Source organism: Tenrec ecaudatus, chromosome X (genome assembly GCF_050624435.1).
Source record: "Tenrec ecaudatus isolate mTenEca1 chromosome X, mTenEca1.hap1, whole genome shotgun sequence".
NCBI classification, from domain to species: domain Eukaryota; kingdom Metazoa; phylum Chordata; class Mammalia; order Afrosoricida; family Tenrecidae; genus Tenrec; species Tenrec ecaudatus.
In genome coordinates, this window is record NC_134548.1 from 117457504 (window position 1) to 117601682 (window position 144179).

General features: G+C 38.9%; 1 protein-coding gene and 2 non-coding genes across 5 annotated transcripts; 1 reads left to right on the plus strand and 2 right to left on the minus strand.

Annotated features, from left to right (window-relative positions):
- The first annotated feature begins 905 nt into the window (after positions 1-905).
- LOC142435135 (U2 spliceosomal RNA) lies at positions 906-1096 on the plus strand. The gene has a single exon (XR_012781267.1). It is a non-coding gene; the product is annotated as a U2 spliceosomal RNA (small nuclear RNA).
- Positions 1097-6464: 5368 nt separating this feature from the next.
- On the minus strand, positions 6465-77392 carry ALG13 (ALG13 UDP-N-acetylglucosaminyltransferase subunit). Of its 3 annotated transcripts, XM_075538952.1 has the most exons (27): positions 77288-77392; positions 76315-76477; positions 73132-73268; positions 54365-54742; positions 53806-53889; positions 51238-51288; positions 50469-50515; positions 48408-48480; positions 43112-43193; positions 42764-42926; positions 40933-41011; positions 39608-39716; positions 38102-38166; positions 35955-36055; positions 34522-34649; positions 33564-33810; positions 32288-32401; positions 31983-32136; positions 30996-31116; positions 28549-28581; positions 28396-28451; positions 23579-23650; positions 22284-22440; positions 17443-17628; positions 13068-13108; positions 11078-11252; positions 6465-7340 (listed from the first exon to the last, which is right to left on the minus strand). In XM_075538952.1, exons 4-27 carry the CDS (start codon positions 54503-54505, stop codon positions 7075-7077), a joined length of 2745 nt encoding a protein of 914 aa, XP_075395067.1. In that variant the 5' UTR covers positions 54506-54742; positions 73132-73268; positions 76315-76477; positions 77288-77392; the 3' UTR covers positions 6465-7074. The 3 variants fall into 3 exon arrangements, with proteins under 3 accessions (XP_075395067.1, XP_075395069.1, XP_075395068.1); XM_075538954.1 differs by lacking the exon at positions 54365-54742; XM_075538953.1 differs by lacking the exon at positions 28549-28581.
- On the minus strand, positions 10075-10210 carry LOC142435175 (U4 spliceosomal RNA). Its single transcript, XR_012781287.1, has one exon. It is a non-coding gene; the product is annotated as a U4 spliceosomal RNA (small nuclear RNA).
- Positions 77393-144179: the final 66787 nt, after the last annotated feature.

The following is a 144179-nucleotide window of genomic DNA, read 5'->3' on the forward strand; positions in this document are numbered from 1 at the left end:
TTATTACTCCATAGTTAACACGTTATAAATCTTTCATCCCTATATCACTGGGATTCATTTGACCCAATTAGCAGATTTATCAGCCTACAGTATTGTGAAGCCACACAGTAGGTAGTCACCTAACGTCAGGCCCATCCTTCCCTGAAACTACATATCCTTACATAGTTCTCCATTATCTCCCTGCAAAATATTACACATGGAAAACTGTCCTGAATAATGAGGAGAGTAAGAGAGCCGGCAAGTGATCAGTTGGCTCATAAATTTAAAAGGTGGGATGAACAGTAGGCGCCCTGATGGTGTAGTGGTTTCACACTGGGCTGCCAACCGCAAAGGCAGCAGTTTGAACCCAGCCCCTTTGCAGGAGAAAGAAGAGGCTTTCTACTCCCGTAAAAAAATTAAGTCTCAGAAACCCATGGGAACAGCTCTAACCTGCCCTATCGAGTCACTATGAGTCAGAATTGACTGTGAGACAGCGAGTGCAAGTTTGATGAAGGAGCTTGATGGTAGACTATACATTGGGCTGATACAACCAGAGGCTCTGTGGGAGACAGATGAGTCGTTCTGCTCCCCATAAAGGTGTATAGCCTAGAAAACTCACAGGGGAAGTCCTACGTGGTCCTAGAGGGTCACTATGAATTGGAATTGACTTGATGGCAGTGAGGTTTTCAGTGAGCTAGACCTGGAGGGGAAACGAATTTTAGTTCTCCTGAATTCTGTTATCAGATTTAATGCAAATACAAATGGCTTCAAACAGGTGTCCTAGAAGAAGGATTAAATATGTCCACGGTTTAGAAAGTCTAGCTGAAGTTCATGCTGCTCCCTCAGCAGTGGGCTGTTATTTGTGGCAATTTATATTGTCAATTTGAAATCTGAATGTCTGGTGTTCACATAAAAATATAATGCTGATCGCTTCTCGGCCTTTTGGCTAAGATCAAGTGTAGTATCTGTTCTTATCAGTTTAATATCTGATACGTCCTCTATCCGAGCACAATATATTAAATGGACTTTTGGAGCAGGGAGTTGGAATAGGAGCTTGCTCCGTCCACTCCACGCATCGACCTGGTATTGCAGTACTTCTGGGAATGGTGCACTCCCTCGGAGGACTTCTCAAAAAAATATGTATATATATATAATGCTGTTTATACACTTTGGAAGCTAATTAAAAGGTTATGCTTTGATTATAGACTCCAAGGAAATGAAAAATGTTTTCAATCCTCAAGTTTTGACTTTTAACAGTCTCACTAGTTTCATCTGTGTTTAATCAAGGCCAAAACCACAATTAGTTTTAAGACTCTACACAACATACAAACGAATCCAAATTGTTTTCCTCGCTAAGGAAATTTATCCAGCATTCTACCTTGTAAACCTAATCCAGAGGCACCTTGGGCATCAGGTCTGGCAATCTGCGTTAGAGGTCACAGCCTTGTTCTACTCTACTTTTTATCTCTTCTACTCTCAGAAGTCTAAACAGAAGTTTCATTAAGAGGTATCTTTTATAGTATCAAGGGTAACTACAGTGCCTGTAAAAAGGAGCCATCTACCACTGTTTATGCTGAGTAGATCTTTAAAAACCAAACAAATCCACTGCCATCAAGTGGATTGACTTACAGTGACCCTCTACAGTATTTGTGAAACTATAAGTGTTTAGGGGAGCAGCCAGAATCATCTTTCTCTTGTGGAGCGGCTAGTAGGTTTGAACCACTGACCTTGCAGTTAGCAGCCCAACACATCCATCAGCCCTAAATCTTAGAATTGCTTATCATCACACTTCCTTTTCAATCTGGCCTGTCTGCTAAGACTGACTGAGGCAGTGTATTTCTTAGGGAAGACTTATTGTCACACATAAGAACCAGTTGGCTTTTATGATTATGACTAGAGCATAAATACTGATATCAACACTGGTGACAGTAACCGTCAGGTCACATGTTTCATTTCGGGTTTGTAAGTTAATATCAACTATTAAATTGGGTTAAAAGCTAATGGGACAAATTTGAAACACCAACTCATTAGATACCTGAGGAAAACATGCTTGTCTCAAAATCAGCCAAATTCCAAACCCAAGTTGATGATCTAGGATTCTAGGACAATTTGGCAGTTACCCGCTGGATGCCCAGCCTGAAGATCTGCTTCTGAAAGGTCATAGCCTGAAAACCCTATGCAACAATTCTACTCTGCACACGTGAGGTCACCCTGAGCCAGAATTTGATGGAAACCAACAGCATCATAATGAGCCCTGGTGGTGCTGCCGGGAGCTACCTACCACAAATCCCCCAAGTGCTCTGTGGGAAAAAGATGAGTCAATCTGCTCCTGTAAAGATTTACAGCCTCAGAAACAAACACACGCCACACCACCTACCCACATCAAAAACTAGAACAAAGCTCTACCTACTGGGCCTAATTTTTCCAATATGCATTTTTCCAGCTAGGCGCAGCAACTTGCTCTGAGTTAGTGCGCCCAGTGGCGGTGCCTGGGAAAAAGCTCGCTGGTCAGCGAATTTTTCCATAAAAGTACTTTCACTAGAACTTCGTTTTTTGTGATGGCCGATTTAAGAGAACGTGCGGCTGTGAAATTTCGCTTCCTGCTCGGGAAAAATGCCACAGAAACTGTTGTGATGTTGGACATAGTTTACAAGGACAGCACTATGGGAAAAACTCAGTGTGCAAATTGTTTTAACGTTTCCAAAAAGGTGAAATGACAACACAACTTCCCTTACAGATGAAACTGTCGACTCACAGTGCATTTGGAGTTTTTTCCACCAGGTCAATTTGTTAATCAAACTTTCTATTCAGAGGTTCTGAAAAGACTGCATAACAGTGTACAACAACAAAAAAGGCCTGAATCTGTGGCAGACGGGGGACTGATTTTGTAACCAGGACAATACACCTGCTCATGCAACCATCTCAGTGCATTTGATGTTGGCAAAAAAACATGCCTCTCACCCATGAACTTGACTCCCCTGACCTGGCACCATGCAACTTTGTTTCCACAAATAAAAGGGGACATGAAAGGACAGCAATGTGATGACATAGAAAGGGTGAGGGGGAAAAAAACAAGGGAGGTGCTGTCAGCCACCCAAACATGAGTTTAAAAAATATTTTCAAGAACAGAATCAGAGATTTGATAAATGTATTAAGTGTAATGGAGAGTGGGAAGATTGTTTTGTTAAAAATTAAATACATAGCTTTTTAAAAATCCAGTTTTCTTAGGGTACCCCCTTATATTTGTGGCAGTAAAAAACTACTAGGTTTTCAGTTCGCACATGCATGAGCTTAATCCAAAGAAAACATGTCCAAGCATTTCTCAACAATCACTAGATGGCTACAGACTAGTTCTCTCAAGAAAGTGTAGCTTCTCCAAATGGAAAGGTCCAATTATGAAGTTTCCAAGATCTGCTAGGCTACAATCCTAGCAGAAAGGCCAGCTTAAGGTTACAACAGTCTCAAGGGATTCCAGAGGTAATTTTGATTTTCCGTAAGGACACAGGACAATCATAGGGGACTTATTACGAAGCAATTTTAATAAAATGGAAGAATGCACTGGTGTGAAAAAGTCCAGGAAAGATTTTACCTTTCTTTTTCCTCCCAACAATGTACCTGGTCATACCTCAAGTATAGCAGGAATTTCATTGACTTTTCAGGTTTATATTTATTCCCCAAATGCAAAGATCACAAAAAAAGAACATTGAGTCCCTCAAGGATTAAATTCTTTTTGATACAGTGTAAATTAAAAAGCACAAACTTTTCCCAGGGAGGGTTTACTGCCTGCCATGGGAACGCTTCTGATAGGACGCAGAACTGCCCCTGTGGGTTTCCGAGGCCGTAACTCTCTTTTGTTAAATATTTTATTTCTTTATTAACCAAAGCATTTTTAAACACACCTACACATGCTGACGTTTCATATCACCTTGTTACATTTATTAACATGTTTTAAATGACTCATATTAAGAGATTGACAGTTTTGATTCATCCAAGTAGAATAATTTGCTTTTGCATTTCTTTAAAAAGTTTTAGTGGTACTTCATCCACATTTACAATAGTTCAACCTTATCAAGAAGAGTTGTACAATCTTTTCCACAATTTTAGAACATTTTTCTTCCTTGTACACATTTGTGGTTTTTTCCAATTGTGCAAATTATACACAACATTCACCAATTCAACTACTTCTATATGTACAATTCCATTTCATTGATTATACTCTTCATGTTCTACAACCATTATCGTTATTCCTCTCGAAATTGTTGAGATTGTGACTATTCATGGGAGTACAAAGCCTCCTCTCCCCCACATGGAGCAGCTGGTGGTTTCAAACTGCGGATCTTGTGGTTTGCAGCTCAATGCAGGACCCACTACACCACCAGGGCTATCAGGGGAGGGTTAGAGAGATGGAAATACCACCTTTAGATGTGTGTAGATCTAGGAGGGTACACTGGGTAACAGTTGCTTCACATTTTGATATTTTTCTGTAATTAAACTTCCTATAATTTAGTAGCAATTCACTATATCAGAGATACCAGCACAATTGAGAAATATGAAGAGGATTTTCTCTAATGTTCTGAGCTTGATCAAATTAAAGTTTTACTCAGACTATACCTTGTAGGCTCTACAATTTGAAAACTCAGCAGGTTATAGCAAAGAAGCAGCAGCTACGACAGTAGTGCACACAGGTTGTTTCAAAGATACACACACACTGCCAGCCACCTTTCTTTACTAAATGCTAATATGTACAGCAAGGGCTTCCTCAGCACAAGGGTGCCAAATACAATTGTTCCAGGTCTATTATAAAGTACTCTGATTCTTTACACTGGTTTGTTGGCAACGTAATGCAAAAACACTCATCTTTAGAACAGTACATTGAAGGAAAAGCCTTTTTTTTAAATAATGGGATTCTACTCGAGTATTTTCATCGGTTGTAAAAACTTGAGCCTTGATGTCTCTGTTCTTTTTACTGCGGTTGTGGTCAAAGGTGGGGAAAATAAAAGATTTGAGTCACAAGCATAGATTCCTTAAAGTTAATGATACAGTGACGATGTACAATGATCTAAGAAGATGTACAGTGGGAGAGCTAGAATCCATGTAAGGTAGAACCCCCCTAAAAGAAGGCAAAGTCAAAGATTACCTGCTAAAATGGATGATGGAGAAGTGGTAAAAGTACACCACCAGAGACGGAACAGTTGTTAAAACACAGAAAAAGGCAGTCGCGTGGCATTCCAACTCTCACGAGTTCCACTCAAGGTTGGTTTCGGGCACCCCAACACCATTTCTAAAGCAGCTGCTTGTCAGGTGAGAGAAGCCCTAGTGGCATAGTGGTTACAAGTTGGGATGAACCGCCAGTTGTTTCTTGGGAGAAAGGTGGGGATTTCTATGCCCACAAAGAGTTACCATCTTAGCAACTCCAAAGGACTGCAGAGAGTCGGCATCAACTAGATGGCAATGACTGTGGCCTTATGGTTCTTTTCAGGTGAGGTATAGCAAAGCACTCATGATGAATTTCCATGAATGCAGATCTTAATGGGTCCAGGTAGGTAAGTGGGAGATGGCAAAAAGGTGGATATAATATGTATCAGAGGCGAGGAGACTAGCCAGTCACGGTACAGTGTAGCAACAATGTATATTGCTTTCCTCTCATTTCTAAATGCTTCCTCCCCGCCCCCTATCATGATCCCAATTCTACCTTACAAATCTGGCTAGAACAGAAGATGTACACTGGTACATATAGGAACTGGAAACACAGCGATCCAAGACGGATGATCCCTTCAGGAACAGTAGTGAGAGTGATGATACTGGGATGGTAGAGGGAGAGTGGGGTGGAAAGGGGGAAGTGATTACAGAGATCTACATAGAACCTCCTCCCTGGGGGATGGACAACATAAGTGGGTGAAGGGTGATGTCAGACACGACAAAAATAATAATTTATAAATTATCAAGGGTTCGTGAGGGAGGGGGAAAATGAGCTGATGCAAGGGGCTTAAGTGGAGAGCAGATGTTTTGAGAGTGATGAGGGAAACAAATGTACAAATGTGCTTTATACAATTGATTATGTATGGATTGTGCTAAGAGTTGTATGAGCCCCCAATAAAATGATTTAAAAAAAAGAATATGTCAGAGAGAGTCAGTGACAAGTCAGACCTTGAGAGATGCAAGGGCAAGGCAGAAATGCTAAGTTGCAGCCTGACCAAAATGTTACAGTATTTTAAAATACCAGATACACAACTTAGAACTGAACACGTGCAAAGAATAAGAACCAGAAGACACAAAGCAATGACCTGAGATTTTCAAGTCACCTTCAGTTAACTTCCCCTCCTAGCAGTTCATGTTACATATTCTCATTCTTTTGCAACTGGTGTGGGAATTAAAAATAAAAAAAATCAAATGTCTTCAACCCTTTTGTTGCAACAAACAAGAGAAAAAAAGAAAATCCCAGAGACATTTGAACAATTTTAAATGCTAATCTTTATTTACTGCTAATTGTGCAAAGGACACCAAATTCAATACCGTGCAGTAAATCAGTTACATAAACTTGATAAGTCTCAATCAGAGGAACCAAATTATTTTCAAAACTGATTAACATCATAGAAAACAACTCAATTCAGCTAATTCTTAGGCGATTTGCATAGTGCTCCCCATTTAATTTTGTTGTTTTCATAAAAAAAAAAAAAAGAAACAAAACATCCTTGGCTTGTTTTCAATTTTTTTAAAATGAAGTTATTCTAAGTTTACATGGCTTAATATGTGCAAATTTTGAACCAAGTGAATAGTTTGTAGGAATTATTCCTTTTAGCAAATGATACCCTCAAGCTAATACAAAGTCGACCGGCTAGTCGACGGATAAACAGGTGAATACAAAAAAAAACGGCTCAATAGAGGGCAAATTGTTCATGAGTCTCAATTTCCTTATTAGGCAACAAGTAATATTCAATTACTTTAGAGTATTAACAAATCAGAAGACAAAATAATCTTAAAGGCAGATAAAATAAGCATTCTAACTAAATCTCGTAAGCACTAACATAAAATGTTTTGAAAACCAATGCCGCAAGAAAAATGGCAGTGCAAGAAGACCTAATAGACTGCTGCATTTTACATATTCTGAGGTACATAATGAGAGGCTGTCGGAGGTGCGGCAATGTAGCTAACTGGCCCAGGATTCCCAGCACCATGCATTTGAGAACCACCATATACTGCACCACCTGGGTGCCAAGGAGGCACATAGGAATACTCTGGCACGTACGGCAGGCACGAATCAAAGCCCGGCAATGGAGGCTGCGCATAGGGATCCGACATTACTGGGTAATACACTGCTCCTCCATGAGTGACAGATGCAGGGTCAGCATTAGTAAAAACACCTGAAAGAAAGAACCCACACCATACAATTCATTAAAGGAGAAACTCATGCAACATAGATGACTATTGTTAAAGGTGAAAATAAAATTAATCATTCACTACAGAAAAGAATCACAGTGAATGAAAACCGGTGACCAGAAACCAGGTTAACAAATGATGACAATTTCCAAACATATACATATATGTATTGCTGTGTGTCAGGTATATTCTACCTAGAGATCTTTCCAGGATGATTTGCGTACCAATCTGCTAAATGCATACAGAAATATTCTCTAGAATATCTAGAGTTCCTTCTCAGACTCTTAAAGAACTCATCACAAGTTATCAAATAGCTTTCCAGTATTAACATTTATTGTACAAATACCTCTTTTAGCACACTTTAGTCATGAAAAAAATGCATCTGCTATAGAGTCTGGTTCATACTAAAGAATATTCTAAAAACCCAGACATTGAAGTGTCAACAAACTATTGTCATGAAGATTATAGAATCATGGCATTTGTTACCAAGGGTCAAACTCAGTGACAATGACTATTCTTTACACTTGGCTTGCTATTGTGCCTACATGTTATATGAAAAGGAATGAAAAAAAAAGAAAAAGGAGAAAAAAAAGAAAAGGAATGCATCATTACTTGGTATAACACACATCAACGTGCTCTTTGAAATTAAGATTCTCATTGCCTTATGTAAACATACCACAATTAAAACCCTCCGCAAAAGTACACTGACAAAAATTCAGTAAAAGTTGCCATTTGAATTTTTACTACCGTGGGCCACATAATTCATCCATAGTAGGAATACAATGCTGTAGAGCTAACATTTCAAAATAATAATGTTTAAAAAGAGGCCTGCTGGCACTGTCAGCTAAGCAAAGGACTGCTCAGCATGAGGTTAGTGGTACAAACCCACCAGCAGCTCCACGGGAGAAAGATGAGGCTGTCTGTTCTCATGAAAACTTACAGCCTGAGAAACTATTAGAGTCACTATGATGAAGGCCGTGGTTTTGAAATCTGCTTAGGGAAAGGAAAGGAAGAAAGGAAACTAGCATTCTTAATGTGATTCAATGAACAGTATACTTAAGACATTCCATCTCAGCTAGGTCTTTCAACCAACCACTCTGGGAAGTCCAGTATTCCCCATTTTATAGGAAATCTGGCTTAAAGAGGTTAAGCAATCTAGCCAATATTGTAATCAGTAAGGAGCAGTGCTGCAATGTGAACCATATTCAGTTCTGTTAAGTCTACATTATTTCTTCTACCCCCATGCTGATTCTAAGAAGGACTGAGTAAAGATCCCATTCCAAGCCCCACAAATGCCTCTCCACTGTATTATTCTGAAATCAGGCACAGAACCAGCGCTCTACGGTCTAGCACGGTGGTTCTCATTTGGTCTCAGAATCTTTTCTACACTCTCTTTTGGTTAAAGTAGGTGAAGAAAATCTGGCTTAACACAGATACATAGTTGAAAAAAGAACAAAATATTTAATAGCCTTTTCAGATAATCAGAAATACTTTGATAGCTACACCAAAATGAGAAAAAGCTTGTTTAAAAACTTCTACTTAGAGGTCACCAGAAATGTGGACTTTTCATATGTTCTTACAATTCAAATCCAATATTCTATCGCATACTTTGATATTTCTTACAAAACCACACATGGGTAAGAAATAACATGTTACCCACACATTACTGGGAAAATACTGTTCCACCGAGTCATACAGGCATTCCAAATATTGAACAGTTCATGATACAATGTAAACTATTATATTCATCTACCTACATTATTCCAGAAGTTCTAAATATTAGGATTCTGTCAAGCCAGAGTTCTGAAAGCAAGTTTTCTAAAATTTTAATTTTTACCTGAAAGCTTGATTTTGATTTTTTTAAAAAATACTTTTATTGGGGGCTCTTACATCTCTTATCACAATCCAGATTCATCCAGTATGTCAAGCAAATTTCCACACCTGCTGCCTTCATTTTCAAAGCATTCTCTTCCCACCTGGGCCCCTGATATCAGCTTCACATTTCTTCTCCCACTCTCCCCTGCCCGTCCACCCTCCCGAACACTTGGTAAGTTATAGATTATTATTTCCATATCTTACATCGTTCTCCGCCTCCCCTCACCCACTTTTCCATTGTTCGTCCCACCAGGGGGTTATTGGCTGATCCTGTGATTGATTCTCCATTTCTCCCCCCTACCCTCCCCTAATCCACCTGGTGTCTCTCCTCTCATTGTTGACCCTGAGGGGTTTGTCTATCCTGGATTCCCTCTGTTTCTGGCTCTTATCTGTAGCAGTGTGCATGTTCTGGAATAATCCGATTTGTAAGGTAGACTTGAGGTCACAATTGTGGGGGGAATGAAGGACCAAAGAACCAGAGGAGGATTGTGTGCTTCATCAGTGCTATACTGCACCGACTGACTCATCTCTTCCCTGTGCCCCTCTGTGAGTGGATGATGTTTAATTGTCTACAGATGGCCATTGGGTCTCCACTCCATGACCCTCCCCCCATTCACTTTGGGTATGATTTTGTTATGGGTCTTAGATACCTGATCCCATCGACACCTCATGATCACATAAGCTGCTGGTGTGCTTCTTCCATGTGGGCATTGTTGCTTCTCAGCTAGTTGGCCGCATTTTTACCACCTTCAAGCCTTTAAGACCCCAGACGCTAGATCTTTTGATAGCGAGGGACCATCAGCTTTCTTCACCACATTTTCTTTTCTTTTTGTTTTTAATCAGTCTCCATGGAGACCTTCAAAAATTGCCAGTGACAACTATATTTCAAGTCGTCACGGTGGGGTACTGGGAAAAGTTTTCAATTAGCAATAATCCTCCCTCGGGTAAACCTCAGTGTGCAAAGCTTCTTCACCACATTTTCTTATGCACCCATTTTGTCTTCAGTGATCGTTGTCGGAAAGGTGAGCATCAAAGAATGCCGGATTGTTAGAACAAAGTGTTGTTGAGTTGAGGGAGTACTTGAGTTGAGGCCCCATGTCCATCTGCAACCTTAATTCTTAACGTAGAGATATGAGTACATAGTTCTATTCCCCTCTTTTGGACAATATATAGCGTTAGCGATTTTCCATGAAATGAATCACATTTGTTCATTTGGGAAAATATCTGCCAGCTTTCCAAGCTGGAATAACCACACTATGTTTCTTTCAGGTAAAAATGTTCCATTAAAAAGTCAGCTAGTTCAGATTGTTAACAGAATTACACTGTCCTTTTAAGTTAGCTGTTATATTCCATTCCAATGCAAAAGTGCTTTACACGTATTTCCCACTTTTTCACCCAGAATTATTCAAAAATAATTATCGAAGATAATTATTCAAAAATCAAGATTTTTTTAAAATTGGCAATGTCTCGGGACAAAAAAGTACACTTGGCATTGTTGTATCTCAATAGTCCGGCAGCACGGAATATATGGACCTGCTAGCACAGTCTGGGGCTACTGCCTTGTTCTGCATTAGTGTCAAGAGTCCTTACCCGCCCTGGATTTCAGCACCGCCAATGCCTATGTCAACAGAGTGAAAGGGAAAAGAAAATTGTACTGTTATTTAACATACTTTTGGACTCATAAACGCTTGGAAAAAGGTTGCTAAAACCCTCAGAGGTCCACATATTTCTGCTTTGAGAATAGCAGGTCTAGTATATAGGCCAAATGAAACATCTGAAACTCCTTACTAAGTTACACACAACGCAATTCAATTCTTTCTTGCAGGCACACTCATCATGTACTCACCATTTGCTGATGCTTCCGCCTGTGTGCCATCTGTTCTCCCCCCCTCACTGTACAAGTGAGGAATGGCTTGATCAACCAGAGGTTGCTCAGTATACACTGGATAATTCTCCACTGGAAACTGCTGCTGCATTTGTGGCACACAGACCATGGATTGCCAGTAGTTGTGGTGATAGCACTTCAGCAAGAAAGGGCAAAGAAAAACAGCAAACGATTTTACTGTTCCCTATTCTTAAAACAAGAAGCCCTGGTAGCTCAGTGGTTAATGTGCTCAGCTGTTAAACCCACCAGCCACTTCTAGGAGAAAGATATTGCATTCTGCTTCAGTCTAGCAAATCTTTATGAGTTGGAATAAACTTGATGGCAGTGGGCTGGGTTATATTCTTAAAATCTTACAGTTCCACAATGAAAACATTAAACCATGACTTTCAGGTGTGGTGAGACTTTTTTTTCCTTAAACAGTATGACACTTAGAATGATTGTCTTCTAACTTTTAAGATCTTTTGCAACATCTCTTTCTCATATTTCGATCTAGGAATTGTTTTAAGAAAACATTCTTAAGGAAAATACAATGTACTCAAACACCTATATATAAAATGATGCCTTTTTAAGTGTAACTTTAAAAATAAAAAAATAAAAACAATGAATAATCTAAGTGCTCAACAAAAGAAACCTGGATGAATAAATTGTGGAATTATGGTATATCTATGCTAGAACACTGAAAGGGCAATGAAAATCATGTGCACACTGTTAAAACTTCACAAATTATCTAGCACAGTCCATATTTTGTTTTAAAAGCTATAAGGAAATATATCAAAGTATATAGTTGTTATAAAGGTGATTTTGGTTTTCTTTATCCTTTCTCACATGTTCTACAATGAAAATTTTTATTTTTAATGTGAGAAAAGGTTAAAAATCTATTGAACTCCTTTTATTCTCATGATGAAAAAGGCAAGACAATACTCTAAAACAGGGGTCCTCACACTTTTTAAACAGGGGACCAGTTCACTGTCCCTTAGATCGGTTGGAGGGCCGGACTATAGTTTACAAAAAACTATGAACAAATTCCTATGCACACCGCACATTATCTTATTTTGAAACAAAAAAACAAATGGGGCAAAAACACCCGGCGGGCCGGATAAAAAAGGAAGAGACGTGTAGTTTATTATTTTGTAAATCTCAAAACAATATTTAGGAAAAATATTCTCAAGAACAAAATATCCATTGGGACAGACAAGATCCTGGCAATGAATGTTCCATTGCTTTAGGGAATTCAGAGTCTGGGAATATAAACGAATCTGACCATTATCCAGGATACTATCTAGTTACTTGGTAATTAGTAATTAGATAATTATTCATTACAATTCTAAAATGTTTTATTTCTTTTCAGTAGACATGCTTCTTGGTAGATATTTCGGAAGGATCTCTCAGGGAAAATGATCTTAAGAGAATTCTCATCTCAAATCAGAGACAGCATTCAGTGATATTAAGACATTTATCAAGAATAACCTCTATGGCTCAGAGAAATTAGGAAAACCAGTTGAATTAGTCTGATAATTCAACTTTTCACATAAAATGGAGGAACAGCCAAAATAATTAATTTTAAAATAAATATTTAAATAAGCATGATGAATACTCCATTTTTTTTTGGAGACAGAAAATCGGAAGGGTTGGCACATGATGTTACACATGGACGCTAATTAATACATGTTGAAGTGGTGCTGCTTAAACCTCAGCCCCAGTCTACTAAGTGTAATAGCTAGTTAAGTACAGAGACTAAAGCATTCCAAGGCTAGAGTACTAACCTACACTATACTAATTATCTTCAAAAAGAACTTGGGAAAACAAAAACAAAAATTTTAGGCTCCTTACAATGCTCAAATCAGAATTAGGATCCTCAAACAAGATTTTCTTAGCTTGTAAAGATAAAGAATCTGAGTATAACAGCTTATACTTTTTAATACAGATCTTAGCAAAGCAACTTGACTCATACCTGCAATCCCAGATTGAAATAGTACTGCAAAACTTTGGTATCTAAAATTAAAATAAAGAGTTTAGTGAGTAGATGACATAAGCAATTATAACTATCACTTAAAGCAGCGGTTATCAACCTGTGAGTCACATGACCCCTTTGGGGGGTCAAATGATCCTTTCACAGGGGTTGCCCGATTCATAACAGTAGCAAAACAACAGTTATGAAGTAGCAACGAAAATAATTTGATGGTTGGGGTCACCACAACATGGAGCTGTATGAAAGGGTCGTGGCATTAGGAAGGTTCAGAATCACTGACTTAAAGGCTTTTCTCTGTGAACGTTTAAGGTAGGTATCAATGTCATCTTCTCAAATTGATACCACCCTAGATTCTACCTTATAATCAATGACCATTTGACCCTACCACTGTAAGATCACTTTCAAACTCTAAATTTGTCAAATATTTATTTTGTTTATATTCTTAAGTTAGCTAGACTTTACCTCCACAGCATTTGTTAATATTTAGAAGGGTCCAATGAAGGCAAATTATTGTCTCTTGTCTAAAAGCTTAATGCAAAAGTTACATATGCAATTACAAAATAATGCCTAGATTAATTATACCTGCTGAGACAGTCAGCACAGTGTGAAACAACTACCTTTGTTTTTACTGAAGTTTAACTAAAATAACAGTAAAATTATTAAAAGAAGTATTGAGCAAAGAAATCAAAACTTGTTATATCCTGGGGGGGGGGGGGGGGATAAAAGTTCTCCAGAATTGGAAAAAAAATAGTTCTCAAGAATGTAGGGAATTAAAATATCTCACAAATAAATAAATTAGATGTAGGAAGAAGAGGAAATATTCCTAACATTCCAATTTAACAGAATCTCCATAGTACCAACGGCTTAGGAATTAAAACCAGGTGCAGAGAATTCAAGTAAGAATTTAAGCCTGGAATGGAGACTGGCGTGTAGAAGTTGTAAATGCCACATCAAATGTATTCCCAATTAATCTACAAAAGTGGGAGACTCGTAGACGAGTTTACAGAGGAAGACACAGAGTGTTTCATAAGCTAGGAAGTTATTCTAACGGTTCAAGGAATGAAGAAATAAAGATACAACCTAGGAAGGAGGCAGTGGGTAATTTTGAAAACCCCGTACAAGATGTAAATATTTTTAAAGATTAGTCAAGATTGGTATGCAAAAATCAACTTCATTTTTATAAACTTGCCAAGACATAATTAGAAGATTAAATTTTTAAAGATTGGATTTACCACTGTATCCGAAACAGAAATGTGTATTACAATTTTTAGTTTTGACTCGTAGGGACAACAGAATGAACCACTTCTCACAAATGTTGGAATTCCGTGTCAGTCATTATGCTAATCCATCCACGATGTTCTTCTCCAAGGATCGGTTCTTCCTGATAATCTGTGCTAAGTATGTGAGACAAAGTCTTGCCATTCTCACTTCTAAGACATGAAAATTTCAAATACTGGGAATATATAGAACAAAAGACACAGAAAATCATTCCAAAACGGGAGGGGGGGAATGATGCAAGAATCCAATAACAACCTAAAATTAATGATACCGAGAACACACATTAATAGAGACAATGCTGTTATGATGGCAATTCTCCCCAAATTTATCTATAGATTCAGTACAATCCCAATCAAATGCCCAGGTGGCTTTTTTTGAGGAGGTGGGGTAAAACAGCCAGTCAAATGGTAAAGAAAATTACCTAGACTATCCAAATCAACTTTCAGAAAGTTAGTCAACCAATAAAATATTTAACCTCATAAAACTTACTGTGCAGAGAGTATGGTACTGAGGGAAGGATTGAAAGCATCAAAAGCCATGTCATGATTTTTGACCTAAGTGATCCAGTGGAGAAAGGGAAATCTTTTCCCATAATAATTGGATATCCATGAGAAAGGGGAACTTTCAACCTCGACCTTACACCGTACACAAAATTATTATGAGCTACATCACAGACCTAAGCCTAAAAGCTGACAGAATACAGAGGAAAACAGGCAAATATTCTGATGGCTTGGTAGTAGACAAAGATGAGGAAATAAACAGACAAGCTATAGCCTGAGAGAAAGTATTTATCAAACATATTCCAACAAAGGACTGTAAAAACTTCTATAATTCAATAAACAAGATAACACAAATGAAAAATAGTAAAAATTGTGAACAGACACAATACATAAATTGTACGAATGACCAAAATAAGCACACAAACAAAAAAGCTCATCACTGTCATTCAGAAGGGCTAAAAGAGTAGCAACTCTGTATGCTGGTGATAATGAGAAGCAATTGAAACTCTTCAGCACTGCTGGTAGGGGTATAAAATGGTACAACTCCACAAATTTTATAAAACCAAACACACCTATCTATGACCCAGCAGTTTTACCTTCAGTGCTTATCCAAAGATAATGAAAAGATGTATTTCACAAGGACTTTTATAAGAATTTTCATAGCAGTTTTATTTATAACAGGCCCAAACTAGAAATAATCCACACCTAGCCATCCATAGGAAAATTGTTAAACCGAGGAAGAGTCAAACAATGATATACCATCAGCAAAAACCATAAAAAACTACTGATATAGGCAACACCTGAGGTATATCTCAAAAACATTGTGCTGAGTTTAAGCCTTCCATAAAGAATCAGATTACATTCATGTGAAACTCTGAAACAGGTAAAACTAATATTATTTAAAATGGTTCCCTCTGGAGACAAATAGTGGTTGGGAGTGAAGAAAGACTAGGAAGAGATAACTTTGAGAAATTATGATGACTATGATATTTTATACTCTAATAGGGTATATCGACACAAGTATATGCATGAATTTATCTAAACTATGCCAATATAAACTGATCTTTTGTACTCCATTGCACATAACTTTACAACAAATGAAAATAAAACTAAGTACGAAACTCCAGCTAATGAGATTCATGTTGCAGGTTAGAGAGGGAACTATACTGATGTCTATAATTTACTCTGAAACGCAACTGAAATAGAATGGCTTGATTGTTGGATAGAGAAATATATGAAGTGTTATGTACAAAATCAAATGCAGTTAAATATTAATGATAGGATCTTTGTAGTGAGGGTGGTAAGACTTCATCTTACGTACTTTGGACATGTGAGGTGAGAGCAGTCCCTGGAGAAGGACATTATGCTTGGTACGGTGGAGGGAAGGTCCTAATGGAGCTGCAACAATAAGCTGATGCATAAAAACAATTTGGGGGATGGGGCAGGGCCAGATAGTGTTTTGTTCTGCAATACCACTAGTCACTATGCGTCAGAACTGACTCAATGGCACCTACTAACAACATATTGAGAACATGAAATATTCATTGTACCTTGGTGAATGCATGAACATGTTTAGACATGTTAAAAATAAATGTTAAGGAAAAAAGAAAAACGCAAATATCAACATTATGTGTTAACTGAGCAGATCTTGGACAGGAATGATATACTGGATCAAGCAGCCCTTTTAACAAATAGAAATTCAAGGGGAAGAGTCAATGTTTCATTGGTGGTGGGGAGAAGAATTAAAGAACATAAAAGATAACTTGCATTAAACATATATTGAGTTAAGGAAGCCAAGTAAAAACTGTCTAACAAGTAGTCGTACACAAAAGTAAACAAAATCTGGGAGACCATGTCTAAAAATAAATAGATATAAGAATCATCTCCAAGAAGAGAAGTAATGCTCGAAGTAGAAAAAAGAACAAACTGGAGTTGCTGACAATATTGGTGATTACCTTAGGGGCTGGGGAAAAATAGATTTAAAAAAAGCATCTAGAAAAAAATATATCAGCAAAAGAAAGCAAGAAAAAGCCATAAAAACGTTCGATTACAATTATTTTTCTGAGAAATAGTGTAAAATTGAGCATAATTCCGGATAAAAAGCAACTTTCTTAGTAGTTTCATTAAACAAGAGTACATGGCAGAAGTCCCAGGTGAGACAGATCTCCTCAACACATTCTGCACTAAAAAACCGAAACAGAGCTGGTTTTTAAAATCCACACAGAATTCTAAGTAGTATAGAGTGCAACAATTTCACACCCTTGGGAGAGAGACATTTTTTACTCCTGCTTTTCTAGAGTTGAGAAAAGCAAAGATAGTCATTTGAGAATCTTGTTGAAGATAGACATGTAGCCACCAAAAGAAAAAAAAAACCCAAAACACCACATCAACTCTCCTAATCCACTTGCTGATTTGACTTTCTAATTTATGAACTCTTCCAGTAACTAACCTAGTCAGTCAATTCACATTTGATCTTCTACCCTAGCCACACAGCTCAACAAAAAGAGGATATGCTACAACATTAAAAACACAAACCTCATAGTTGTATAAGCTTCACTCAAATCTCAGTATCTACTTACCTTGGGGCAGATCACTGCCACTAGGATCACAGGAATAAGGTGGAGGTGGTGGTGGAAAGTTTGAAGCATCTCCCATCTCAAGAGGTGGCGGTGGCGGCGGCGGCTGTGGCAAGGGCGGGAGTGGTACAGAAGTAGCAGCAGCAGGGATGGGAGGTGAGTGGTACGGGTAGGATGATGAAGCAATCACTAAGAAGACACAAACCATTAACCAGCAATGCACAATTGACACCTTACAATGCAGTAGCTCATCTCTTCCTTCTCTCCCTCAATATGCTTTGACTTAAAGTAAAAAAAATTGGAAGATGAAGCACCCACATTCTCTTATATGCGTTAGTGCAATCTAGAAGTTTATAAGAAAAAGTCCTGAGTTTGAGAAGCTACTTGAAAATCTAAGAAAAAAATGGAAGTGGCAGAGCTCTGGCCATCCAACCTCGAGACTTTTCAATAAAAAGGCCATTAAGGCAAAATTTTTACTTAGCTTAACACTTAATGCAGTCTTAAAAATCTTTTCAACAATCTGAGATTCTGTTAAGATGTGAAAGGTGGACAAGAGAAAGGTTAAACAACACAGGTTACAGATTGCAGCAATTCTTCAATGTTTCTATTGCCAGCATCTGAAGAATATGCAGAACTCTAAAACCCAACAGTTCCATATTTTAAAATAGTACAGAATCAAAAAGAAAGACTGGCAAGATGAACTATGTGATCACTTTAATTTTTCTGTACCTGTTTACTCACAAACCTTATTTACTAGGCTCACTGTTTTGATATAAGAATTACAAATATATTACTTGTTCAAATATTAATAAGTTTCTCTATGATAAATGAAATAATTTGTTTAGAACCTGGAAACAACAAACATCTTCAGTGTTGCATAACATGCCTGATTTATCTGCTAATTTTTTAAAATATTTTTTAGGGACTCACACAGCTCTTATCACAATCCATACATATACATACATCAATTGTATAAAACACATCCGTACATTCTTTGCCCTAATCATTTTCAAAGCATTTGCTCTCCACTTAAGCCCTTTGCAAAGTCCTCTTTTTCCCCTCCCTCCCCGCTGCCCCCTCCCTCATGAGCCCTTGTTAATTTTTTTAAACATTTTATTAGGGGCTCATACAACTTTAGGGCAAAAGATGAATATTACAAGTAATGGAGTTTACTCATATTTAAATGAATTGTTTTAGCCAAATTCTAAATTCAAGTCCTAAATTCTATCAGTGAAATTAATACTATCATTTCAAGCCTGAGAAGCACAGAAAGTTTATCTCACTTAAAAAGGGTTGAAATTCAATGTTATTGTTAGAACAATGAATTTACTACAGTAAAGCCAAAAACACCAAACTCATTGCCATCAAGTTGATGCCAGCTCATAGCGACACTGTAAGACAGGTTAGAGCTGCCCCTGTGCGTTTCCAAGACAGTAACTCTTTATAGAAGTAGAAAGCCCCGTTGTTCTCCCAAGAGTCGCTGGCTGTTTCTAACTGCTGATCTTGCAGTTAGCAACCCAATGCATGAACACTGCGCCACACTTCACACAAATGGAACCTGGGAACCTGCCATTCTAGTAATTTAGGAAAAAGAACTTAAAAAGCTGAGGGTGCGATGCTACTGTTTTTTTCTCGCACAGACAAGATCCTTTACACTACTATTACACTCAATGATAATGCTTTATAGATTTGTAAGATAATAGGAGATCTGTGTCATAGCAAGTTGAAACGTCATAAGCTGCTGTTTGAGGATAATGAAACAGATGTGTCTCTTGACTGTAGTGGTGGCTACCCAACTCTATGCAGGTACCAAAGACTGGGTTTTCCTCTAAGTGGTTTGGCATTTCGATATACTTTTTAAAATTGTTACTCGAATAATCTGAAAATGCTCTAAAGGGTTTCTAGATTTGTTTTCTATAAAATAATGCAGCTTCCAACAAAGCTCCACATATTCCTTTTCAACTACAACCCAAATGAGACTATCTTTTAAAGCAAATTATGTCAAGTTAAATACCTGCGCACTGCAACAACCAAAGTATTACAGAAAATGACCTCTTAGGGTTTTCTTGGCTAATGTTTACAGAAGCAGATTGCTGACTCATACCAACCCTATAGGAAAGAGACCTGCCCCTGTGGGGTTTCCTAGGCTTCAACTTTTTTACAGGAGTAGAAAGCCTGTATTTTTCCAGTGGTTTTTAACTGCTGAGCAGCCCAATGCATACCCACCACCCTACTGTGGTTTATAAGGACATTTCAGGATATAATATGATTATACGTAGAGTAGGGCCCCACTTCGCTGAGGCAGGACTCAGGTGCAAAATATAAGGGGTTGTCAATAATTCTGTAATATACATAAACGAAATTATCAAAACTTTAACAGAGGCTTGAACCATGCTCTTGCATGACCCTGCCTCACTCAACTCAGCCTAAGCTTGGCCCAGAGATCTTGTCTTTATTTAAAAGTTTAACCTGTAAACAGAATCCACCAGTTGCTCCATGAGAGACAGATGGGACAATCAGCTTTTGTAAAGGTTTACCAGCCTTGCAAACTCTGTCCTTGAGGGTTTCAATGAGTGGAGATGGACTCAATGGCCAATGGCTTTAGAATTGTTCATTACATTTTAGGCTTTTTCCTTCATCTTCATTTTTTTTTTCATTTAAATGCTAAGATGTTATTTACGTATCTTGATTACTGTGATTACTTTGCTATTTTCTTAAATTGTGCACCTGAAGTGAGCAAAGCACTAGTCCTGGTCCTTGTAAAATGGAATAGGTACCTAAACATAGTTAGAAGTTAGCAGGATTTAAGCCTAGGAGAAGAGACATAATAAATAAGTCATGCCACTTCAGGCAACTGATGTGGTCCTGCTACCAATAGTGATAACCATGTAGAAAGATAATCATGTAGAAGAGAGAAGTGAGGAATCAGAATACCTTCCCACTTCCTCACTCTAAGCAGTATAGGATATTGAGCAATCATTTCCTGGGAAGAGTGAGTGGTAGGGACAAGATCTGTTATTTAAATTGACTTTGGAATTAGTACAATAAGACTACAGCAGCCATAAATAAACCAAAAGAGATTTCAAGAGATTTGTCAAAGATATCATTGAGGGGTGAAAAAAGTGGAATCAACATAGTAGAGGTGAAAAACCCTAACATATATTCCAGTGAGATGCTTACTATGTAAAACAGTTACATTAAAAACATACATGGGGGGGGGAGACACTAGAAAACTGAAAAAGTAATAGGACACATATCCACTTATCTTGTGCCTGAAGTTAATAATAATTTTCCTGCTTGTGCAAAATTAATTTTTGGTCTGTTCTTGTTTATTTAGCATGCATTTATAATTTGAGGCTATTAAATTATCTTTTTAAAATAAAAAAATAAATAAGTCATGCCAGGAGGGTGGGAGGGGCCTGCCAGAGAGAAACCACGAAGTGGGAAATACAGTTGCTTCATGTAAAACCACGAACAAGAAGGAGACAACAAACAAAAAGTAGCCATGGAACTACTAACGCAGAGCTATAATTGAAGTAACTTAAGTGACTCAAAGAACAAAAAGTAAAATAAATGCAGGCAGCATATTTTTTAGAAATGTTTATATAGAACATAAATCTGTTCTTATATTGGTGATGCTTTCAATGGTTCTACATACATGAGCTATGACATTCTTGATTCACCTGTCATTTGAATTTTTTAAGTTCTCAACTCTGCTAGAAGCAGTGAATGTTTACCCCCTACTACCATTACAATAACATAGTAAAAACCAGGGTCCGTGTTAACATTTTCTATGTCTTAACTAAAATCTATACATGATTATTGAAACTCACCAACAGCTTCTGCATTTACCACCCTATACTTATACTCGAGTCAATCAGTTTTTCTGGTTTCCCAGGTAATAATTAGGTACCTCCGTTCATCAGAAAACATCCTCAAGATTTCCTTTTATTTTTTTGGTTCCCATAATCAGGTCACAAACAAACTGGCGATTTGACCCTACCTGCTTAAAATTTAGAGTTCATAGGTATGCCTTGCTATCTAAGTATATTGTAAATACTGCCCAGGTGTTACAGGGTGTGCTGTTTTTGCTACTTTTATTTAGGGACTCAAGCGAAAAAGCTCTGCTGGTATGACCTTCACAGCCATCTGCTGAAAAATTTAAATTATATCAATTGGTTCAAATCCTATACTTTATGAATTTATACTATTAAGACTCCCAAATTTATACAGACTCAGTAAAATGCCTAAAATTATAGTTGTTCCACAGGAAAAAGTTGAGGTTATCTATTCTTGCTAAGACTTAGCCTGAAAAACCAAACAGGCAGTTCCATTCTGCTTTATAGGCTCCCTGTGAGTCACCATTAATACTCAGTTTTGAGTGAAGTTGTAAAACTACAATTCTAACCAAAACTTCTACAGATTATATTCTTTATAGACACTCATGGAAGTGATAATACTAATGGGAAAAGTATTCACAACAGAGAACTTCATTTTAAGCCAATTATTTTTCAGGGATCTATTCTATAAAGTACCAAACAATGTTTTAAGTTTTAATTTAATTCAAAGTTTGAGAAACTCACACAAGTCCGTTATGTATTTAGTGGGGTAGCAAAATGATAGCCATAAATTTATTCATCAGATTCAAAGGTGAAAAGAACTAAAAACCCTCTCTAATTTAATGGCTTTTTCAATTATAAAACATACCTTACTAAACAAGTTAAAGGAAAATGACCAAAAATGACTTTGGAAATTGAAAAAAAAAACAATCATTCACTAGATTAATTTTCAGTGCATGCTTACAGATAGGAAATGAGGATTCCAAAGTATGCCAAGTAACCTACCTGGCCTGCCTTGGGTTGGTGGAGATACAAATAAAGGCTGGGAGGAAGCTGAAGTGGTAACACTAGCTGGGTTAGCTGCTGCTGCGCAGTTATTTATGACCGAAGCTGGACCATTATTGGCACTGGAAGCTGCAACTGCTACAGAATTGACGATCACCTGTAAGTGTGAAGAAAGTGTAAAACTCTTTAAGTTTGGTTTCTCAAACAATAGAAGTATTTCTTCTCCGAGAGAGAGCATTTTGTTTCTCTAACTAAAATATTGGGAAAGTCAACCTTTTGTGTAAAGCCTATATAGAAAGGATGTTTGCTCATTGAGAACTTTACTTTTTAAATTTATTTAGTGCTTAATGATTAGCCTATTAATGTGCTTTATAATTTGACTTTAAAATTATATACAGGGCAAAGGCTTTCTCCTCCACAACCCATCCTCCATCTAACAAGAGCCCACATTCTACAAACAAGCATCCTCTGTACTTCCGGCAGCTGCTTCCATTTGTTATATATTCACTCTTATGTGCCTATAGGATTTGCCATACACACTTATAAAAAATAGAAAAGGTTTAGGTTTTTATTTTGCATTTGATGAGACTACAATTTGTTATTCTCATTTAGCTACAACTTCAATAGAGGGCTGTACAGAGAGAGATGTTCAATAGTAAGATTCGTTTTCTTAAAGTCATTGACATCCCTGGCAGTCTCCATTGCCTTACCATCCGCTACAATGTAGCTGTTATCTCTTCCGGTCCTCTCAAACTACATGCATAACCACCAGTGACCTTCATAACACAAGTCACAGAGGACTATTAATCCTAATGTTTCTTTGCCTCTGGTCAACAACTGACACTTCACTTCTTCCTGAAATCAATTTTTCTCTGGGGGAATTCTCAAAATATTCTACAGAGCTGACTTTTCTCTCTCCTTGGCTGTGCCTTCGCTACCCTGTTTTCTAAAATTTGGTGATCTACATGTAGTAGTTTAGATGCTCATCAATCTCTTCTTAGGATTTTCTTACTCATATGACCTGAGGTGACTTTTTTGTACCAAATCTCCACTCTATGAGACCTTTAAATCCTGCTTTCAACCAATGGTAATTGACAAAAAAAGTGGAAATGTCTGTTATACAAGTGTCCAATCAATTTGCTGAGTGAAATGATCAATCATTGTGTTTGGCACCATATGAAAGAAACAAACAGCTGTTTTGAAGTATGATGATGGACAAAGAGTAACACATGAAAATTCATTTTCCCTGGTTCAAATCTTTTCAACAGACTACACACTATTACTATGAAGATTACCTTCTGAGGGTAGTTGTATGAGGTAGCTGTGTCTCGAGGTGACATAGAACATGGTCTTCCATCCTGAAGAGACTTTAATGAATGTGGATACATAATTAAATCAGGAGAAATCAAACAACCAGATAATAAATCAATAAAAGGCGTTTTGTTTCAATATTTTCTAAAAGCAAATGAAAGTAGTTTGTCTTGAAAGCATTAAAATGTGAAAGTGACTACTAACAGTAAGGTGTCTCTTCTCCGGCTCCTGATGTAGTGACTGCTCTACCACAGTAAAGCCTACAAAACCTGGAAACTGTGCAGTCAAAAGCTTTTAGAGAAGCAAAAGAGAAGGAAAATAGCAAACTTAAATATGTCCCATTAACCAAGAGATATAAAAGTGAAGCAGCTGTACTGTCAAAGGAATAAAATTGGCAAGACCCGACAAGAGTTTCATAAAGTTTCAGAGAGCACTAAAGGTTTCCTGAAGCACATCCAAATCTACTCTTAACATAGATACTACAATGTAACTGAGGGCTATGCTTTGAACGCCTTCTCAGTGACTTTCGATATCTAGAAACCTTCAGAATCAGTAGGACCAGTATAGTTTTGCTAAAAGAATGTATTCCATTCAAAAAGACAGCTTGGGACATGGATGGTTAAATGGTTGTTCAGCTGCCTGTTATCCATGATATACCCTGACTGGACAAACAGGATATAGAGAATATGGTGGAAACCAAATATCATTCCTCTCTGGTTCATGATTTTGTCTTTGTGGAACTAAAATTTATTTTGAAAGGCTTAGACTTATGCAGGACAGATTCTCATTGCAGCAAAAATTCTTAGCAGCAGAAACTGGTAATGTTTCTAAGAACACAGAAGGAATGAGAGAATAATTACGGGGAACAGCAAGAGGAACAAAACTGTAATAAAGATGAGCCTCACTCAACATACACACTTCAAGTTTATATTCAAATACAAGCAAAATACTTATGTAAAAGGAAACATTTCCCTGGATGAGAATGTCCAAGTGTGAATGCTAAATGAGAGAAATGAGAAAGTCAATGAATATAGCAAATCTAAGTAGTATTATCTATAAAAGTTTGTTGTTAATAGCTATTGGCACATAGAGCTAGTAGGAATCAAACAGAGAAGAATAATTAACTAGTCATACATCCAAAGAAAGCATGAGTCAGTATCCAGCTGAGATAAAACGACCCTTGGAGCCCCGTCTCTTACGAGTAAGAAGCAGGCTCTGAAAGTGCGACAGATTTTATGTCAACTTGAAGCTATGTGAAGTGTAGGGTTGGAGTCCAACCTGCCAATCAGGTCACATAGCCTAATGATACTTCCTTGGGGGGGCGGGGACAGGTACCCTTTTCTATTGAAACACAGTAAGGAACTTCTGCTTCCTCTCACTTCAAGTTCATCCTTGCTGGACTGTTTGCCCTGGGGTCAGTCCACTGTGGGATCTGACCATGAGAGCAAACCTTTGAGCTGTGGGAACCCTGCTGTGTTCCCACAGATCATGGATCCACCTGACTATTCACCCACTGGCCTGTGATCTTCCTGCATCCCACTTCACCTTTCTGCATCTGCAACCTGTAGCTACGTGGGCCTAAAGAGGATTCTAGCTAATATCGGAAGCATGGGCTTGAGTTTGACTGGGTTGTGATGCTTTCTTAATATAAAATTGTTTGTTGATAGAAAGCTCTTTCTGATACATGTACAAGTGCCACTGGTTTTATTTCTCGAGTCAACTCAGCCTAACACAGAAAGTTACTCCAAATAATGGACAAGGAAGAAAAGGCCTTGGAGTAATCAAGTGTCCCAGGAAATGAACTAAGAAGCCTTCCAAAGAAATGAATTCAAGTCTAACCCAGGAGGAGCAGATCCTATTGCTTAGGTTGGTGTCCATCACAATGTCTGCCTCATCATCCCGGATTTTGATAGAGGCCAGTTACTGTGATCCTCCCATTTTCCTGCTTTCTGAGTAAACATTGTCTTTTAACAAAATTAAAAAATCCCTGTGTAGAAGAAAAACCACTTATATGGGTTGAGGTACAGGCAAGTGGACAGGGAGCTGGCCAAATCCAAGAATGTACACGTCATTCCAACACAATGAAGGGAAAAGGGGTGAAGAGGGAGATGATGGCACTCAGGGGATCAGGGTACTAGTCCACCCAGGGGGAGGATATTGTTTAGGTTTCCACAGAAATGGGAATGTGAGTACAAACCCACCATAGTGCGCCAAGCCTTGAGAGCAACATAACCACACGGAGCAACTCATGAACAGAGAGAGCTACAAGGCCGGCCCAAGTCAGAGCCAAACTGACCCCCTCCCTAGACATATGTGCTACAGAGAAAAACACTAAACATACAGGTTTTGGAGAGATCTGCCACGCTCACACAGAAACAAACCAAGAAAGAAGAGTGAGGGACTAGACCCCATACAGGCACACCAAGCCCTGAGGACTACGTCCCTGCACGGTGCTGCTAAGGCACAGAGGGGACTGTGGGAACAACAGCTCAATACATGATGTCCCCTTGCTGGAGCATACCGCAACAGAGAACAATACTGAGGACCCATGATGGGGAGTGAGTCTAGTCTGATCCCCCCACAGTGGGGCAACCCAAGACAGGAACATAACAGACCAGCGACTGGAGAAAAAAACAAAGCCACAAAGCTCCTGAGAACTCCCAAAAATAGACTTCAGGCTAGGAGGGGCAGTTCCCATAATCCCCCAGGCCCAGAGGGGAGAAAGGCATGGGAAACAAATCCGAAGAGAAAGTAACAGGACCAATGGCTCTGGAGGAACTTGTGGGGAGGAGGAAGTGAGGTAAGGGAGTGTCGAGCAAACTGAAGAGATAGGGGAATAAATAGGGAATTAAAAGCAACAACAGGAGGATATAGAGATCCTGGGGGTGGGGGTGGTATATTGGAGCAACAGCATTCTAGCTGAAAGGAATTACTAAGATTCAGAAAAAGGATGAGTGTGATGCTGGGGCAAGAGGAAGGGACAAGGAAACAGAGGAAAGGTCTAAGTAACAATGCTATGGGAAGAGGTGTGTACGTATGTAAATCTATGAATTCATAAAAATAGAGGTATTGGCTTATGAACATATATGGCAATACATTGAGGAATTACATAGGACTTTGGGCCTCTGATGAAGCCCTCCCTCAATGCAAGAACACTTTGTTTTAACAACCTGGCATTCTGTGATGCTCCCTCCCTCTCCTAACACAATTGCTGAAGACAAAATGGGTGCATAAGCAAAAGTGGCTAAGAAAGCTGATGGTCCCTGGCTTTCAAAAGATATAGCGTCTGGAGTCGTAAAGGCTTGAAGTTAAACAAGCGGTCAGCAAGCAGAGAAGCAACAAATCCTCATGGAAGAAGCATTCTACAGCCAATGCCATCATGAGGTATTGATGGGATCAGGTAATAGGCATCAGAAGACCCAAAATAAAACACAAAAAACCAGGTTGTTGACAACGAGGGATGTTGGAGCAGAGACCCAAAGCCCATCTGTAGACAATGGGACATCCCCTCACAGAGGGTCTTAAGAGATGAGTCAACCAGGGCTCAGCATAGCACCAATGAAATACACAATATTCCTCTGGTTCCTTGAGGCTTCCTCAGCCCCCACTACCATGACCCCAGTCCTGCCTTTCAGTTCTGGCTAGACCAGAGCATGTACACTGGGGTATAGAAAATGATGAAGGCAACATATGTATAAATATGCTTGCTACAATTGATTGCTATAAGAGCCCTCAATAAAATGATCTTAACAATCCCGGTTCCACTACTATTAATCGGGAAGTAGGGAGGATAGAGTCGTCATATTATCTAAGTATTTAGATGAAAGGAAGCCAATTGGTCTGGAAACCAACAGAGGGTACCATGTTACCTGGGCATTGTTTGGTTATACTGAAGAAGACTTTTGGACTATATGGAACAAATTCTAACTTAGATTCTTAGGAAGGATCTGCTCTAGGCAATGAAATTTAAGTGACATTCATCATCATTCTGGATAGAAGCTTTAAAGCCAATGCACCATTCATCACTTTCATTCCTGCTTTGGCAATCATGGATGAAGCTCTCTTCAGCCTAAATCCCCGAGAAGAGTCCTCCAACATTTTTTCCACTGGACACGTAGTATTATGTACACAGTAAGCTTTTGTTATATTAAGTGGCTCAGATTGAGGGGCTTTGACACGAAAGTCCTAACAAAAATCTTCTAAAAGGTCATCACTGCCAATATCAGAATCTTTTCTTATACCTATACATATCAGAAGTATCTCTAGATAAGTTTCAGAACAAGATGATCTTGGAAAAAACATTTTTGTGACTCATTTCTTTCTATATAAAAATGCTGATCTGCATATAAACCCCCCACCCCTCCCTGCGGTCGGACAACAGAAAAGTGGGTGAAGGGTGACATCGGACAGTGTAAGACATGAAAAATAATAATTTATAAATTATCAAGGGTTCTTGAGGGAGGGAGGGGAAAATGAGGAGCTAGTAACAAGGACTCAAGTAGAAAGAAAATGCTTTGAGAATGATGAGGGCAACAAATGTATAAATGTGTTTGACACAATGGATGGATGTATGGATTGTGCTAAGAGTTGTACGAGCCCCAATAAAATGATTTAAAAACAAAACATGATGATACTAATTTCTGAGTTGTACAAGCCCCCGATAAAATGATTTTTAAAAACTGCTGACACTAACATCATGAATAGTGTTTTGATTTCATTTCAATATTTAGATATATACTTCTGAGAACAGCGTCATAGTACATGGTCGGAGTAGTATTTGCTATTATTATCATATACATACCAAGTTTGCTGTAGATTCAGTTGCGCTATAAACACTTGGAGTTTCATAGTCTGGTGCTAGAAAATATAATCAAAATAAAGTGCCACAATTATTTTATAGTTTGAAATTGCATAAATAATGATGGATGTCAGGTTCTATTTAGATCTCACTGACCTGAAGGATAAGTATATTCTTCATGGTATCCAACTAGGAAAAAAAGAAGGAAGAGAACTTCGTTTACGTAAGGTTTTCCAGCTCAGTAGAGAGGAAATGGCTAGCACCTGCTTTATCTCAGGCTTAATGGCTCCATATTCCAACTAAAATGCATACATCCTTGGAACTGGTGCTGGAGGTGTAAATGCTCACATATGAATCCTGATTATGTGACTTTAGGCAGGTTACTTAATCTTTCTACAATGTATTCACTGTAAAATGGGGCTAATGGTTCCTGGCTCACAGGGATTTTTGAAGAGGATTAAACAAGGTAATCTATGTGAAAAGCACTTTGAACAGAACCTGACACATAGTAAATACTCAAGTGCTGGCCATCATATAGTTTCAGCGTAACGCTCAGGTGTATAGGAGGACATTGAAAGTGCGGGTTACACCTCATTCTGTTTCCGGTTAAGTAGAGCATTTAAAAAAATGTTTGTCCTCAGAGGATGGTTCAGTAGACTGCAACTTTGCTTAATGACTGAAATGGAGATAAAGTCAATCCTCAATTGGACAATTTTCCATGAAATAAAACCCTACAGGTCAAAATTTAATTCAGAAGCACACAGCCTTCAATCGCACACGGATGCAACCCCTCCAGACAATAGAGTTTAAAGTGATTTAAAAAAAGATGTGGTTACTTCAAATTTTCCAGTCCTGATAAGCAGCACATCTGAAGCTCACCACAGTGTTAAAGGGCAAAGACAAGAGTCATGCTAAATAAAAGAACAGAGAATAAGTTCCCTGAGCACATGTATGTACATGCATATATAAAGTCTTCACAGAGCATTCTTATGCTAGAATCTTCTATCCTCATTAAGCTCAAATAAATAACTAGGAGCAACTGGTAGTCTTCAACTGCTCACCTCGCCATTAGCAGCTCAATGACCACAAAAGTCAAAATATCTTGCCTCCTCTTAAAGGATTCAATTCTTTCACAATTGTTTCACCATTTCAGTTTGCGTGTATTATTTTATCGCACAGTGGAGAAACAAATACACATGTATCCCATGGTGGAAGTCAATACAACTGCCAAGGGCATATATGTGTTTCAGAGTCAAAGTAGGTTCAAAGTTGATCTCTGCCAGTCATAAAGGAACATCTTTTATCATTCTCCTTTTAGGAAAGGGACAAAATAGGAAAATCAACAGCAATAGAAAGTATAGTGCTAGCTGCCTATGAATGACTGGGGCAAGGACCAAGGAGATGGGCTGTGAGGAAACGGGGAGTGACTGCTAATTGGTATGGGTTTGGTTTTTTTTGGTGGCATGATTAGACTATTCTAAAACTGACTGTGGTAATAATTGCAGAACACTGCAAAAACACTGAAAATCACTGATTTGTACATTTTAAATGGGTGAACTGTATTATATCACAATGAAACTATTATTAATATTTGCAATTTCTGCCACTAACCAAGGGTATGCCCTTCGAAAATGAACCTCCATTTCTTCATAGGAAGGGGTCTCAAAAAGTTTGGAGTAAAATGGAATTCAAAGGTATTTAATTAAAAGGAATTTTTGAAGCCCCCTTGTATATAAAAGGCATACCACCCCCAAGTATAAGGCATACCACCCCACAGCACAATCCTTAGAGCTACACTGAACAATAATCTAAATTATAAACATATGTACTCAGTTTAGGAGCTGGCACATAAAATTCAATAACCAGAAACATGTATTTATAGATCAAGTAGATTTCTTTGGGCAATGAACTTATTTTTATAGCAGTACTATAAAGTAATAGCCAGTCTTATAAAAAATCTAACATGCACATGGTGAAGACAACTGGTTGTGCAGTGGTTAAGCACTTGACTGCTGACTGAAAGGTCATCTGCTCTGTGGACTAAAGATATAGCAATATGCTTTGAAAAAGATGACAACCTTGGAAAACTGCCAGGTTTACTCTCCAGCTTTGGTGATCTTTCAGGTAAGCATAGGCTATAATATTAACGGGAGCAGATCTCCAAATCTTTTCTCCAGTGGAGCAGCTGATAAGTTTGAACCACTGCCCTTTCAAATAGCAGACTAGCACTTCTCCATTGTACTACCAGAGCTCCTTAAAGACCTACATCTCACTGCCACCGAACCAATTCTAACTCACAGCAACTTTATAAGGCAAGGTTCATAACAACCATACAGGACAAGAGAGATCTGCCCCCGTGGATTTCTGAGACTGCTAACTCTTTAAGGGAGCTAGTGGCCTACACCAAAATACAAGCCTAACCTGAAATTTCAAGACATCTTCAAAAATATAGCAAGCACTAAGAGAAGAACTTTTTTTCAAAACAAGCTACCTGAACAAAGTGAGAACCCCAAATCAAGTCTTTGATCTATTTCACAATCCTGATATACACAATCCTAATGCCACAAGAATCACCTTTAAGAAGTTATTTATAATTGACTCACCATTGTCACTCTGGCCATCACCCTCCTCTGCATTCAAGGTTTGTTTGTCTGTCCTAGGTCCCTGCCTTGCCATACAGTATCCTGAACTAGCAGGTACCATTGTAGAGGGGCTTCCATGATTCTGTATCCAAGAGACAAGCATAGGCATGAGTATACTCCAAACTCACTGACTGCCATCAAGTTAATTCTGATTCATAGTGACCCTCACTTGCAGATCTTATGGGTTGCTGAGGGTGTGAATCTTTACAGGAGCTGAAAGACTTACTTTTCTCCTGAGGGGTGACTGGTAGGTTTACTGACCTTGAGGTTAGCAGATAAACTTACACTACTGACCTTGAGGTTAGCAGATAAACAGGTGACTGCCTACCTCACCAGGGTTCCTTTACATGAGGCATGGTCAGAAAAAAAAAGCTAGAGAGGTATTTTGAAATCTAGTTAGTTAAATCAGTGACAAAAAATATATACTACTGTTTAAAGAGAATTGTATAAGTTTACATAGCATGTATGGCATACTTTAAATAGTATATGTGTTTTAAATTCTAAATAGATGTATTATCAAGAAAACCGAAAATATTCATCCACACTATATAAGAGCCTGAGTGGTACAAACGGTTTGCACTTGACCACAAACTGAAAGATTGGTGCTTCAAAAACACTCAGTGCTAACACAGAGGAGTGGGCAGGTGATCTGCTTCTGTAAAGTCTACAGTCGAGAAAATGCTTCGAAGCAGTTCTACTCTAACACATGGAGATGACATGAGTTGGATACAACTCAACAGCAAAGGGCTGATCTACCTTCATCCCATTAACTTAAAAACAACTTATTTTCTCCTATCTGTGAAAGGTAAAAGTGAAAACTCAGGCTGGGGGTGGGAGCTGGGAGGTAGGGAGGGTGTAGGAGAGCCATGGATAAAATTTATCTACATTGCCTTTTCTTGAAAAACTTTTTTTTTCAAGTACAAAGCGTTTTAACTTTGAACCACTTACAGCTAAAACTGGATAAGCAGCCTGGTCTCCCTCAACTGCATAGAAAGTGACAGTTTCTTCCAAGCCCCTGGGCATCTGTCCATTCTGTGGGGCAAAGCCATATTGGCATTCCTTATTCATATTATGCATCTGGCGATGGCTTCGTCTAAAAGAACTGAGGTTATTTGTCGAATGAAGAGAGGGAGAGGGAAAATAATTAAAGATGAAAATAACTTGTTTTGAATCATTAAATCACAGTTCAAACATCACCAAATTAATTGACTCATCTCTTAAACATGACTTAGCATAACTCTGACTTCACTTACCGAGATCTGTAAGAGAAGTTATCGTAGTTTTGGCAACATCTTTTACCTGGGCCAGGGTAGAAACCAACCTTAGGACTCATCATGTTGTGTCTGTTTATAAAGCGAGATGAATCCCTAAGAATAAAGGGAAAACAAAAACTCTTAGCTCACTTAGTGCCTGAGTACTCAGTGTCTGTAAATATCACTGGAAAACTTAAAAAAAATTTCCAGAGACATGACTAAAAGCAAGAACACTGTTATACCCAATATTAGCATCAGGCACATTCATTATTAATGGATACACAGCCACATACCACGTGAGTATTCATACTGGAGAACATTTTATGTTCTAGTGCCTCTTCACCTTCTTCATAGTTATCTAGCTAAGACTCTTCCAAAGTTAGCATTAGCTCTCCCTGGGCATGCTGAATAATCCAAAAACCAAAACCAGACTCATTGCCATCAAGTCAATGCTGACTTATAGAGCCCCCTCCCCCCATGGATATCTGAGACTGTGTATGAGAGTAAAAAGTCCCTTCTTTCTCCCATGGGGCTGCTGGTGATTTCATAAAGACCAGATAGATCACAGTCAACATAAGTACTATACCACCTGGGTGGAGGGGGAATGGAAAAGCAGTGCCTATTTTTTATCCTGGATTATGGGCGACATAGTATAAGTTTTAATTGCCAGGGGTGGTGGAGTGGTGGTGAATGGTACTTAGTACATTTTTTCTTCTGGAAAGGGGTGGTAGGGCAATGGTTTCAATCATAAGTACAATTGTGAGGACGACACAGGACCTGGCAGTGTTTCTTTGTTGTACATTCAGTGGCTATGAATTGGAACTAACATGCCAGCATCTAACAACACAAGCCAGAACCTATATTCTAGATTGAGAATAACAAGGAGCCCTCGTGGAACTGTGAGTTAGATATTGTTGCTGCTAAGAACAAGGCCAGAGATTCAAATCCACCAGCAGCTCCACCGGAGAATGAGGCTATCAGCTCTAATAGATTTAAAGTCTTAAAACCCTAAAGAGCCATTCCACTGTATTCTGTTATAGGGTTGCTGAGAATAGGAATTGACTTGATGTCAATGGGGAGTTATGAGAATACAAATATCAATAAATTCATGAACTAAAAATTTTGGAATTTTAGTATGGGTTCCATCCTCACTGATCCCTTTAGGCAGAGGTTCAAATGGAAATATAAGCAATTAAAATAATTGATTTGACTGTGAGTCTCAATTATTTCTAAAATCCAAACAGAGATGTGATCAGGAGGGTCAGTTAAGTCTTACCTGGGCATTCCATATCCTCGACCTTGTCTTTGAGATGAATGTTGAGTACGAAAATGTTCATTAGACATAAAGTTACCAGCTGTCTGTGAGTAGTGCAATGGAGAGTCATGCCCACAATGCATATTGTGTGGCAACCTGGGTGGGAAAAGAGGTTCTCCCTTACTGCATGCCATAGCCATGTAAACCTCTTTGCCTCTAACTTTCTTAAACATCTTCTTCCGTTGCTTCATGTCCATCTCTGACATAGCTTTCAGGCAAAAAAAAGGAAAGTCATAAATAAGCTTCACAACCAAAGTAAAAATGTCCAATACCAACCCCCCGCTCCCCAAATTGTCTCAAACTCTCATATGTTCCCTCTTAGGAATAAATACGAGGTGGCTGGAAAAAAGCTCATAGAAAATAGAATTCAGTAACAGAAACTTTTTGAAGCCCCCTCATACGTCAAACGCATTTTTGACTTTATTTTTAAAAAAAGGATGTTACTGAATCTTCCATATGGAAGGGAAACACCAGTTGGTAATTGCTATATAAATAGATAACACAGCACAAAGTGTCATCAAATTTTTAGTATAAAATCTTCTCCCGCTTTTATACAAAACCCCCTAGAAAAGCAATTCTCAACAAGGTCAGATTCCCCACTCTACCCCTGGAGACATTTGGCATTTCTGGAGACATTCTGGGTTGGGGGAAGGAGAGTGCGGTTTCTGAAATCTAGTGAGTAGAGAATACAAAATTGCCAATAAAAAAATTTAGAATTTTAATTCATACTAGATTTCCCACAATCCACAAGACAGCTTGCTCAACAAAGAATTATCCAGCCCCAAATATCTATCGAAGAACCCCAACTGTAACACCAGACTTATTTCATACCTTAAAAAAAGGTACTAAGGTGATTCCCTAAGTAAAAGGGACTTGCAAGAAGAGAAAATGCAGTAGTAACAACCTACAGCATACAAACCTATTTCTGGGACATAGCCCCCAGGCATTTTGGGGTAGCTTCTTCCTTTCCGACCAGACATAGCATTCCAGGATGGAACAGGTGTCACTTGAGTAACTGGCTTTAAGTTAGCCAGCGGAACAACATGCCTTAAAGTTAAAAGGTACCAACATGAAGTCTTTATAACACAAAATTAATTCTCCAGCACTATACATGCCCCGCCTAACCCTCGTTTCATTTAACAGTGTATTGCTTCTCTGTGAATCTATTGGCACTAAGCTTTCTTGTTTAGCTTTTCTTTTTTTCGGCTGAGAAAATTCACCTTTATTTTGTAGAGAGCTCTATACTTGCAGATGCTTGCAGCACATATCACTTTTCAGAAGAACTGCTTGGGTAGGCTCTACTTGTTCACAAATGTTTGCTGCCCTCCTTGCAAGATAACTTTATTTTTGAAGCCTATTGGCCATCAGGTTGGGTTGCATAACCCACTTCAGGCAATAAAATGTGAACACTTGCAGTAAGAACCAGTAGATGACCTGTGTAGGAGTCCTGGTGGCATAGTAGTTTATGAGTCGGGCTGCTAACCATAAAGACAGCAGTTCACAGAACCACCAGCTGGCTCTGAGAGACAAAGATGAGGCTTTCAAAGTCTTCTAAAGAGTTAGGCTCAGACGCCGGGAAGAATAAGGTAAGATAAAATAATTATTTATAAACTATTAAGAGAGCAGGGGGAAGGGGGGAGCGGGAAGGGAGCGGGAGGGGAAAAAAAGGAAACTGAGCTGATTCCAAGAACCCAAGTGGAAAGCAAATTTTGAGAATGACGAGTGCAACGAATGTATAAGGGTGCTTTGCTCAATTGATGTATGTATGGATTGTTATAAGAGCTGTATGAGCCCCAATAAAAAGATTTATTAATAAAAAGTTAGTCTCAGAAACCTCAGAAATCCATAGGAGCAGTTCTATTCTGTCCTATATCGTCACCGTGAGTCTAAATCTGTTCAATGGCAATGAATTTGTTTGTTTACATGGTCTTAAACAAAACTCATTGCCATGGTATGAATTCCAACTCTTATCCTGAACATTTAAAAAAAATAAAAACCTCTTTTTTGAGAATTAGATGAAGATTTATAGAGCAGATCATCAGTTTTTTCCAAGAACTCATCAAACCTACCAATGTCTTGCATTAATGTTTTTGCCACAATTCTTCTGGAGTTTCTGTAGTACTTCTAATTAGTTTTGGCTAGTGCTTACATTTTTTAAAAAATTTATAAAATTGTACTCAAATGTGACACTTCAGCATATACATACACAATCCAAGAACTGTCCCTTTAAAATTAACATCAGTACCAGATGTACCTGTCGTCCTCTTGTTACATCTAGTTCTCAATTTGATATTACACAAAGGCAGCAGGAACCAAATATTTCAGTAAGTGAGCCAATTATTATAGTCTTACTTTTCAGCCAATTCTTCAATAAATACTGTTAATGAATTGTTCTCATTCCCAACTTCCTGAATGTGGGCATTGTAATACTTTCCATCAGATTCCAGGCGAACCTAAGAACAAAGATAGAAATAATAAATATATCTATTCTCAAGACTATTGGCCAATCTGGTTTCTTCCCAACAACAGAACATCACTTTTCTTAATTGGAGTTCAGTGTCACATTTCAAAGTAGTTGAGAACAACACTGCCATCTTGGTTCAATGGAGGTAGCATATCTGAAACTGTATTGCCTCAAATCTAGCTGTATGGTCCTCTCTGTGGACTGGCTGCTCTAATTGGGGTCATCATCCTCAGGGCCTGGTGGGCCAGGATGTGCTCCACTTTCTCCTACTCCCCCTTCATCGTCTACCGTGTGCTCCAATGGGTTGGAAAGAGGGAACCAATTACAAAGATCTACATGTGACCTCCCTGGGGGATGGACAACAGAAAAGGGGGTGAAGGGAGACGTCAAACAGGGCAAGATATGACCAAATAATAATTTATAAATTATCAAGGGCTCATGAGGGAGGGGGAAGCGGAGAGGGAGGGGAAAAAAGGAGGACCTGATGCAAAAAGCTTAAGTGGAGAGCAAATGCTTTGAAAATGATGAGGGCAAAGAATGTACAGATGTGCTTTACACAATTGATGTATGTATGGATTGTGATAAGAGTTGTATGAACCCTTAATAAAATGCTAAAAAAAACATGTAGATATATTTATAGGTTCAGTATTGGGTAGCAGGTGGACATTGGGCCTCCTCATGTACACTTCCTCAATACAATAGCACCTTGCACAGCTAAACGGTCATTCCATGATACTCACCTTCCCGACATGATCACTGAAGACAGAGTGTGTATAAGCAAACGTGGTGAAGAAAGCTGATGGTGCCCGGCTATCAAAAAGATATAGCGTCTGGGGTCTTAAAGGCTTGAAGGCAAACAAGTGGCCATCTAGCTCGGAAGCAACAAAGCTCACAGAGAAGAAGCACACAGCCTAAGCGAATACAAGGTGTTGAACAGACCAGGCAGCAGACATCAAGGAACAAAAACCATCAATGTGTGATCACCTTCCTCACATAAACACTGAAGACGAATATGTGTATAAGCAAGTGTGGTGAAGAAGGCTGATGGTGCCCGGCTATTGAGAGCTATAGCATCCGGGGACTTAAAGGCTTAAAAGTAAACAAGCAGCCATCTAGCCCAGAAGCAACAAAGCCTACATGGAAGCAGCACACCAACATGTGTGATCATGAAGGGCAGAGGGGACCAGATTTGTAACAACAAAGGCAGGGGGGAAAAAATCACATCACTGTGAATGAGGGGGAGTGGATGATGGGGACCCAATGCCCATCTGTACACAGCTGGACATCCCTTGCAGAGGGGTAGTGGGGAGGAGATGAGTCACTCAGGGTTCTGAGTAGCAACAATGAAACTCAAAACCTTCCTCTAGTTCTTGAACGCTTCCCAATTATCATGATGCCAATTCAACCTTGCGAACCTGGTTAGACCAGAGGATGTACAGCGGTGCAGTAGGGATCTGGAAACACAGGGAATCTAGGACAGATGAACCCCTCAGGACCAGTGGTGGAAGTGGTGACACCGAAAGGGAAAAGGGTGTAGAAAGGGAGAGCCGATCTTGGGGATCTATGTGTAAACTCCTCTCTGGGGGATGGGCAATGGGAAGGTGGGTGAGGGGAGACACGGGGCAGTGTAAGATAAAATAATAATTTATAAACTATTAAGGGCGCAGGGGGGGGAGTGGAGGGGAGAGGGGAGGGGAAGGATAAAAAGGAAAACGAGCTCATTCCAGGAACCCAAGTGGAAGGCGAATTTTGAGAATGACGAGGGCAACGAATGTATAAGGGTGCTTTACTCAATTGATGTATGTGTGGATTGTGATGAGTTGTATGAGCCCCAATAAAAAGATTTATTAAATAAAAAAATCTAGCCATAAAATATTAAAATGCAGGAGGTGGTTTAAATGCAGGAGGGAAAAAATATATTAAAATGCAAATTTAATTATTTTCAAAAGGATGGTTTTCTAGCCTTTTCTTCTAAGTAATGACTAAAAACAATCTTGGGGAAAGAAATGACTGATTCTTTAAAGAAGAAACTCACCTGACACTTGTCTCCCAAATAATACTGTTTTCCAGCATATTCCATGAAATCAGATTTTTGAAGTTCTAGTAAAAAGAAATTAAGATTCAAGCTCAAATGAATTGGTTAATTCCTTATTTTACATCATTTAACTTCTTAGTTTACTTTTATCACAATGCTCTTGATATCACTACCATTACATGCTACAATGGGGAGGGTTCCACAAAAGGCCACTCTGATTACATTCTCAGCAGGGTCTTTTTATGGTTCATATAAGCACAACTGGGTAAGAATTAAAAAGTTGGAAACCTTTCAAGTGGTCAGACATCCAAACCAAACCCCCTGTTGTCAAGTCAAACAATTCTAAAGAACTGAGAAGAACAGGGCCATGGGGCTTCCAGGGCTGTAAATCTTTAGTGTGGTCCTTCACCTCTTTCTCCCTCTGAGCTGCTGGTGGGCTTAAAGTGCCAACCTTCAATTGCCAACAAAGCATTTAACCATTGTGCCACCAGAGTGTCATAGGTCAAACAATAAGGTAAAACTTCAGTTTCCTCAAAGCAACCTATTCTTTTTGACAAGTTAATGCTATATACAAGAGCTTAACTTCTCGCTGCTTACTGTATCTTGATTACTCTATATTCAAGGGATTGGATATGAACTATTAAGGCTATCTTTAAGGTAATACTTTGAAGCCTACTTTGACCGATCTATTTCTCTAATAAGGAGCGAGAGGGAGTGCTTGTAGCATAGAGGTTTACTCCTTGGGCTGCGATCCAAAACGTGAGTGAGAAAGACAGGGATGTCTACTCCTGTAAAGAGTAACTGTCTTGGAAACTCACAGGGCAGTTCTACCATGTCCTACAGGGTCACTATGAGTCAGTAAGGACTCAATGGAGTGAGTTTGGTTTAGTTTTTATAAGGAGCAATAAGCAATTTTTTATGTTAGTGCTTGACAAACGTTTTCTGTAAATGGTCAGATAAATATTTCAGAGGTTTTGCGGGCCATATGGAATCCTGTCATAATTATACTATGTAAATACTCGAATGGAGTTATATTTAAGAACACTGCAATTTGAATTTCATATAATTTTTATGTCATGATACATACTACCCTTTGATGTAAGTATTGGAAAAATATAACTACTTAAAATGCCAAGATCATTCAGAAATAGTGGGACACATTTGGCCCCTGGGTCATAGTTTGTTCCACAATGTATCTATTTCATTAAAAAAAGTCAGCACTTTAAATTTAGAGAACAAAAACTAGTAGTTTCTGATATTCTTAACGTTACTTAAAAGTTATCTGCACACATTCTTTGCAAAATTGGAGTCCCAGGTAAATAACACACTGTAACAGACCCATTCCTACTTTTAAGCTTGTTTCCTCCCTTGGAATCAAATCATGTAAAGAGAAAGATGGAAAGTACTAAGCTGAAAACTTAAAAGGTCTCTTTCTAAGAAACAATTTGCAAAGTTATTCTCATAGATATGTCAGGAGTCTAAAGTATCCTTTTGATATGTCATTACCTTTTCTGCTGTCCAGCCAAACATCAAATTCTACATTACGGTAGATTTCTGGGTCTAGAGCTTTGAGCACTTTATAGGGGAAAAGCATCTTTGATGAATTTTCGGAAGACTGAAACAAAAACCATATCACAACTCCATCACCCTTCTGAAGAATGCCGTAAGGTTCGTTGCTTTTTTAAACCATATACACATGCCTTTTTCCTTTGTTAAAATGAGAAATTAATGGGATGATAAATTTTAGTTTATCTCTTCAAAATCAGAAGGCTAAAGAAGCAAAATGCTAGTAATCCAAAATGTTGTAGATAGCAGAAAAAATATAGTATCTGGAGCAGCCAACAACTCAGAACACATCTAAAGCAATGCAAATGAAACTACAGTAAGATTCATACAGGATTACTCAGCAAGGAAGTGTTTTTATGTGTATACAAGCAGCACAACTGCTCCGGTGTACTAAAGTCAGCTGAAAAAAAAATCAGAAATATTCATTTTATTTTGGTGAAAACACAGTTACGATTTCCAAAGGGAACAAATATCTATCTTCAATTCCAAAAATTTTACCACAATGTTGTTCTAAAACCGGCAACACTTGGGGCATTTTATTAAGGACACTGCTGTCACAGTATTGACCCTAAGTTGTTAGCCTCAAACTGCTGCTGTGCCATCAAACTCATTTGGGATTCACAGAAACGCAAAGTGACAGAGCAGAATCCTATAGGCTCTTTTAAGCTGGAATCTTCGGGGAGCACTCTGCCACTTTTTTCTCCTGATGAGCAATGGTGGTTGGTGGGTTTCAACTGCTTCACTTTCAGTTATTTTCCAAGTGCTTATTCATTTTGCCACCAAGGCTCAAGACTCAAACTGAAAGTCTGGATATTGGCATAACTGCTTAAACAGATAACTTGTCTCTGGCTTCTTCAACCTGTTTTTTCTTCAACTTTTATAGAACAGGATTATCACCTAGTTTCTTTGAAGAGAACAGGGATTAACATTTTTAATGGAAAGAAATCAGTCTTAAATTCATTGTCTTAACTTCAGAAACTGATTATAAGTTAAATGTCAGGATTATATTACTTTAACTTTAAAACAAGAGCTTCTGAAATTTCACAAATACTTAAAAGTTAAAATTCAGGAGATTGGCAATTCCATTTAAATTACAATAAGGAGAAAATTAAGTACGCATTTTACATTTCCAGACAGGTAAACAAGAACTGCCTCTCCTGCTCTATAATTAGAATGGACAAATTTAATCAGTTCATTAAGTTATGAAGCTATAATCCATGAGTATGAAAACTATATAGTCTTGGAAAATGAACAAAACCTCAAACCTTTGCTTCTTCTGTCCCTTGAATGAGCTCCTCTGCTACATTTTCAGCATCGCAGCTGGCAGCCCCCTCCTCTTCAGCCCTAATCAAGAAAGAGCAGAGCTTTATAGAAATGCAGGAGTTAAGAAGCCTTAAGTCTAATAACTATGCCGCCATCTAGTGGTAAAATGGTTCAGGTCTAAAATTCAGACTAATATTTTTCCATCCCAATATTGTAACTTATGTTTCCTTTTTGGATAAAGATGTACAGCCTCTGAAACCCAATGGAGTAGTTGTACTCTGTCTAACTGGGTCACTTTGAGTAGGAATTAACTGTGCTACACTAGAATTAGCACCGTATCTCCCAGATTCTGTACCACTTTTGTTCGCAGACTCTTGGAGATCCCTTGTACTTCACTTTGCAAGAATAGTGTATGTATGCTTCCATAAGAATTTAGTGTGCATGTTGCTGGCCCTGCTCTCCTTCATGACTGGGAAGAATCAAGCAGCCATTATTAACCCTCACTAAGGTCAATTATAGCACATGGTTTCCAGGATTTGATGGACAGCACAAATGTTTGAAGCTCAGGGTTGCAGCCATGAGGAAGCGGGTCTTTCCCCTGTCACACCTCCACACTGCTGAATTACTTTTAAAAAGTGTGATAATAAATGTGTTTAAGTCACTAAGTTTATGGTAATATATTTATGTTATGTAGCACTAAATAACTAGTACTATAGTTCCCAATAGCCTGAAGTCCTTATGACAAGATAGCAGTGAATAGAAATAATTTTTATCCTGATAAATGGGTGCCAACTGTTACATCTACAAATAAGGTTAAAAACACGTGTACCAAAAAAGCCTCAATCATCTGATAAACAAAACTATAAACCAACGATAACAAAAAAGGTAACACTTGAAGCTATCTGAATTCCCAGGAGACAAAAATAACAAAAACTAGGTATCCAGAAGAAATATAAGACAGCACCTACTTTATATCTCACACACTTTTTTTCAATAAATATGCTCAATACTCACAGTTTCCATGAAGATACACAAAATATACATGGTGTACGTCAAAAGCAGATGCTCAAAAATGCTTAACACTTGCCTTAGACTAAGAGTCTTTCCCACTAGCTGATTCTGTGTGTCAAGTAACCACTCTGAACCTCAGTTATCATCCACAAAATGATGGTGTGCTAGTTTAGATTTGTTGTTGTTTTTAACCTCAAGGTGTGGTTGAAGGCCTCCCTATAACAGATTTTCAAAGTATATTTGACCTCAAATTCCAAGAAGGTGGGGACAAAGACCTGCTTTTTCATCAAGCTCCTAAGGCAATTTGCATACAACCGAGATTTGAGAGTTACTGGATCAGATGGTTCTAAGGCTTCTAGCAATACAAAAATTATTTTGATTTGAACATAACTTCCAAAGTCCGAGCTTCTCAGAATAAAATCTATTTCTGTTATAACTTCTCTTCCTCCATAAAAAAAAAACCCAAAGGCAAACTCCCTGCCATAGAGTTAGTTCCAACTCACAGCGACCCTATAGGATAGAGGGGAACTGCTCATGAGGGTTTTTCAGGCTTTGCATCTTTAAGGGAGCAGAAAGCCTTATCGTCCTCCCTTAGTGCAGTTGGTGTGTTTGAACTATTGAACTTGTGGTTAGCAATGTGATTCGTAATCCACAACGCTATCAGGGCTCCCATAAAAACATACATACCGATTAGAGAGAGAGGGAGACAGAGAGAGGGAGCGATTGTGTTTGTGTGTGTATCCAAGCTTTCATTTTCAAATCATGATGCTGAGAAATGTGGAGTGTGGGTATTACGTAGTTGACATCCCCTTCCCCTATTACCTATTATGTGTTGCGCTCTTACAGTTGACTTGGTCGTCCTCACTTCCAGTCAGAGCATTATTTCTGTTCTTCTTGGAACCACTTCGAAACAATTCCACTGCAGTTTTCAACTCTCCTCCATCCACATCAAACACATCTTTATAGAGTATTTCATATAACACAGCTGAAGGAAAATATGGTCAATATTTTCTAACACTTTCAAAATAACCATAATCCAGTATACCAAGTTGAGTCAGGCATTAAGGTTTTAAAAGAACTTTATCAACTATTCATCGTGGCACCCTCGATTTAAAGACTGGTAACAAAACCTCTCCATCACACCCAAACATTTATAAAGTCTTCACATACCCTGACAGATTGCTGCGCTTGACTGATACTGTTTTGAGTACACAGAATCATAGTGGCCATTATTTGAATAACAGAGTAGAATCTGAAGAAAATGACATACAGAAAAATGAAGTGAATGTTACACATCTTGAATTTAGAAACCGATACATTTAATGAGCTTACTATGGTTTCAGGAAGTGATTCTAAAAATCCAAACATAAACTATACTTCATAAAGAGGTTTTCTTGACAGTAATTTTAAATACCATGCATAATTAAAAGCACTACCTGGATCACACTACTGTTAATATACAAACCCTGATTTACGTATTTGCAAATGATGAGAACTCTTACAAATCAAGTAAATGTAACAAAGTTTAACAGAGGTCAAAAGAACCTATTAAAAATTACTAGAGAAATTAGTTTAAGTATCCAAATGGAATTAGATATAGGGTGGTTGGAGGCATGGGTGGGATAAACTTCAGTGCATTCACAGAGTTATCAATTTTACTAAATAGCAGCAATATAACAATATTTAACTTAAGATCAACATTGCCAAAGTGGCTTACACAAAGAATTAAGACTTCACAAAGGATCCACAATTAGACCTTTAGCTTCTAGGCTGATTCCTTCAATCCTCAGTGATCAAAATTTGGTCAGTAACCAAATTACTTTAGTAAAAACTTTCTTTTGGTGGTTCCATATGACTTTTCTACATAACTATACCATTTTTTTTCTGTTCAAAAACTTGTGTTTTATGTGTGCGCTTCATGGGTATTTCTCATTGTTTGCGAATTTGCCTACTCAATAGAATTTGTTGTGCCCAAATCAATGCTTAAACAGCACTTTTAAGGCTAGTTGTGTACAGAATGGCAAAACATTGGGAGTCACACAATGCACACATTTTCAGCTGAGATCAAGCAATGTGATGCTCTTTCTTGTCTACTATACTTGTCTACTACAAACAAGTGTCCCTTTAAGTCTACTTAAGTTGCATGATTTTTTTAATTTTTGTGTTTTGTTAGTGATGGTAATGTTAAAAATGCTCCTTAAAGCATATAGTACTGAAGTCTAATGCTCTTAAGAAAGGTGTAGTGTACCTTATGGAGAAAAAGCACGTTAGATAAGCCTTGTTCAACTATGAAGTATAGTGCGTTGGTAGTTAGCTCAATGTCAGTGAATCAACAATGTGTCGTGAACAAGGTGTCCTGAATAAAACCAGATAAAATGAAGTTTTGTATTGATCAGCTGTTGAAACGGGACCAGAGGCTGTGTAGGAAATTAACTTTGCATTACCCCATGGAACAGTGATTCCTTATTTATTGATTCCATGCCTGCACTGACTTTATAGAGGATAACTACTGCCAATAACATTTTGAAGCCATCGCCAGCACCAGCAATCTGCGGCATCAAAAATGATCCATTCTCTGTGGTCTATCTGGTGATGGCAGATTTCTTTTTTGCAGAACAATTATCTTCTCTTCCTGGATTAACTTCTCCCGTTAGCAAAATTTGGAGCCCAGGTATATGTCCCACCACTGTTTTGGAAATATCCTTTCTCGTTCTATTAGTGCCCTTATGACACTCTTGTGTGAGCACTGGACTGCTAAAGGCAAGGCAGTGCTTCAAATCCAGCAGCTGCTTCTTGGGAGAAAGATAGGACTTCACCTCTTGGAAAATTTTCAACCCTGAAAACTCTCAGAGGGTGGCTTTAAATCAGAACGGACTCAATGGCAATAGGTTTGGGTTTTGGGGGGTTGAACTGAAGATCTGAGAACTCAAGTAAGAGAGATTAATAGCCTTATTAATCTATTGGTTATTAATAGAAAGCACATATTAAATAGTAAAGGAACTCCACTAACTAGAACTTATAAACAGACAGAAAATACAATGTGTAGTCGCTCTTCAATTGGCAAGTAGTTTTGTTTTCACTGGAAGAGGCAAAACTAGATATGTGACGTCTCTATGTTCTGAGTGGTATGCCAGCTGAAGGGCGGATGCAGGTGGACTATAATGATAGTTTAAGTATATGCAAACAAGCAACTAAATGTTGTTAAATGGAGGCCATCTACATTAATAAATACAAAGAAAATTATTTAGAAGGGCAATCCAAATGTAAGTTTTTACTTTCACGACACTGAAGTGAATGAAATTTATTTTCGTTCGTATTTCCACAAAAAGTTTTAGTTTACTTTTAATGTATTTCTAGACTTTTTAAAAAATAGGTCTCAGAGTACAGATAGGACTACCTTCCAGTAGTGTTCACCTTAACACTAAATACATTTATGAAGTGGAAGACAAATATATGCCGACTTCAGAGTTAAATCAACCTAGAAGGTACCAAGATGAACATTGGGGCATTGTTGTTGAAAGCGTGCTCTCAATTGTTTTATTTAAGGCTCATTAATGATGCTCACTGCTTTTAATTAATTTTGTTTTAAAACTCCAAACAATTCAAATATAAATCTTAGAGCTTGAACTTTTTTTATTGTCGTTCGAGTGAAAATACACTGGGCAAATTAGTTTGGTTTTTTTTTTCCAAAAAACCATTTATATGTAACATTTTATATCCTTGATTGTAATCACCTCACTTCCTCCTTGGGTGGCCCCTTCCAGTCTTTTAAGCTGTGTTTCAGTGCAAATGCGGCCTCCTTTTGGTTTTGTTTGGTTGCTTACACTGAGGAGCATACTCCTCTCCATTCTTAATGTCCACCTGCTAGACCATTGCCAAGGTTTTTAGCCTTTTCTCTTGCTAGTCTTTTCTTGCACCTATGTAAGTTTTGGCACAACAATTTACTTAAGACACTCTTAGAAGTGTCTTTGCTTTGAGGGGGGGCGACGAGGGGCTGCCTGTACTTAAATTTTCAATATGAACAAATATACTGACTTCATAAATCCTTACACCAGACATACACATACTATACACATACCTGTATAATCGTGTGCATGCATATACCCAGCTGCTAAGCACAAGAGAGCTTCGTATACATGGTTGAGACTTATTATTTTCTCAAGGTTGCACATATTTGGAAGTGCTTATAGTTTTAAATTCTAAAGGATGCAGAATGGATGACACTTTCCCCTTAATTAGAATAATACCTCTGGAAGATGTACAAGACTCATTTAAAAGCAGATCTGAAAACTTGTAAAAATATGGTGTGGGTACTATGAATATTTATTACTATTTCAAAATTTCTCTGTATAAGCCTACAGAACAAAATAGAGAAAATAATTTGACCAGTGGAGTTACAGATTTCCCAGGTAATGATAAAAATGCTTAAAATTCATCTCAAGCAATACTTTTTCAATGTCAAAATACAAAAGCTAATGTTCCCCTTACTCAAAAAATTCTGATGAGGTCACACTACTGAGTGAAATACTTGCAATGAGGACTTATGGGTAAGTATATTGATGCCTATAAATTACATTTAAGAATATCAGTAATTAAGATGAACTGATTACATGCATAGATGGATATGTAGTAATAGAAAAATGTTAAGAGAATCCAGGTAATAAGTATATTTACATACATCTACATATTCATTTGTGAAATCTTTTAATTTTGGTGCATGTTGGAAAATTTCACAAAATGTTAAAGTTTCAATGGACTATTCTATACAATGAAATGCTAAATTCTTTGGCATGGTATAATACCTTACTCCTTGTATGAGCTTGGCTTATCTCTTTGGAGACCCTGGGTAGATCAAATGGTGAACGCACTCAACTACTCATTATAAGGTTGGAGGTTTGAATCTACTCAAAAATACCTTGGAAGAAAAGCCCAGTGATGAACTGCAGAAAACTCAGCCATTAAAAATTCTCGAGTGCAATTCTAGTCTGACACATACGAAGGGTCCCTAGGATCAAGAATTAATTTGATGGCAATAGGTAAAACCCTATCTTTTCATCAGAACCCTGCCCCTACCCAACTAGTAGGCTCTGCTCCCAAAGGGTCTTCTCTTGTTTCCATACAGTGTTTGCTCTGAAGAGTACCCTTCACACCTGCTAGGCACCTTTTCTGATTTTTCATTTAAATGTCACCACCACCAGAAGTTTTCTAATCCCTGTCAAGCTGAGTTTAGAGCATTTTCTTTTATGCTTGTACATATTAAAACTTAAAAAGTTGCTGCAATTAACTAAGCATCTATCTTTCACAGGCCTGGGAGGGCAAGGATTTTGTTGTATTCATTTTGTTATCCCCCAAACCAAAGACACAGCTGGGTACATCATAGATGTCAGTATCATCAGTGAAAGCATGCACCCCAATGTATAGTTCTCCTCTCTCACTGGCATCCTCATCAATATTCTTCATTCCTGCTGCTGCTGTTTCTTTAGTTCACGTTTTTGCCTAGATTGCTGTAACGGCGTCCCACTGATTCTCCAAGTGCCTGGGGCCTTGTCTCACCTCCATTAAAGTAGTAATCAAGTTTAGTTTCATGGTGATACCAGACTTACAAAACATAAATATTGTGCATTCACCATTTTTAAAACTTGAGGAGGCCTGGTAGCATAGTCGTTATGTTTTGGGCTGTGATGTTCAAAGTTAGCAGTTTGAAAGACGAGGCTTTCTACTCCAGAAAAGTTAATATAGACTTAGAAACTCACAGGGGCAGTTTTACCCTGTCCTACAGGGTTACAATGAGTCCGCATTGACTCGATGGCTTTTGGGTTTTTGGTTAAATACTTTTTGGAAGAAAAGTGTGTAAGCTACAGAGCAATTTGTTTAATACATGTCCTCTATCCAACAAAATAAGCTGCTTATTTTCCCAGCACTTTACTAGGCAGTTAACAGTATCTGTCTTAGGAAAATTCTCAGACTAACAGCAGAAATAAACAAGTAAAATAAATACAATGTGTATAAACACTATAATTACTTTCTTGGGAGCTGTTAGGGGAACACAAAAGAAGGAAATAACTCTGGAGAGTTGAAAATGTTTCACAGGAATTTACTTTTGCAAAACAAAGGAACAAAAAGATAAAACTTGAAAGCCACAGGGATCAGGAACACAATGTAGTTGAAGGGTTGAGAAGCAATCAGGGCACTAAATGCCTATCTCACCAAAGTGCACCTTAATCTGTATATAACTTCAGGATGGCGATATTTTTATTAGAGAGGAATGTACATATATCTGCTTTCAAAAGTAGCTGAGAAACATTAGGAATGACTGGTGTGGAGGTAAGGAAAAGGGTGATGGCAGAGAAGTTTGGCATTTAAGACTATGTGGTTTTGTAAAATTAACTATGTTAAAGAAAATATTTCCTCATATTCTGGTAAGCCATTATTCAAGTTCTTTTTAGTCAACAAGTACTCATCTTACCTTGTCTTTATAACCATTACCCGTGACCGGAGTTGGAGGCTTTCCAGGAGAACGGTAAAGAATGAAATCCCGACTAGACGGTAGAAAATAAAAATAAGAGACCATTTGGTATATGTAAGCAATAGTTACAAGAATAAGTTATTTGCACTTTTAAACTTCTTACCTTTTTCAATATAAAATAATCCAAAATGCTTAAGATGCTAAACCAGATTAAGTCTGGGTAGACAGCTGGCCGGCCAAGAGATGGCTACTAGTTTGCGAGTTTGGGGAGCTCTCCTTTAAAGGGAGGGTTATAAAATATATTTGATAAAAGGCCAGGTAACAATGCCTCAAGAGCAACTATTAAATTCTGCTGTTGTTGGGTAAAAACACCACGGATAATGTACAGTATAAGCTAATAAGCATTACTGTGTTCCAATAAAACTACAAACAGTGAAATTTCAATTTCATTAATTTTCCCAGATCAGTCTTCTTTTGAGTATATTACAATATATAAAGCATACAAAACATTTGCTAATTCAACTTTTTTGTATGCACAATTCATTGACATAAAAGTGTTCAGCATTTTATGCTGCTCAACCCTCACCTGTTGCTCAAGGTTTCCAAACCCATTAACAAAAGCTCAGTGCCCCTTAAGCAAAGACTCCCGCTTTCCCCCTTTCTCTCACCATCACTAATCACCAAAAAGTTTGCTCTCTATATATTTGATTATTCCAAATATTTCAATTATTTTAACCATTTAAAAAATGTAAAAATGCTCTTAGCTTGAACACTATACCAAACCTGGAGGCAAAAGTATTTGGAAATACACACCGGCTTAAAAGCATAAAATGATTGCTCTCAGTGAAGAAATGAGGTGGCTACAAAACACCACCTTTAGCATGTCCCCAGGAGCATGTGGATCAACACGCAACACCCACTACCTCTCATCTACCGTATAGGGCTAGTGTTCAATACCTTTTATCTAGAGGAGTGTCACTTTTGCAGTTTTAATGGCCAAAACATAACTCACAAAGCAATAAATTTGCGTTTAAACTTTTTTCCCTATTACTTCTCCCTACTTCACCCCAAGGAGTTGTTTACGGAGCTCTTGTGGCACTGTGGCTAGGTGTTGGTTTCGCTAACAAAAAGGATGACGATTCAAGCCCGCCGTCTACTCCTAGGGGAAAAAAAGATGAGGCTGTAAGGCCTCAAAAGCCCTCTATTTGGTTGCTATGAGTCGACAGTGACTCTACCACTGTAGGCCTGGCGCTACAGGGGGTCAGCATTGCTGCTCGATGGTTGTGGGACTGCTGCACAGGAGAAAGATCAGGCAATCTGCTTCTGTGAGGGTTTCAGCCCCAGGAACTCCGGGGAGCAATTCTACTGGCCTATACAGGGTTACTATGAGTGGATTTGGTTTGGTGAAGGGGGCCCTTTAAATTTTTTTGTGAACTTATTTTGCCTTGAGAAGGACTACAGAGCAGTTTTCCATTCAACAATTCATACATTTTGTTTGATCTCATGCATGGCAATTCTCACTTCCCCTCTCCTTCCTCATTCCATTCCTCTACATTCCTTTTGAACTTGGTTTCAACTGTTCAGCCTCTGAAGACTTTTCTCAATTCCCTCATGCAATTTTAATCCCAGATACAGTGCTTAGCTGTTTATGTTTTGGCGCTCTTTGAAATATCACAAACTATTGTAATATGTAAGATCTTTTTTCTCTACGCAAGCACAGTTCTCCACCCCACTTGGTAGCAATATTGTACCCATTTAAAAACAAAAGAGACATCCAGGTAAAGAGACACGAATCCTCTTAAAGGATAAATATTCTAAGTTGCCACAAAAATAATACCAGCAAACTAAAAGTCCTTTATTATTCCACCCAAATAGATACAAAAATGAAGAGGGTGGTTGCAATAATGTTCTTCATACCAAAAGTTCACTAAACTGACTTTGCTTAGAACACTTCCATTCGACCTATCAATAAATCACATCTCAAATGCCCCCATTCCCCAAGTGACTTGAATGGAAACATTATATACACACACTTGTAAAAGAAAAGGAGATACAACTTACTTATAAATTAGAGAAAGAGCTCTTATTTCCAGCTGGCCAGCACTTTCCTAAATAGAAATAGTGCATAAAATTTTTTAAAATTCTGTAGCTAGGAGTTAGAAGTTTCTACAAGTTCAACTTAAAAAAAATCTGCTTAGCACTGTTTTGAGTAAAGAATGTGAAGAAACATTATAACTTGCTTTGGGGCTTGGGATCGTGCCAGAGTTATTCATTAAACTTAAATTTACACTTTAACAAAAAAGGATGCTAATTCCTTCTTAGTAAGCCATTAAGTAATAAGGACAGTTCATATGAAGTATTCAAAAAGCACAACAAAAATGTAACTAGTCTGAGAAAGCATAGGGAGAACAGTATTTAAAATACGCTTGAAGCCTAGAGCTAAATTAATTTTATCTACATAAAAATTACTTTTAAGTAAAATGTTTGTGGATCTTCCTCTCATGTAAAGAAACGGTAACTAAAACCCAGGGAATTATTTAATAAACAAATAACTGGAACATCGTGGTAATATTTGTCCCCACTCCCATCCCCTTTCCCTATTAAAGTAACATGAGAGAGGCTTATCTTGTTCCCAAACAGAAATGTTTGTAATGCCTGCTGTTCTTTCCTGATATCTATGGATAAGACTGTTAACAAACAATTCTCAATATTCACACAAAACAAAAGGTCAATTGCTAGTCCATAAACATGTTAAGAGTTATTAATTGAACACAGCTGTCTACTTAAGACTTGTTGGCTCTTGTCATAGTGAACATTTATTTCATCTTACCTTAGGATCTCCCAGTCGTTTCAGGTATTTCTCATAAGACCCCTCCACATACTTGAAAAATAAAAAAACTTTGCTCAACCAAATACATAGAATACTAAAATCTGATTTTATTCTGCAGTATTATCCTTCAATTTTTTTGCCCCTTCAAAAGTATGACAAAAATCTCTACTTTTCACAGCACCTCAAGATGTGGACAGACACAAAAGTTACATGCAGGGATACACTGGACAATAAAAGCCTATTAGGTATTGGTCCTGGCTTAGCCACAAGCCAGTATCTTACAAATTGAAATGACAATTTTCATACATCAAGTAAACTCAGCCAATTATAATCTTAAATTAGAGAGGAGACCTGCATGTATAAAATTAAACTAAGGAACTTCAATGAGAATTTTATTGGTTTGAAAATAATCCAGGATAAAAAACTTTTGAGGGTGATGGATAGGTTGTCTTGGGAGTGGCTGTGGTTACTATCAGGCTCCACCTGGGACAGTTCAGGTGCATCCCCTCCGGATAATTTGCATTTTCTCCCCAGGAAGACTGAATCAACATCTAGAGTGCAACATGATCCCCAGGTGATTCTTATATACACAACTGGGGCTGGTGGATAAGCCTGAATAAAGTGTTTCAAAGTCAGGGGAATCCATGCCTCTTTAAGATTGCCAAAGCTACGAATTTAAACTGGTGAATTTTGTTTTATATAAAAAGTACCTCAATTGTAATAAAATTCAGGGAATGTAATAGATACAAGTTATAATTCCTAAAATTAAAGTCACTGCCATCAAGTCAATGCTGACACATAGTGACCCTTATAGGACAGAGTCGAACTGCTCCTGGGGTTTCTGAGACTGAAAATCTTTATGGGAATAGAAAGCCATGTCTTTCTCCCACAGAGCAGCTGGTGGGTTCAAACTGCTAATTTTTCTGTTAGCAAGCCAAGTTGTAACCTACTATGCTAGAGGTTTAAAAAATAAAATCCATTTTTAACTTTGTCGACCACTTTATTTTTTAAACATTTTTGTTAAAGTATAATGGCCATATAATAAAGAGAAGGTATTTAAAAATGCAAAAGGCTGACGAGTGTTTTTTTTTAACTTAGCCACAAAACTATCACCAAAATTGTGATAGTAGACACGTCCATTACCCTGGCAAATTTCCCTACCTGCCAACCCCGTGAAACCACAAATCTGCTTTCTGTTACTATACATCAGTCTGCGTTATTGAGTTTTTAAAAAAGGAAACCATACAGCTGTACTCCTTTTTTGGTCTGGTTTTTGTCACTCAGCTTAATCCACACAGATTTACATTTTTATACATATCCCTATGATTCAAAATGTAGTTTACGAATCGACATTACTAGTAAGGTGTGTTTAAGAATGCAAAATCCTTGACCTACTGGATGAGAATTTATATTTCAACACGCTCCCTGGGTGGTTTTGTTTGCGCACGATTCTTGAGAGGCACTGCTTTACACCGTGGCATTGAATTTGAAGTCATTTCAGGAGTAATTATTCCCCAGGTGTGGTAAAAAACCAATGAACTTCAAGAGTAATGTTTTAAATTAAAGTCAAGGAATTTTCATATAGTTTTAAAATTCACAACTACCTGTTGAGAAATTTAGAGTAAACCTTGGATGGGGAGGCAAATATCCATAATAAACTTTTAGAAGAAACTGGCACTGGATAGACTAGGGGTGTTTTTATATATATGAAAGCTTTTCTTAAATGCCAGATGAAAGGGCACAAGTTAAATTAAAAACCACGAAAGTCAATTGCCATCGAGTCAATGCAGACTCATAGTGACCCTATAGCGGTCAGGGTAGAACTGCCCCTGTGGGTTTCCAAGATTGTAACTTTTTAAGGGACTACAAGGCCCCATCTTTCTCCTGAGGAGTGGTTGGTGGTTTCAAACTATAGACCTTGCAGATCGCGGCCCAACATGCAACCACTATGCCACCAGGGCTCCTCAAATCAAATTGGAGTTCAAAAAAACATTCAGTTTTGTTAAGAAGTCAATTAATAATTGAGCATGCAAAGATATTCTCAAGAAGTTGTTTTACTTAAAGTCAATCCTTTGTGGCGGAACTCCAACGACCACAATTTATCCCTTAAGATTAGTAATTGTTTCCCGACTAGTATTAAGTTTCACAAGCTTCCTCCAAATGACTTGATGGAAGTTTACTCTGCACAGGATTAAGCATGAAAATAGAAAGGGTTTCCAATTAGATGTTTTCAAATGTGTATTTTAAGACACAACTAAACCTTTCCCATTTCATGATTACAACCAACTGTTCAAGAAAACAGTAGAATGAAAATGCAAAACACTAGACAAAAAGTAACTTCAGGTTGTGTATGTTGATGAAAAGGGAGTTATGAGAAAGGCACAAGTTCAAGCTTTCTTAATTTTTAATCAGAGTCTAGAATTATGCTAGCTAGGGGTGAGGAGGTGGATGGAAATTAAGTATAGAAAAACTTGAGGATGAAATTTGTCATATGTAAATGCTCATTCATCTCCTCGCTGCTACATATCCTCTACTGACAACTCTCCTCTGGGTATGTATGCTACTTACAGATTCAAAAGCTTGTTGATTTTTCCTCATGTATGTGACACAAGCCTTCCTAACTTCCAGATGATGGACCTGGCTGTAAAACAGCTGAAAATAAAAGACCAGTTCACTGTCAGCAGTCACTGGAAATAGAAGCTTGTAAATTAAGACAATAACCAAACACTTAAATCCCTCTTATTCTGAACATTACGTAGTAAATTTAGTAGTAGTAGTTGCTTACTTATAAGATCAAATAACAGTTCAAAGTTTTCTTTAACCCCATTTTCACATTCCTCTTGCATTTCAAATTAGCATTTTAAAAAATAAAGATAGCAAAAATGACAACACGAGTAATCGAACTAATCAGCAATGATATGCAACAAGTTAAAATAAGGGCCACTCAGGCTCCTTCCAGGGCCTGTTAAGTCTGGGTGTTCCCATGGTAAGAGAAAAGGGCATTTGGCTTCTTTATGTATTAGTTGAGAAACCTTTTAGAGGATTATAGGTTTTTTCACTAAGGGACTATTATAATATCTAGCTCTGAGAACTCCAAATGGGGAAGATGTGTTTGTTTTCCTTTTACCTGCTCCGAAATAGCCCGAAAGAGGCAAGAAGCATCCTTGGCAGTCATCTTTCGAAACAGCCCTAAACTGCCTAAATATTCATCCATTGATGCCTCATTCAGAGACTTCTGGCCGCAGTATTTTTTCCAGGCTTTTTGCATTGTGCAGGGGGTGGGGTGGGGTGGAGAAAGGAACAGAAAGAAGTATAGCAAGAGGGTGAGAGGGGGAAAGCAGGGTGCAGGTAGGGATGGGGAGCAGTGACTTGAGCTTGCTTATGCAGGTAATCCAGGAAGCAGCATAAAGTAGGTTTGAGATGGCAGTTGGAGTCAGCACCGCAGCATCTTGGCAGGTCTCAGGAGCAGAAGCACAGGACTGGCTTGCCCAGGTCAGGGGGAATCCTGTGAAAAGAAGAGGAAGAGCGGATACTCCTAGGGGTAGGGGTGGGGGGGCGCTGCAGGCAGCACACGGAGGGTCACGCTACCTTGTTGAGGAAGGGCAGGACTAACTCAATCATCCCAATCTTCACATAAGTGTGTACAAGCAGCTGAGCACTGGAGACCCAAAGCAAGGCCTATTTGCAGCATAAACCAGCACACCTGCTACACAAGGGCCTTTGAAGTGATTACAATATGAATCAAGTGTGTATGCAGCAGCTAGGCTCACTATACATTAAGATCTCAATACAAATTCCTTGCTCCCTTCATAGTTTGGGGGAGGGAGGAAGGGGAGAGAAACAGAAAACAAGTTACTAAGGACCTTTAGTGTTAAAAAAAAATCTTAAGAAAGGCAGAACTCCCCTTGATATAGGGGCAGAGGTCAGTTTAATCGGCCAAATGTCAAAGCAATTGTCTAGTTATTTCTGGTGTGAGGTCAACTTACTTAGTTCTCCCCGATATGACGCTCACAGACATGAAATCTATTGTTATGAAACCTTGTAAAACATGAACCAAAAATGGAAATGCAAAAGGCGTTCCTTCAAAACGAAGGCAATGAAATATTTAAGTGAAGCAACATGTAAAGAATAACCTGGTCACAAACTTTTAAAATGGGCAACATTTAAAATGCTTGTGGCACAACATAACAGGCACTGGACACGAGATATATCACTCTCTTGCTACCGTACTTCTCCATGAAAACTCTGAATTACGAGAAATTCGAAGTAAAATATGGCAGGTGCTTTTTAAAATCTACTCATATGCAGGGGCCACTTCTATTGCTCGATGCCACTGTGAAGTGGCTCCTTATTTGTTATTTAATGTTCAAGTCCAATCCCCATTGTTGCTTTTGTGGATGTGCTACAACAAATGTAAGTTTCAAAATCATTTTTCTAGTATCCATGGATCCAGTAGTAATCATTAATGCCTTCTATGAGGAAAAACTTCAATAAGCAATTTTTAATTAATGAATAAATACAGTTAGAAAAAAAATAAAATCTTGATTACCCTTTGCTGTCAATTTCAAGATCCTTGAACTTATCTCATAGTTAAACAAAGGGTAAGACTGCGTAGGTGACTCCTTTCTCCAAAGTTCTTAAATATGGTATAGGAAGAGGACTCCTAAATTTCTTTAAGGCCAAGATATAATTGTAAATGTTAAATGAAAAGATTAATTTATTTCTCATTTGTTTTACTTGCAGAAACATTAAATACAAAATTTTCAACCTACATTTTAAGTGAAAAATGTATATAAAGTTTTAATTAATACCAAATCAAATACTTCATTTTGAGTTGGAAAGAGATAATCAATCAGAAAAGTCATAGGCAAGAGTTGAAAAGAGGAAAACAAGTACAAGCAGTTAACAAGAAAAGGCAAGTTTAACACAGAGAAAAAAGACATAGAAATAGACCCACAAGACTATAGTTTATTGATTTTGACAAAGGAGCTGGAGCAATTGGACATTCATTTTTTAAATAATTAAAAAGAAAGATCTTCAATCTAAAGTCACATGCTGTATAATCTCTCTTCTCTCTCCCTCTCTCTCTCTCTTTCTGCCATCAAGCTAATCCACTCTTTCAGCAACCTGAAAGAACAGGGTAGAACTGCCTGTGCAGCTTTCCAAGATTGATGCTCTTCACTGGAATGGAAAGCCTGTCTTTCTCCCGTGGAGAAGCTGGTGGTTTTTAACTGGTGGCCTGTGTTAGCAACCCAACTCATAACTGCTACACCAGCAGGGCACTTACCCTATATAATGAAATAAGTAACTAAAAATGGATCATGGACATAAATGTAAAACAAGGCTGTTACACTTTTAGGTGAAAAAACAAAAACCTAAGGTTAAATCTTCAAGACTTTGAAGAAAAATAATGATAAATTAGAATCCATCAAAATTAAAAACCTTTGCTCTGCAAAATATAGTTTAAAGGATGAAAATACAACCCCAAACTAGGTGAAAACATTTATACATCATATATTCAACAAAAAAGTCCAAAATACATAAAGAAATCTCAAAATGCTATAAGGGCCTAGTTAAAAACTTACAAAGTTGAGCATCACAAAAGATAAGCACATAGGGATGTTCAACATCATTCGAAACTAAACAAAATTCACTGCCATTGGGTTGATTCCTTCTCAGCGGAACCCTCTATCATTATTGGTCTTAGGAAAACAAACATCACACTAAGACCACATATGAAATACTACTCCGTACCCACTAGAGCAGCAATAATTTTAAAATACAGATAGATAATAAACAGTGTGGAGAAACGAAAATAGTCATACATTGCTGATGGGATTATAAAACGGTACAATAATTTTTTAACAGCTTGGGAGTTTTTATGACAAAAGGAAAAAACATATTTTTAGCCATTACCATAGAGTCAATTCCAACTTATGGTGGTTGCCTCTTATGTCTTAAAAAGTTAAGCATAAGCTTAACATAACCCAAATTCTAAACCCAAACTCACTGTTATAGAGTTGACTCCAATTCATAGTGACCCAGTAGGACAGTACATAACTGTCCCTGTGCATTGCTGAGGTTATAAATCTTTGTAAGAAGAGCACAAAGCCGTATTTTTCACCCAGAAGACTGGCTGATGGGTTTGAGTGCAGACCTCCTAACTAGAAGCCCAATGTAGAACCAACCCACGTCATCACCAGAGCTCCAAATGGAACCTACCGCAATTAGATTCCTAGGTCTTTTTAAGAAAAAGTAAATAATGCATATACACAGAGACTTGTACAAGAATACTAATAGCAGACTGAAGTAAAAATAGAGACAATTGAAACGTATACATTTATTTTTAAAATGTAGTGACTATTGTTGAATGAATTATTATAGAATGGACTACTAATCACTAGTTGAAAGAAATGAGCTACATTTATGCAATATGGATAAACCTCAAAATCATTATGAATTAAAGAAACCAGAGGCAATCAACCACATCTTGTATGATTCCATTTATATGAAATACACCAAACATGCAAACCTATAAAAGAAAGTTGTCTGAAGCAGGGTTTGAACATGTATTGACTACAAACAGTTACATAAAGGATCCTTTTGGTGTGACTAACGCATTCTAAAACTGGATGGTGGTGGTATTTGGACATTTATAAATAGTATTTCTTAATTTTCTTACTAAAAATATTTAGTAAGTATTGAGTTGTAAAATAGTTGGAATTCACATACCACACATTATCACACATTTAAGGTATATAATTTAGTGGCATTTAGTATATTCCATTGTGCAAATATCACCAGTCATTTTTAGTACATTAGTAAACCCCACATTTAACCCACTAAATCCCTTACACCTTCCTTTAGCCCTAGGCAAATGCTAATGTATCTTCTAGCTTTATAAATTTGCCTAGACACTTCATACAATGGGATCATATAACATGTGGTCCTTTTATGATTAACATATTAAACTTAACGTGGTTTTTAAACTTAAAATTTTCAAGATTCATCCATTTTGTAGCACATATCAGTACTTCAATTCTTGTACAGTTAAACCACGTATTTACCCATTCTGCAGTTGATAGCTTTTTTTTGTCTTAGCACAAAAATAATGCTAAGAAACATTCATATATAAGTTTTTGTATGTATTTTCAATTATCTTGGACATATATCTATGGAAATGGAATTGCTAAATTGTAGGGTCAAGATGTTTTATTCAAAATAACCACACCATTTTAAATTTTCAAAAGCAATATATCTAATATCTCCACATCCTTGTCAAAACTTGCTATTAATCAACTAGCTTTCTCAGAATCCATTAAGGCTGGCAATTCAAACTCACCTGTGGTTCTGCAGGAGAAAGAAGATGGGAGATTTGGTCCTATGGATTACAGACTAGGAATCCCAATGGGCCCTTCCCTATAGGATCTCTGAGTTGGAATAGACTACAGAGCACACAACAGCAGCCATCCTAGTAGGTGTGAAGCAGTATATCATTTTTTAAAATTTGTACTTCCCCAAGAGCTAATTATGATGAAAATCTTTTCATGCAGCCTCTTAGAGATATGCCTACTCAGATCCATTACCCATTTTTAAATGGGTTGTCTTATTACTGAGTTGCAACGTTATTCTTTTTTATTTTCTCTATGCTGTTTCTCATATAATTTGCAAAAATTCTCTCCCATTTGAGGGGGGTTGTCATTATACTCTCTCCACTGTGAAAACATTTGAAACTCAACTATTTTTCATTTAAAACTGGTGAATTTTATAATAGATACACCTTATGAAAAGAGCTATTAAAAAAGGTTAATAAAATTCGACAGTTATCACCAAAGATATAGCCAAGATAAGATCAAAAATATACAGGAATGTCAAGTAACACCATATGAAGGGAAAGAGATACTACTGCTCACATCTAAGAATGACTGAAAATTTAAAAATTAAAAACTGGTTAATGCCAAGTGCTAACAAACACATTAATGAAAAGAAGGGAAAATGTCAGCCACTCTGAAAAACAAAGCTTAACAGTTTCTGATAAAGTTAGTTACCATATGACCTAGAAGCCTACTCAAGATGAAAATTTACCTTCACACAAAACCCCATATATATCTACAGCAGCTTCATTCATAATTATGATCTCCCAAAACAGAGCTTTCTTCAAAGGATAATGAACAAACCCTGGTGCATACATGAATACAATATCCAGCGATTAAAAATGAAAAAAACTATTGATCCAAATACAGAAACATGTAAAAATCTCAAATGCCTCATTCTAAATGAAGCAAATTCAAAAGGGTATATACTATATGAACGTATTTCTATGATACTCTAGAGAAGGAAAAGCTATACAAAGGAAAAACAGATCCGTTGTTAGGTTGGTCTTAAAGGGTTGGGTTTACGACAAAAGGATCACTAGAGGATTTTATGGAGTGATGTAATTGTTCTGAGTCTTGACTTTGGTTGTGATTTCATGGCCAAGTACTTATCAAAACTTATAGGTGACGCAGTGGTTACTTGCGCTCCGCAAAATCAGCAGGTTGAAATCACCAGTCACTCTGAGGTAGTAAGATGGAGCATTCTACTCCTGTAAACCGTTAAACTGAAACACACAGGGGTAGTTCTAACCTGTCCCATAAGGTCACTGTAAGTCGGCACTGACTTGATGCAGAGATTTTGAGGTTTTATTTTTGGTATATGACTTTTATAAGAAAAAAATATGAACATTTCTGTGTGACATTTTATATATATATATATATATATATGAATGAAATTTGGAGGCTCAATCCAGGAAAACAAACTATAACCATGAAGAGGCCTAAAGAGGGAAGAAAATACAATTTTGCTAATCATGTAACAAAAATTCTAACATGCAATATAATGTATCTAATAGGATACAAAGTTCAGATTGAGTTGGAAATGTTTTATGAAGTAGCTACAATAAAACCAATGTCCATAATAACAATTTTGATAACCAGATAAATATATGAAAGCTTTTAGGAAGGAAAAACAAGACATAATAAAAATAACAGTAAATGTATCTCTAATAATGGGTTTCAAGAATTGTTTGAGGGGAAATTATTTCTAAGTAGTATTTTATAGCAAATCAAATTGTCCATCAGTTGGGAGAGTAAATGCAAGGTGAAAAATTGTACTGCCCTTTGTCAGGATGCTACTTGAATTTTGAACAAAATTGAAAATTGGAGTCACCACATACACCCCCACACACAAAATAACAGACATTTCCACAATAAAAAAGAAAGTAAATCACAGGAAAACGGATATTCAACAGGAACAGAGACAATCAGTTTAGATTAGAAGAGGATGGAGAATCCTAATACAACATCTCCAAAAATGCTCTAATCTGATGCATCTGAACATAGTCCAGGAATGGTTCTATAGAAAACTCAACAGATAAAAAACATAAAATGAAGGAAGCAGTTCTTTAGTTGATGGGTATTTCAGTTGTTTCTGTTTTGGCACTATTATGCATTTGTGAACAAGTTGTGTGTATCCATATTTCTAATTCTACTGGATATATCTATAAATGGAATTGCTGTTATAGTAACTTTTTCCACAGCCACCACATCATTTTACATATTTACATAGCTTTACAGAAAATATTACCAACAAGCACTTGCTACAGGATTCAGATGTGAATATGTACTTATAAAATAATAATTACCACAATAATTGAAAACTGATCTCACAAACAGAAGTAGGAGACAATAGGAAGTCTATACTTTTAAGGAAAAAAAACACCTAGTTGAGCGTATTGTTTAAAAAAATATAAAATAATGTAATATTGTCACATATACACAGTAAGATCAGAGAAGTGAGTCATAGGATTGCCATTTCTTGTTTATAAGCCTCGTAGAACTAACTGGGGGTGGTAGTACCATTTTACAGAAGAAACTGGTTTACACAGTTATCCAAGATGTGTCTGTTTTCACATTCAATCAATAATACTGGGCTAGACTTCTAATCTACTGATTCTTCTGCAGTCATTTTAAAATAAGGGAGTGGCCTACGAAAGAATACTCTTCTTCCAGAGCCACAGCAGAGAAATAACTAAGTACAGGCTAAGTTCCTCAAATAGTACGTTTTCTTTAAAAGACAAATGGGGCAATGATACGGGTCAATGATTTCATCCTGTGTAATATAGAAAGCCATTTAAAATGATGGCATATTTTCATTTGACGAATCTGTTGCACTTAGAATCTCAATTGGCTGACTAATCATTCTTTCACAACAAATTAATGCAATCCTTTAAAGTTCTACCAGTGATTTTCAAGGGGAACGCTTGTTAAAAGATTCTGATTGTTACGCCTGGGATGGATCCTGAAAAGTTGTAGATGCTGAAGCTGCTGGTCTAGGGACTATACTTTTAAATCTACTACTTTAAAGCAATGTGTACAAGTTATTAATCTTTTCCTCAAAAACATAATTCCATGGGTCAAAATACCAAATTTTATTTGACCTGATTTTCCTAGTTATCTAATGTTTAATGTTTATTTTAAAAAACTAGTTATCTAATGTTTCAGTTTAAGAAATTCCTTTAGAAATTTCTGTGATCCAGCCCTGAGATTATTGAAATAATTTTAAAAGATACTGCAAGCTTAGTGCCAAATGATTACTTAAATATTGATGACTATTAGCTGCTACTGGCAAATAATTTCACTAAGAAATTATTCACTGGTCAAAATTAGGGTCTCACCTAAATTCTACCTGAAATCAAGCCAAATTTTTATTATGACCCTCAGTCAGATTTCTCTACCTGTAATGAGACTTTTTCCTTTTAATATCTAGAAAAAACAGAAGAAAAATGATTTCCTCTTAGACATTTTAGTTACTGTACTTCTAGATATAGGTCAAAGCAAAATACTGTCAAGCAAATATGAAAACACCAAAGTAGGTAACATGTCATTTGACTTGTCATGAAATTGGTAATTTTATAAAATTATAAATTTTATAAAATTATAATTTATAATTTAAAACATGATGGATTATGAGACATTGTTCAAGTTGCTACTTTATAATACCAAAACTTAACTTTAAACTCTGTTTTATTTGACAGAACAGTTTATTTCCTTGTTCATTGACCAAATGGGAAACTGTAATACATAATACATAACAACATTATTTTTCACACGTCAAAAATTGGTTTCAGTTTAGCAATCACCTATGAGGGATGTTAGTTTTATTAACTCACAATACAAAAGCTGACATTGAAAAATGTTTTTCACTCCTCACTTTGGGGAGTGCATTATATAATATCCACCTACTTCATACTGGCTGTTGGAAACTGACCACTTTTTCTGCACATAGAGGAGAGATGAACAATAGAAAAGATACATGCCTTAATTTTATATAATCTAGCAGACATCATGCCAAAAGTAGCTATCCAAGTTTCGCCAATGAGGAAGCACACTTTATAATATATGAGTATACTGAAATATTGCATTACCTCACAGGTCACTAAAAAAGCTTAACAGAGTATATCTGAAAATTACTGTGAAAAAATATTCCTTTTAATCATTTTTATTTGAAAAATGTTATATGGAGAGCTCTTTAAGTTAATAGAAAAATTCCATTTGCTAGCATAGTGGATTATGCATCGGGTTGCTAACTGCAAGCTACGTTCAGACCCGTCATCTATCCTTCAAGAGAAAGATGAGGTTGTTCATACAGACTGACAACCTTGGAAACTTAAACTCAGTCCCACAGGCAAAATGAGAATTGGAATTAGCTTGATGGCAAAATGATGAGTTTTTGTTTGAATTTGCATGACATAAAATTAGAATTAGTGAAACCCCAGGATTGCTAGCAGTCATAATCAACTCAATGGCAGTGAGTTTTGTATGTCACAGATAGAGCTAATAGTGAGCATAAGATTAGTTTCAAAATGTACTGTTTGGTGTGTTAATCATGGGGGAAATTTTATAATTTGTATAAGAAAACTAGGAGTAACTAAACCTAATACAACATTCTTTATAAATCTATATACATATGTAAACAAAAAACATATTCTAAAGCAGTGCGTCTAAACCTTCTTAATGCCATAACCCTTTAATACGGTTTCTCATGTTGTGGTGACCCCTCAACCATAAAATTATTTTCGTTGCTGCTTCATAACTATATTTTGCTCCTGTCATGCATGAATCAGGCAACCTGTGAAAGTGTTGTTCAACCCCGCAGAAGGGGTGCAAACCACTATTCTAAAGGGTCCTACGACCAAAGAAGTTTAAGAAATTTGCTTTATCACACAGGGAATAGCAGCTATCCAAATGTAATCACATTCTAAACCATTACAAAATCTCAATTCAAGTACATGTCTGGACAGGATGAGAAAAATATTAATAAACAATAAGGATCTACAAAGAAAATATCAAAATAGATGGTTGGGAGTGGCTTAAGGGGAAAAGACCCTTCCAAAAGGTTTTTCAAGAACTAACATCAAATTACAAAGTGTGTGTTCTACACTTGTTTGATGCTACCTAATTTGTGTACCTTCTAAAAAACTAAAGGAATAAACAAAAGATCTTATATAAAATAGAATTATGCTGGAGCATTCATGTGAAATTCATCATTTAGTAAATAGTCATTTGGTGGTTATCCTTGCTCTAGGTAATCTACTTTAAAATCCCACTGCAACTCCAACTGTGTCCATTCTGACTCATCATGACCCTACAGGACAGAGAAGAACTGTGCCACAGGAAGTCCAGGGCTTTCAAACTTTATTAGAGCAGACAGACAGCCTGCCGAGCCAGCTGGTATCTTGTAACCATCTACACCTTGTGATTAGAAGCCCAACATTTAACCCACTGTGTTACCTGGAGACTCCTGCAAATTTTATAGCTGCTTTTTATATGTCTGATTTTTGACATCATGTAAATCTTACCATATATCCCTTCAATACCATTAAAATAATGCATAGGAAAAACCTTATGTTTTAGATGCTATCCCTGTAAATGGTTGGTCCTATAAACTTCACCATACAATGTGATAATTCTCTCTGCTAGACATACTATGCATGAAAGTCAAGTATTAACTGAATGTGTACAATAAAAACCATTCCTAGAATTGATACTTCATTTGAATCAAGAGCATCAGAAAAGATTTATCACTTACGAAAGTGCATTCATCACTCACAGAAAGCCTACTGTTTCAAGTAAAGGAGTGAAGAACAAGACATAATCCCTTCCTGATCTAGACTATAAGAGTTCCTCCAGCAAAATAATGTCTTCAGTTTGGTTGATAAAAACAAACAAACAGGTTCTCATTATGTAATTTATGTTGGAAGACTAAATGAATGGCGAAATAATGGGCTTGAGAACTTTAATAATATAGGACAGGGTAGAACTGCCTGAGATTTCCCAAAACTGTAATCTTTACACAAGTAGAAAGCATGTCTTTCTCCCTCAGAACAGCTGGCATTTTCGAACTGCAGACCTTACAGTTTAACAGCCCAGCTTGTAACCACTATGCTACCAGGGCTCCCATATGACCAATCTCACTCACTGCCATTGAGTCAATGTTGACTCATAGTGACCCTATGAGTTTGGGAGGCTGTAACTGTTTACGGAAGTTGAAAGCCCAGTCTTTCTCCCAAGGAGCTAGCTGCAAGTGGTTTTGAACTGCCGACAGGCAGATCACAGCTCAATACCACCAGGACTCGTATAAGCAGATAAAGATATCAGAGATATAAATTGGGGAGTCATCAGTAGAAGCTCTGGAAATGAGAATACCAAGAAATAATATAAGGATCAAAAACAGGACTCTAGAACACAAATATATACGAATCCTAATAACTTGCCAGCAAATAACATACAACTAGGAGTTACTCTGCATGAATGTCATCAGTATCAACCAGTATTATGCTTTTAAATAATGTGAAAGCTTTGGTAAACCTGAAGCTATAGTACAATCTGAACTTAAGATAGCAAAACATATTTAAGCACCTCTTCTGGCTCAGTGGAGGGCTGCAGATAAGTTCTCTCATTTGTGCACTTATCTTAACCTCCTTAGGGTACACTAACAAAAAGTGCCCATAGGGGTATGCTTGGTCAGTTAAATTCAGAACTTACAGGTCAGCTTCAAAGATTAAGGGTATGTGTTCATTTGGAATCCCAAAGGATAACTGACAGATTTTCTTGAAGGACCCAGTAAGAAAATTAGAAACTGCACTGGTAAGGAAGGCCAAGGAAAGTTGGGCCAAGGAATTTTTTTTCTATCAGGCCAATGTAACCTACTTAATTTTCAGGGAAACCAAGGGCTGTCCTATGAGAAATTCATTGCTAAACCTTAACACCATCTACCCTACACATCCCTAATACTTCCCCTTCAAGATATTTTTGTTCCCTAAACTTAAAGAACAATGCAAAGTTACATAATTTGAGTACCTAGACAATTTAAAATATGCCATTTCGACAAGGTACAAGTTGAAGAGTGCAAAATTACTCAGGAAAGGGTTAGAGACACAGAAATACTACTTTCTGAAGTACAGACCTAGATGGAGGCTATACTGAAAAATAGCTTATTTCATTACTTTTGCTTAACAAAGGTTTCTGTGATTTTGTGGTAATACTTTTTGACCTACCCTTATATTACTGGGGGAACTTGTCTACAGCCACCCACTGATTCCAGTCATGGTTTCACATCCATACATGTATGACTTTGAAACCGAATAGCATTTTTTTTACTTACTCTTAAAATATCTTAGAATTGGGTATTCCAATTATAATTCCCAGACCAACTCTTGTACCTTAAAACACTATAACACTTCTAGCTCATAAATTATGTAAAATATTGACTAGTTTCTGATACATACTAAGCTCCCCAACAAGTACTGACTACAACTGTTAAGTAACTTTTCACTCCCTGCCCCCAAGAAAATAATGAAAGAGGTGGTGTAGTGGGATATGTGTTGAGCTGCTAAATATAAGGTCAAGTTTGAACCCACCAGCCACTCCTTTGGGGGAGAAATGAGGTTTTCTGCTCATGTAATAATTTACATTCACCCAAAGGTGAGTCCTATATGGTTACTATGAGTTCAAAGCAACTACCTGGCAGTGAGGTGTTTTATGGGGGGTGAGGGTAGGGTGGGTTATAGCACAATTATTCTCAAAATGGCTATCATGACCATTCCATTGAAATATTTTCCAATTGATTCTAATATTCTGTCCAGATCTTTGACTTCTCAGAATGCAGACATATAATCTCTGAAAATTTTGTATTATGAATAAATTGGAGAAATTAAGCACATATACCACAGTAACTCCAGCCAAAGCCACTGCTACTGAGTGACCCTGTAAGATAGAACTGAACTGCTCCACAGGGATTCAAAAGTCATAGCTCTTTACAGGTGCAGATTGCCTCATCTTTCTCCTATCTACCATAATAAAGGGTTGGGGGCAGGGGGGATTATAACTATATCACTTATTTATTCAGTCTTATAAAATTTTTCCTAATAACAAATCAAGGAAGTGGTACAGAACTTTTTTACTGTCTTCCATGATTTTACCTTAAAGAACAAAAAAATTAGTGCTCCAAAAGTTCTTAAAAATCATAGCTGATAGTACTTGTAGACATGACTATTTTTCAATGTTCCTAAGCCCCACACCCCAAGATCATTGGTTGTGCTATTTACCACCAAATCATTCCAGCTCTAATTTTCTTACTGTTAAACTATAAGCAATGTTGTCGTCTATAATGTTCATCTCCCTAAACCTTCTCTTTTGTTTCCTTACTCTGATAGATGTTCAGAACCTGAAACTGTTATCAGTCATGTATTGAAACCAAACTAATTTAATTCATTAGTCAATTATTTTACATAGGAATTTGATTATCATTTTTGTAAGGACTAAATAAGATGTGGACTTGGCAATTAATGTAACAGCCTTCATTGTCATATATAAAATGAATGGCTCCTCACAGCTAATTAAAAAAATCAGAAAGCAATAAGTGTCAATTGACAGACATGGAATAATTTATAGGAAATTTCCCCCATGTTTATCTGTATAAGATAGGCATGATAAACTCCTGAGGAAAATAATGGGACCTACCATTCCAGAGGGACATGGGAAAGGGAAAGGTGGGGGAAAGAAAGGGGGGAGCCAACAAAGCCAAGGATAAAGGAATAAGTGATCAAAAATTGATGCCAAAAAGGGTGTGGAATCCGTGGTAGGGGTTGATGAAGTGGAATGTAGCCAAGAGAAATTACTGCAAGCTGAATGAAGGCTGAACATAATGGGACAAGAGAACAGTAAAAAGGAATTAGAGGAAAGAACTAGGAGGCAATTGACATTTATAGAGATATAAATCCAGGCCCGTATATATGTAAATATATTTTTACATAATGATAGGGGCATAGATCTATGTACATATATTTATATGTTAAGTTTAAAGGTAGCAGATGGACATTGGGCATGAATTCAAGTACTCTATCAACGCAAGAACACTTTGTTCTAATAATCCAGCATTCTGTGATGCTCACCTTCCCGACACAGTTGAAGACAAAATGAGTAACATAAGCAAATGTGGTGAAGAAAGCTGATGGTGCCCAGCTAATTGAAAGATAAAATGTCTGGGGTCTTAAAGGCTTGAAGATAAACAAGTGGCATCTAGCTAGGAAACAACAAAGCCCACGTGGAAGAAGCACACCAGACTGTGTGATCATGAAGTGTTGATGGGATTAGGTTATCAGTAGACCCAAAATAATATCGATGCGTTCAGAATGGAGACCCAAAGCCCATCTGTACACAATTGGACATCGGCCCGCAGAAGGGATGAGTCAGCCAGGGTGCAGTATTGCACCAATGAAACAACATTCTCCCAGTTCTTTAATGCTCCGCCCCCCTCCCCGGCCATATTATGACCACAGTTCTACCTTCCAAATCTAACTAGACAAGAGCATGTCCATGGATATAGATAAGAGCACTCGACACAGGGAATCCAGGATAGGCAAACAATAATGGGAGTAGCGACATCATGAAGGTAGGGGAAAGGGGGAAACAATCACAATGATCAATGTGCCCGCCCCTACCCCCAACGAATGTCAGAAACATGGGAGAAAGGAGATAGAAACGTGAAGGGACAAAAAATAAAAATAATTTATAGTTTGTCAAGGTTTCATAAGGGTGAGAGGAAGGGGGAAAATATGAGGAGCTGATACCAAGGGGCTCAAGTAGAAAGAAAATGTTTTGAAAATGATGATGTGCTTGTCACAATAGATGACTGTGAGAAGAGTTGTATGAGCCCCAATAAAATGATTTTTAAAAATGGTTTAAGCTACTCTTTAAATTCTGTAACTCTATAATTCAACTTATATGATCATTTAATGCATTCAATCTATCAATCCTAACCATAACATTTTGCTACTTTCTAAAGTGAGGTATCACATATTTGTTGGATTGACTGTATGTCCTAGGTAAGGTAGAGAATGGAATGTGATGCACCAAAGGAAGCATATTAAACAAAGTTAAACAACTTCTGAGACTAAGAAACAAAACCATCCTTGGAAGTAAAAATAATCCCCTCTACTAGGCAAACAGTTATAGAGAACCCAAAAGTTTACAATGCAGACCATGGCATGGTTTTTAAAAAGAAAAAAAATAAAGAACAAAATAGGAGTAAAGGAGATGTTTCTAAGTGACAACTCTGCCAAAAACTTTACAGCAAGATCCTAACTTCTCTCTTTCCTATCTAAAAAAAACACAAATAATAGGTTATGTGTAATCTTGAAGATACTGGTTCAACTCAAAATGGCTGTATAAAGTATCCTTTGATTTAGAGCCCCGTGATTTAGACTATTTCAAAAATGTGTAGTCAAGAGATTTTTCTACATACACAATTGACATCTTTGATCACATGAAATATAGGTTAATAATCACTTATTATAGCACTGAATTCTCAACTCATTACTCACTTGTTGAATTATTCTCAGCAAAATTTTAATTCAAGTTGACTTCCTCTTGCTACCCAGAGCACTTCTCAGTCACCACCTACCACCATTATTAAGAATGTATCTTAATATTAGCCTAAGTAAAACACAATCAGAAAAAGAAATCTATAAACATTAGATAATGCAACCCAAGTAAAATATTTGGAACACATTTTACTTGGGGATTCTAATTAAAGTTCTCATTTTATAGACAAACTAAACTTTCTGACTATTGTAGACATTTAAGGTCAATCTCACATATTTTAAAGGTCTCAAGACCACTTCATTACTAAGAATTTGATAATGGTCTTCCTTTAAGTTATCCATTAGTTTTAAAAACCACATATGAGAGGGCTTAAAAACTCCATGGAATAATTCCACTTTCTTTTACTTTTATTGTTCCACGAGGTTTTGAGGCACCCTCCAATATAAAGCGTAAACTAATCAGATGATTTATGGAAGACATAAATTTCCCTTTGATATTAATGTTTCACAATCAGTGTGATGGTGGTGTTTGTTCCTTTAAAAATAAAAGCAAACCCTACTGGTAAAAGTCCCTTTATTCTTTCTTTTCAAATCAGCAGAGCTTTGAAATTGGACATTATGCTATCACTTACATTTCAGAGGGGACAAAAATGAATATACCCACCCACTCTACTCTTCAATATAGAAGTAGTTTCTCCAAGTACAACGAAAAATTGCCTCCATAATCTTTTTCTTCAGGGAATTATTAAGCCTACAACAAGTGGGCTTCAAAATAATCAGGCGGCTTAATAAGATCTTGGAAAAATCCCCCAAATCTTTTGATTCCGTTTTTCTATGAAGTCCCTTCATATTACTTGGAGCATCTTATCACTCTTTGTTTTTTTTGGTATTCAATACCTTGGATTATGATACCAACTCACATAATGAAGTTGGGTTTTTTTAGTTTGTTAACACGTAATTTTTTTATTCTAGTATAAATCACACTGAGTCCATTTATAGTGCCTGCCAAGCACTTCATCTTATGAAGTTTTCAAATTTCATTCATTTTGTTCTTGATTTTAAATGCACTAGAGATTCTGGGGAAAGAAATGTGAATGTGTACTACATGCCTACTTTATTTAAAATATTAAAATTAGGGAACATCTGGAAAGTTTACTAAATTGCCAATCGAATTTAAACCCAAATGCAAAGATTCACAAAAAATTTTCTATGCATTCTACAGGTGTAATTAGTTGATTCTATTATTCTGAAAAACATATAATCTATATTACATTTGCTTTAATCAAGTCCCATAGTTTGCATTTGGGTGTATTTTATAAGTGCTGTGCATTTAGTGTTTATTTTTGTAATCCAACAACTTTATCCAAAAATGCAGAAAATTTTTCGGGCTGGCCAGGAGGAAAACACTTCAGTGTTGATAAGTCCATTGACTGTGACAGCCCAGGAAGCATGCTAAAACAAAAGAAGAAAACTATTAGGTAACATGGGAGAAAATTCTGTCATTCATCTGCTGACCACCACTTCATGACTGAATTTACTGTCCAAAAAAGTGTTGCTTTCCAAACTGTGCAAGTGAATTTTTGAAATGTACTTTAATATGTCTACACACTTAGAAGAGTACTCACTACATAATTCTTCTATTTATTTTTAAAATCCTTTATCTGTTATAGCAATTGAAATATTTCAGAAATTTTGCTTCATGAAAGACTCGCTCATATAATTTTGTACTGCTAATTTGGGTTGGGCAAATTTGGGCAAAATTAGTTTATGAAATAGGAATAAATTAAATCAAATGTAATAGCTACCATATAAGATAATTAGCAAGATAGACTGCTAGTCACACATTAAGAATGTGAAAAATAACTTTTCTGGTAATTTACTATCATAAATTCATATATAATTAAGCAATATATAATCACCACCAAAATTTATCAGTTCTGAAGCCTAATTAATCCAGTTACTTACATTAACTCAGATGTGCAACCACCTAGCCTAGATTTGGAGACCATAAATGATTTACCTAAAACACAATAAAATCAATTCTTTAATGTATGGGTCTTTCTTTAAATTAATATAAGACTTTAGACTACAAAGAAATGAAAACAACTAAAGACCTGTATATTCTTTCTCAGCCTGGGGAAAATATCAGAAAATGTTTATGAAATCATTGTTTCTCCTTTTTGAAGATTTTTTCTTTTTTTTTAACATTTTATTAGGGGCTCATACAACTCTTATCACAATCCATACATATACATACATCAATTGTATAAAGCACACCTGTACATTCATATAAAATCAAAGCTGGTTTATCAATTGGAACGAAAACACACATTAAAAGTTCCTAGAAAATTGATTTGCATAAATTAGTTATGAGGATGTTTATTCTGTGTAAAAAAATTACTTTAATCCCAAACCACCCAACTAACCAATGGCTGAAATGCCCACTAATGGATGCCAAAATAATTTTTTTTAATTTTTTTTTTATTTTCTCTTTCCAAAATAATTTTAACTAGCTTCTCCCTTGACAAGAATTCTTCAAGACTGGTTTCTGTATTACAAAACCATGCTGGCATTCCTTTCTCATTCATCACTACAAGCATGAGAACCCACAATTACTTCTTTAAAAAATCAATAAATGGATTTCACCTGGATGAGAATAGCGGCCTTTGTTTATTTTGTCCACTAATGCAGACCAAATACCTACAACAGAGCCTGGCACATAGAAAGTTCTCAACACATAGTTACTTATCTAATAAATAATTTACTGAGTGTCTGAAATAGAAGCAGTAAAATTAAAAGAACAGCTTAGTACATAATAGGCAATTTCTTATAGGGTTTATTTTCTACTTTAAAATTCATGCCAATTCACTATAACAAAGTATATTTTTATACTAAACTTTGTAAAAATCATCAAGTTAAGACAGGTTTTTATGTCAAACAATTGGGAATTACTGACCTGGCCCTTTTGCCAAGCTTCTAGTGTCTTAAGGAAGGACTAACAGAAGAACAAGCCAACCATGTTCTTTATCCTTCTACTGTGATGTTGATCAATTCTTGCTGAGTTTTTAATACACGTCAAAAAAATAATACGCCTTACCATAAAGTAATTCTTCTGCTTAAAATGCTCCAATGGCTTCTCACAGAACACAGAAATCAGAACTCTTATTTAAGATATCCCCACCCAGCCTCGTCTTTTACTAAACTGTCCCTTGCTCATTATGCACCTAATGCTTCACACTTGCCAGGCCCAGCCGGCCAGCTCTGCGCCTGCCTGCCCACCCCCCACCCCACCCCTGCTGGAACACACAAAATTTAGGATCTTTATCAGAGCTGTTCCTTTTGTGACTTCCTCGTCATTTAGGTCTCAGCTCAAACCTCACTTACCAGTCATCCTACGTTTTCCATCCCAACCATCATGTCACCCAGGTTATATCTTCTTCAGGGCACATTTTTACCGTATGCAATCATGTTTATCATTTACTTGTAAAATTGTTCACTAACATAAGAGTAGGCCTAGATCTCATTTACCACCATATCCTAAGTACCTAAAATAGAACCTAGTACATACTGGGCACAGTTGAATGAGTTTGTCTAACTTAGGGATCCCCGTAGCTTTGCTGAAGGCAAAAAAAAAAAAAAAAGACACCATTAAAAATAAACAAATGGTTTTCTTGAATAAAGAAATCTAATGAACTGAAAACTCATATTCCAGAAAAAGTATGTTTCCAGAACCTACACATGTGCATACACACATTCAGATGATCACATACAAATAACTAAAGATACACAAAAAAGTATACACACAAACTACAAAGTAGAAAATAACGTAGAGGCTTTTATAGGTGAGAAAAATCACTATGTGTGAAAGGTGGAAGGTGAGAAGCAGAAGCACAGAGGTTAGGTAAGTGGATACGAATAATAGGTAGGAAAGAATGATGATGAGGCAGACAAGTAATCAGTGTGTAGTATACCTTCATGTATAGTAGAAGAGATGTCCCTCTTTGTGTAGCTGCTTTGCCAATTCCAGCTGGTGACTGCTCATCAACTTTTCATTTATAACTGGTAAGTGGCTTTCCTTTCTCCAGATTCTCCCAACAGCTTCCTGCACCTACAAAAATAAATAACAATTTATTAAGGAAATGTTTAAATACTTAAGAATGCACCACAATTCTTAGTAGCTAGAACTTAAGTGGAGCACTGGTGGTGTAGCGATTAGGCATTGGTCTGTGATATGCATGGTTCGCAGTTCAAAACTACCAGCATCTCCGAGGGAGGAAGACTGGCCTTTTTAACTCCTGTAAACACCTAGGAAAACCCACAGGGGGTCACTTTGATTTATTGCTGACTCAATGGCAGGCAGGTTAAAACTTAAAATTAGTTGGCAAAACTACAAACCAAATGGCTCTATTATCTGTTCAGAATGACAAAAAGACAATTATCAAGTGCTCTCTTATAGGAGACTAGAAAAGTACCTACAGTTCCTACTGACATTATGGCCCACGATTCAGTGCTTAGCCATTATCCTTCTCCTCAAAAGCTCTGAGCAGGGCCCTGACCCCATTTAAGATTAAGGTGCAAACCAAATCTCACCAAACTTACTGCCATCAAGTCAATTCTAACTCACAGTGACCCTAAAAGAAGAAGCAGAACTGGTTCTTTTGGGTACACGTCTGGAAATCTTTACAGGGGCAGAAAATTTCACCTTTATCTGATGGAGCAGCTGGTGGTTTTGAACCGCTGGCTTTTCAGTTAGTAGCTTAACTGGTAATCCACTACACCACCACTGTTTTTTTGATTCAGGTTCAATATATTCCAAGAAAAGGTCAAAGAGATTTGGATCCACTGTGACCACATATATGTTTTATGGTGGGCCCAGTGGGTTAACCGGTATGCTGCTAACCAAAATACAGCAGCTTCCATAAAGATTTACAGCCTTGGAAACTCTAGGAAAAATGTTCTACTCCATCCGACAAGGTTGCTCTGAGTCAGACCCCACTTAACATCAGTGGGAATCTTTACAGAAACAAAAGAAAAAAAATCGCCAGGACACCACAACCCCACACCGAGTGGGTTCTTTCAAAGTAACCATTAAGTTAGCAGCCACCTGTAGAACAATGACCATTTGTGTCACTTGTACCAATAAAGAAAAACTACCACTACTTTTGATAATAAGTTGCTCAAATAACAACCCTCTGGCAAAGGGGGTTGCAAAGGGCTCTATAGGACAGGATGGAGTGGAACTACTCCCTACCTAGGGCAGGGTCTCCCCAAAGGAGGTGCAGCCACAATACCAAGTCTGCCTAGCTTCCAGAGACTAAATCAGGGGTCTTCAAAATTTTTAAACAGGGGGCCAGTTCACTGTCCCTCAGACCCGTTGGAGGGCCAGACTATAGTTTTAAAAAAACATGAACAAATTCCTATGCACACTGCATATATCTTATTTTGAAGTAATAAAACAAATGAGCAAAAGCACCTCCTCGGTAGCCTGCATGTGGCCCACAGCCATAGTTTGAGGAAGGCTGGACTAAATCTTTACAAAAACAGACTGCTTTATCTTTCTCCTGCTGATTTAAACCTTTCCTTCGGCCGCTCAATGTTTAACCCACTATGCTGCCACCAAGTCAGCGAAGTCACCATCACAGCACCTCACTGCCATGAGTAGATTATTAGCCTCAGTCACCCTACAGAGCAGACGGTAACTCTTGAGGAGTGTAGAAATCCCTTGTCTTTTTCCCCTAATCTGTTAATATTCCCAGCAGAATGAAGAATAGATCTCTGTGAATATGCACAAAGACAATGATCAGAACCAGTTCCACTTTGAAACAAAAAATCCTTTAGGTTATTTCAGGAGACTGATGAACAAGTGAATAAATCCATTTTGGATAGTTTCTGGAGGGGCAGTTAGGAACACTGAGTCTTCACACAAAACTGTTAAAAAGTCTGCCCACGACTTGCTGACTAGACAAGTTACTTAACCTGTGTCTGTGTTTGAAAAATAAGGGTACTTCTATTCAGCGAGAGGATGGTTTGGAAGGAGCAACCAAAAATAAAACCCCCCAAACTCACTGTTACATAGACAATTTCAACTCATGGACTACCTGTGGGATAGACGAACAGCCCTTGAGGGTTTCTGAGGCTGCAAGCCATTAGAGAAGCAGACTGTAATCTCATTGTCCCACAGAAGAAACTAGTGGCCTCAAACTGCTGCCATTTTGATTAGTAGACCCCAGGGCAGTTTCGGGAAGCTGACCCGCAGAAAGCCCAGCAAAATTGCTCTGGTAGCTGTTGGCCGCTAACGACTTTCGTCCCTCACCAGCCACTGTCTTAAGAACAATGAGAGATTCCATTGCAATCATTTCTCTAATTCAAATTATGATCTCTCTCATGACCATCCACCTGGTTCCGACTCATAGCGACCCTACAGGCGAGGGCAGAACTGCCCCGTGAGTTTCTGAGACTTTTAACTGCTTACCAGAGCAGAAAGGCCGTCTTTTTCTCAAAGATCCTCTAAGTGACTCTAAACCTTAACAGCTGGTCGGAAAGCCCTTCTTTAAGGTACTGCAGTCGGATTACTAGAGAAGCTAAACTAGAAACTAAGGTGGGCTGGTAAGGGCTATTGCTGACGGAATTCGTTTCCCACACAGTTTTAGCCGAGGTGTTTAAAAGCTAAAATAACGTTTCGAAGCCCATTTCTCCGTTCAATCCAACACACCCATACCCTGAACGTTTCTTCAGATAAAAGCCACAACTGGAAATCTCTCCTGTCTGACCTTACATCTGACTGGATTATAAAGCATTTTTGCCCGCCTTGAGGGTTTCTTACTGTAAATCTGAAATCCACAACACTCCTTCCCCTCCCGTCTCAGGGGGAAAAAACCCAAAAAAATCAACCAGCAGCAGCATGGCCAATTCTGAGTTAGCTTGTCTGTCCGCAATGGAAATACTCTCCCAAGTAAATTCCCAACGGCGACGTTCAAATTATTCTCTCTCTCTCAGCGAGTTCTCGTGGTTACAGCCAAAGGATTCCAAAGCCTCCAACGAGCGACCGGAGGGGCGACCACAAGGATTCCACCCCCTACCCCCTCCAGCAAGAAGGTTGGGGTTCATAGTGGCTTGGGGTGGGGGGCTCGAGCCGCGGTTCGGAGACACTTTACCTGCGTGGCTGAGGGCAAGATCTGCCCTCCGAAGGTCGTCTTCTAAGGACGTCTCGTACCTGTACACCTCCAAAGCCAAGGACTCCGAGCTGAGCGGCCCGGGCACCAGGCTGCCCCGCCCGATCTGCAGCACCAGCCGGCTGAAGCCGAGCTTCTTGAAGCTCTACGAGAGGGGCGGAGAGGGGCGGGGAGGGGCGGGGCCGAGGGAAACACGGGCAAACACGCACGCGACTTTTTAATCCAGCAGGGCCACCTTGAAAAGAGCGCCGCTGCCCCACCCCCCACCCCCCACCCCCCACCCCCCAGGCAAACTCCACAGGCGGTGTGTGCAAACTGCCAAACTTCCGGGCCCGGCCAGGCAGAAGAACCCCCGGACTCGGCCCGCGACTGACCAAAGTCCTAAGGGAGCCCTACTAAGTGCCAACCACAAGTCCCCTCAGAAACAGGCTCACCGCTTGAGCCTGGGGGCGAGGGTAGGGGGAGGGGCGCGCAACCAAGTTTGGGGCGGCCGTGTGGGGAGACCTCAAGGGCGCATGAGGGGCCCTTGGCGGCCCGGGAAAAGCGCGGGCTCTGGCGGGAAGGCCACACGCGGGGAGGGGGGCGGGGAGGGGGGCGGGGCGAAAGTGGCGCGAGCCAAAGGCTGTGAAGAGGATGGGGCAACTACGCCAGCTGCGGGGCCTGAGGGGCGGAGCGACGGAGAGGAGGTGCGAGGCGGGGAATGGGAGGGGGGAAGCTGGGGAACCAAGGGGAGGAGCCGGAGGAAGGAGGAGCGGGACTCAGTGATGAGCGGTGCAGGAGGGGCGGGCCAGGCGTTGGGGAGGAGCTGGCAAAGGGACCAGGACAGCTCGCCTGGAGCTTTCCCTCACAGAACGGTGACTATGGAAGGGTCCCCAGACTACCAGAAATGCTTGCAAAGCGAAGGCTCGCGCAGCTGAGCTCGCCAAACCGTGTCTGGCCCACCTTCCCCACTCACTTCCAGACTGTCTGGCGCCGAAACACGCAATGAGCTCGTCAAAGCTGGTGGTCCCAACTGTAACAAATAAGCACTTCATCGCGCGGGTTCCGCCAGCCTGAGTCGCAAGGGCAGGATGTGACGTCGAAGACCACGTGGCCGTCCACGTGGGGGATGGGCCGGAAGCTGGCAGGAACCGCCAGAGGGCTGGGAGTTCCAGGCTGGTTTGAGCGTTTCTGTGAGCCAGCCTTTTGCCTGCGGCCAGCCTCGGAACCCTAACAATGAAAACGTGGAGCGCAGGGAGTTGCCAATGGTAATTAAGTTTCCCACCCCCCAAGAAATGTGATTAAAACAACAAAGCCGAATATCTTGCCCTAATAAGCTCCCTACTTGGTGCAAAACAAATAATAGCTATTAGCCGAAAAGTTGGTGTGTCCAGTCCACCCAGAGGCATCTCTGAAGGAAGACTTGGTTGTGAATTTACTGGAGACAACCAGCCATTGAAAACCCCTTGGAGCAGTTATACTTTGACATACACAGTGAGCAATGTGTTGGACAGAATGATGATAGCGACTTTTGTTGTTTATTGTTTTTTAGTAAGCACTGAGTACCCAAAATCTGTTAGTGAAAGTAAAGTTGGGAAGTTTTTTATTAGGGCATCATATGTAGACGTTTAAACAACAGTTTTTCTTACAGTCTGTGGAGGGATATGGCAGAGGGAAGCCTGTTTTGTACCGCTGTTGAAGGTCTCAAATAATTTTGAGTCTCTTGGAAGCTGCAGGGAAAAAAATGATCTCCATCAATAAATCGGGAGCTCTGGTAGTGTAGTGGCTGCTAACTACAAGATCAACAGTTAGAAAACACTAACTGCCCTATGGGAGAACGATGAGGCTTCCTACCCCCTAAAATAGTTACAATCTCAGAAACCCACAGGGCCACTGTGGGTCAAAATAGACTCATTGCTAGTCATTTGGGGCTTTTGGTCCACTAACAAAGCCTTGTGTGCAAAACAGGTGAAAAGATGTGGAAGCCTCATAAGATGCATTCAGAATCAACCTCCCAGATTTATAATACAAAATTATTCATCAGCATGATAAAACTGTTTCTGTTATGTGCCAATGGGAGTTCCAACAGCCCAATCCTGTCTGTACAGCCCCCATAATGTTTGGGACGTTTGAGTTCATTGTTGCAGCTATGATAACATATATCAGGAAAATCACATTTGAGAAAGTGCTCAAGGAGGTAGGTGGGGTTTTTTTGGCGAATAATATTTTTATTGGCATATCGTACTCATTCCAATATATCCATTCCCTTCCTATACAATTCTGTTGTTCAGTCCCATCTGGTGGAGCTATACAAACCTCAGGGCTATCAACTCCCATTTCCCCTCTTCCTGCACCCCCCTCCCTTCAGCGTACCCTCAAGAAACCCTTACTCCTATCAGTGTCTCAGAGAGGTCATCTATTTTGGCTACCATGTACTGAGCAATCTTAAATGTACAAATGAACAAACATCACGTCTAACATGACCAGTGAGGTATGTAACGTAGGAAGGGGAGGAAATCTTAATGCACTAGAGCAGCGGTTCTCAACCTGGGGGTCAAATGACCCTTTCACGGGGGTCACCAAATTCATAACAGTAGCAAAATTACAGTTATGAAGTAGCAACAGAAATAATTTTATGGTCGGGGGCTCACCACAACATGAGGAACTGTATTAAAGGGTCACAGCATGAGGAAGGTTGAGAACCACTGAACTAGAGGATAGTTATGTGGTTCATCACCACACCTGGATTTATGCTCCATTCCGTGTGTCCCTTCTAAGAGGGAGTGTCCAATTGTCTTGCTGGTGGACTTTGAGTCTACACTACATCCATTCCTCTTCACATCAATTTGGATTTGTGGTTTTTGAACTGATACCTCTTCCCATTGACATCTCATGAGCTCACCGCCTGGCTTAGTTCTTCCATGTGGGCTTTGTTGCTTCCGTGATAGAAGGCCGATTGTTTAATTCCAAGCCTTTAAGAACCCAGACAATAATAACTTTTGATAGCTGGACACCATCAGCTTTCTTCACATTTGCTTATGTACCCATTTTGTCTTTGATTGTGTGAGGGAGGTGATATCATACAGTACCACATTGATAGAGCAAGCCCTTCTTGTAGAGAAGTAAGATTTAAGTAGAGGCCCAAAGTCCATCTGCTTCCTTGTTGCATTTACATATATATATACATACATAAACAAATATGCACATATTCATATATATGCACATATGTATATTGGGTTTTGTTTCCTGTTTTTGCCCTCCTACCTCACTATTAACGTTGCCTTTAGTTCACCTCTCAGTAAGTCCTTTCAGATACAATATGTTTGATTGAACACACCCAGAAAAGCTACACCTTCCTCGCGGTTCATTTTAGAACTCTTTCTATTCCCCTGTACCCATCATTGTTGTCTTCCAGCTCAACCCCGCCTCTTCTCCCCTTCCATGCCCCCCAGGAACCATCGGTCCAGCCCCTGTCTCCATAAGACTGCCTGTGTTACTCTGGGTAGACTAGAGAAACAAATCCACAGAAACTCAGGTATGTAAGAGAGAGGTGTTTCTTTTATATATAAAAGATAAGTGTACATTAAGAAAGCATCCCAATCCAACCCAAGCCCATAAATCCGACATTAACCCATATATCCGACACCGATCTACAAAGTCCTCCTCAAACTCACAAAACACACACAATAACACCGAATGTAAGAGGAAAGCCAAATCAGTGAGCATGTAAGGATGTCAGTGCTGGCAAGGGTCTCTACGTAGCTTCTCCAGCACTCAGGGCTGCATCAGGGTAGATCCATGCGGCTTCTCCTCAGGGATGTCTCGCAGGAAGTAAACCTTGCCAGCTGAGGCAAAGAACTGTCTAAGGCAGCCTCACACTGGTCTGACCAACAGAGAACAAGAGACCAGAGAACCAAAAAGGCAAGGCTCACCAAGCCATTTATATCTCCACCCTTCAATTAATCCCACATGTGTTTATCAGCCAGGTTGCCACAATAAACCTTAAATATCACCCTGCCCATTCGGTATTTCTTGTATAGATCTATAAGAAGGTGGTTCTTGAAGAGCACCACTCTACCACCACCACAGTCTGTTTTGTAATGTTCACTGTTTCTTTTTATTAAACCCCATTTTGCCCTGCCTCAATATATGCAGGAAAGATTCTATAAGGATTAATTCTTATAAGGAAAAGGGGAAAAAATGATTGAAGGTCAGTTAGACTTAGAATTTCAACTAAAACCTCAGGAATATTTCTACCAGATTTTTGTTTTTACTTTGTAACTTAGGTAAGAACGTCTTTTTGAGGGGTAATGTCACTCACTGACCACTGTGGAGTTGATTCCGACTCATAGCGATTCCGCAGGACAAGGTAGAACTTCCTCTGTGGGTTTCGGAGAGAGTTGAAACTCTTTTTTATCTCCCTCAGAGCAGCTGGTGATTTCATCCAATAAGTAATCCACTATGCCACCAAGGCTTCAGAAGGGTGACATAAGGCTATCTAAATTTCATGATTCAGGAGAAGTCTTTAAAAAGTTCATGGAAAATTTCCAAAGTCATTTAGTAACATCTTTTCTGTGAACATAGCAAATATAGTACAACGAATTCAGTAATATGTGGAGAAAGGGATCATGAGTGAAGAATAAAATGTAAGCACAGTAATAATTTCTGTCCAATAAGGAATAAAATATGAATAGTTGTTGAGATACAAAGACAAAAATATTTAAGGTATATGCCTATTCATTAAAATACAGAAATTAATGGTTTCCACATATAAATAAGAAACATTTTTTAAAAATAATTTAATTGGGGGGAAGAGACTTCTTTTTGTACCATGGGGAAAAATGATTTTGAGGTAGGCTGAAGATCAAATTTGTAATGAAACCCAAGTAGTCATCTTCCCAAATTATTAAAACTTTGCGAGGGAGAGGGGGAAGATGGCCGACAGGGACACCCGCATACTCTGAGAGCTCCTCCAAACAAAGCGGGATTGGCGACCAGGTAGCTGAATAGTAAGAGTCTGGTGAGTGAAATATCCCCCTGGGACAGCACCCCAGTCCTACCCCACGTATTTGTCCGGAGCAGGGGTCTAGGTGAAAGAGGACCGGACTCGTGGGACGTCTCTGGCCACTAAGCTGCCGTGAGCTCACTGGCGACCGGCTTAGGCTCCATCCCCAAACGGACGCCAGCCCAGAGCCACTGGCCTGCCCTGCCTACTCCAGCGGCCCACTCCCCACTCCCCATACGCGGATCTCCACTGGGAGAGAAGCTTTCCTCTCCCGCAGTTCCCCTCTCCCCGCAGGGCAGCGATCTGCCCTCGGGCCCACATCCCTCCCTCCATTCATCCAAGCTCAGGGGAGCGGACCCGCGGGTTGTCTGGCGACCCCCACGGGGGACCATCCACGGACCTCTCCACCTGCCCTCTCCACCTGCCCTCCGTGCGCTGGCCTCCCACCCCCGCCCGCCCCCGCCAGCCCCTGGCAGCCTAGCGCCAGCTCCACTCCTGGCCGGGACCCTGCGCTGAGCACTTCCCGCCAACAGGAGCCATAGCCCAACCCGCGCCTGTCCCGGACCCTGAGCTTCCGCGGAGCGCCGCGCCCCGCGCTGCTGAGTCTGCCCACCAAGGGCCCCCCCCTGCGCAAGGCACAAGAGTAGGTGCCCTCCCCAGGGTGCTGCGGGGACCCCGGCGGCCTCGACCCTGAGCCTGAGCAGAGGAAGGGCGCCATTGCCCCCTGCGGTTTCGCGCCAAGCCTCCTTTGCCGGCGCCATTACCCCCTGCGGTTTCGCGCCAAAAGGGCGGAGAGCGAACACCATTGTTCCCTGCAGTGTCCAGCCCGGGCAGATCAAACACTCCACCTGCAGTCTAGGCTTTGCAGTCCCTGAGGAGCCCTCAGTGAGCTCCAGCCAGCTCTCACCACCTGGGGCCCTGTTGGGTCCCCAGTGCCAGCCCTAAGCCTGCCGCAGCCCGCCCCAGCCACCCCAGGAGACGGCACAGTGGCCTGAGCCTCCACACAATAAGGTTACTCCTGTCTCCCAGAAGCATGGGGCCTATTAAAGGATCAAGGAAAAATCAACAGACCACATCACTCCCAACAAAAAAATCAGAAAAACGAGGCACTTTAACAGACCTAACGTCACTCATAGAAGAAACAGATATAGATCAGCCACAAAAGGAAATCTTCAGAACTCTGCTTGCAGTAATACAGGAGCTAAGAGAAGAAAACCAAAATAAGGATGCAACGATAGAAGGGATGAAATGCACAATAGAGGGGATGAAGTCCACAATAGAGGGGATGAATACTATCCACCAAAAGGAACTGCAGAAACTAACAGAGGAGGTAGCAGAGGCCACACAAAAGGTCACAGAAGCTATATCTAGGCTTGAGGAGGCTGAGAACCGTATCAGTGAACTCGAGGACGCTCAAAACAAACGAAGCAAGCGAGAAAAACAATCAGATAGGAAAATTAAAGAAACAGAAGACAGCCTGAGATCAATGACAGATGCTATGAAGAGGAAAAATATTCGAATAATTGGTCTACCGGAACACAACATAACACACAAATCGACCGCCAAGATAGCAAAGGAATTCCTGGAAGAAAATTTCCCCAACCTAACAAAGGAGAATCCGACTCTCATACAGGAAGCAGAGAGGACGCCGGCTAAGCTAAACACCAAGAAGAACACGCCAAGGCATATAATTGTAAAATTATCCAACTTAGAGGAAAAAGAGAAAATTCTACGAGCATCAAGAGAAAGGAAGACAGTCACATACAAAGGAGCGCAGGTAAGGGTATGCTCAGACTTATCAGCTGAAACCATGAAGAGGAGGAGAGAATGGAGCAGCATCTTCCAAATTCTGAAAGATAAAAATGCCTCCCCCAGAATCCTATACCCTGCCAAGTTATCCATTAAGATAGAGGGTAAGATAAGGGTCTTCCAGGACAAGGAAGAACTCAAAAAATATACTGCAAGTCACCCGACCCTGCAGAACATACTGGCTGACTCACTATGGCCAGAAGATCAAGCTCCAACTAGAACCTCCAGGAGACCACCATATATCCCATCTCCATCTAGAAGCCAACATGCCAGCAACACGTACCAGGACAACACGGTCTCAGATGGAAAAGAGGACAGGATAGAAACCCTCCACTCAAACGCAGTACACTGATATGAAGGAAGATAGGCAAAGACCCAAAACACAAAACAGAATATGGCAACCATGAAGCCAGAGATTGTAATAATCACTTTGAATACAAATGGGCTCAATTCATATGTTAAAAGAAAGAGGCTGGAGGATTGGATTAGAAAACATAACCCATCAATCTGCTGCCTGCAAGAGACACACCTTAAGCAAGCAGACAAGCATATGCTGAGAATAAAGGGCTGGCAGAAAGTTTACCAAGCAAATGGTAACTCCAAGAAGGCAGGAGTGGCTATCTTAATCTCCGACAAAATGGATCTCAAGATCCAAAACATAAAAAGAGACAAAGAGGGACATTACATAATGCTCAAAGGCTCAGTAAACCAGGAAGCAATAAGCATACTGAATATTTACGCACCTAATAATGGTGCGGCAAATTTCGTCAAACAAACTATTAAAAAAATGACAGAAGAAATCACGGAAACAACAATAATAGTGGGGGACTTCAACACTCCACTATCAGAGAAAGACAGGTCACAGGGAAAGAAGCTCAGCAAAGAGGCCAGAGAGCTAAACAATGTAATTAGGCAACAGGGCCTGATAGACATCTATAGAGCCTTTCATCCAAAAGCAAAAGGTTTCACATTCTTCTCCAATCCACACGGATCTTTCTCAAGAATAGATCACATGCTGGGGCACAAGGCCAGCCTGAGTAAATTCAAACACATAGATATTATCCAGACGTCTTTCTCAGACCACCATGCCATAAAGCTGGAGATTAATAGAAGGGCACCCAGAAAAGCAAGGGCCACCAATTGGAGAATAAACAACGATCTCCTGCGACATGAATGGGTTAAGGTCCAGATCAGAGAGGATATCAGGAAATTTCTAGAAACTAATGAGAACGAGCATACAACATATCAAAACTTATGGGACACTGCAAAGGCAGTTATCAGAGGTAGCTTGATATCACTGAATGCATACATGAAAAAAGAAGAAAGGCGTATGACAGATATGTTAACACAAAACCTCCAACAACTAGAACAGAGTCAACAGAACTACCCCTCCAATAGCAAGAGAAAAGAAATAATAAAAATCAGGGCGGAGTTAAACCAGTGGGAAGACAAAAGAACAATGCAAAGGATTAACGCAACTAGAAGCTGGTTTTATGAACGAATTAATAAAATTGACACTCCCCTGGCAAAGCTTACCAAAGATAGAAAGGAACAATCATCAATAGCCAGGATGAGGGATGAATCGGGGGCAATAACAACAGACCCCAATGAGATAAAAAGGATAATCACAAAGTACTATGAAGGTTTGTATTCTAATGAATTCAGAAACCTGGAAGACATGGATAAATATTTAGAAAAACAATCTATCCCTAGATTATCTGAGACAGAGATCAAGAACCTCAACAAACCCATAGCGAAGGAAGAAATAGAGAGTGTCATCAAAAACCTACCAAGGAAAAAGGCCCCAGGGCCAGATGGCTACACAGCAGAATTTTACCAAACATTCAGGGAAGAGCTGACACCGATCCTCCACAAAGTATTCCATAACATAGAAAAGAACGGCAAGCTCCCAAACTCATTTTACGAAGCCAGCATTACTTTGATACCCAAACAGGGAAAAGACCCCACAAGCGTAGAGAATTATAGACCAATATCTCTAATGAACATAGATGCAAAAATCCTTAACAAAATATTGGCCAATAGAATACAAAGGAACATCAAGCATATCATTCACCACGACCAAGTAGGATTCATCCCAGCGATGCAGGGATGGTTTAACATCCGAAAATCCATCAATATCATTCACCACATCGAGAAGAAAAAGGATAAAAACCATATGATAATATCCATAGATGCAGAAAAAGCATTTGACAACATCCAGCATCCATTCCTAATCAAAACACTCATGAAGATAGGATTGGAAGGTAAGTTCCTCAAGCTCATACAAGCTATCTATGAAAGACCAACAGCCAACATCATAGTCAATGGAGAAAAGACAAGAACAATACCACTGAAAAAGGGTACAAGACAAGGATGCCCCCTGTCCCCTCTTCTATTCAATATCGTTTTGGAGGTTCTGGCTAACAACATAAGACAGCGGAAGGACATCAAAGGGATCCAGTTGGGAGAGGAGGAGGTGAAACTATCGTTATTTGCAGATGACATGATCCTATACATTGAAGACCCCCAAAACTCCACAGTTGGAATACTTACAGCAATAGAGGAATACGGAAGAGTAGCAGGATACAAGATCAATAAACAGAAGTCGGTAGGGTTTCTATACACATCGGACAGGGCCATGGAAGAGGCGATTAAGAGGGAAGTACCCTTCACAGTAGCCAAGAACAAACTGAAATACCTAGGAATATACTTAACAAAAAATACTAAAGACCTATATAAGCATAATTATAAAACCCTATTACAGGAAACCAAAAGTGACCTTCACAAATGGATGAAGCTCCCCTGCTCATGGTTAGGTAGGCTGAACATAGTAAAGATGACAGTTCTTCCTAAAGCACTCTACAAGTTCAATGCTATACCAATCCAATTACCATCAACCTTCTTCAAAGAATTGGAAAAACTGACCACCAACTTCATATGGAGAGGGAAGAAACCCAGAATTAGCAGAGAACTCCTCAAGAAGAAGGACACAATTGGAGGACTCGCCCTGCCTGATTTTAATGCCTACTACACAGCTACAGTGGTCAAAACAGCATGGTACTGGCACAATGATAGACACTCAGACCAGTGGAAAAGAATAGAAAGCCCAGGAGTAAAATCATCAGCATATAGACAACTGATCTTTGACAAGGGCCCCAAAAACGTCAAGTGGGAAGCAGATGCCCTCTTTAATAAGTGGTGCTGGAAACAATGGATATCCACATGTAGAAAGTTGAAACAAGACGTCTACCTCACCCCATGCACAAGAATACACTCAAGGTGGATCACAGATCTAGAAGTCAAACCCCAAACCATCAGGACCATTAAGGAAGGAATTGGGACTAATCTCAGAGCACTGGCCCAGGGAGCACATAGGCTCACTGCAACAGGGAAGGGGACACACACAGGTGATCTGGAAATCGACAAATGGGATCTAATAAGAATAAAACACCTGTGCACCTCGAAGGACTTTGCCAAGAGGGTGACAAGGCAACCCACAGACTGGGAGAAGATTTTTAGTAATGACACGTCAGACAAAGGGCTCATTACTAAAATCTACAACACCATCATGACCTGCAAAAAGAGGAAAACAGTTAACCCCCTAAGGAAGTGGGCAAAAGAAATGAGAAGAACTTTCACTAGAGAGGAGATCAATATGGCCAATAAATATATGAGAAAGTGCTCGAAGTCCCTTGCCATAAGAGAAATGCAAATCAAAACAACCATGAGATACCACCTAACACCCCTGAGGCTAGCCCAGATCAGTAAATCAGAGAGCAACAAGTGTTGGAGGGGCTGTGGTGAAATAGGAACCCTCCTCCACTGCTGGTGGTCGTGCAGATTTGTACAGACACTGTGGAAAGCAATCTGGCGATACCTAAAGAAAATGGAAATCGATCTACCTTACGACCCAGCCATCCCTCTACTGGGCATATACCCGGTTGAAGCAGCAAATAAAACACGACCAGTCATATGCGCTCCAATGTTTATTGCGGCACAATTCACAATAGCAAAGACTTGGAAACAGCCTAAGTTTCCATCGATAGACGAGTGGATTAGCAAACTTTGGCACATACACACAATGGAGTATTATGCAGCATTGAAAAGCACCGATGAGCACATGAAACACGTTATTTCATGGGAAGAGCTGGAAGGAATTATGCTAAGCGAGGTAAGCCAGTCCCAAAGGGACAGGTACAACATGAGTCCCCTGAGGTAAGTACAATCAGCATGACAGAAATGGGGCATTAATCCACCCAAGGGGAGGGTATTGTTTATATCTCCACAGGGAAAGTGGGACCAGACTTCAACCCAGTGTCGCAAGGTGTGAATGCATTATCCCGGCGTGGAGGACGGAACCGGTGGAGAGGTCTGGGAGGCAGGCCCCAGCACCATAAATTAAGTGGATTCCTGCCCCTCCCCCGAAAAGAACTTGTTCCAAAGGACGACATTGACCCTGCAGCTATGGGAGATGGTCATATTTGACCAGAGCACACGGGAGCAGATGAAGGGGCAGGAGGAGAGAGTGGAGCACAGCCTGGCCCACCAGGCCGTGATGATGATGTTCCTGAGTAGAGCAGCCAGTCCACAGAGAGAACAACATGGCTGGCCCTACTATGAGCCATGATGCCCCTCAGTGACTAAGGGCGATACAGGGGACAGCACCGGAGACACAGTGTGGGAATTGCACCTGACCTGATCCCACCACACCGAGGCAATGCACTGGGGGAGTGCAGCGGGACAGCAAGGGAATGGAGTGGCAAGGTCCCCAGGGAATGCTGAAAGTGGACTTTGGGGCCAGGGCGTGGTGCCCCAACAGACTGGACTGGAAAACGCTCCTAAGGGCCAGCAAAGATCCCTGAACTAACTACAAGCTTTTCTCTTGTGAACTGTTTTGTTCTGTTCTTTTTCAGTGGTTTGTTTTGGTTGTTTTGTTGTCCGGTTATATACTGTTGCTTTGTGTTCCTCTGTCTAGTTTTCGTGCATGTTAGTGACTCCACAGGTCTGTCTGAATAGGACAGGCTGGATGAACTATCGGGAGGAAAAACAACGGGACCGACAGTTCCGGGGGGACTTGGGGTGGGGGGTAGGGGGGGTAAGGAAGTGGTGTTAACAAACCCAGGGACAAGGGAAAAACATGGGACCCCAAAGGGTAGAGAAGGGGGAGTGGCAGGCCTGGTGGGAAATGATCAAGGGTAAGGTTGATTAGAGAAGAGGTATACTCTAGCCCAGGTGGCAATGAAGCATGGTAGTAGGGCAGGAGGAAGGTCAAGGGAGATGGAGGAAAGAGCTAGGAGTCAAAGGGCATTCATGGAGGTCTAGACAAAGACATGTACATGCAAATATATATAGGAGGTTTGGGAAATAGATCTTTGTGTCTATATTTATAGATCAAGTATTAAGGTGGCGGAAGGACCTTGGGCCTCTACTCAAACACTCCCTCTATGCATGAATACCTTCTTTTATTAAATTGGAACTCTATGATGCTCACTCTCCCGACACAACAGCTGGAGCCTACATGGGTGAACAAGTAAATGTGGTGAAGAAAGCTGATGGTGCCCGGCTATCAAAAGAGATAGTGACTGGGGTCTTAAAGGCTTGAAGATAAACAAGCGGCCATCTAGCTCAGAAGCAACAAAGTCCACATGGAAGAACACACCAGCCTGTGTGATCGAGTGGTCCCAAAGGGATCAGTTACCAGGCATCAAAGAACAAAAAATCATATCATTGACTGCACACCTCCATGATAGGATCGCTGAAGACAAATGGGTGCATAAGCAAATGTGGTGAAGAAAGCTGATGGTGCCCGGCTATCAAAAGAGATAGTGTCTGGGGTCTTAAAGGCTTGAAGGTGAACAAGCGGCCATCTCGCTCAGAAACAAATAAGCCCACATGGAAGAAGCACACCGGCCAGTGCGATCACGAGGTGCCCAAGGGACCAGATATAAGGCATCATGCAAAAAAAAAATATATAAGTGTGTGTATGTATGTGTATTTATGTGTATATGTATATATGTATGTGTATATATATATTATATTAAATGAAGGGGGAAGTGCAGAGTGGAGACCCAAGGCCCAAGTGTCAGCCAATGGAGATCCCCTCATAGAGGGGCTTAGGAGAGGAGATGGGTTAATTAGGGTGTGAGGTAGTATCGATGAAGAACACAGCTTTCCCCCAGATCCTGGATGCTTCCTCCCCCCAACTACCATGATCCGAATTCTACCTTGCAGGGCTGGATAGGACAGAGGCTGTACACTGGTACATAGGAGGGTTGGAGATACAGGGAATCCAGGGTGGATGATACCTCCAGGACCAAGGGAGTGAGGGACGATGCTGGGAGAGTGGAGGGTGAGTGGGTTGGAAAGGGGAAACTGATTACAAGGAGCCACATGTGACCTCTTCCCTGGGAGAGGGACAGCAGAGAAGGGGGGAAGGGAGACCCCGAATAGGGCAAGATATGACAAAATAACGAGGTATAAATTACCAAGGGCATATGTGGGAGGGGGGAAAAGGGAGGGAGGGGGGGAAAAAAAGGAGGACCTGATGCAAGGGGCTTAGGTGAAGAGCAAATGCCTTGAGAGTGATTGGGACAGGGAGTGTATGGGTGTGCTTTGTACAATTGATGTATGTATATGTATGGATTGTGGTAAGAGTTGTTGGAGTCCCTAATAAAATGTAAAAGAAAAAAAAAAAAAAAAAAGAAAATGATTAGGGCAAAATATGTACAGATGTGCTTTATACAATTGATGTATGTCTATGTATGGATTGTGATAAGTGTTGTATGAGCCCCTAATAAAATGTTTAAAAAAAAAAAAAAAAAAAATAATAAACGGCCGGGAGACGGCTTGACACCTCTAAAAAAAAAAAAAAAAAAAAAAAAAGAAATAACTATATATGACTCTTTGATAGTAGAAAAGCTAATTTTTATTCTATACATCTGTTAAATTTTATGCACAGAAAGTTTACTTTGTAATCTTCCCAATAACATTAAATCCATTTCCTTTTTATTTTCTTCCTTATAAAAAGTTACATATAAAGAAAATAGGGGTTAGGTGTATTTTGTTTGGTGTCAGGTACTCTTGATCAGGTGTTCGAACCAGAATCTCCAAAGTAAATCAAATGAAAGATATGCAATATTAAAGGAAGGTAGATATTAAATGAAATGCTGTCATATATCATTCACAAATAGTAAGATATGAAAAAATAGAAAATTAGTATAAAATAGGCAGAAAACATGGTAGGAAATTACTCTGCCCCAACCCTTGCTTAGCAAGATCCAAATGAAAAATTCAGACATTTTGTATGTCTCCTTTTTTCACTCTGTGTCTCCATGTGAATCTTCTCATTTGATTTGTGCAACTGTTGTACATGGCTAGTTTTTTCTTACTCAATGAGGTTGTTATAAGTTATACTGCCCTGTTCCATATATTTGTTTAGAAACTTTGGGACTAATGTCAATATCCCATTCATGCTCCAAATAAATTATTTCTTGCTTTTTGAAAGAATGTTGGGAGTCAGCAAAATAAAGGGTGTAAATTTTTTTAAAAAAAAAAAAAAAAAAAAACTTTGCAATAAATTTATGAGAATGCTACCCCACAAAACCCCAACAGTTTTTAGGTGGATCGAGCATTTTAAGGAAAGCTGGAAAGACCTTAGAGATGAAGTCAACGGAGAGAGGTCAGCCCAGAAGGTTATGGAAACTGTCTAGAGGTTTCAGAAGGGGGTAATCTTGAGAGATTTTCTAGAATGACACTGGCAGTCACGACGGCTGGTTATGGGAGTTAAGAAAATTGGAAATTAGCACCAGTGAGACAAAAGCCGGGGAGTTGTCCTGAGTGGTTTTCCTACATCATGACAATGCCCCATCATTCTCAGTGGTAGCAAGGGCTATCTCATTGGACAACCTTCTGCTATCTGCCCTATAACCCTGATCTAGCCTCTTCAGACTTTTGTTTGTTCTCTAAACTCAAAAGATCATTTCAGTAAACACAATTTGAGTCCCTCGATTTTGTCAATACTGCAGTTTGGACTTGGTGTAAATGTTTCAGAAAAAGGTTAGAGAAATAGAAACCTCACCTTCAGAAGTTTATACTAGATGAAGTATTTGTCAAGAAATAATAGGTTCACATTTTTTATATTTTTGTGTAAGAAAGCTTTCTGTGTAGCAATACTTTTTACTTTTACATACTGTAAATTTAGATGTAATATTTTATATTAAATATAATTTAGATATAATATTTTATATGTGCCGCCGAAGCAAGCACTAGATTTAATATTGATCACAAACTCTATATTAGTTTTTAATAAATAATACACATTCTTATATTTATAGCTAATATAAATATAAGAATATTTATATAGTACTTTACAGTATTGGAGCACTGATGACAAAGTGGGTTGGAACCATCTACCTTCAGTTAGCAGCAGAGCATTTTAAGTACTGCAACGTTATGACTCCTTTTAAAATGCTATGGAGATGCTGTGTCTTGAAGTCATGTTGATGATTGTTAACTGTTGTCACTTTAAAACCAAAAACTAAACTCAGTATATTGAGTCTATACCACTTCTTAACAATCCTAGATCGTTTTACTGTGTATATTCGAAACCACCAGCTGATCCACTGAAGGAAGACAGGCTTTTCCGAATAGAATTCTAGTCTCAGTAACTCACAGAGGCGGTTCTACCCTGCCCAATAGTGTCGCTATGAGTCAGCATCCGCTGGATGGCAGTGAGTTTGATTTTGGCTTATCCTTTAAATCTGCTCACTCACTTCCATCCAGTGGATGCTGACTCATAGCGACACTATCGGGTAGGGTAGAAACCCCCCTTTGTTTCAAAGACTGTAAATCTTTAAACAAAAAACCTAACTCACTATCATGGAGTTAGTGCTGACTAATAGTGACCGACCCTATAAGACTATAAGACAGGGTAGTATGGCCCCTGTGAGTTTCTGAGACTGTAACTCTTTATAGCAGCAGAAAATCTTGACTTTCACCCACAGAGGGGCTGGTGGTTTAGAACTGCTAGTCTTGCAGGTAGCAGCAGCCCAATAAGTAAACAGTACACCACCAGGGCTCCTTTGAGCAATACTAGTCTCTTAAAATGCTTTTCAGACAATTCTTAATTAGCCACTATGAATTCTGCTGTCTAAAATAGTACATAACTATCTTAATTAAAGTTATTATTAAGGGATCCCTGGTGGCATAGTGGGTTACACTTTGGGTTGCTAACCTCAAGGTCAGAAGTTCAAACCATCAGGCACTCCATGGGAAAAATATAAAATTCTATTCCCATAGAGTTACAGACCCCCAAACCACATGGTTGCTATGAGTCAGAATCTACTCAATGGCAGGGAGTAGAAAATTACAGATTTCAAAACCCTAACTACCTTTTGTTTACACAAGTTATAATGAGGGTTAAAAGTATTGATACTCCCTATATTACAAAATAGAATCCTGGCAGAGTAGTAGGCTGCTAACTGCAGTTTGAAACCACCAGCTGCTCTGTGAGAGAAAGATGAGACTTTTTATAGAGTTACAGTCTCAGAAGCCCATAGGAGCACTTCTACCCTGTCCTATGAGTTGGAATCTACTCAATGGCAGTGAGTTTGGTTGGGTATATTACAAAATAACAATAGTAAATATTTATTCCTCAATGGAAAAGAGCAATAAAGAATACACAGCAGGTGTAAGGACAAATTCAAATTGGAAATAAGAGACTTTATTTTCTCCCGGTTGAAAATCAGGAGAAGATGCTCTCCTCCTCACCTGTTCTTTCAGACTTTACCCAATTCTAAATTCTTTCTCTGTGTCTTTGAAAGGAATGTAAAACAAGACTGTTTTCTCATGGACTTAGAAACCCTCTCTTTTGAATTGTAATCATCAAGGAAGATCACACCCCTATCTCTCAGTGTTCGGGAAGACCAGCACCATTTCTGGTATCCTGACCCCAAAGTATTAGTAAATAATCAATTTTGTTTTAAACATGAATGTAATGGATTATTTACATTTAGCTTTTAGTAAAGGTTGGATTCCTTTTTTCCCCTTCAGTTACTTGAGCAGAATTTGAAGTAAAATTGAAAATAAAAATAAAGCTATTATAGTTTCATTTAACAGATATTCAGATAAGCGTGATTTTACTTGTTTGTAAAAATATATTTATGGCTCTCAAATCATTTTTAAATTGTTGCGAGGGACAGGACTGACCCTTCCATCTCAAAATTTGGCCTGATTGCCTGTGATGTATCACCCGTCTTCTATTGCTAGCCATTCAATCCTGACTGATAGCGACCCTATGAGACAGACCAGACTGGCCCAAAGGGTTTCCAAGGCTATGATCTTTATGAAAGCAGAGCACAGAGCAACTGGTAAGTTTGAACCACCAGCTTTTTGATTGTTAGCCTAGTAATTTAGCCATTGCACCACGAGGGCATTACCTTCGTAGTTTAATGCTTATTCAGTTTTAAACTTTTTCTTTCTGTTCTATTTTTGTAGAGAGGTCTACTGGATTGGGAGGAGGTTTTGTTTTTAGTAACATTGGTGAAGTCAAATCACTTGGACTAACTCTTCTGTCCATAGAATTTGTAACTCCTACCAAATGATTGGGTAGGAGCATGCAAATAGGATGTACCTTGAATAAGACTAATAGGAGGGGGGTGGTCAGTTTGCCATTCGGCTAAGTACAGAGTGAGCCATATCATAAGCAAGAGGAGAGACTCACAGCCACAAAGAAAGAAAATCCATTTGCTGAAGCATCAGAGACCTCTGCAGAATCCAAAAGAGTGGCACTGAGAACACAGAGCACAGAGCAGAGGGGTGGGCTTCCTGGCCCACATAATGAGTAGAGCAGAGTATTTTCAGGCAGGAGGCGACCTTACAGAGTGGGGTGTCCTTGGGGCATTTGTCTTTACTTAGGCATCTTTGTAACATTTGTCCAAGCAACAGAGGCCAAGGGATTGAGTTACTGAGGTGTACCCAGAGGCATGGCTGAGAAGAGGTTGTCCTGGCTAGAACTACATCCTTAACATTTCTGATCCTGACATGTGCCCTGTTCATTTCCCTCGCGAACCTCATATTCATGAATATTGTCAGTGTGTTCTGTGTGGTGGTTGCAATGTATCATCAAATCCAGTAGAGAAGCAGGGTGCCATGGGAGGGATGATAGTTTTGTATCAACCTGTCTGGGCCAAGATTCTCAGTGGTTTGGCAGTTAAACTCACTGTCATTGAGTTGATTCCAACTTATTGTGAGCCTGTAGGACAGAGCAGAACTGCTCCTATGGACTTTTAAGGCTGTAAATATTTATGGGAGTAGGATCCAGACCCAGAAAAATCAAACAGGTTTTCTTATACTGTTGATTCATATTGGAAGCAGGCTATACCCCGGATGCAATTAATTGCAAGGGGTGTGACCCCAGTAGGGGTGTTGCATTACATCCTAATTTTAACCCCATTCTGGAAATTTACAGCTAAATGCCTTTGATTTATATTGTTAGGTCAGGTTGTGGGGGGTTACTAGATATTTGGCAATTTATTGCCTCAAGGATGTGGCCTGCTTACAGTATAAATGGGGCACTATGGGGAAACTTGTTTGGTTTTTGCTGGCTCTGGATCCTGCATCTGCCTCATAAACCGTAGTCTCTTTGGGCTTCAGTAACCATATTCTCTGCTGATCCTGGGAGCTTTCAGCAGCTTCCCATTTAACCTGCCAATCTTGGACTTAACCTCAGGAGCCAATAACCTGTCATTTTCCTGCCAATCTTGGATTAATCACCTTCTAAAGGAGAAGCCTTGACTGATGGACTTGGAACCTTCCTATACTTGGACTTGCCCACTTATATAATTTCATTATATATATATATATGTATTGCTTATATGTATATATAAACTTCACTGGTTTTGCTTCTCTTGTGAACCCAGCCTAACATAGTCTGTGTCAGAATAAAGCTAGATAGCGGAGGCCTGTCTGAACTTTGCCTCCTGGGAATCATCCTTGGGTAGATGAGTTGAATTTTCCTTCTCCATTACCATGAATAATCTTTTCTAAGACTGAAAAATAACTTTTTCCAAACCAAAGAGTGTATAAGAAGATTAAAACTTTCATATGTTGGCAAGCTATAATGTTGGGCCTAGTGGTGCAGATGTTAACCTCACAGCTGTTCGCCAAAGGGCGGGTGGTTTGTAGCCGGAGGCTCCACAGGAGAAAGCTCTGACAATTTGCTTCAATAGACATAACCAAGAAAACCTTATGGGGCAGTTCTGCTCTATCACATGTGGTTGCTGTGAGTTAAAATCGACTCAATGGTGCCCTATGACAACAGTTTTAATAACTGGGTAATAGAAAGCAGCTGCGTTCCTCCTATCAACTTCTTCATTTAATATGGCAATACCACACATCATGTAGCCTGTGGAAAGCATCAATGTATAGTCATAAGTGGGTGAGAAAAAAAGGACTATTATGAAAATCATTTGGACTTCATAACACTCAAAGATAATATGAAATATTTATAAAGAAGACAAAACTTGGAAAGATCATTTTATTTGCTTTGGTTTATAATACCCAAGGCTTAAAAGAAGCTACGAAGCATGTTAAAATGTTTCCAGTATTCCCTTAGTTTAGCCCTGCAGTTCTCCACCTGTGGGTCACGACCCCTTGAGAGTTGAAGGACCCTTTCACAGGTGTCATCCGAGTCATAACAGTAACAAAATTACAGTTGTAAAGTAGCAATGAAAATAATTCTATGGTTGGGGGTCACCACAACTGTATTAAAGGGTCACAGCATTAAGAAGGTTGAGAGCCACTGAACTTTAGAAGGTTTTGCTTCTTTTATTTACTAATTAATGCCTACACTTAAAATGTGAAAGATTATTATTTACCTTCTGTATAATCTGATTAAATTAAATACAATAATGTTATGTGTGTGAATGATACTTTATTAGCTATTTTTATTTGCAAATGCAACTCTGGGAATTCAAACTTTAACAACATTGCCAGTCAGTTTTTACATACAAAAAATTTCAGCCTTTTGCACTACAATACCCCGCTGTGCTATATCCAAATTAATCTTTTCAAACTGGTTGCCCGTTATTGCTGTGCTATATCCAAATTAATCTTTTCAAACTGGTTGCCTGTTATTTTGACACAGGTGTTCTTGGGAAGATCAAGTAAGTCCTCCAGAATGACATTGCCCACGGGGGTCAGAGTGTGTCTCCAGTAAGACTTTGGCTTACACGGTATGTTTGCATGGGGTTTTTAGTTGATTTAGACACAGTGTTGTAATGAACATTGGTGTTCATATGTCTGTTTGTGCCACTGTTTTTGAGTGAAATTACAGCATCATATGTTAGTGGTATAATTAATCTTTTTTTAAAGTCATTTTATTGGGGTCTCATGCAACTCATCACAATCCATACATACATCAATTGTGTAAAGCACATCCATAGATTCTTTGCCCTCATCATTTTCAAAGCATTTGCTCTCTACTTAAGCCCTTTGCATCAGGTCCTCTATTTTTTCCCCTCCCTCCCCGCTCCCCTCTCCCTCATGAGCCCTTGATAATTTATAAATTATTATTTTGTCACATCTTGTCCTGTCCAACGTCTCCCTTCACCCCCTTTTCTGTTGTCCGTCCCCAGGGAGGAGGTCACATGTAGATCTTTGTAATCGGTTTCCTCTTTCCAACCCACTCTCCCTCTACCCTCCCAGTATTGCCCCTCACACCTCTGGTCCTGAAGGAATCATCAGCCCTGGATTCCCTGTGCCTCCAGCTCCTATCTGCACCAGTGTACATCCTCTGCTCTATCCAGACTTGCAAGGTAGAATTCAGATCTTACACTGCCAAACGTCTCATTTCACCCACTCTTCTGTTAACCTTTTGAGGAATTGCTGAACTGTTTTCCATAAGGGCTATGCCATTTTGCATTCCTACCATAAACAAATAAAGGGTTCATTTGGCTCCCATCCTCACAAACATTTAAGTTCTTCTTTTTTTCCTTTTGCATCCTAGCCAGATCAGTGAGAATGAAATGGAATGCCATTGGGGTTTTGAGTTACATCCCTCTGAAAGTTCATGACTTTGAACATCTTTTCATGTGTCTGGTACCCATTTGAATATCTTCTTTAGTGAATTATCTGGTAAAGTCCTTTGCCTGTTTTATGATTGGGTTGTTTGTCTTGTTTGTTGTTAAGTTGTTGAAAAAGTATTTACAAGGAGGCTTCAAAATTTTATGGAAAAATCAAAGGAAAAGATAATGGATTTTTCCCATGATTTTTGGAAATAATAGCTTTATTTTATTTTGTTTATTGGATATGTGATTTCTGCAGACATTCTCCCTGTTGGTGGCTTATCTTTCATATTTTCAGTAAACTATTTTGATAAATAAAACATTTGCATTTTTATGAGTTCCCATTTATTGATTTTGCCTCTTTCATTTTGTGCTTTCATTATTATGTTTTCAACCAACAATAATTATTGTTGGAAACTAAGCTTGACAGTGTCGTCCCTGTCCATTCCTCTAAGAATTTTATTGCTTTTTTTTCTTTTACTCTGAACATTTTATTTTTTAAGTTCAGATTTAATACCTATATCACTCCATATTTCAAACACGTCCAGTAGAATTGCATAGTTTTTACAACAATCAGTTTCTAAACAATCTTTTTCTACATGGACTCCTCGAAATCGTCTCCCTTTAAACAACCTCCTAATTCCTTACCCTCTGCCCCCTCTCCCTTACTCTACTTGCTCTCCCCTATAGGTTCATCAATCTTGGGTTTCATATACCAAAAAACAGAAAAGCGTATAACACAGCTTCAAGAGAGAGACCTACATTTACATAACACCTCTGAGATACACTCTTAATATGAACAAACAAAAACCGAAAAAACCATACAAACCAAAACCATGGAAAATTTTGGAAAGCGGATCAGGTCCTGTCCTGTCCAGCAGGACATCATCAACATGGACCTGAAAGAGGGACTGGGAATGAAGATGGGCAAGGGCGCGAGAAATGGAGGCAAGACAGGAATCTGATCAAGCCTCATTTATTGAGTTGAGAGCAGAGGTTTAAATAGCCAGCGAGGGGCTGGCACCATTACGTCACATGTAAAATAGGGTACAGCTGAGGTAGCCAATAGTCGTGCATCTTAAAACAAGGAAGGGATGGCGGGCAACCAATCAAACAGGTAAGTATGCTAATGAAGCATTCCTGGTGAGCCTGGGGGGAGATGCCATCAGACATGTATTGGCCAATGAGCATAGCAGCTGCTAGTGAAAGATCACCAATCCTAGCAAGGGTCAGAGCAGCCACCTTTTGGCGGGAAAGGAACAAAGGGCAGAAAAACCTCTGGTCAGTTTGTATGGCGAGAGTAGATTCAATGGCTAAAATCCAGGGTTGGGAGACACGCAGCTCCCGACAAGGTCCAGCCTGCATCATTGGGGGGATCTACTGACACAGTTGTAACTGTTCAGGTCAGATTTCTGCCTTTGAGCTTCTGTACTCCTCTCTCCCAAGCAGCCTGCTTCATGACCACTTTCCTTGCAGTCCTCAATTTTAGATAGGGAGAGTTCTCCAGAGGCTTATTTCCTATGTAGTTCCACCACTACATCTTGGGCTCCCACTGTCATCCATCGTCTTCTGCACACCAGATTCTGACACTGATCCCTCCTTCAACTTCGGATTATATGGGTTCCAATCCTTTGGTGACTGATGATGGTGTGCTTCTTCCATGTGGATTTAGCTGACTTCTCACATAGATAGCTGCTTATTTCTAAACAAGCCTTTAAGACCCCCATTGCTATTTTATCTGATAGTCAGGCACCATCTAGATTCTTCACCACACTTTGCTATAGCACCTGTATTTTCTTGGGAGCGAGTATAAATTAAAGTAATGATATAAGAACTAATTGTTTTTAAATTGGAGCTAGGATATAGTGTGAGCCCCAAACCCATTCCTAGATCTCTGCTTCTTTTTTTTTTCCTGTACCCTCTTAGTTAATACATATGTCGTATCATTCCATAGTTCAATTACATCAAGCAGATTTGTACAATTGCTTCTATAATCAGTCTCCAAATATAATTTTACTTCCTGGAATATTTGACATCATCTCCATTTTATCTACCCCACCTCCTATATATCCCCCCTCCCCCAAACCCTTGTTAATTGTGCTCAATGCCCTGGGTTTCATTTACCAAAAAATAGAGAAACACGTAACACAGTTTCGATTTGGTGAACCCCAGTGGCAATGCCCTTCTGTGCTATACCCTAACATGAACAAGCATAAGCAAAGTATAACAGAATACCTGTCACAGAATTGCCAGAATAGTGAAAATATTAATATAGCTTATAGGGCATTGATGTATCAAGACCTTGTTTGTCCACCAACCAACAGTGTACCACTCTTGGTACAACCAGCTGTCTTCTGCTTCCTTGGACACTGTGGGTTTTCTGGCTTACGTCCTCAGATTACAAGTATGCATGAGGTAGAGCCCAGTTCACCAAGTGGTTTGCTGTATTGGGGTCTCACCTCTGAAGCATGTCACGCTCCCTGACGATCCAGGATTTACTGTCCCGGAGTTTCATGGCACCCGGCCTGGGTTCCTGCGAGTCTGCCAGGCCCCCCAGTTCAAATTTGCCCACCCAGTGCATGATACTAAAGATCCTTCCAACTTAATGTTCCCCAAAGAACCCCCAGTCCCTCCTCCCCCTACCTTGAAGTCAGTCCTTCATGCCCTTCTCTCAACTTGCATGTACCTATGTTCCACCCAAAGTGATTGTTCTCTCTCCCCTCTCCTGCATTGCCCCTCCTGATCAATATGGCTACCACTCAGGAGTCAGTTCCACACACACACACCCCGCCCTGGATCCTTTGATCCAAGCTGTCATGAGGCACCTTTCAGTCAAGTGTGCAGGTCCTTAATTTTGAATTTGTTTCTGTGTGTGGTGTTGTGTGGTAAGGCCAGCCCCCCACTACTAATCATGGGTTCAATGGGCGCTATTGAACGCTTAAGATATATAAAGATTTTAGTCAAGTCATAGATAATAAGGAGAGATAGAAGAGAGATTGAAATAATGGAGTCAGACACATTTCACAGTAACATGCTCACCTCCTGGATCGCCATAATCTTAACAAGCAGGTCAGTGTATAGCAGTGCAGGCCTAGAGGGCAGGAAAAAGGAGGACAAGGAGGGGATGGACATGGGGAGTGGGGACAGGGCACCAGGAGAGTGAAGGCCGGGAGAGAGGACTGGGGAAGAATGAGGGGGAGAACTCTATTTCTAACCAAGGTTTATATATCTTTGGGATGCGTGCCAGCCCCCTACATTACAGGTAAAGACATATGTCACAGGAAGGGGTTGTACTATAGGTAATACAGTAATGAGAGGGGGGGGTAATCTAGGGGAATACATGAAATAGTAAAGGGAGGAACTGGGGTACACATGTGACAAGATGGCTGGATCCTAGATTAAGAATGGCAGCCTAATTTAGAATGTCACTGAGCAGGTTTGACCTGTTCTCTGGGTCTTCCTAGAAACAATTACTATACTTATCAGTAGGGTATGAGCCCCATCTATAGTGGACCAGATGCCTTCAGGGAGAATATTTCTAAGTGTGTGACCTGCCACCATGTGCTGGCAAACAGCCTCTAATATTCACATATATTAGGGGGAGACAAAACTGGGGAACAGAGTTTTGTATCCCACATGGTATGAGACATAGATGCTGTTTAATTTTCTTTTGCATGTATCACCGCTTTTGATATGCATTCCTTATATAGCAAGTGTCTTATATCAAAAGACTCCCTAGTGGCAAATGGGTTAAGCATTGGTCTACTGACCAAAAGTTAAGAGAAAGATGAGGCAGTGTGCTGCCATTCAGATGTACAGCCTTGGAACCCCTGTGGAGCAGTTCTCCTCTGTCCTCAAGGGCTGCTATGAGTCAGAATGGACCTGACAGCAGTGGGTTTGGGTCGAATATATAAGCAGAGAAGTTGCATGTTATAAAATATTTGTTTTAAATCTATGCTTTCTAGGATCTTGATTTTTTGAAAAGTTGTTAAAAGTTGCCCTTCCTTGTCTCCTTCTCCCCATTATTTTTCACCCAATGCCATGGAGGGGTTTCCAGCTCATAATGTCTTACATGTTAGGGTAGAACTGCCTCTCTGGGTTTTTGAAACTGTAACTCTTTATAGGAGTTGAAAACCTTACCTTTCTCCCTCGGAGCTACTGATGGTTTCAAACTGTTGATCTTGTGGTTAACAGTCCAATGCTTAACCACTCTGCCACAAGGGACACTATAATAGTTTTTCTCCTTTCTTTACTGCTCAAAAACTGTCAAAATAATACTGCCATCGGGTCAATTTGTGAGGTGTACCATAAAGAAACTGGTCTAATTCATTAATTGATATTTTTATTTCAATGATGTTTTAAATGATTAGTATAGATTTTCTTGTTTCTTCAAGATCTCAAGGGGATGAATTTTCATTAACCTAAGTTTGCAAGAGAGCTGGCAAAAACAAGTTTTAGGGGGAAGAAGATAAAAAAGAGGTGCTGATACCAAGGGCTCAATAGAAAGTAAAGGTCTAGAAAAAATGATGGCAACATATGTACAAATATGCCTGGTACAATTGATGTATGGATTGTTAAGAGTTGTAAGAGCCCCCCAAAATGATCTTCTAATAATTTTTGAAAGGTACAGAAACTACAAAGGAAATTAAAGACTAAATGAAAGAGGAGTAGAAACCATGAGCTAAAATATCTCAGATCTACATTCCTGACTTAGTTTAAGAAAACCCATACACATACAGAATTAGGACCTTAGGGGGATTTAATGAACTAGAGTTGGCTGTACCACCACTTAGGTCAGCAGAAGCCCGAAAATAAACAGATTTTTATAGGCTATAAGTTTCCCATGCTATTCCAAAGTAAAGCATTCCTATGAAATATTTCATGACCCCAAATGGCGTAATGTGAAGAAGTGATGACCATGGGAAAATTCTGCGCATTCCCACACCCCAAAATAATCTACCAAATCATACTAAATACCTCATAAAACCTAAAATAACACAACATAGAGTGTTCACAGAAAGAGTTGAAAACTATGGCCACTTTGATGCTGAAATGTTGAGTGCAGTTCCCCTTGGAAGGAGCTTGTCAATGCCACTCTCCCAGCTACGGTAGCATGCTGCCCCTTTAAAGGTTTACTGCAAAAAAGCAACACTGAATTCCAGTTTCACTTTTCAAAGTTTTTCATAAAAGCAACCATCCTATTCCAGTTGCTTTTAGTAAGCTAGAACAAGTAATAATGTAGCTCTTTAGTAAAAGTTAAGGGGCACAAATCAAACTTAAAAAAATGGGAGCATAGTTTTACTCCTAATGTGCCAGGCTCTGTGCTAGATGCATTATGTCTCTGGTCTCATTTCATTACTTATATTGAAATGAGACCAGAGAGCAAATGATAGGGTGCTAAATTTTAGGTTGTGCGTCTCTTATCCTTAAACTGCACCAGAGAACCACCCCTCTGTCCCACCACCTTGATCATTGTTCTCAGTCCTGAATCCTTTCTTGGTTTTCTCTTCAGCTACTGCTTCTCAAGGGAGGTACCAGGTCAATACCAAAGCTGCACACACTATCTGTACCAGGAGCTGCAGAAGAAGGTGGTGGCAATGGTGGAGGGGGGAGATGGTGCACATGTGTCGCATGCCATCTCTTTATCTAATTTGTGCTAACATATGACATTCTATATTACATATTATATATAATATATCATTGATATAAAGGTCAGAGAGATGTCTATACACTTAAAAACATGCTTTTTAGAGTATCTGTTAAGCACTTATTGCAATGAAATACACTTAGAATCCAATAAACATAGCATCTACTATGCTGGGAATGAGAAATTGAAGATGAATGGCAATGCATTAATCATTAAAAAATTTTTAAATATATCCTGAAGTACAGTGCTGTCAATAATAGGATAATATTTATATGCCTACAAAGAAAACCAGTTAATATGACTCATTCAAATTAATATGCCAACCACTAATGAAGTAATTAAATATTTTAGCTCCGCCTCCTAAAATTGATCAAACATATAATCATGATATAATGATAATTACTAGTACTTGGAATACAAAAGTTGAAAACAAAGAAGGTTTAGTAGTTAGAAAATATGGTGTTAGTGATAGAAATGATGCTGGAAATTGCATAAGAGAATTTTGCAAGGCCAATGACTTTTCATTGCAAACAGACTATATATACTTGAGTAAAACGGACCTGAATATCAGCCAAGGCACCTAATTTTATCACAAAACTGCATAAAAATGTGCTGAAAAACTTGGCTTGTATACCAAGCATATAGGGTATTTTTTTTAACAACAAACAGTGACTATACATGTGGATCTTCCCAGAGAGAATACACAGTAATCAAATCACTACATGGAGAACGGGGACAGTGGAGTAGCGCAGTATCATCAGTCAGAACAAGAAGAGTCAACTTCAGAATGGACAATTATATGAAGTTCAAGTTGAAGCTGAAGAAAACGGGAACAAATTAATGAGAGCTAAGATAGAACCTTGAGCATATCCCACCTGAGTACAGACCCATTTCAAGAATAGATTGGTGCACTCAACAGGACTGACGGAAGACTAGAGCTGTAGGAGGCCATCAAGGACATCACACATATAGAAAGCCACAGGTCATTAAGAAGGCAGGGAAGAAATAAATGATAAAAATGGATATCAGAAAAGACTCTGAAACTTCTTTGCTTGCTGGAGGAGATAAAATATTAAGATGAAATGTACAAAGACCTAGACTGAGAAAACAAGGTAAGAATATGCTTGGCATTTCTCAAACTGAAAAAAGCAAAGAAAAAATTGGAATCCCGAGTTGCTATATTAAAGAATGTTGTAGAAAAATATTGAATGATGCAGGAAGTATCAAATAAAGATAGAGGATATTCATAGTGCCACTATACATAAACTAAGTGGTTGGTATTCAGCCATTTCAGAAGGTAGCAAGAGCTTCTGATTATAAAGGAAAAAATGTAAGCTGCACATTAAGGCATGGTGAAAAGCAAGGCTCCAGGAATTTATGTCATAGCAATTGAGATGTTTCAATAAACTAATACAACCCTGGAAGTGTTCGCTTGTCTATGCCAAAGATTTGAAAGGCAGACACCTGGACAACTGGCTGGAAGAGATCTACTGTATATAAGAATTCTGGGTTGGTATATTACTTTTCTATAACCGCAGTTAAAAATAATTACCACAATTTAGTAACTTAAGACAGAACACCTTTATTATCTTCCAATTATAACTTATCGATCGCAAGGTATCAAAAGACCTGGTCCCTTCTGGAGTTTAAAGGTGAGAATTATTTTCTTTGCCTCTTCAAGTTTCTAAAGGCCACCTGCATTTCTTAGTTTATGCTACCTTCACCATCTTCAAAGCATATCATGTCAACTCCTAGTTCTGTCTTCAGGTCTTTAGCTTGCTTGCATTCTCCTGTCTTATGAATACACTGGGCACACTCACATAATCATGGCTAATCTCAATATCTCAAAATCTTTAATTTGAGCATATTTGCAAAGTTCCTTTTACCTCCCCAAGATAGCTTGGTACCAAGATTAGGATTAGGGTCCCCTTGAGCTTTGCCCGCCCGGAGTCCTGTGCTCCCAGCGGCCAGAACGCAGGGGTAGAGCAGGCTCGGCAGGCCAAGGGGCCGAGGTACAGGCGCGCGAAAAAAGAAAAAAAAAAGATTAGGATTAGGACATCTTTGAGGGTGGAGGATTATATTATGTAGGTTACCAGAGTTGGAAATAAATTGTTCTTCAAAATGATCTATCTTTTACTCTCTGGAAGCTTTGAGAACTTTATTCCATCTTCTAGAATCCTGGCTATGTACTGGGTTACAGGTTGGGTCTAATTGAAAAGTCAGTAGTTTGAAAGCACTCTGGGAAAAAAGATGAGGCTTTCTACTCCCATAAAAAATTACAGTCTCAGGACCAGTGGTGAGAGTGGTGATACTGGAGGGTGGAGGGAAGGTGGAGTAGAAAGGGGGAACCAGTTATTAGGATCTACTTATAACCTCCTCCCTGGGGGACGGACAACAGAAAAGTGGGTGAAGGGAGACGTCAGGCCATGTAAGATATGACATAATAATAATTTATAAATTATCAAGGGTTCATGACATGAGGGAGGGGGAGCCGGGAAGGAGGAGGGAAATGAGCTGATACCAAGGGCTTAAGTGGAGAGCAAATATTTTGAGAATGATGAGTATGCATATGTTCTTGACACAATTGGTGTATGTATGGATTATGATGACTTATAGGAGCCCCCAATAAAATGATTTTTTTAAAAGAAAAGAAAAAAGTCTATAAAATCTGCAATGACCAGCCTGTGTGATCAAGTGGTCCCAAAGGGATCAGTTACCAGGCATCAAAGAACAAAAAATCATATCATTGACTGCACACCTCCATGATAGGATCACTGAAGACAAATGGGTGCATAAGCAAATGTGGTGAAGAAAGCTGATGGTGCCCGGCTATCAAAAGAGATAGTGTCTGGGGTCTTAAAGGCTTGAAGGTGAACAAGCGGCCATCTAGCTCAGAAGCAAAAAAGCCCACATGGAAGAAGCACACCGGCCAGTGCGATCACGAGGTGCCTAGGGACCAGGTATAAGGCACCATGCAAAAAAAGATGTAAGTGTGTGTATGTATGTGTATATATGTGTATATGTATATATGTATGTGTATATATGTATATATATACCATATTAAATGAAGGGGGAAGTGCAGAGTGGAGACCCAAGGCCCAAGTGTCGGCCAATGGAGATCCCCTCATAGAGAGGTTTAGGAGAGGAGATGGGTTAATTAGGGTGTGAGGTAGTACCGATGAAGAACACAGCTTTCCCCCAGATCCTGGATGCTTCCTCCCCCCAACTACCATGATCCGAATTCTACCTTGCAGGGCTGGATAGGACAGAGGCTGTACACTGGTACATATGAGGGCTGGAGGTACAGGGAATCCAGGGTGGATGATACCTTCAGGACCAAGGGTGTGAGGGACGATGCTGGGAGAGTGGAGGGTGAGTGGGTTGGAAAGGGGGAACTGATTACAAGGATCCACATGTGACCTCTTCCCTGGGAGAGGGACAGCAGAGAAGGGGGGAAGGGAGACTCCGGATAGGGCAAGATATGACAAAATAATGATGTATAAATTACCAAGGGCACATGAGGGAGGGGGGAAAGGGGAGGGAGGGGGAAAAAAAAGAGGACCTGATGCAAGGGGCTTAAGTGGAGAGCAAATGCCTTGAGAATGATTGGGGCAGGGAATGTATGGATGTGCTTTATACAATTGATGTATGTATATGTATGGATGGTGATAAGAGTTGTATGAGTCCCTAATAAAATGTAAAAAAAGAAAAGAGGAGAAAAAAATGATTAGGGCAAAGACTGTACAGATGTGCTTCATACAATTGATTTATGTATATGTATGAACTGTGATAAGAATTGTATGAGCCCCAATAAATTGTTAAAAAAAAAACACCACCACACACACACACACAAAAAAACTATAAAAATATGTATGGATTGTGATAAGAGTTGTATGAGCCCCTAATAAAATGTTTAAATTAAAAAAAACATTAAAAAATCTGCAATGAATAAAAAAATTACAGTCTCAAACCCACAGTGAAGGTGGAAGTCACCGTAAATAGATGCTACAAGTCTCAAAACTAACATTTGGGCAAACCCCATGGATATGCTTCCAGGCACCCATGTATAATCAATTGTGACATGCTGTGAGCGTAAGGAAGCCCGGGTAGTATGGGTGTTATGAGTTGGCTGCTAAGTGAAAGGTCAACAGTTTGAAACCACTAGCCACTCCTCAGGAGAAAGATGGAGCTTTCTAATACAGGAAAGAGTTAGTGTCGGAAATTGAGGGGGACATTTCTACTCTGGACTATAGGGTTGCTTTGAGTACGAATCGATTCCTTGGGAGGAAGTCAGTAAGCATAAAAGACGGATTAGATTTATAAGATTTTATAAATATATTCTATCTTGGAAGAATTGTAGCTAGATTGCTCCTTAGTGAGGATGGTGATACTTCCTCTGATATATTTTGGAAAAAGACATCACACTTGTTCAAGTAAAGACAGGGGCAGTGGCAAAGAAGAAGACCCTCGACAAGATGGACTGACATTGTGACTGCAACATTCAACTGAAACATAACACTTGTGAGGATGACTCAGGACCAGACAGTGTTTCATTATGTTGTACATAATGCTGTTAGGGGTTGGAACTGACATGACAGCACATAACAAGTTCACCACTTCTTGTGAAGGTATTCATAGTAGATAGTTAATAATTGTTTGACAAATAATACAAGGAAAGAAAATCAAATGTGTAAAAAGAAGGAGAGGGTTGGTGTCCAGCTATCAAAAGAGATAGTGTCTGGGGTCTTAAAGGCTTGAAGGTGAACAAGCGGCCATCTAGCTCAGAAGCAACAAAGCCCACATGGAAGAAGCACACCAGTCTGTGCGATCACGAGGTGTTGAAGGGATCAGGTATAAGGAATCATCAGGAAAAAAAAATCTTACCATAGTGAATGAAGTGGGAAGTGCAGAGTAGAGACCCAAAGCCCATTTGTCAGCCAATGGAGATCCCCTCCCAGAGGGGTCTAGAGGGGGTGTTGAGTCAGTAAGGGTGTGACCTAGCAGGGATGAAGAATAGAGCTTTCCTCCAATTCCTAAATGATTCCTCCCCCCCCCACTACCATGATCCAAATTCTACCTTGCAAGTCTGGATAGAGCAGAGGATGTGCACTGGTGCAGATAGGAGCTGGAGGCACAGGGAATCCAGGGTGGATGATACCTTCAGGACCAGGGATGTGAGGGGTGATACTGGGAGGGTTGAGGGAGAGTGGGTTGGAAAGAGGGAACTGATTACAAGGATCTACATGTGACCTCCTCCCTGGGGATGGACAACAGAAAAGGGGGTGAAGGGAGACGTCGGACAGGACAAGATATGACAAAATAATAATTTATAAATTATCAAGGGCTCATGAGGGAGAGGGGAGCGGGGAGGGAGGGGAAAAAGAGGACTGGATTCAAAGGGCTTAAGTGGAGAGCAAATGCTTTGAAAATGATTAGGGAAAAGAATGTACAGATGTGCTTTATACAATTGATGTATGTATATGTATGAATTGTGATGAGTTGTATGAGTGCCTAATAAAATGTTTTTTTTTAAATGAAAAAAAGGAGAAAGGATGAATGCTGTGAATGTACCATGCTCCCACTTCTTTCTCATCCTTACCCTTCTCCTCAAATACTGCTTGAACTGTATTCATTAATATGTCCTCATTTTTAACCACTATCCCTGCTTCTTCCTGTCAATATGGTAAAATTAAATAGCTCATTTTAAGCACTTTAGTTTAAAGGTTAATGATATGGAACTTGAGAAAGGAGTTCTGAATTGGCATTGGTAATGAATTTTAAAACCTGAAATAGTTCACTCCTTTTGTCAAACATGCTATCAGATACTTTGTAAGAGAAGAGCTGGAAGGAAAGGAGGAGAAACAGAAATCTACCAAAGCATTACTCTAATTTTGAAACTTGTTTTCATATTTTTTGTAAGCTTTACAAAGCTCTTAGAATAATATCTGCTTGTGATGATTTAATGCGTATTCATTTATATGAATTAGCATGAATGTACAGGTTTGGAACATGTATAAAATTGGTTTTGGATTAAAGAAAATAACAGAAGGGGAAATTCAAATAAGATTTTACCATAATTGTAAATGTACTTTGTTGTTGTTAAGTGCCCTCAAGTTAGCTCTGACTCATAACAATGCTAAGCACAATGGAATGAAACAGTATCCACTTCTACATCCTCCCAGCCCTCATCATCCTGCAGGAACACCTTGTTGTAGTCACTGTGCTAATCCATCGGCTGACCACCTACTTTATCAATCCAGGGATTGGTCTCTTCTGGTAACATGTTGAAAGCATGTGAGATGAAGCCTTGCCATGCTCACTTTTAAGGAGCATTCTAGGTGTACTTCTTCCAGGTCTTTAGATATCTGAATTTAGGTATCTGTAGTTTAGGAGAAAGTATTATATTTGAGATAAAGATTTCTGAGTCATCAGTAATAAGAAGCTATTAAACAGTCTTTCTTATCAACTGGATTTTTTAAACATTTAGGGATATAGATGAAATAAGTGAAATACCTACTTATGTTATTTAAAAATTCAATTTAATAATGTTAGTGTCTAAAGCTACCTTATGTAAATATGTTACTTTGGCTATACTGCTTCTCCCCTCTGTGATAATTAATGCTTGCTGAGAGCAAATGGAATATAGAATGGGTGGTGGGGGACTCACTCACTGCCACTGAGTTGATTCCCAATAAGAGCAACCCTTTAAGATAGAGGAGAATTTCCCCTTTGGGGTTACAAGCCTGTAAATTTTTGTGGAAGCAGAAAGCCTCAGCCCTCAACTGCTAACCTTGTGGTTAGTGGCTCAATGTGTAACCTACTATGCCACCAGGACTCCTTGGTGGAAGAAGATAGTTCTAAGTACTAGTTATGGTTACGTAATCAGTTGCAGAAATGAGGACTGTAATTGTTATTAATATTTCCTCAGAAATATTAATATACATCAGATATTTTGTTTTGTTCACTTGTCAAACATAAGGTGTAAATGGGGATTGTGTGTTTTTGGTTGAACACGTTAGTTATATCAGGTTAGATGCAATTGTCTTCATGATTCATGGAGCTGTGTACAGGTGCCAAGTTAACATTAGGTGGGCTATAATAGCTAAGGTTTTGTGTCAAATTGGCTGGGTCATGATTCTCAGTGGTTTGGCAGTTAAGACTTATAATCCCCAGCTAGTCAAGTGAAAAGAAGTTTCCTCTGACATGTGGCTTGCTTCCAATATAGACACTGGTTCATCCTCAGACCTCTGGTTCTTTGGGTTTCAACCAGTGCCTTACCATATTTTTTGCCTATCCTTGGAGCTGTTAGTAACCTGTCATAGGACCTGCCTATCTTGGATTCACTCACCTCTGCAGCTACAACCCTGCCATCTGACTTGCCAATCTTGGGATCTTCAACCTCTTGGAGCTACATGAGTCAAGAGAAATCTCCAGCTTAAGAGCTGAACCTCAGACTTTGAATATACTAGCTTCTACAAATGTGTGGGCCATTTCTTTAATATAAATCTCTCTCTCTCTCTCTCTCTCTCTCTCTCTCTCTCTCTCTCTCTCTCTCTCTCTCTCTCTCTCTCTCTCATGTGTGTAAGCTTTGCTTCTCTAGGGAACCTCAACTTCAAGCACCCCTCATATTTCCTAAAATAATTAAAACTCTTCACATGCATTTTTCAATATTAGTATCTTCGTCATCATCATCATCAGAGCCTGTATTTGTCATCTAACATCTTTTTAGAACTCATGGCTTCTGAGCTGTTTGAAATAGACTATTTTTATCATTTTGTTGTCAAATAAATTGTAGCCCAAGTCACAAAATTCTATTCACATAGCATTGCATTTGCAGTTACAAGATCATACCCCTAGGAACAATCACTACATATTAAATTGATATTTTAATGTATGTATACACATTTGCTTGGTTTTTAAATTGCTTTTAAACTAGCTTTGGTGCACCTTATTACATGAATACATGGATGGTAGTGTTAATGGAAAGCTTGAGAATGAAAAAGTAAAAACCAAAAAAGAAAGCAAATGGCTCATGGTGACCTCATGCGTTTCAGAGTAGAACTGCACTGAACAGAATTTTCAATCAGACACATAAGGCAGCGAGGTACATTAAAGGACTTCGAAAAAAATTATCGCTCTTTCATATTTAACCAAGAGGTTTTGAAAAGTTCTAGGTGCTTTCATCACTATAGCAACCCAGTGCTATCCCTGTAGTTTCAGCCCTTCCAATTTTTTTTCTCTCTCATAGCTGAGGAAGCATAAGGCTTAAGACAATGATATATGAAGGAGAAATAACTAAAAAGTGACAGAGATAGGATTTGGATACAGAATCTAGGTATAACTCTACAATCTCTTGTTGTGTCATTTTTTACCTGCTTCCCCTGGTGAACAACAAAAAATATAGAGTTGTGAGATGGTGGGCTAATTATCATGTGTGCAAGGTGTGATATTACCTTTCAGAAAACCATGTATTTGGCCTTTAGTTTTGGTGTTCTCTGATGAAGATTTAAGGTTAAGTGCCAGCTCAAAATCTATGTGAATGGAAATAATGCTTCTTAAACAATGACTCCCTTTTCCCTCTTCTCTCATTATCACGGATAAACTTGGTTCTCTATACATCTGACTTTGCTAGATATTTCATATGAGTGAGAATATATGAAGGGGCTTTAAACAGTTCATGTGAAAATGGAACAAAATATATTTTTAATGAAAGGAAAGAATTTCTTATTTTGTGATTGATTTTCTTCATTCAGCATAATGGTTTCAAGGTTGGCCCATGTTGTAGCATACATCGGGACTTCATTTCTCTTTAAAGCTTACTATTCTAAGAAGAGTTGCCCCTCAAAATAGAGTGGACCTTAATGACTTTGAAGTTTGCAGATCTTCATTTCCTGATGTGGCATGACTCAAAGAATCAACTGCATACATCCATTAATAATTACAACATTTGGAATATAAGAAGTATTCATCTATGAAAATTGAAAGTTATCAATGATGGAATGCATAAAGATCACCATTCTAGACATTAGTGAGCTTAAATGGACAAGTGTTGGCCATGATTATAGGGTTTATTGTGGAAGTTAACACCTTAAGATTCAGATGAAAATGCTCAGGATAGAGCTGTTCAGACAGTAAATGTTACAAACTTCTTTCAGGGCTAATAAATTACCCAAAGGAATATGATTCCACTGGAAGCCTCAACCCTTAGTCCCCCAGCTCCAGCTCTGTGCGTCAGTGAAGCTAGCTCCCTGAATTTGAATGAAATGCTCAGCAGCACCGAGCCCACAGCCAGCCTCCTGCCCCCAAAGCACTCAGCTTTACTTGCTAGTTGGGGAGTCTATCTCATGCTCTGGCTTCTTGTTCGTCTGCTGCTTTTCCTCTGCCACTCCTCAGATGTTACCACTATCAAGGAGTTTCACTGCACAGGCATCTCATTGTCCAGTGGAAATGCTCCTCTCTAGGATTTTGCTGGTAGTGAGATTTCCACTCCTGATTCTGAGAGGGCTCGTTTTTCGTGTGGCAGTATGACAATGAATCCAGAATAACAAGCACTCACAATTGAATTCTATCAGTATTTTCCCTGCCCTGCCCCCACCCAGACCCATCAAAAAAAGTTTGTTCAATGGGAGATAAAGAGATTATGGCTGGAAAAGCCACATTAAGTAATTGCTTGTCCTGCAATGAAGAAATTGGAACATTTTAACAATTTCTACTATCTGAAATTGATCAAATATACAATAAAATTAATTGATAATTACTGGTGGTTGAAATGCAAAACTTGGAAACAAATCTAAGCAGTTGGAAAATATGGATTTTGTGATATAAACAATGTTGGAAATCACATGATATAATTCTGCAAAACCAAATGACCTCTTAACCAGAAATAACCTTTAAAAATATAAATAGCAATTATACATGTGCACCTTGCCATATGGAATACACAAGAATCAAATAGACTGTATCTGAGGAAAAAGACAATAGAGCGGCTCAATATCATCAGTTATAACAAGGCCAGGTACCTAATTTGAAAAACTCAATAGTGTATACCAAAACCCCCCAAGTTAACTCATTGCAATTGAGGTGATTATGAATCATAGCAACCTTATAGAACATATGCAAGTTTAAATGGAAGCTGAAAGAAATTTAAACAAGTTCACCAGAAACAAAGTACAATCATGACTATATCCCACACGAATTTAAAGATCATCTCAAGAAGAGATTTGATGCATTAAGCTATTCTGACTGATGAGCAGAAATTGTATGTTTATATCAAAGATATCATACATGAAGAAAGCAAAAGGTCATTTAAAATATAGGAATGAAAGAAAAGAGATATCAGAAGAGACTCACATTTGCTCTTGAATGTAGAAAGGTTAAAGCCAGGACAAGCCCACTACTATAAGGAAAAACACCAATTAAACAAATCTTAGGGTCCAATTCCTGAACAAAAGGGTAGAAGGCTATCAACTGGCCATGAACCATGCATCACCTCCCTTTTATGTACCTCACAGGAGATACCTTGAAGAGAGACCTCAAATTATATGGGGTCACTCCTTCAAGAGGGAGGAAATGGGAGAAGATCATCCACTTGAGTCTATGCAACATAGAGACAAGGCAGGGAAAAATCAATGGGCCCCCCACAGGAAGGGAAGAACCTTGCCAAAAAATCAAGCCAAGATCAGGGGAGCGGAGCATCTACATTTTGGAGGAGACCACTGATGGTTCTGTTGGTAATTGGGGAGAAGTAGCTTCACACTGAGAAGGGATGCTAAACAATGACTGTAGGGAGTCTAGGGAGACAATGTACCAGAATTTATATTCCTGGGTAGACACGATGAATATGCTTCTATCCAACCCTCCGTGGACCATGCCATGGACTAAGCACTATGATGACTTTAGACACTGACCTAGTGGGCAACATAACATAACCCAGGGTCTACACCAGAAGGAGTTAACGTAGAGGCCTAGCAGATTGCATTGAGCCCTGCCTCAAAGGTGCCTGCACCCTTGGACTAAGGACTGGGGTATTCTGGTGAGAGAGGAAGTGACTGCACCATGGGCCTATGGAAGCTGCAGTCATTTGGCTTTGGGGAGAACTCCCAGCTTGGTGGGTGTCCCATGGAAAGAAACGTAGAATCGCCATTTATTTACAGTATGTATTTTTAATTTCCATATATTTAGTACCTCAATGGCCCCCTAACAGTGATATGACAGGCACTGGTCTGTTGGGTAAGTATCTGAGCTTGGAAGAATTGATTCAGGAAGATTCCCCCTGGCACCAATCCCTATGCTTAGAGTAAACAGAGCTCAATGGAATGGGAGATTGAACTGTGTGGGGCAACAACTCATGGGTTGCATTTCACGGTGGAACTATACTTGCATAGGTCTCACATACCTAGTGCATGAAGTGCTGTGTCATTGGAAAAATTGATGATGTTATCAGTGCAATCACTTTATACCCCAGGGGGATGATTGACAAGGTTGTTTGAAATTGTGGCTCATACATCTCTTAACAAAATCCATCCATCCAACCATTGTGTCAAACACATTTGAACAAAAGTTTCCATCATTTATTCTGTTTCTATGGGGTTTTTTTTCCTCCCTTTATTTTGTATTTTGTTGTTGTTGTTATTGTCTACTAATTGGTTTGTTGCTGTTGTTGGGGTAGTTGGTCTTATGGGTTTTGATTTTGTCATAATATGACTGCCAAAATACACCTGAGTCATGCATATCCCAGGAAAAAGCAGATGGATTCTGGGCCCCCACTTAACTCTAGCCCCAATCCAGGAACAGTTCTGATAGTATAGCCCTGCTCACTACTCACTTTCATGAAATAGTCACTGAAGATAAGGGTACTACAGCAAAGTGTGATAAAGAAAGCAGATGGTGCACAGCTATCAATTGGAATAATGTCTGGGGAGTTAATGACTTGTATTAAAACAAGCAACCACCTAAGAAAGTAGTCAACTAAGTCCACATGGAAAACGCACACCAGCTTGTGTGATCCAAAGACAACAATAACAAAATTCAAATATGACAAAGGGGAAAGATTCAGAGCCTAAATTGTGAACAGCCAATTTGTAGAAGACTATGGAGGACAGCGGGAGACCAAAACCCATCTGGAGAGTAACTAGTAAGAGTACTCTGCTGACAGAACCCCTGTAGCCACATGCAAGGGTCTCGGACAGCTTTACTATCAGATAGAGATCATAGTAATTGTGATTATACTGGACTGAACTTGATACTTGGTCAGTTGACCTCCCTCTTAACCCAACCTGAAATTATTTTAGGTGCAAGTATTTCTTGCTTGTTCTATGACAGGAATTTCTTCTCTGGCCTTTTAAATACTCATGGTGGTCTTTTCTTTCTTATTCATTATTTGTATTTTTATCTTCGTCTTATTTATCCTTACCACTTTGTTTCTCTTTTGCATTGTTTCTGTTGTTTTTTCCAGTTGGTGAAGCACAGAAGGAGTAGATGCTTAATGATGATAACTGAGGCAAGGGTTTATAGGGTAAATAGGGGTGCAGGGTGGGAGATGAGATGGTAAGAGGGTTGGGAAAGCAAACAATGTAAGAGGGAAGGAAGGATGGCACTAGAACTGATTGTGAATACAGAACTCATTTTTAAATAGATTTAACGATGGGGAAAAAAGAAAATGTTCTAAAATTGATTGTGGTAATGATTATATAATTCTTCATGATTTGACTGAACTATTGAATTGTATGCTTTGTGGATTATGTGCCAATAACTGTAAAAAAGAGGAACTAAAGCAAATGTAAATCATGATGAAATAAAAGTTGAACATAAGATTATAAAAGGCAGCTCAAGAAGACAAAGTGAAATATTAAAATGAAATATGCAAAGGCCTAGAATGAGAAAATCAAAATAAAGAACATGTTTGACACTTTTCAAGCTGAAATAACTGAAGAAAAAAACTTAAGCCTCAAATTGAAATATTTAAAGATTATAAGGGTAAAATACTGAATGATATTGTTAAGTACCATTGAGTTGGCTCCTACTCATCACAGTAATGTTATGTACAACACAATGAATTATGGCCCACTGCCCAAGCCTGCATCATCCCCTCAATTGTTCTTATATTTGAGCCCATTTCTGCAGTCACTGTGTCAACCCATGTCAATGAGGGCCTTCCTCTTTTTTGCTGTCCTTCTACTTTACCAAACATGATGTCCTTCTCCAGGGACTGCCCTCTCCTGACAACATGTCCAAAGTATGTGAGACAAAGCCTTGCCATCCTTACTTTTAAGGAATTTTCTGACTGTACTTCTTTCAAAACAGATTGGTTTCTCTTTTAGCATCAGCATCATAATTTGAATGTGTCAATTCTTCTTTGGTCTTCCTTATTTACTCTCTAATTTTCAAATGCATATGAGGCTATTGAAAATATCATGACTTGGGGAACAGAGCACTAACCTACACAAGGGGAGGGTTTTGTTTATATTTCCATAAGGAAAGAGGGACCAGACTCCAACGTGAATGCACCATACTGGCATGAAGCAGGGAACCAATAGAGAGGTCTGAGGGGCTGATTGAAATCCCACCTACATGGATAGATGCACCCCCTCCCCCCAGAAGAATTCACTTCAGAGGAGGGCACCAAAACTACAGCTCAGGGAGTGGCACATGCCTGATCAGAGCACACAGGAGCAAATGAAGGGGGAGGTAGAAAGAGTGGAACACCTCCTGACCGACCAATCCCTGAGGATGATATTCCTACAGAGATTAGCCAATGGACAGAGAGAACCATAGGGCCGGCCGCACTACAAGACAAAATGTCTCTCACTGACCCATAATGCTATGGAGGACTACACTGGAGACACAGTGCAGGAATTGCTCCCGATCTGACCTCACCTCACCAAGGTGAAACACTAGGGGGTTGCAACAGAACAGCAAGGGGAACAGAGCAACAAAGTTCCCAGGGAATACTAAAAATAGTCTTTTGGGCCAGGGTGTGGCACCACATCAGACTCAACCAGAAAACACTCCTAAAGGTCAACAAACAGACCTTGAACTATTTACAGGCTTTTCTTTTTTTTTTTTCACTGTTGGTTTTTGTTGTTGTTGCTTTGCTTTGCTCTAGCTTGTTTTTTTTGTGTGCGTATTATTATTTCTGCAAGTTTATCTAGATAAGATAGGCGGAATAAACAATCTGGAGGAGAAAACAACAAGACCGAGGTTCTGGTGGGTTGGGCATGGGAGAGGGAGAGATGGGGGAAAGGAAATGGGTGTTAAGAAACCCAGGGACAAGGGAACAAGTGATCCAAAATCAAGGGCGAGGAGGGTGTAGGTGGCCTGGAGGGCTTAATCAAGGGCAATGTAACCAAGAGGAATTACTGAAACTCAAATGAAGGCTGAACATAATAGTGGGACAAGAGGAAAGTAAAAGGAAATACAGGAAAGAACTAGAAGGCAAAGGTCATTTATAGACGTCTAAATAGAGGCATGTACATATGTAAATATATTGATATATGATCATGGGAAATAAATCTATAAGCATACATTTATAGGTTTAATATTAAGGTACCATGAACATTTAGTACTATGAACATTGGCTTCTACTAAAGTACTTCCTCAATGCAAGGACACTTTGTTCTGTGTAACTGGCATTCCATGATATTCATCTTCCCGACATGATCGCTGAAGACACAGCGTCTGCATAAGCAAATGTGGTGGAAAAAAAAAACTGATGGTGCCCAGCTATCAAAAGATACAGCATCTGGGGTCTTAAAGGCTTGAAGATAAACAAGTGGCCATCTAGCTGAGAAACAACAAAACCTACATGGAAGAAACACACCAGCCTGTGTGATCACGATGTGCCAATTGGATCAGGTATCAGGCATCAAAGAACAAACAATCATATCATTGTGAATGGGGGGGGAGTGGAGACCCAAGGCCTATCTGTAGGCAACTGGACATCCCCTTAAAGAAGGGCTTCAGGGAGGAGGAAACCAGTCAGGGTGCAGTGTAGTACTGATGAAACATAAAACTTTCCTCTAGCTCTTTAATGCTTCCTCCCCACTCCCCCCACTATCATGATCCTAATTCTACCTTACAAACCTGGCTAGACCAGAGCATGTGCCCTGGTACAGATAAGAGCTGGAAACACAGGGAATCCAGGACAAATAAACCCCTCAGGATCAATTATGAGAGTATGATACCAGGAGGATAAGGGAAAAGTGGGGGTGGAAAGGGGAAACCGGTCACAATGATCTACATATAACCCCCTCCCTGAGGGATGGACAACAGAAGAGAGGGTAAAGGGAGATATCTGTCAGTGTAAGACATGACAAAATTTTTAGAAATGATCAAGGCTTCATGAGGGAGGGAGGGGAGGAAAGGAGGGGAAAATGAGGAGCTGATCCAAAGTGCTCAAGTAGAAAGAAAATGTTTTGAGAACGATGATGCCAACAAATGGACCAATGTGCTTGACACAGTGGATGTATGTATGGATTGTGATAAGAGCTGTATGACCAATAAAATGATTTTAAAATACCCCCAAAAAAGATTTAGTCTCAGAAATTCCAGATAGGTTTAATATGAGGCTGGATCAACCTGAAAGCAATAGATTGTAATGGCTACCAAAGTAGCCCTGGTGACATAATAGTCAAATTCACGGCTGCTAACCAAAAGGTTGGTGGTTTAAACATACCCAGCAACTCCTCAGGAGAAAGACTTGCCCATGTGCTCCTGTGAACATATACCGCCTTGGAAACCCTCTGGGGCAGTTATACTTGTTTACATGCAGTCACTATGGTTCAGAAGTAACTAGAAGGCACTCAATCAAGACCACGATGTCTAATGATGATACTAATCAAAAGGTTGGCAGTTCAAATCCATCAGTCACTAATCAGTAGAAAGCATACTGTTTCCAAAAAAAATGTGTAGACTTTGGAACTTTTTTTAACTTTTATTAGGGACACATACAACTCGTCACAATCAATACATACATCAACTGTGTCAAGCACATTTGTACATTCATTGCCCTCATCATTCTCAAAACATTTGCTCTCCACTTAAGCCCCTGGCATCAGCTCCTCAATTTCCCTCCTCCCTCCCCACTCCCCATCCCTCATGAACCCTTGATAATTAACAAATTATTATTTTGTCATATCTTACACTGTCCGACGTCTCCCTTCATCCACATTTCTGTATCCGCCCCCCAGGGAGGAGGTTATATTTATATCCTTGTGATCGGTTCCCCCTTTCCACCCCACCCTCCCTCCACCCTCTTGGTATCGCCACTCTCTCCATTGGTCCTGAAGGAATCATCTGTCCTGGATTCCCTGTGTTTCCAGTTCCTATCTGTACCAGTGTACATCTTCTGGTCTAGCCAGACTTACAAGGTAGAATTGGGATCATGATAGTGGGGGATGGGGTGGGAAGGAAGCATTTACGAACTAGAGGAAAGTTGTATGTTTCATCGTTGCTACAATGCACTTTGACTGGCTCATCTCTTTCCCACGACCCTTCCATACTAGGATGTCCAATTGCCTACAGATGAGTTTTGGGTCTCCACTCGGCACTCCCCTTCATTCACAATGATATGATTTTTTGTTCTGATGATGCCTGATACATGAGCACACAGCCTGGTGTGCTTCTTCCATGTGAGCTTTGTTGCTTCTGAGCTAGATGGCCGCTGGGTTACATCCAAGCCTTTAGGACGCCAGACACTATATCTTTTGATAGCCAGGCACCATCAGCTTTCTTCACCACATTTGCTTATGCACCCGCTTTGTTTTCAGCAATTGTGTTGGGAAGGTGAGCATCAATGAATTCCAGTTTAATAGAACAAACTGGTTTTGCATTGAGGGAGTAGTTGAGTGGAGGCCCAATATCCATCTGCTAAATACTAAACCTATACATATATGCACATAGTTCTATTTCCACATCCTCATACATAAATATATTTACATATATACATGCCTTTATTTAGACCTCTATTAATGTCCTTTGGCTCCTAGCTCTTTCCTCTATTTCCTTTTACTTTCCTCTTGTCCCACCATCATGATCAGCCTTCATTTGGGTTTCAGTAATTCCTCTTGGTTACATTACCCTTGATTACGCCTTACCAGGCCTCCTACACTCTCCTCATCACTGATTTAGGTCACTTGTTGTTCCCTTGCCCATGGATTTGTCAACAACACTTCCTTTTCCCCCACCGTCCCCTCTCCCATGTCCTCCTAGAACTGTTGGTCTTGTTGTTTTCTTCTCCAGATTGCTCATCCAGCATATTTTACTTCGACAAACCTATATAACATGCACAAAAACAAGATAGAGCAAAACCAAGCAACAAAAGAAAACAAAACAACACCAACAAGCCAATGACACAAAACAAAACACAACAAGAAAGAAAAGGTTGTAGTTAGTTCAAGGATTGTTTTTTGTCCTTTAGGAGTTTTTTCTGGGGCGCCAAACCCTGGCACCAAAGTCTATTTTTGGTATTCCCTGGCGACTTCGTTGCTCTGTTCCCCTTGCTGTTCTGTTCCACGCCCTTAGTGCTTTGCCTTGGTGTGGTGGGAACAGATCAGGTGGAATTCCCACACTGTGTCTCCAGTGTTGTCCCTTGTAGGGCTATGGGTCAGTGAGGGATGTTTTGTTTCATAGTGGGGCCGCCATATGGTCTTTTCTATGGCTTGGCTGCTCTGAGCGGGAATATTGTCGTCAAGGCTTAGTGGGCCAGGATGTGGTCCACTCTCTCTTCCTCCCCCTTCATTTGCTCCCGTGTGCTCTGATCAGACATGTCCCTCTCCCCGAGCTGCAGATTCAGTGCTATCCTCTGAAATACAGTATTATAGGGGGGAGAGGCAGGTATCCACACAGTTGGGACTGGGGCTGGCCCCTCAGACATCTCCACTGGTTTATTTGGGAACTCTTAAGTGGCAGATCTATCTTATAGGGTCACAGTGAGTCAGAACAGACTTGGTAACAACAGATTTGTGGAGGCATCTTTTCATGTGTTCCTTGGCCACTTGTATTTTTTTCTTTCCTCTTTTGGTGAAAGATCTATCCTAAATCCTTGCCTTTTAAAAAAATTTCATTGGGTAGAGTTTTCTGTTTCTTTTTTTTTTTTTTTTTTGTATTGTAGGAACCTACACACAGCCTAGATAAAAAGCCAGATTTTTCATTATTAATGTAACAAAGTCTTGTTCAGTGAAAATGTTCTAATTTAAAACAAAACAGTGATTTTAAAAAAATCGTGTGAGCCTCAAATAACTAGCTACTTGGCATAAAGAGAGGCTGCTGCCAAATATGATAGCTTGACTCCTTTTCCCTTTTCCTTTTTCTGTTTACTGCTAATTCTAAATTGAATTTAAAAGCCAGCTAGCCACTATACTTCAGGAAGCTTTCAGGCACCCTCCTCCCTTCCTTTTTTAGCCAGCTCCCAGGAAGAGCATTCAATGTGGGTGGCCCTCCAAACATCCAAGCAATTGGCTATTAATAGACTCAAATTTTATGACCAGCAATATAATATTTAAAGTGTCTTACAGTACATTATGTCTTGCAATTGTCTTATGCTGACTTTATAAATGTCAACCGATCATAATTGTCTCCTTAGTTCCTGGATCCTCTGTCTTTAAATCCTGTGAAAGTTTCCTTTTGCTGCAGTATTTTGAAAAATCCTTCCAAGGCACTGCCTGGTCTTGGATTGCTTTGTTCCTTCAATAAATTCTTTAATTGTAACAGAAACTTCAATGTGCTCTTTAATGATCTATTAAGTCTGAAGCTTTAGTATATTTACTGTCTATATTTCAATCACAAAACAAAACAAAGAATAGATACTTATTCAGTCCAAGGAGCCCTAAGCATGTAGTGGGTTACATGTTGGGCTGATAGCCAGAAGATCATTAATTCAAACCCACCAGTTGCTTCATGGGAGGACGATGAGGGTGTCTGTCCTGTAAAGATTTACAACCTTGGAAATCCGAAGAGCCAGATCTACCCTGTCCTATAGGATCTCTGTGTCAGCATTGCCATGGAATCAATTTTGGTTTGGACCTTGGTTATTCAGTACAAATGATAAAGTTTACTGGTAGCATAGTGGTAATGCATTGGGCTGCTAACCACAATGTTAGCAGTTCAAAACCACCAGCTCTTCCTTGGAAGAAATATGGGGTTTTCTAATCCCCCAAAACAGGGAATCCAAAAGAGATAACCACCCCCCAAGGCCAACAATGAGAGTAGAAATACCAGGAAGATTAGGTGAGGGGGGGAATAAAAGGGGAATAGATCACAAGGATCATCCTAGAACCCCTCTCAGGGGGACAAACAATGGAAAAGTGGGTGAGGAGCAATGGAAAGTGATGTAAGATATGCAAATAATAATCTATAACTAATCAAAGGTTCATGAGGGAGGGTGGGCAGGTGAAGGATGGGGAAGAAATGGGGAGCTGATATCAGGGGTTCAAGTGGGAAGAAAATGCTTTGAAATTATGATGGAAGCATATGTGCAAATGTGCTTGGCAAACTGCATGAATATGGATTTGGATAAGAGATGTAAGAGGTCCCAATAAAAAGTATTAACAAAAAAAAAGAATTATGGTCTCAGATCTAGTCTGTCCTATAGGGTTTCTATGAGTCAACATCAATTCAATGGCAGTGAGTTTGGGCTCAAATTAAAAAATGGGGTTTAACAAATGAATTTTACTATTAGATATGTTTTCTGAAACTGCCCACATTTTCTCCCCTCCAAGAGAATTGCTTTACTTGTGTTGATACATGTTAATCACTTTCAGTGGAGAGAATCCACCAGATGGCAACCTCATCTACAAGTGGCACAGGATGTGTAACCCTGGACAACCCATTACAGCTCCCTGGGGTCGGATGCTCCCTGATTAGTAGCTGATTTCTGTAGTGATCCGGGTGAATGCTCACTAGGTAGTCTCTGGGAAGTGATTGTCCTAAGGCGGGGAATGTGTACAGTTGAGATTATATTGAGCTCCCAGGGTGAAATATTTTTCACAACATTGTTTTCAATGTACCATTTTCTCTTTTGTTCTGTGTAAGCATATTTCGGATTTGAAAGTAAAGGGAACCATGTTCATTTTGTTCATTTTCTCCAGCGGGTGCTGCTGCAGATAGGATTATTTCTGCGTGCATGACAAATTATTCGAGTTGAAGTCCTTGTATTAAAAGCAGTTTGGTAGCTAGCTGGTTTATTGCTTCAAATGTAAACTGCCTTCCTTATTTCTGAAAACTGATAGTATGCTAAGAGTCCTGCTGGGGATATTTTACATGTCCCTTATTGTTTTCTGTTTATAAACAACTTGCCCTGAGGTATTAATTATGTAAGTGGAAGATATTGCATATACTAAATCCTAGTCTGTTTTTCCATACAAATAAATCTGGTCAAGGTGAAAATCCTTGATGGTTGGTTACAGGACCTGAATATTTCCGATGATAAATATTCTGGGAAAAGAAAAACATGCATTTGTTGAACTTCTCATTCTTCAAGTGCTAGAATTTTCATCTCACTTGGCATTTCATAAGTAAGTCTGTCTCAAAAGTGGCATGTACGACCTAGTAAAGTACAGCTGTGTGTGACATCTACTTAAATTAAATATCTATAATACCTAGCAGATTGCCTGTCTTTTTAATGTCTGTAATTAACTTTATTTGATTTTGTGTTTCCAAAAATACCTATGTTAACTTGAAAAATATGGTTTTTCTTACTCCCTTACGAGTCTATTTAAAATCCTGTGTATAAAAAAAAAACTTTATTGAGGGATATTCTACACACTATATAATTCACCAATGAAGTACACAATGCATTGCTTTCTAGTACATTTCAGTTTTTCCAATATTTTCAAAATTATATAGCTGTACAGTTTTCAATTACGTGACAAATTCTCCACATTTTTGGCAGCTGATCTACCTTTGGTTCTTAATGCGCTTGTTTTCAGATATTCTGACTCGTGTGTCTGAAATTTTGTTAGCATCAGCATTTCAATGTTAGAATTTCGTCTTCATTTCCAAGTGTCACTATCAAATGTAAACTTCAGTACTACCTGGACCATTGAACTATTGTAACTGGGTGACGTCGAGTTGGCTCTGACTCAGAGCGACACTGTGCATAACAAAACCAAGCAATGCCAATTATTATCAGAAACCTTCTGCTGGATGTGCTTAGAAAATATATTGTTGTAAGCACATTTCTTTCAACTGCTCTTGCATGTAAAAACAGTGTAGTGTGATTTATATGTAATATTCTTAAGTAATGCCTGCATTATGCATTCTCAGGAAACCTGCCTTAAGATAGGTTAATCAATATCTAGAAAATATGTTAGCTGATTTTGAAGCAAGTCATATCCTTGCTTTGTCCAGTTGCATATCTACAAACCCAGCTGTCGATGACATATATCTTTTAGTCCCACCAATGACAGCCCACTGAGAGAATGCTACCTCTAATTTATGAATAGTGTAAGCTCACTTTTTTGTCCTAAGGCTATATGTCTGTTGAATTATTGTGTCTTGAACTCGATAGTTTTATTTCAATATATTATAAGTTCCTGATTCGAATCATTTTAAAACCATTAATGAACATCTGTATTTTACCTCGAAGCAACAATCAATTTGTTTTCTCTCACTACAATAAAACCAAAGCTGATGCCCAAAGGTACATATGTTTTGCTGAAAAGCTTGTTATGGTGGAACAAGACCCCAAATTTGAAAAGATTTTATACAGACTTATTTATTAAATCTTAAGCAGTACAAAGACATGAGAAGGACGGATTATCCGGACGAGGGGGACCATCAGCATGAAGCCATAATGGTGTCCAAAGTACGCATGACCACATTGCTAGTCATACAACATAGACAGCAAAGGAAATTAGTCACAAAATCATATTGAGAGGCAGACCAATTCATCATAGGAAGTACTATAACAGCTAGAAAGTGACCATAATTGGTATAAGTACATTATTATTATTTTGACTTGTGGACACATACTCTATCTCAGATTTGAAGAGTTTACAGGATTGCTTCCAGACTTCTCTGACCAACTTGATCTGGGCATGGCTCAGGATTATGTGCCCTGGTAACCCAATTTCCATCAAGAGCATTCCCACACAGTTTCATGAGAGGGGGACTGTCCCTCCTTGAACTGGTTAGGGGAGTCATAATATACTTTGAAACACTCTGAGGGCACAGCTTTCTATATTGCTGGTTAATGGAGGTTGAATATATTTCAAGAATCCAAATGGAGTGAGATTCCACTATAAAATCTAGTCTTCCACAAACCAAGTGCACTGATACCAATTAAGGAATAAGACTCCCTCCTTGAAACAGTTTCTTCAACTTTGATGGAGGGCATTTTCTTCTATTTGAGAGAATAAATTCCTTAGTTTGAAGAGTGTATACATATTTGCATGTCAACGGAAAAGTTGGAATATGGTCAAAAACATCAATTTTAGCACTCTGGAAAATGATACAAGGCTATAATAAACTGAGTTGTAAGAAAGAAGGCAAATTGCCAATCCATCTCCAGCTCTTTTGGTGTAATCATTTAATTAGGGCAAGGTGGATTGAAGGAACCTGCAGCCCTGCTGCCAGGGCTGCTGCTGAAAAGAATTCATTGTCAGTCGGTGTGGCAATCTTGGTGACTAATGAAGAGGTAGGGCTGTTGCAGAATTGTTTGGGACAGGCAGTGAACCAGCAGGTTACCTGGGGATGTTGACGAGTAATTCCAGAAAATGAGACAGCCATAGAGGATCTGATAAACAATCCAAATTTCCTGGTTTACCTTAGGCTATGCATACATGTACAGCAGAGACCAAAGTGGGGCCCAGTTACCCACACAATCCTGGCCTACGGGGCCATGTGTACACACACCAGAGTTATAAGGGAGTCCAGAAGAATGTAGTATCAGGAGCCAATTTAAAAGTAGTCTGAAGTTTTAATGTATTCCACAATCTATATATCAACCCATCCACAGATTACATATAGATGTATACTTACTATGACTTAACATCAGCTCTATGACAATAAGTATGAGTACGAACTGCTTGGAAATCATTCTGACAGACAAGAAAAAAAACAGACTGGCTGTCGCTCACTGCCATCACATCAATTCCAACTCAGACAGACTCTTTTTAGAACAAGGTGGAAAAGCCCCTTTGCGTTTTTGAGACGTTAAATCTTTATGGGAGTAGACAGCCTCATCTTTCTCCCACAGGTTTGAACCACAGACTGTGTGGTTAGCAGCTCAGCTACCAGGGCTCCAGGAAATAAGAAACACTTTGCAAGTTTGCATGCAGACTGGGAAGTGTGTTTCTTTGGTCATGTAATATATTTATCTCTATCAGGTGTGTCCATTTGGGCCTCTCCATAGAAAGTCCAAAACTATTAAAGTAACTTTTCAGACAGGCAAAATCATTATTACTTTGGGGAAAATATAAAATGAACAGATATTAAAATTTTTATTTAATGCAATTAATAAGGGAACCATAAGCTGTCGAGACTTTTTCCGCGATCACAGTAAAACATAAGGGAAAGATAGGAAGGTAAGGGGTATATAGAGAATTGGGTAATATTCCACAGGACTCGAAACCTTTTGAGTTACATGTCTACCAAGCAGAAGCTATTTATTCCGCTTCTACACACACACAAAATCTGTAAGCTAACATTTCACCAAATCCCAAACTTTAGCAAGTAAATACTGAGTTGAACAAATTATTATCCTGGGTTCCCTCAATAAGAAGCCAGCAAGTTTCAGTTTGCTGGCCAAATCTGGTTACTCTCATTTGGCATATGGCTGCTTTTATTTCACAACATACCCTGTTTCCCCGAAAGTAAGACACCCCCCTCCAAATAAGACCTACTTACAGTTTTGCCGCTTGCTGAAATTTAAGGCATCCCCGCAAAAATAAGGCCCCCAAAAGCTGCCATAACACTGGACTCCGGGCCGTAGCGGTGGGCGCCACCACGCAGTTCACTGTTGGCCACAGCGCAGCCGGAGCAGACAGGAAGTGCAAGATCTCTTTTAATAAAACAATAAATGTGTACCGTATTCTTCTTCATGGAAAAATAAGACATCCCCTGAAAATAAGAGTTCGCGCATATTTGGGAGCAAAAAATAATATAAGACACTGTCTTATTTTGGGGGAAACTGGGTAGTTGAGTAGTTGCAACATAAATTTCTTGGCCCATCAAGGTAAAATATTTACTATTTGACTCTTTAGGAAAACCGTGTGCTCATCCTTGCCCTAGATTAATATTGAGTGACCTTCATCTGCCAATCCCCGTCACTCGCTTTTCATCGTTGCTAAGTTTTGGATAATTCTTTTAATACTGCTAAGATTCTGCCTTTGTGAAAATGTTCTTTTGTTTTCACCATTTTAGTTTTACCCCTTTAAAGCATTATATTATGGTATTCTAATTGTCTTTCGTTACCTATCAGGTTTAAGCTGACTGAAAACATCTCATCCACTTGTGTATCTGCTACAGCACTGAGCACCCATTAAATCCACTGCTCTTGGAGTCAATTCCAACTCCTAGTGCCCCTTCATTACAGAGTAAAATTTTTCCTTAGGGTTTCAGAGAATATAAATCATTATGGAGCAGACAGCCTCCTCTTTTCCCCAGAGTTTGAATGGTCAATCTTGCCGTTTCAACTCAACTATTTACCCACTTGGCACCAAACAAAAATGAAACTCAGTGCCATTGAGTCAATTCCAACTCATAGTGACCCTATAGGGTAAATAGAATGACCATTGTAGGTTTCCTAGGCTGTAAATCTTTACAGGAACAGAAAGTCTCATCTTTCTCTTGCAGGGTGGCTGGTGGGTTTGAAGAGATGGCTTTGTGGTTAGTAGCCCAACATGTAACCCACTACAGGACTGGACTCCTTTGCATTTGACACAGTGGCTTGCAAATAGATATTCAGTAAAACTTTGTGTACATGAATCAAAAATAAAAATGTGAGTGCTTGACGGTAGTTCCATAATTTTGGGTGAACTTGAAGTGGAAGGGTAGAGTGTAGTCTGTCAGTCAGGTCACAGCCTGATGGCATCTCCTTGTGGGCATGACACTCTCATAAGGATGGTCCTGGGAACCTCGCTCTCTCCATTAACCTTCATCCTGGCAAGCCAAGCTGAGACCTGCATGAGCCCTGGAGATGCATCCACTGCCATCGGATCCACAAGACTTTGCACCTCCAGCTTGTGATCTTCCTGCATCATTGCATGTGGCTTTGTGAGCCTGAATAGGGATTTATGGACGACAATTGGACTTATGGACTTGAGTTGGACTGGGCTGTCTTTTTTTTCATTATATACAATTACTTCTTGATACAAAGCTCTTATACATATATGAATGTCCTTGGATTTGTTTCTCTAGTGAATCCAGCATAACAAAATGCTCTATGTAAAAATTATATAAATTCGAGATATTATAAATCCTTCTGCTAAATTTCTGATCTCTATGGACCCAATCATGTATGTATGAGGTAATTTCTTGACTTCAATTATATTAATATTAGTTGCCAGTTACCTAAATATTTTAAATATCTCTAGATCCAGAATAAATAACGTTTCATCAGACTTTTTCTTACTAGAAATTGACATATTCAACCAATAAATTTTATTGAACATCGAGAATGGCAAAACTGTTGAAAATCATATATGTTTATGTAATAACATATTACAAAGTTTTATATTTAAATGCCTGCTGTGACAAAGGAGATTCTTTGTGTTGTTATTTAATGTATAGCATGTTGTCTGGAAGATATTGTCTGGATGATGCCATTTTAGATTTTCCAGGACTTTTAGATGGTTTATGATGACAAATAGATGTCATGTAACCTTGACTATCCTCAAGTTTCTATTGCAGTGCTAAGTGTACATATTGTTTCAATTAATTTGAAGTATGATTTAATCCTGTCCTGGAGGGTTAGGAGATGGCTAGGCATCAAATGCTATTATCTTTATCTTGTAAATGGGTAATGTTCAAATATAATTTGACTACCATTAGTAGGTTTTTATCCTGGCTAATCTGACAATTATAAGCATACTTAAAATATTTCACTGCCTCTCCAAGTTTGCCTGACTATATTTTATCTTGAGAGACTTAAAAATCATATTGTCCTTAAGAATTTTTTAGTTAATGTCAGATGACTAACTTAAAAAATAATAATTAAATAGTCCAATCGTTTCAGATTTTTAGTGAGAATGTGCTTTAGTTGATTTCACAGTTAACAATTTCACTTCAATAAAAAGAGGTTCCTAGTTTTCTCCATGGACTTGTCTAACACAAATGAATACTAATTAAACTACAGTCATCCCACTAGGGTGTAGACCATCGTTTTTCTAATTATAGTATAAATCCCTCAATGGAAAAGAAAAAAAATTTCATCTGTAAAGAAATATTCCCAACAGAAAATTTATAGCTTGTAGAATACCAATTATTATACATTTCTCAATACCTTTAACAAAGGAGGTATGTGGCAGTCAGTGTGTTAAAATGGTGGAGGCTATCAGAGAGATTGCTACATTGGAAGAACATGACAGGGTGTAGTATATACAAAAATCCATTTATATAATCTCGATTGCTCTTGACTAAATTTGGAGTGTTTTAACTTTTATTAGTATTAAATAAAATTAACTAATTTGATTCATAAACAATGTACTCTTATTCACTCACTCTGTGTGACTTATATTTATTACTCATAATATAATTATTGAGTTGCTACAATCTCTATAGCACCTATACTATTGACAAGACTTTTTGTTATGATTTAACCTGATATTAATAAGGTTATTTAATTTATACTGATTGAACTAGCTTAGTTATGTGCTGATTTGCAAAATTTAGTTACCTGCAATGAATTACTCTTCATGTCATCTATCCATTTATATCATTCACTTAAACATGGAGTATGAGTTCCTCATAAAGCCTTTCTGAGTCAACTCAACTTGATGGCAGTAGACTTGTTATACTGAATAATCGTATATGGTGATGGTTGTACAATTCTGTGAATAAACTAAAAACCATTGACTTGTAAACTTTAAATGGATAGATTTTCTTGAGTATAAATTATATTTCAATAAAACTGTTTAACTGAATAAACAAGATAAATAGAAACCTAAATTGAATTCTGGATCAGATTGTTTACACCTTGGTGTGTACACTTTAGAAACTGCTAGTCTTAAAAACCTCCTCCGTATTCCTGAAAATAACATTGCATTTTTTATAACATTGTTGCCAAAATGTTAGGTAAGCATAAAGTAATCCTATGTTTTAATAATTGCAGGCCAAAGAAAACAAACAATACAATACAACTACTTTATAACTAACCAAAAGATTCTGTTATGGGCATCAGTTGACCTTCATTACACTTCCCTGTTGGATCTCTATTCCCAAGTAGAGATTTTCTTAATCTAGGCTATCATTTTAACTAACTTTATTCTGGAGAGGGTATTGAATGTCATCAAGGGATAGTAAAATATTTATCCAAAGGGATAAATATCTTTTAAAAAATAATTTTGTTGGGGCCTCATACAACTCATCACAGTCCATGCATGCAACCATTGTGTCAAGCACATTTGTGCATTAGTTTCCGTCATCATTCTCAAAACATTAGCTTTCTACTTGAGCCCTTGGTATCAGCTCCTCATCTTTCCCGTCCCTCCCTGCTCCTCCATGAACCACTGATAATTTATAAATTATTATTATTTTGTCATGTTGTACACTGTCCGATGACTCCCTTCACCCACTTAAAAATCATTTTATTGGTGGCTCATTCAACTCTTATCACAATTCATTACATGCAAGGGATAAATATCTTGCTCCTAATTTTTATGTTGGTTGCTACAAGCATCCAGAAACTTAAAAATGACTGACCCAGAAAGCAGACACGTGCAAATAGTTTTTAGTAATCACCCTCATCAAAATTAGAATTTTATGGCTCACTGAACTCACCTCCATGTTAGAATAATCAACCATTTAAGATCAAAAGAACAGCATTTACCCTATGACAATGTTCAGAGGGATAAGAAAGGAGAAAGAGGAAGAAGAAATACTGGGGTGGCGAGAGCTGGGAAGGAGGGAGTGGGATACCAATGGTATATTGAGGGGATTGCATTAATGAATCAGAACGTGTATGTAAAACTATGGTGTGCTCTGTAAACCTCCTAATTTATATGAAAAGTTTTAAAATATTGTACACTCAGAGCCAATATCGTGCTATATCATTGTTATCGAGGTATCTATTTCTAATGCTAATTTTCCACTGAATCCATTCTAACTATGCTGTTTTCACATTGAACTCTTCTTAGTTGCAGGATGAGGTATGAGGGAACTTTCATGGTTTGGAGGAACTTCAAAAAGTTAATAGAAAAATGGAATTTTCCAAGAAAAGTTTGAAGCCCTCTTATGGCATGCATATTACTTTTGAGAATTATAGATTGAATATTGTTGAATGTGTCTAAATATATTTATGTGACATTTCTAAAAGCCTGTATATGATATATTCAATGCATTTCACTTAAAGTTCTTACAAACACTAGCGAAATAGAAAATGACATAACTATATGTAAATTCCATACATCAGTACTGCATCCTTTCCTTAAAACTGCAGTTTCATTTGAGAAAAATATGTAAAATTAGAGCTCTGGTGGTGTAGTGTGTATGTATTGGGCTGCTAACCACACGATCAGAAGTTCAAAACCAGCAACTGTCCCAAGTGAGAAAGATAAGGTTTTCTTTAGTTATCAGGCATCAAAGAACAAAATATCATATTGGGTGCACGCCTCCATGATACAAAAGCTGAGGACAAATGGGTGCATAAGCATATGTGGCGAAGAAAGCTGATGGTTCCCAGCTATCAAAAGGTATAGCGTTTGGGGTCTTAGAGGCTTGAAGGTAAACAAAAGGCCATCTAGCTCAGAAGCAACAAGGTCCATATGGAAGAAGCACACCAGCCTGTGTGATCATGAGGTGCGAAGGGATCAGGTATAAGGCATCATCAGAACAAAAAAAATCTTACCATAGTGAATGAGGGGGGAGTGCAGACTGGAGACCCAAAACCCATTTGTCGTCCACTGGAGATCCCCTCCCCTTGCAGAGGTGTCTAGGGGAGGAGATGAGTCAGTCAAGGTGCGATATAGCACCGATGAAAAATATAACTTTACTCTAGTTCTTAAATGCTTCCTCCCCCGCCCCAACTATCATGATCCAAATTCTACCTTGCAAGTCTGGCTAGACCAGAGGATGTACACTGGTACAGATAGGAACTGGAAACACAGGGAATCCGGGGCGGATGATACCTTCAGGACCACGGGTGTGAGTGGCGATACTGGGAGGGTAGAGGGAGAGTCAGTTGGAAAGAGGGAACCTATAACAAGGATCTACATGTAACCTCCTCCCTGGGGGACAGACAACAGAAAAGTGGGTGAGGGGAGACGTCGGTCAGGGCAAGATATGACAAAATAATAATTTATAAATTATCAAGGGCTCATGAGGGAAGGGGAAGCTGGGAGGGAAGAGAAAAAATGAGGACCTGATGCCAAGGGCTTAAGTGGAGAGCAAATGGTTTGAGAATGATGAGGGCAATGAATATACAGATATGTTTTACACAATTGATGTATGTATGGATTGTAATAAGAGTTGTATGAGCCCCTAATAAAATGATTTTTTTTTAAGTGTTACAGTGTAGACTACCAACCGCCTTCAAGAGCTAGAGCTGGCTGTACCCCCAAGCCCAAAATATCAAGGAGGAGCACAAGTTGGCTGTGCTGGTGCCCTCCTACAACGCCACCACTGTGATCCACTGTGCAGACCACTGTGATCAACATCTGCAGCAGCGATATCTCTGTGCCTAACCAGGTCATCTGTTCCCTCTTCAACGCGCTCTTCTTCAACTGGTGCTGCCTGGACTTTGTGGTCTACGCCTACTCCATGAAGTTCACAGACAGGAAGATGGCGAGAGACATGACTGAGGCCCAGAGCTATGCGTCCACCACCAAGCTCCTGAATATCTGTGCTCTAGTCATCGGCCTCTTCTGACTATCTGGCTCATCGTTCTTCTCGCCAAGGGCACAGTATGAGCTTACACGCCCTGTCACAGATGATGAGACATAGTTGCTGAATGATGCTGTGTCCCTGTTTCTACCCTGTTACTCTTTTTGTTTTTGACACTTTACGGACATGGTTTATTGTCAAGTACACATGAGAACAGAGGGTGGAGGGCCAACAGGCTAGACGCAGGGTAGAAAACCCACAGGAGCAGTTCTGCCTGTCCTATAGGGTCACTATGAGTTGACATCAACTCGATGGCAGTGAGTTAACTGAGAATTGTGCCAATTTAAAGAAATGATCAATAAACATATATGTACATGACATGAATTACACATGACACCATTTAAGTGGTTGTCTCTTTTTAAAAATTCTTTTTAGTTTCTGAATCTTCCTTGAATTACAAGACCTAGGCTTAAAGCCTTGACTCAGGTTTTACTCGAACTTCAATTAGTACACATAAAATGAGATATTCATATAATATGCCTCTGGTATTATGGCCCTGAACAATTTCCATAAAGATGATCTGGAAATTATGTTTCATATAGATACCACTTTATGGAAAGTTTTAAACACAATTCTGTTTATGCATGACTATTTGAGATCCTGAAACCCATAAAATATATATATATTTTTTATTTGTAACTATGAACCGATCTTCTAGCTGTAAATGCTAATAAATCTTTCCAGAAGGCGAAAAGTTTATTTTGATAGAGTATGAAAAAGACAATTTATATATAACTTTAATTCTTAAGTAGCTTCAATCTCAGACAGATCTGAGATCCTTGTTTCGGGACTTACCTTTCAAAAGCTGTATATTTTTTCCACCTACAATTGTTAATGAGGGACCAAAATAATTTTTATCTACTAATTACTAGGTATCCTCATTTAACTATTTTACTAATCCTAAAAGTGATTAGAGGAGGGTTATTATTTAAATAAAGAAACTGATTTCAAGAGATTGAATTCATTATCTAAGTCAATTTAGACAAGAATGAGCAAAGCTTCTTGATTCAAGATAATTATTATATGTATTTATAGATAGATACATAGATATAGTGAGTGGTAGTTGGTAAAGGGAATAGAAAGGGAGAGAGAGAGAGAGAGGAAAAAGGGAGTAAAATAAACATATTGAATAATTTTCCTATCCACACAGAAAATAAACAATTGAGCAGCTACATGTAAGAAGGATAGCTATCTTACAGGGAGTAAGGAACTAGAAAGATTAAGACACGGATTTCATATTCATAAGTTAGATTGAGGTCACGGAAATTTAAGTGTTAAACGTTTAAATGCAAGTCCATCCCTTTTGTTTCTAGTCTCTAATACCTTTCTTTATATTGTTTCTTATTTCAGGAATGTCATTGTCCTCCAGCTTTTCCTGATAATCTGTCAAGTGTCCGTTCTGATGCAACCCTCCGGTAAAGCATTTCATAAACCATTTCCTGTGCCCCTAGCTCATAGTTCAGTTAGATTTTCTATAACTGAGTTTTAAACGAGATAAAAAAGAATGAATATCATGGAACTTAATACAATCAGATAACCCTGAAAGGTCTATTAGATAACATCAAACGTTCCTCTGAACGGATACCTAATCATCTTTTTCACTTTTTTTACCCTCAGTGTTTCATAATTTTTTCTGTTACAAGGGCAATCAGTTTGTTTTTCAATAAATGCTAACTTTTTACATTTACTGTAGTCATAGAAAAGATCACTGTGATTGTAGGTATTATCTCGAAATGAGCAAATTAGAGAAATACATTATAGTGTTTCATACCCCAATAACATACCCAATAATATACCAGGAATGCACCCAATTTTATATGGATGCTGTCAGGAGAGTCCAGTCCTTGGAGAAGAACATCATGTTTGGTAAAGTAGAAATTTATTAATAAAGAGGAAGACTCTTAATGAGATGGATTGACACAGTGACTTTAAAAATGGGCTCAAATATAATAATTGTGAGAATGGCATAAGATCTGTCAGTTTTTCATTCTGGTGTAGATGAGTGGTGCCTGGAAAAAAACAGCATTATAGAGTTTTAGATTCTGGACTGGTTGATTTGAAGTGAAACAACTCAACAAGGATGAAGATTTTAAAGTGAGTTCTGATGAACAAGTTATTTTAGTTGGTTTATTTTGTAAGACCATTTATTTCCCAGAGCAAGCAGCTAAATTTTTTTATGTGCAGTCCCAGGTTAAGGACAGGAAAACATGCCTGGTCCGAGTATTATAGAACAGAGAGACAAGAAATTATGCCTCAGAATTGTTTCATACGGGGCAGGAAGTTACCTGGCTTTCAGTTCTCTCTAATATGTGGTACACAGTATTCCTTGCTAAGTAATTTGTGTACACATCTGCTCTGATTTGACTAATTGCTTCACAGCGAAAATGTCAGTGATTCCTTTAATGTCAGAATACACTCTCAACTAAGATAGCTTTTTGTCCTGTAATCTTCAACATGCTATTAGTCACAATTGCATAAATCTCTTTCTGTTAATAGTCTAAGAATTGGGTTTGGATTTGAATTGTGTTTATGAATCTTTTACTGATAAAGAAATTACAATATGTTTGGTTCCCTATTGGGTTGCTAATCCAAAGGTCAGTAGTTCGAAACCACCAGCTATTCCCATGTGTTATTCTGGGTAGCCTAGAGAAACAAATCCAGAGACACTTTATATCAAAGAGCAATTGTACATTAATAAAACATGCCAGCCCAAACACGATCAAGCCTATAAGTCTGATATTAGTCGATATGTCAATACTAGTCCATAGATTCTTCTTTAAACTCATGCAACCATACAATGATGCTGAATGCAGGAAGGTCATAGGCTAGTGGGTAGAAAGTCTTTTGGATCCAGTGGTGGTGGAAGCATCTCAGTGTTGGTGTGGGTCTCTACATGGCTCCTTCAGTTCCAGAGTTCTGGCTGCATCAGTGTAGCTCCATGTGACTTGTCAGCATGAAGACATAGCAGAGAGAGTCTTGCTGCCATAGAGTCTATTTTGACTTCCAGTGGGTTATTGTAGCAGGCTGCTTTGACTAACATGGCTGGTAGTAGGATCTGAGATTGGAAGGCCTCCTACTTTATTCTTCTTTGGTACCCAGAATCTCTTTCTTTTTCATATAAAGTTGGTTCATTTTATATATATTTTTGTTTCCAAAATAATTTTATTCGGGCCTCATACAACTCTTATCACAATCCATACATCCATCCATTGTGCCAAGCACATTTGTACATTTGTTGCCCTCATCTTTCTCAAAACATTTAGTATCTATGTGAGCCCTTGGTATCAGTTCCTCATTTTACCCCTCCTTCCTCATCCCTCCTCCCCATGAATCCTTGACAATTTATAAATTATTATTATTTTTTCATCCAACGTCTCCCTCACCCACTTTCTACTGTCTGTCCCCCAGGGAGGGAGTAGTATGAAGATCCTTGTAATTGGTTCCCCCTTTCTACCTTGCCTTCCCTCTACCCTCCCAATATTGCCACTCTTACGTCCTGAGGGGGTTCGTTTGTCCTGTATTCCCTGTGTTTCCATTTCTTATCTGTACTAGTGTACATCCTCTGGTCTAGCCAAATTTGTAAGGTAAAATTGGGATCATGATAGTGGGGGGCGCGGGGGGAGGAAGCATTTAAGAACTAGAGAAAAGTTGTATGTTTCATCAATGTTACACTGCACTCTGGCTCGTCTCCTCCCTGCGACCCTTCTGTAAGGGGATGTCCATTTGCATACAGATGGGCTTTAGGTCCCCAATCCACACTCCCCCTCATTCACAATGATATGATTTTTTATTCTTTGATGTCTGATACCTGATCCCATAGATACCTGGTGATCACACAGTCTGGTGTGCTTCTTCCATGTGGGCTTTGTTGCGTCTCAGCTAGATGGCCGCTTGTTTACTTTCAAGCCTTTAAGACCCCAGACACTATATCTTTTGATAGCCAGGCACCATCAGTTTCGTCACCACATTTGCTTATGCACCTGCTTTGTTTTCAGCGATCATGTCGGGAAGGTGAACATCATGGAATGCCAGTTTAATAGAACAAAATGTTCTTGTATTGAGGGAGTACTTGCGTGGATAATCCATGTCCATCTGCTACCTTAATACTAAACCTATAAATATATGCACATGGATCCCCATCATCCCATATAAATATATTTACATACGTACATACCTGTATTTAGACCTCTATAAATACCCTTTGCCTCACAGCTCTTTCCTCTCTTTCCTTTTACTTTCCTCTTGTCCCACTATCATGCTCAGACTTCATTTGGGTTTCAGTAATTCTCTCAGTTACATTACACACTCTTAGGGTTTTGCCTCGGTGTGGTGGGGTTAGATTGGACGCAGTTTCCACACTGTGTTTCCAGTGTTGTCCCCTGTAGGGATATGGGTCAGTGAGGGATGTCATGTCTCATAATGGGGCCGGCCATATGGTCCTCACTGTGAATTGGCTGCTCTGAGCAGGAATATCATCCTCAAGGCTCCACTCTCTGTTCCTCCCCCTTCATTTGCTCCTGTGTGCTCCTGATCAGACATGTCCCTCTCCCTGAGCTGTAACTTCAGTGCTGTCCTCTGAAGTACATACTTTGGGGGGCTAGGGGGGAGGGAAAGTTTATGGAATCTGAATTGACCTTGCATCATACCTATTGATTTCTTTGTGTAGTATTCTCATTTGAATAATGTTGTCTTCCTACCCTTGAATTCTTGCAGTAGCATTTTCGAAATTTTTGGGTTACCCAATGAGGCTTTAAAAAGATTTGCTCAGAGTAATATTGGCTGCTGGTTTGGTATATATCCCCTTAATTATGTTGAAGATTTTCCTTTCTTATTCTCCTTGCATTGTTTCAAAATGGCAGTGCTGTGCTGGGATAAACTAGTGCAGCATCTCTACTCTTTATCTCTCCTCCTTTGCTTCTTTCATGCTTCTTTCTCTAATAATCTGTATGTATAGAATAATTTCTCATCCCCTCTATGCTTATTGTTCCAGAATTATCATCTGTGTCTGGTCCACTTGTGTCTTTATTTCATTTGTGTGTGAGGGGGGGTAGGGGGAGGATTTTGTGATCAAGGTATATATAGTGTGGTGTGGCTGAATAGGATGCCATCCTAGCTCTCCCCCTTCAGTTTTATTATTTTTGTTACTTCAGTTCTTGATTCATTCCTTCATTCAGGACATATGCCCATGATTTGACAGTGATTCGCTTAAGCATCTCCATCTGCAGGACAACAAATTGCCTTTGTAAATATATTCCAAGATTGATCAGGCACTTTCCGAACAATGAAAATGAGATCATTTATGTTACTGATTGAATAAATGACTGTTTACAAAGCACTGGTAAACTTCTTTGAAAATTTATAAATTCTAAGATATTATTAAGTTCCTATTTTCAGGTTGTAAGATAGTAATGAAGAAAGAAATTAAGATGAAGAGTTCCATATAACAACTACCTAGAACGCAGGGATGTTTGGATGAGTCTTCTGTTTTCCTAGTCCTAATAAGGTGGTATTCAACACTAGCACCATACTTGTCAGCTTATATTTTGTCAAAACTGGCTTGTCTGATTCTGCTGGCTAATGCTAGTGTTCATAGATTAGGCAGTGTTATTCTTGTTGCTAGGAAACATTGTTGTTACCTTCTACTACCTTAACCAAATTTGGAAAAAATGCTAATATTGAATTTCATTTGTGAATGCTTCTCCTGCACATTTCATAATAAGGACTATGCCAATCATTATGGTGGCCACTTGTAGCTGTCAAGGATGTCTGTCTGTATTACTCAGATGCCGCTCCAATTTACTGCTCCTTCATGCTGTGAATAAGGTCAGCTAGGAAATGGTCTAGGGCCTTTAAAACAATCACACTCTTCAGCCACTTCTATTAGTTCCAAGTCCTTTCCTTTTTTCCCCCTCCCTTCTCTGCTAGGTTACATCAGCTCCGCATAAGTAATCCCATTTTCAAAAGGGTGAGCTGGAATTACAGGTAGTCCTTACCTTATGATGGGTTCCATTTGATTAACTCCATCTTGAGTGACTTCTGATACAAGTTGAAAATATTATCCCCCATTATTATTAGCTTTTATTATCAGTATCTTTATAAATCCAATTTTTGAACATCTGCCAGTGGACGTCTGAGACTGATAACATCAGTGAATTACATGCTGCAACATTTACAAGCAGACTTTATAAAGTTCGTGGAAAAATTCCATTATTTTTAATTCAATTTTACTGTGAACTTTTAAAAGCCCCCTTGGATGTCGTACATATCACTAATTATAAGTTACAGCAGCAACAGCAACAAACAACAGACGCATGTTATATGCGGTTCGTGCTAACTTGAATATATCATAAGTAGGTGGGGAGGTACCTGTATTTCTTTGGTCAATTCAGTTTTCGGGCTTAAAAAATTAGCCTGTTTGAGTTTAAATGGCAGGATTTCCCACACCAAACTAATAGGCAGAATTGTGGGATCAGAAAAAAATGTCTTTTATTGAAGTCCATTTAAAATAATTAACTGAAGGAGAATTAACATTTTGGTCCTTTTATTCTGGTAGGAAGTAATGGTACAGGCTCTTAAGGGATCAAATAATATGATTTCTTGAAAGCCTGCCTTAAAGGCTTTCATGGAGTTATTACCTCACAACTCTGACTTCGCCCCGCATATGCAAGATGGGAAAACTGTAAACAAGGGCAGACCGAGACTTTTTAAAAATAGCTTGAACAATTAAGTCGCAAAGTCCTTGTCATTAAACAGATGGGAAGCACTGCAAATAGAAATGGCTCCTGACATGCACAGAGATCCTCAGTTGTTACCAGATTTTATCATTTCCCAATTAGAATCCATTCCCATTTTCTAATGCTGTAGAATTTAAGATAGATAATGGTAACACTTTTTTAAACATCAAATACATTACTCATAGAAATACAAAATTGACAGATGTCAAAGATTTTATTTAATTCCTGAATTGACAAAAGCCAGATAGATGTTATTGGTTCAAAGGAGAATTCAAGGATTCAAGATATATGAATAGATAGCTCATGAAATGAGTTTACAAATATGTGAAAAACTGACTTTTTTCACAGGGAGCAAGAAAATCAAAGTCTCATTAAGGGCCAGAATACATTCGCATATGGAAAATCATTTGCAAAGTTTATAATTATATATAATTTGCAGATTTTAAATTATCCAAAGACAAGGAAAGGAGATGATAGCCTTGAGGCGTAGACTGCATAAGATACATACATATATGTACATATATATGTGTGTATATATATACCTATTTTATTTGATCTATTTTAATCATTTTATTGGGATCTCTTATAAATACCATAGCATTCCATAGTTCAATCACATCAAGCAGCATGGTGCAATTGCTACCACAATCAGTTTCAAAACATTTTCTTTCTTGTTGAACTCTGATATCATCTCACCTTTACCTCCTCTTTCCTCCACCAAATTCCCCAGGAATCCTCATTCTTTTTTTATATATAATAGTTTTCTGAGGTTTCTTTTGCGATAGCTTACACAATTCAATATATCCATTCAAATACAATTCTGTTGTTCCATCCCATCAAGTGGGGTTATATAATTATCATTGCTATCAGCACCCTATCACCCCTGCCCTTGTCCCATACCCTCAGGGAACCATTACTCTTGTTACTGTTTCTGAAGGATTATCTATCTTGTATTTCCAGTACCAAACAATCTTATATATATAAATGAACATAGGCAAATCTAACATGATTTATGAGGTAAAACAAATCAAAACCCTAATAGTAAGGGGAGGACATATTTAAGAACTAGAGGACAGTTATATGGTTCCACAGTGCCACACCACACACTGGATTTATCATCCCTTCCATGTAGTCCTTCTGAGAGGGACTGTCCAATTATTAGCGGTAGGTTAGGGGTCTCCACTACATCCATGCCCCTTCACATCAATTTGATTGCTTGATTTTGAACTTCTGATTTCTCTTCCTTTCAACACCTCATGATCACACAGGCTGGTGTTATATCCCCATTTTAGCCATTCATAATTTTCCTGGAAATAGAAGCTGCACTTAAAAGAAGCAATTTAATTATGGTAACTTTAATTTTCATTTCTTCACACAAAAGCTCTTATACACTACTATTATAATTTCTAATATTTGTGTTAATCTTGAGTATGTTGTAATTTTAAATATGTCCAAATTGGATTTTGCATACTTAACTAAGCAGTATGTCACAATGATTTTAATGTACAATATGCAATTGGACTATGATATTGAGTATTTCTTTCTAGTTATTATTTATCATCTGTATATTTTCTTTAGTGAAGTGCCTGTTCAAATGTTTTACATATTCATTTTAATTGCTTGTGTATTTCTTATTGTAAAATGATCTATTGCTTCCAAGCCAAAATTGTCTCTCCCCTTTCTTGGAGTAACTGAACATATAGAAGAATGGATAAATTAGGGGAATTTAAACATAGAACTACAGGCCTTAAACTAAAAGAACTTCATGCTAGGATTTTAATAGACTTAAATTAAGCAAACTATGTCTATTCCTGAAAACCAAAGAGTAGAATTCTCATTAGAAAACATTGTATCAATGCAATCATTTTAAAGCAAGAAATATTTACAAGGATGTTTTTTACATACTCCAGTCTATTTTTCCATAAAGCCCTCTCTTGGTGTGCTTCTGGGAGGGACCATGATTTCTTACCCAGGGGTGAAGTGAAGTTATTCTATTTACATAGCAAAGATTTGTGGCAACAGATGAATAAAAATATTCAAAAAATATGTTTTACTCAATAAACGGATGAGTGTAGATGGGCTGCATGCGATTACTTCTTTTTTTTTTCCTTTCTGAGTGTAATCAAAGTCAACATAAATTTGACCATTTTAGCCAGTTGCAGAGTCCATGATTGATTGTGCTCTCAATAATTGGCCAATGCTGGCAGTGATGCAAATGCAGAAGCAGCCTTTCACCTAGGCCATGCACTGCTCTGCAGCTTACAAAAGGGAGCTTTCTAATTGCTGAGACAGGGAATATTTATGAGCAGTTGTGTCTCTGAGAGCCCTGAAATATGTTACTTTGGAGGCGCAGGAGTAAATAGTCTAGAATTTGTATTTATGATTTCCGGTGTATTTGAAGGTTATATAAATGAACCACTCAGTGTTTACATTTTAAAAATGAAATTAGAAGATAATTGACAAAGGCCGCATAATCATTTATTTGTACATTCTCATTACAAAAATGTATACTTCTTAATGTATACTTTAATTGGTGATGCACTTTTTGTACCCAAACATGTTCACTGGAAAGCCGGCTTTTAAAAATCAGACACTATGCACTAAGCCTGGAGGAAATGAATCCTTGTTTATTTCCCCAGTTGCACTTTGTATCCTTTAAGCTTAAAGTTTCTGGGGGGAGGAGGGAGTAATATGGTGTTTGTAAATATAAATACAAACTTTACATTGTCACTATTTGCCTAATAAACAAAGCAAATCCCTATTTTTGGTCTCTATTGTGACTAATTCAGGCAAAATAAAGGCTTCCTGCCCATTCCTTATTTGAGAAAATTTTGGGTACATGGCGATCTGTCCAGATTGCAGGGGGCTCAAGAGTTAATACAGATAATCCTTTCTCGACGTTTGATGATGAAGAAGAGGAGACACAGAAAGCAAGTGTTTTGACAGGAAGGCATCATTTGGGAAAGATTTTAGAGTAAGGGAAAGCAGAAAGTGGAAATGGTGAGCTTGAGAAGAAATTAGGCAATAGTTGATGGAAATAAGTCCATATATCTATATAAAAGTGTGGGCATCTGATTAGAGCTCACAGGAGAAATGAAGAGGGATGGAGAGAAAGGGGAACACATCCTTGCCTACCAAGCCCCAAGGACGATATTCCTGCTCAGAGAAGACAATGCACAGAGAGGACCATAGGACCAGTCCCACCACGAGACACAACATCCCTCGCTGAACCATAGCACTACAGGGGACAACACTGCAGACAAAGTGCTGAAACTGTGCCCAATGACCCCATCACACTGGGTCAAAACACTAAGAGCAGGCAACGGAGCAGCAAGGGGATCAAAGTGATGAAATCCCAGGGAATACCAAAAGTTGACTTTGGAGGCACCTCAAACTCAACTGAAAAACACTCGTGAAGGTCAAAAAACAGACCTCGAGCTGTTTATAGGCTTTTCCATTTTTGTCAGTAGCTTTCTTTTTGTTGCTGTTAATATTTTTTGTTTGTTGTCATTGTTTTTGTTTTGTTGGTTTTGACTTCCTTTGTTATTTTATTATGCTTTTCCTCTTTTGTACGTCTCTGCATGTCTATCTTGATAAAATAGGTAGGATAAAAAATTTGGAGACTACAAGAATGGGACCGATGGTTCCGTGGGTGAATACAGAAAAGGGGAGGTGGGAAAAAGTAAGGTGAGGGGCAACCAACCCAGAAACAAGGGAACAACAAATGTACTAAAATCAGTGGAGAGGACATAGGATGCCTAGTGGGACTTAATCAAGGGCAATGTAACAGCAAGGAATTACTAAACCCAAATGAAGGCAGAACATGATGGTGGGACAAGAGGAAAGGAAAATGAAATAGAGGAAAGAACCAGGAGACAAATGACATTTACAGAGGTCTAAATAGAGGTATATACACATGTAAATATTTTTATATCAAACAAGAGGGGAATAAGAATTAAGGTTGCAGATGGATGTTGGTCTTTGATTCAAGTACTCCCTCAACACAAGAAAACTTAGTTCTAATAATCCCGCATTTTGTGATGCTCACCTTCCTGACATGACCACTAAACACAAAATGGGTGCATAAGCAAATGTGGTGAAGAAAGCTGATGGTGCCCGGCTATCAAAAGATAGAGCATCTGGGTCTTAAAGGTTTGAAGATAAACAAGGGAGCATCTAGCTGAGAAGTAACAAAGCCCACATGGAAAAAGCACTCCAACATGTGTGATCATGAGGTGTTGATGGGATCAGGTATCAGGCACCTAAGAGCCAGAACAAAGTCCGACCCAATGTGAATGGGGAGGGGTGTGTGTAGTGGAAACCCAAAGCCCATCTGTAGTCAATTGGTCATCCCCTCACAGAAAGGTCACAAGGAAGAGATGAGTCAGTCAGGGTGCAGTAGAGAACCAATGAAACATACTACTTTACTCTAGTTACTTAATGCTTCCTTCCCCCTAAAATCATGACCTCGATTCTACCAATCAGTTGAGACCAGAGCATGCACACTGCTACAGATAAGAGACCGAAGCACAGGGAATCCAGGATATATAAATCCCTCAGGACCAACAAGGAGA

Coding starts and splice junctions, on each gene's coding strand:
- ALG13 (XM_075538952.1), bottom strand. CDS start 54,505: ATGCAAAAAGCCTGGAAAAAATACTGCGGCCAGAAGTCTCTGAATGAG. Junction 43,194..48,407: donor GTAATGGTTATAAAGACAAG/GTAAGATGAGTA, acceptor CATTTTCTTCAG/ATTCTACTCTGTTATTCAAA. Junction 42,927..43,111: donor AAGCGCAGCAATCTGTCAGG/GTATGTGAAGAC, acceptor ATTTTCCTTCAG/CTGTGTTATATGAAATACTC.